The sequence below is a fragment of the Lethenteron reissneri genome, chromosome 29, assembly GCF_015708825.2.
Source record: "Lethenteron reissneri isolate LAM-NWPU_2019-01 chromosome 29, ASM1570882v1, whole genome shotgun sequence".
NCBI lineage: Eukaryota > Metazoa > Chordata > Hyperoartia > Petromyzontiformes > Petromyzontidae > Lethenteron > Lethenteron reissneri.
The window spans coordinates 1,758,024-1,899,963 of NC_083807.1; the positions used below are offsets into that span (position 1 = coordinate 1,758,024).

The 141,940-nt window shown below is 52.8% G+C and overlaps 4 protein-coding genes across 7 annotated transcripts; 2 read left to right on the forward strand and 2 right to left on the reverse strand.

Moving 5' to 3' along the window:
* The first annotated feature begins 552 nt into the window (after positions 1–552).
* Positions 553–28,181, forward strand: LOC133349130 (aspartyl/asparaginyl beta-hydroxylase-like). The gene is made up of 15 exons (XM_061562342.1): positions 553–1,366; positions 7,316–7,345; positions 8,267–8,464; positions 11,869–12,021; positions 13,816–13,907; positions 14,080–14,166; positions 14,847–14,997; positions 20,712–20,848; positions 21,241–21,339; positions 21,683–21,775; positions 22,491–22,628; positions 24,691–24,826; positions 25,327–25,418; positions 25,583–25,716; positions 25,886–28,181. The coding sequence occupies exons 1-15, from the start codon at positions 1,294–1,296 to the stop codon at positions 26,034–26,036; spliced, it is 1,764 nt and encodes a 587-aa protein (XP_061418326.1). The 5' UTR covers positions 553–1,293; the 3' UTR covers positions 26,037–28,181.
* Positions 28,182–28,570: 389 nt separating this feature from the next.
* LOC133349129 (transmembrane protease serine 9-like) lies at positions 28,571–42,575 on the reverse strand. The gene is made up of 11 exons (XM_061562341.1): positions 42,226–42,575; positions 40,855–41,017; positions 39,150–39,188; positions 37,331–37,535; positions 36,737–36,993; positions 35,726–35,868; positions 34,494–34,707; positions 34,148–34,349; positions 33,651–33,907; positions 32,698–32,840; positions 28,571–32,384 (listed from the first exon to the last, which is right to left on the reverse strand). Exons 1-11 carry the CDS (start codon positions 42,286–42,288, stop codon positions 32,160–32,162), a joined length of 1,911 nt encoding a protein of 636 aa, XP_061418325.1. The 5' UTR covers positions 42,289–42,575; the 3' UTR covers positions 28,571–32,159.
* Positions 42,576–60,348: 17,773 nt separating this feature from the next.
* LOC133349144 (fatty acid-binding protein, liver) lies at positions 60,349–66,735 on the reverse strand. The gene is made up of 4 exons (XM_061562383.1): positions 66,498–66,735; positions 64,607–64,779; positions 63,867–63,968; positions 60,349–62,335 (listed from the first exon to the last, which is right to left on the reverse strand). Exons 1-4 carry the CDS (start codon positions 66,565–66,567, stop codon positions 62,285–62,287), a joined length of 396 nt encoding a protein of 131 aa, XP_061418367.1. The 5' UTR covers positions 66,568–66,735; the 3' UTR covers positions 60,349–62,284.
* An 11,679-nt stretch (positions 66,736–78,414) lies between these two features.
* On the forward strand, positions 78,415–98,250 carry SLC17A9 (solute carrier family 17 member 9). 4 transcript variants are annotated; one of them, XM_061562349.1, is made up of 15 exons: positions 78,415–78,506; positions 80,698–81,313; positions 83,405–83,602; positions 84,637–84,776; positions 85,166–85,265; positions 85,750–85,880; positions 87,591–87,693; positions 88,541–88,637; positions 88,963–89,050; positions 89,526–89,560; positions 90,216–90,331; positions 90,443–90,633; positions 90,982–91,037; positions 92,430–92,459; positions 94,105–94,257. In XM_061562349.1, the coding sequence occupies exons 2-14, from the start codon at positions 81,159–81,161 to the stop codon at positions 92,436–92,438; spliced, it is 1,419 nt and encodes a 472-aa protein (XP_061418333.1). In that variant the 5' UTR covers positions 78,415–78,506; positions 80,698–81,158; the 3' UTR covers positions 92,439–92,459; positions 94,105–94,257. The 4 variants fall into 4 exon arrangements, with proteins under 4 accessions (XP_061418333.1, XP_061418332.1, XP_061418335.1 ...); XM_061562348.1 differs by having other exon boundaries at positions 78,419–79,191; XM_061562350.1 differs by lacking the exon at positions 78,415–78,506 and adding an exon at positions 79,409–79,423.
* Positions 98,251–141,940: the final 43,690 nt, after the last annotated feature.

Consider the following 141,940-nt stretch of genomic DNA (forward strand, 5'->3'; position numbering starts at 1 on the left):
AGCATGAAGTCCCGCGTGTGTAATCGATGAGTCACGATTATATTTTTGTGTCGGATGGAGAGCTGATGAAAGGGGAGGGGCGTCGTTATCGATTCGATTCCGCGCCGTCAAGTCGTATCGATTAATCGCTTCGTTAGTCGATTGGGTGGGAGTTTACCATAAACACAACACATATCGGAGTCGTGACCGGATCGGTAGCGTTCTTGTTCTTTTGCAGCGCTCCGCGCTGTTTGGTTTAGAAAAATAAAAAAAATCTGTTCCAAAGCTTACACCCCACCCACCCCACCCACTACCACCCACCCCACCCACTACCACCCCCACCACCACCCCCACCACCACCACCACCCCCACCACCACCACCCCCACCACCACCCACCCCCCCACCCTACCCACCATCAACCCACCCCACCACCACGACCACCTCCCACCATCACCCCCCACCATCAGCCCCCCCACCCCACCACCCGCACCATCCCCCACCCACCACCACCCATCCACCATCACCCCCCCCACCATCACCCGCCCCCCCCACCACCCATCCCACCCATCCCTCCGCTCCTCGGGCTAATCATTACAAAAACGAGCAGGGTTTGCAAGTGACAGCCTCCGTTCTTCCGACACACCACGAGTCGTGGTGTTGGCCACGGTGGTTGTTGATGCGCGTGTAGTCGTGTGCGTGGAGTCGTGTAGTCGTGTGTGTGTGTGTTGGCTGTGCATGCGAGTGTGAGTGTGTACAAGGACAAAACACACACACACACAACTTATTGGCACACAGGCACACACAGACACGTGCACACACACACAGACACGCATCTACACAGACCGTAGATACACAGTGCTGTGAACACGCTCTGCTGCTTACACACCCACAGACAACAGGCAGTCAACAACAACAGCAGCCGCTATTCACCACTAAGTGTCGGTGACGTCAGCACAGCCGCCTTGTGCCAGGCTAGGTGCACTGTGGGTCGCCTGTGAAGTCTCACGGACACACACACAGCACACACACACACACACGGGATACACACACACACAGCACGCACACACACAGCACACACACACACGGGATACACACACAGCACACACACACGGGACACACAGCACACACACGGGACACACAGCACACACACGCACAGCACACACACGGGATACACACACAGCACACACACACACAGCACACACGCACACACAGCACACACACGGCACACACACACACGGGACACACAGCACACACGCACGCACACACGCACACACGGCTGTACACACACGGCGAGGGAGCGGAGAGGAGCGGAGATGAACGCGGACAGGAGGCGAAAGAAGAGCAAACTTAGCCACGGAGGAGGAGGAGGAGCAGTGACCCAGTCAGGTATCTCACTCAGTCACTCACTCGGTCATTCAGTCACTCAGTCACTCACTCACTCAGTCACTCAGTCACTCACTCACTAAGTCACTCAGTCACTCACTCGGTCACTCAGTCACTCACTCGGTCACTCAGTCACTCACTCGGTCACTCACTCAGTCACTCATTCACTCGCTCGGTCACTCAGTCACTAAGTCACTCAGTCACTCACTCGGTCACTCAGTCACTCACTCGGTCACTCAGTCACTCACTCGGTCACTCACTCAGTCACTTGCTCGGTCACTCAGTCACTCACTCACTAAGTCACTCAGTCACTCACTCGGTCACTCATTCAGTCACTCACTCACTAAGTCACTCAGTCACTAAATCACTCACTCAGTCACTCACTCAGTCACTCACTCACGCAGTCACTCACTAAGTCACTCACTCGGTCACTCACTAAGTCACTCAGTCACTCACTCACGCAGTCGCTCACTCACTCAGTCACTCACTTAGTCACTCATTCGGCCACTCACTCGGTCACTCACTCACTCAGTCACTCACTCAGTCACTCACTCACTAAGTCACTCAGTCACTCACTCGGTCACTCATTCAGTCACTCACTAAGTCACTCAGTCACTCACTCGGTCACTCACTCAGTCACTCACTCACGCAGTCGCTCACTCACTCAGTCACTCATCGGCCACTCACTCGGTCACTCACTCAGTCACTCACTTGGTCACTCAATCCTCACACTCGGTCACTCCTCACACTCACTAACTCGCAATCTCAGTCACTCTCTCACTCCTCACACTCAGTAGTCAGTCACTCACTCAGTCACTCACTCACTCAGTCACTCACTCCTCACTCACACTCGCTCACTCAGTCACTCACACTGAGTAGTCAATCGCTAGTACCGCTTCTGGGACCCAGGGTACCCGGTACTGGCATGAGTCTGTGGGTCTCTGTGTGAGTCTGTGGTATCTGTGTGAGTCTGTGGGTCTCTATGTGAGTCTGTGGGTCTCTGTGAGTCTTTGTGTCTCTGTGTGAGTCTGTGGGTCTCTGTGAGTCTGTGAGTCTCTGTGTGAGTCTGTGAGTCTCTGTGTGAGTCGGTGGGTCTCTGTGTGAGTCTGTGGTATCTGTGTGAGTCTGTGAGTATCTGTGTGAGTCTGTGGGTCTCTGTGCGAGTCTGTGGGTATCTGTGCGAGTCTGTGGGTCTCTGTGCGAGTATGTGGGTCTCTGTGCGAGTCTGTTGGTCTCTGTGCGAGTCTGTGGGTATCTGTGTGTGTCTGTGGGTATCTGTGCGAGTCTGTGGGTCTCTGTGTGAGTATGTGGGTCTCTGTGTGAGTCTGTGGGTCTCTGTGCGAGTCTGTGGGTATCTGTGCGAGTCTGTGGGTATCTGTGTGAGTCTGTGGAATATCTGTGCGAGTCTGTGGGTCTCTGTGCGAGTCTGTGGGTCTCTGTGCGAGTCTGTGGGTATCTTTGTGTGTCTGTGGGTATCTGTGTGAGTCTGTGGGTCTCTGTGCGAGTCTGTGGGTATCTTTGTGTGTCTGTGGGTATCTGTGTGAGTCTGTGGGTCTCTGTGTGAGTATGTGGGTCTCTGTGTGAGTCTGTGGGTCTCTGTGTGAGTCTGCGGGTATCTGTGCGAGTCAACATGTCTCGGTGAGTCGATGAGTCTCAATGTGGGTCTATTGGTCACTATGTGAGTGTATGGGTCTCGATGTGAGTCTATGGGTCGCGATGTGAGTGTATGGGTCTGTGTGAGTCTATGGTGGGTCTCTGTGTGAGCCTACGGGTCTCTATATGAGTCTTCGACTCTATATGTGAGTCTATGGGTCTTGGTGTGTGAGTCTATGGGTCTCTCTGAGTCTCTATGGGTCTTGGTGTGTGAGTTTGTCTCGGGCCAGACGGAGGAGCATTTCCAGGCGAGTGTCACAGCGTGCCACTGTAAGCACGTGACAACTGCCTTCAGTAGTACCTGCCATGTGCCGCTGCGGGGAGCGGTGGTATAGTGGTTGCGCTACGAACCCGGCCAACACCAAGTGACGATTATCTGAGCTGTCGACTGGGCCTTAAAGGAGGTGTGATGTGTAAAACCATTGCCAACGTGAATCTAATGTCGTGGATTTACTCTCCAACACACCGGTGGGCTGGAGTAGCGACTTGTTAATCTTGATTTGAAGCTTTCGTGAATGCACTCTTTGGCTATTTCGATAAAGTCACGTAGGTAGTCAAATAAAAAATAATATACCACGACGTTTCGATCGCAAAACAAGCGGAAACTTTATTGAAGCAACTTATTGACGCGTTGTTTACTTGACCAACCTTACTGGCTGTGTCGGGTGGTGGAGGGTTACGACACATTTATACTCACACGACCTTTATTATGAATAATATTGTTCGCGGAAGACTACGTGTTTAACTCAATCATTTAACTCCCCCAAGCACCTCACTCACACACTCATTCAGTCATTCACCCACTATCTCACTCACCCACTCATTCAGTCACTCACCCACTAGCTCACTCACCTATTCATTGAGTCACTCACTCACTATCTCACTCACCCACTCATTCAGTCACTCACTATCTCACTCACCCACTCATTCAGTCACTCACCCACTAGCTTACTCACCCACTCATTCAGTCACTCACCCACTAGCTCACTCACCCATTAATTCAGTCACTCACTCACTATCTCACTCACCCACTCATTCAGTCACTCACCCACTAGCTCACTCACCCATTCATTCAGTCACTCACTATCTCACCCACTCATTCAGTCACTCACTATTTCACTCACCCACTCATCAGTCACTCACCCACTATTTCACTCACTCACTCATTCAGTCACTCACTATCTCACTCACCCACTCATTTAGTCACTCAATCAATAACTCCCCACCACCTCACTCATTCGCTCACCCACTCATTCACGCACGAATTAACTCACCTACCCACGAATTCATTCACCCACCCACTTGCCTCACCCACCCACTTAACTCACTCACCCACTATCTCACCCAACAATTCGCACACTAAAGCACCCACCCACTCAATCATTCACTCACCCACCATTTCACTCGTTCCACTCATTCATTCACTCGCTCTTGCAAATGAGACTATCCTGGTATTTGAAGTTGTCACATGGTTCGACAAATTACATAGGAAACTTAAACTCACTCAATTTACCCCCTGCAGTCTCACTCACCCACTCATTCACTTACTCAATGATTAATTCACCCACTCAATCCTTCAATCACCCACCATCTCACTAATTCACTCACGCACGTATTCAGTCACTCAACCACTGTCACACTCACCCCCCTCATTCACCCACCCACCATCTGACTCATTCACTTATCCACTTATTCAGTCACTCAACCACTATCTCACTCACCCCCCTCATTCACCCACTCAATCAGTCACTCGCCCACGGTATCACTCATTCACTCACCCACCCACCATCTGACTCATTCACTCACCATCTTACTAATTCACTCATCCACCATCTCGCCCACTCGTTCAATCTCTCACCCACTCACTCTTGCAATTGAAACTCTCCACCCTGGTCTCTTGAGATTCTCACTTGCAGCTTAAACCAAACAAACTCGAACCTCGATCTTTTTCACCACAATCCCCGATCGACAGAAATATCTAAAAATAGAAAAGAAATAACAAAAACACTTTTACATAACCCAGGGTGTGGTGGTGGTGGCGGTGGTGAACTAAGCACGCTGTGCCGTGAACCTGGCGACCTGAGTTCAATCCGCCCACACGACGGCTCACGTCAGTGGCCGGTCATATCTGGACCTGTCCACATCCCTTCGCCGACCGACAATGAACGAATGAATGACCGGCGTGGTGAAGTATGGTCAAACAGGCGCCATGACGGACAACAGTGTGTGGGGGGGGGAGTGTTCTGTAAGCCAGCGGTGAAAAACGGCTGAAATGTAACTTTTTAATATTGAGAGCAAAGAATTAGTTTTTTTCTTCTTGGTTCTTTCGGTAAAGTCACGTAGAATATTATGTTTTATTTTTATTATTTTATTATTTCCATTCTACGTGACTTTACCGAAAGAACCAATAAGATGAATCCCTGCAGTCACGAGAGCTTTAAATCGAAAATTAGTTTTTTGCTTAAACGAGACTGCATGAAGGCGCAGCCCCGCAGCATCTTGCTCACATCACTGCTGGCGGAAGCGCCTCCGCTGGGGAGGGAGCTCAGCAGTGGCTACGCACGCGGCTGGCCCCGTGACCCAGCGCGGTGTGGAGGCAGCAGCAGCTAGGGTTGGTGGACCACCGCGCAGATTCAAGTTTCATTTATTTGGTGGAGCCCTGTGAGCCATTCGGCTCTTGAATTGGGTGCAACCGCAACAAACAAAAAAAATGAACACGAAAACATCTTAAAGTGACTAAGTGCAAAGAGAAAATCCTAGAAAAGACAGCAAAATATTGCAGAAAAGGCACCGTACACCAACGCTGTGTGCAAAAATCCCAGTGGGATGCAAGTCAAACAACAACAACCACAAGACAACTTAGATTAAGGCCATCAGTCTAACTCTGTACTACTACAACAAACAAACATGGCCAAACCGAAAAACTTTTCGAAAATCACCAAAATAAAGTCATAAAAGCAATGAAACAGTGATGATGTCGGAACAACACGGAGCTGATGAACGGCTATCGAAACCCACAGGGATTCGCAGCTATACAGCCCCACCGAGGAGTCAACCCTCTCCGTCCTCTCTATGCAAGTGCTCCGAAGAAGGGCCATTGCCCGAAACGTCACCTATTACAGTGTCAATATTTTTCCAAATAAGGCCACAGGCACACACTCTGCGTTGGTTTGCGTCCCGCTGACCGGGAGTTGCAAGTCGAGCGTGCTAACCATCGCGCCCACCGCTCCACCACCTTGGTGACACATTCGTGATTGTTGTTCTTGATAGCCGCATGATGTGTACGTTCGTTTTCGATGCCTCGGGGTGGGGGTGGTGGTGGCTTTGTTGCGGCGCGTTCTGAGAATCGTGGTGGTGGTGGCGGTTGCGGTATTTAGGTGCCGAGGCAGTGGCAAAACCTGCTTAGACCCACCACCACCACCACCATCCACCAACACAGACAAAGATCCCCTGGGTAGCTTTCACAGACTGTTGGGGCAAGTGTTGTTAGCGAGCACCTATGAAGGCTGGCACGGCACACGAGGGGGTGGGTGGCCAGCGACCACGCACGGCCGCCTTTGTCTCCCTCGTTGCAAATGTTTTTACACATCGCACCAGGTACTCCATTGAGGCTGAGTCGACCTAGGGGAGGCGCAGGATGGGTTCGGATAATCGTCACTTGGTGTTGGCCGTTGAGCAGGAATCGAACCCGGGTCGCGCTAACCGCTACTACACTACCGCTCCCCCCCCAAAACCACCACCATGTCACCCTCACCGTGACCCTGACCGTCAACCTCACCGTCACCATCACCGTCACCCTGTTCCATAGTTGGTCGCCATTCGTGATTAGACGCCAGAGCCGGAGTCGTTCCCCTCCACCCCTGAGACGCTCCTCGTTACCACCACTACAACCACTACCACCACCGACCACCACTACCACTACTATCACTGCTACTGCTACCACCACTACCACCACTACCCACACACCACTACCACCACCCACCACTACCACCACTACCATGACCCACACACCACTACCACCACTACCCACACACCACTACCACCACTACCCACACACCACTACCGATAACCACCAACTACCACGCCCCAGCACCACCCACTACCACCACCCACCCACCAATACCCAACACCACACATCCACCATCACCACCCACCACCACCACCCACCACCAGCTACCACCAGCCACCACCACCAACGTCGCAACATCGCCATTGTTTCGTGACTGTGATTGCTTGTTTTGTCGCGTGCGCTCATTGGAACGCTCTCTCTCTCCCCCTCCCCTTGGTGTCTCCCTTCAGGCACCCCGAAGCAACTCCAACGGAAGCAAAGTACGCGTGTGACTCGCACTCCCTCGCTCTCTCTGCCCGTGTTCACCACGCCACCAAATACACGTCCTCTGCCGCACTCGAATATTAATAAGAGCGAGGAAGACAATCCGTGCGTGTGTGTGCGCTCTGTAAACGCTTTCCCTGTACCTGTCTGTGGGTCGGTGGGTGGGTGATTGGGAGTGTGCGTGAGTAGGTGAGTGAGTGGGTGTGGGTGGGTGGGTGAGTGAGTGACGAGTGGGTGTATGGGTGGGTGGGTAAGTGAGTGAGCGAGTGGGTAAGTGAATGAGTGGGCGAGTGGGTGTGGGTGGGTGGGTGAGTGAGTGAGCCAGTTGATGTGTGTATGCGTGGGTAAGTGAGTGAGTGAGCGAGTGGGTGGATAAGTGAGTGAGCGAGTGCGTGGGTGGGTAAGTGAGTGAGTGAGCGAGTGGGTGTGTTAGTTGGGTAGGTAAGCGAGTGAGTGAGCGAGTGGGTGGGTAAGCGATTGAGCGAGTGGGTGTGTTTGTGTATGGGTGTGTTAGTTGGGTGGATGAGCGAGTGGGTGGGTGGGTAAGTAAGCGAGAGAGTGAGTGGGTGGGTGGGTGAGTGGGTGGGTAAGTAAGCGAGAGAGTGAGTGGTTGGGTGGGTGAGTGGGTGTGTGGGTGGGTGGATAAGCGAGTGAGTGAGCGAGTGGGTGGGTGGGTAAGTAAGCGAGCGAGTGGGTGTGTGGGTGTATGGGTGTGTTAGTTGGGTGGATAAGCGAGTGAGTCGGTGAGTGGGTGTGTGGGTGTGTGGGTGAGTGAGTGAGTGGGTGTGTGGGCGTGTGGGTGTGTGTGGGTGTATAAGCGAGTGAGTGAGTTTTAACCCATCATACTTCATTTACACGCGCCTATTTTTTCCGCGGGACTTTAACGTCGTCTCTCGTTCTCTCCGCGTCCCCACTAGATGGGAGCCAGCCGTCCACCTCCTCCACCTCGTTGGGGCCCCCCACGGCCTCGCGGCGAGCTGACAACGAGGAGGGGGCGGGGGTCGGGCGACGATGGCTCACCCTCACCGCCGTCGTCACCGTCGCAGCCGTGCTCGCTGCCGTCCTCGCCGTCTCGATTATCGTGCTGGGGTGGGCGGATTCCGGCACGCTCTCCGGTAGGCCTTGTGGGGGGCTGGGCTGCGGGGGGGGGGGGATCGAGTGTTGCCCCCTTGCACAAGACGGGGGTTTTGCCCCGGTGCTCCGGTTTCCTCCCACGTCGGTATAATAATAATAAAAACAACCGTTCATCGTTAAATCTGCTGAAAGCCCCGTGACGAGTAAAGCCCCGATCCAGCAGCAGCAGGACCCTCCTGGCAACAACTCCTACGGCTAGGCGTGGCTCTCCGGAGAGAATGAAACAAACCGAGTGAACGAATGGCGGCCTGACCTCCGCACGGCCTCCCCTCCTTTGACTGCAATTCTCTGTGACGGACCTCGCCCATCGGCCACCCTCCAGCGCCTCCCGCACCACGGACCCCTTTGTCCGCTGATTGCGAGGGGGTCGGGTGGTGGCACGATGGTGGCGTGGCAGCCACGTACGCACACGCACACACGCACATACGACGCACACACGCGCACACGCGCACACAGGACAAAGATCCCCCATTTCACCTTTAGAATTTTGGTGCAAGTGCCGTGATCGAGTAGCACCTATGAAGGCCGGCACAGCACGCGAGGGGATGGGTGGTCATCACCACGCCCGGCCGCCTTTGTTTCCTGAGTGGCGATTTTTAAAAATCACGCTAGGTGGTCATCTGACCTAGGGGAGGCCCAGGGCCGATTAAAACAAATTGTCACCGGTGTAGGCCGTGAGCGGGAATCAAACTCTGGTCACCGGGTTCGTAGCGCAGCTCTCTAACCGCTACGCTACCGCATTCCACAGCCGTCATTCGCCACTAAGTGGGGGTGATGTCACCACGGCGCCTGTGCCAGGCCATGTGCACTTTACGGCCACGTGAAGTGTCGAACGCCCGCTGGCAGACCACGGGACGGGCCCAGGTGCCATTGGTTGACTGACACGCACACACGCACACACGCAGCCCCTTCCCACGCCCTTGTGCGCGTCGCGCTCCACCGACTAGCCGAACGCAAAACAAACTCTTTTTGTCACCCGCGTTCGGATATTTTTACGACCAACATCGCAGATGCGGGAGTGTAGTCCCCCCCTCCCCCTTCCACCCCCTTCCCACGCAGCCCACTTGGACCGACGCAGTGACGCGCGGCGTCACGGGCCAGTGGTCGTTACAGTCGGCCTGCATGCGGGCGTGGGCGTGGGTGTGTCCGTGGGCGCGTGCGTTCATTGTCTTCGGGAAGCCGGGTGGTCGGCACGTCACCTGGACCCGCACGGCCGCCCGCACGGTTCCGCCGCGCCGTCTTGTCGCCCTGCGTCACCGTCTCCGCCCCGGAGTGGAAGAGCGGCCTTGGCGCGGCCACACTCTGCCGAGTGAGAGCTCGCGACGAACGCCATCAACGCGGCGAGCGAACATCGACCGTCGATCTCCTGGTCTCCAGAGCAACAGCACCGAGCCACGGCAATCGCCCCTGACGATGTGCCAGGGGAAAGGATCCTCCAACTGGACATTGAGGGAATCTCCCGGGTGTCTAAGCCGTTGGTGACTGCGCGGGTCAAGCGCTGGTGGCTCGGACCCGGACGTGACCCCCAGGATCTCGACATCTGTGACCCCTGCCTGAGCCATGCTGGCCACTTCTGGGAGGGCCCTCTTGTCAAGTGGCCTCGGGGTCAACGACTCTTGACCCCCTCTCCACATCTCCCTGAGCCGTGGAGATCATTGCCCTCTCTCACTCCCCCCCCAACCGCGCTTGTGAATCAACGACCAAAACACGTGGCACAAACACTAGTTATACATGTGTTCGTATTTATCACGATTAACACGTAGGTTCTCGCGACCAATTTTTTCCATGGTAGAGGTCACGGAAATATAAATGTGTCATTAAACCACACGACACTCAGATTGTAAACGTTGTGGCTTGGCTTTCCAACACACCGGTTAGTGCTGTACTAGTGACGAATTGGCCACGTTCTGTTCACGTGACAAACCCCTCACTAGTTGGCCGTGTCGGGCGGTGGTGCGTTTAACGACACATTTATATATTTACGCGATCTAACCCCCCCAAAAAACCCTCTGTCATGAATATGTTTATCCTTTTTTTTTTAACCAGTGGAAGGCCTCATCCAAGAGCTTCGTACCTGCTTTTCAGGAGGGAGCCCTACCACGTGTTTACTACTCAGGGGCGGCGGTTGCTGCGATGCGTAACCCGGATTGATTGATTGATTAACTCGGGGGGGGCATCATCCGTCCGTCCGTCTGGCGGCAGTCAATGAAACGAATAACCACTTTGCGAAAACGGACGCCCTGTGGAATTCGACTCGCCGCATCCCGACTGCCGATGGAGGACCCAGCGATCGCTATCGCTGCTTTCGTTTCACTTCCTCTCTCCACCAGTCGCCCGCTCTCTCTCTCTCGTGCAAACCGAACAACATATTTTTTGATTCCAACCCATTGTCCTGCGAGTTCATTGACGGAATATTTCGCAACCGCGGACGTTGACCCGCCACTGTGACGCTCGCGTTCCGCGCACGGCGAGCGGTCGAAGCTGAGCCTCGGTCTCCTTCACTCCCGGCGGGAGGGTGCGGCCACCATGGCAGAGGTCGCAACCGGGTACCCGATACCCGTACCCTACCCGATACCTGGCTACTCGTACCCAGCCGGGTACGGGTACGGGTAGCCGTTTGCGACGCTGGTGCGGCCGGGTACGGGTACGGGTAGGCCGTGAGTCACTGGTGAGTAACCGTTTGTCACTCATTTCCCAACGTCTTGTCTCTTCTCACAATTCAAGTTCCTAGAATCAACCCACCCGCGCCTGCAACATGGCTTCATCCCAGAGGTCGCAATCAGGTACCCGATACCCGTACCCGGGTGGGTACGGGTAGGGTACGGCCGGGTACGGGTACGGGTACCCGTTTACGACCCTGGTGTGGCCGGGTACGGGTAAGGAATCAAAACCCGTTTGCGACCTCTGCACCGCGGTGCTCACAACAACGAGCGGAGGGCCGGGCGGATAAAACGCAGCGACGTGGCGCATTGGGAGCACGGGTGGTGCATCTGCCAGTCGTCATCTCGGTCATCTCAGTCGGTCGACCCATGGCATCTGGGTTTGTTCCGTGACCTGCCAGCAGCAAGCCTTCCACTCCTCACGTGGCCTCACGGCGCACCTAGCCTGGCACAGGCACTCTGGTGACATCACCGCAACTGCTGCGAATGACGGCAGTTGCGGTTGTTTTTGCCCCGCGCGACAAACCCGGCAACCGTGGTTCGATTCCCGCCCGCGTGTTGCGGTGAGTAAAAGATCATCGCCACTGGGGAGACAAAGGCGGCCAGGCGCGGTGCTGGCCACCCACCCCTTCGTGTGCCGTGCCGGCCTTCATAGACGCTCGCACTTGCCGCAACAGTCTGTTAAGGCCTCACGGGGGATCTTTGTCTTTGTCTCCGACCCCCAGGGCTTCATGGGGGTGGTGAGAATGTGGACCCCTCGCCCCGCAAAGCGGGCCCCCCAGCCCCCCCCGTGACCTTGGACCCCGGCGACCCCCAGCCACCGCACGAGCCGCCCACCACGTCGACCCCCCAGGACTCGGCCCCCAAAGCGCAGCCCGGTGAGTACCGACCCCCACCCTCGCCACCCCCACGACTCTCCTCCCTGCGTCACCCTGTGTCTCCCTGTGTCTCCCTGTTTCCTTGTATCAGAATCCATGCGTAAGCATGATTTTTCTTCATTTGTTCCTCGCTTCTGCTTTGCCCTCCCCTCCCTCGCCCGCCCTCCCTCTCTCGCGGCCCTCCCTCGCCCTCCCTCCCTCGCCCGCCTTCCCTCCCTCTCCTGTCCCTCTCTGGCCAGGAGATGGCAGCACAGCAACGCATCCCAGAGTGTGTGGGCGCGCGTGTGTTTGTACAGCTTTGGGTGTCTGGTCCTGGCGAGTGTCTCCCCCTGGTGGAGCGCGTTGCTCGGTTTTTCTCCGGTCTCCTGCCGCGCGAAACCAAACTCTCTTGGCCCCAAAAAAAACATCGCCAGTGTAGCAGGGGGCCTCCTGAGCAAGGGGCCTATTGGGACTCGGCGAGTTCTTTGCTGGGTAAGTACAGGGAAGCGTTGTACTGGGGAGGTTGGATTTATTTATTTGGCGATGTCCAAGTGTAACCGCATCTCAGGACGCTTCAACAGAAACGGTGGACGCTTTTATTTTATAGAGAGACAGGCGGTCAGTCATAGGTCTCTGTGAGTCTTCGGGTCTCTATGCGAGTCTTTGGGTCTCTATGTGAGTCTTTGGGTCTCTATGTGAGTCAATACGTCTCTGTGTAAGTCTGTGGGCCTCCATGTGTGCATCTCTATGCGAGTTTAAGGGTCTTTACGTGAGTCTTTGGGTCTCTGTTTGAGTCTGTGGATCTATGTGAGTCTGTACATCTCTATACGAGTTTAAGGGTCTATATGTGAGTCAATACGTATCTGTGTAAGTCTGTGGGCCTCCATGTGAGCCTATGGGTCTCTGAGTGTGCATCTCTATACGAGTTTAAGGGTCTCTATGTGAGTCTATGTGTCTCTCTCTTACACCCCCTTTCTCTCTCCTCCCCTGTCTCTCTCCTCCCCTGTCTCCACCCCACCCATCTCTCTTTCATCACCCTATCCGTCCGAGCCACGTGTCCTTTGATGAAAGGGGCCACCTTTTTATTAACGACAAATTCCGATGATGCTTCCACGCGGTTCTGCCCCCTGGCAACGGATGAACGTGAATTACTCCCTTGACCACAGAGAGAGAGAGAGAGAGACGCAGCAGCAGCAGCGTGCAGCAGCAACGACATCGCCCAGTGCAAGGGGCGATTGCCCTGGCTCTCTCCCTCCCCGTCTCCGCCAGCACTTGTCGTGACGTCACTTAGTCGCTCCGCGTGTTTACCCAGGCCGCCTTGGAACAACGACTCTGCAGATGCGGGACCCGATGGGAGGCAGGCCAGGCTCGGGAGGGCTCATGACGGCCGTGTCGGAGACGCATAGAGAGCTTTGGTTCGAGTCCCGGTTTCAGCCGCTCAATCTCAGCGACTTACGCAGAGACCCACAGCGTCACGTAGAGACCCGCAGAGTCACGCAGAGACCCACAGAGACACACAGAGACACACAGAGACACACAGAGACCCACAGACTCACACAGAGACCCGCAGAGTCGCGCAGAGACCCACAGATTTACTCCCGTGTCTAAACACTCATTAATTGGCTGATAACACCTTCATATATAGGGCTGCACCTTTAGCTGCCATTACTTAACATTTAGGGAAAAGTGACCAGGACTTGTTTGACCCGTTCGGGAAACGTGTTGGCACTCGCATTTGTTTGCTCGGAGCAAGGAGTAAACGCTGACGCGATTGATGCGTTCGTTTTTACATTTTGTTTCCGTGCGTCTCCCCAGCGCCGATGAAGCCTAAAAAGCCGAAACTCCTCAACAAGTTCGACCGCGCGATCAAGGAGGAGCTGGACGCCGCGGAGAAGCTCCGGAAAAAGGTGACCCGCTCCGCTGACGAGGCACTGAATGTCAAAAACCGGTCCCAGAGTTTGCCCGTGCTGAGCCCATCTGCTGACAATACGCGCTCCCAGAAGGAAGGCCGTGGGCGCCGATGGGACACGTCGGAAGAAATGCTAAGCAAGTCTAACTCTCCTCTCACTGTGCACCCAGGGCTCCATGCAGGAGGCACTCCAGGCCTTCACAGAGCTCGTGCAGACCTTCCCCAGCAGTCCACGCGCTCGCTACGGGAAGGCCCAGGTGAGGCCACCCTGACGGTCACCTCCTCGCCGCCAGGCCGAGAGACAGGCTCCATGGCGGTGGTCTTCATCGCAAGGCCTGCGGGGGGTGCACTGTGGCCGGGTGGCAGATTGGCCGTGTGCCACCAGGCTGGGTGCCAGTAGACGTCACCGTTCCTGAGTGGCGGGGTATTAGTATTTGGATTGGTGCCAGCCGTCCATGGCGGGGACCGGCTGGTACCAGGAGCTCTGCGCGGGGTGGCAAGCAGAGGTCGCAAACGGGTTTTGATTCCTTACCCGTACCCGGCTGCACCAGGGTCGCAAACGGGTATCCGTTTGCGACCCTGGTGCGTACGGGTATCGGGTTCCTGATTGCGACCTCTAGGATGAAGCCATGTTGCAGGCGCGGGTGGGTTGATTATAGGAACTTGAATTGTGAGAAGAGACAAGACGTTGGGAATTGAGTGACAAACAGTTACTCACCAGTGACTCACGGCCTACCCATACCCGTACCCGGCCGCACCAGGGTCGCAAGCAGGTACCCGTACCCGTACCCGGCCGGGTACGGGTAGCCAGGTATCGGGTAGGGTACGGGTATCGGGTACCCGGTTGCGACCTCTGGTGGCAAGGCTGAATCTTATACCGTCATGCTCGCCGCCATCCCCCCACCGTCACCCCCCCCCTCCCCACCACGTGGGACAGGCGGAGGACGACCTGGCCGAGAAGCAGCGCAGCAACGAGCAGCTGGCGCGCGCCATCGCGACGTACGCGGAGGTGGCCGACCTCCCCGATGCCCCGGCGGAACTGGTGCAGCTGGCGCTGAAACGGCAGGCGAACCGGCTGCAGTTCCTGGGTGAGTGGGGGACAAGTGGGGGGCGAGCGGATTAGTTTACCGGGGCGGCCGCTGCATCGGAACCAGCGGGGCTCTGCGACGGCGTGCTGGGCGGCTGCGTCGCTCTCAAAAAAATGTAAACACAAAGTGGAACTCGTGGGCTTGGGCCACCGCTGTTATTCATCGTAAAGGTCAGATCCATGTAGATGCAGATGTGTCGGTAACCCACCACCACAACTCCGACGACGCTGGTCGTGGTGATCGCCAGCGATAATCGTCGTTGACTCAAATTGTATGGGTGTTTACTCTCCAACACACAAGCGGTCCGTGCTTAATCAGTAGCTTCTTGGCACGCTTTGTTCACGTGAAAAACTACTGGCTGTGTCGGGCGGAGATGGGCTATGGACACATTTACGCAATCTGACCCAAAAACCTTTATTGTGATTATTTATTTTTACCAAGAAAAAGCCACTGAGCTAAGAGCTCTTTTTCAGAGGCACACGTGATGATAGGTCATCATCGAGGGGCCTTGTATCATCATCATCGTCACATGTGGGCATTATTAGTAGCAGCCAGATCATCTAAATGCGCGTTGTCTCTAAATGTGTAGGAGGGGGGGTTGGGGGCAAAACCGGTGGAGGAACCCGGAGAAAAATCCACGCTGCGACCACCAAGGGGAGAGAAAGAGAACACGCGGACTCCAAATATTATACCAAACTATTTAACTAAACATTTTTATTTATTTTACCAGATTGAGGTCCACTGGGCTATTTAGCTGTTTTTTCGGAAGTCACTTGGCCACAAATGATAGCCCAACGAGAAGTGGCTTATCATCATCGTGTGGAAAATAAGCCCTCGACACGTGACGTTGATTGTAAACGTGGAGAGAAAAACCACGCGACCACGGGGAGAGAGAGAGAGACGCGCAAACCCCAAATACACAAACGGGCATCGCCAGGGTCCGGGATCGAACCCACGTGCCGTCCTGTGTAACGGGCGAAGGGGAGGGGCGACACTCGTTCTGTTGGACGGTGCCACTCCCATCGCCACCGCCAGCACCCACAACGTCTGTGGCCACCGCAGCCCAATTTGTCCACTTTCCCGCGGCCCTCGTCCGTGCCCTTTGTGCCACGCGGCCGCTGTTTCTCGAGTGATGTCAACTGAATTGCCACTCGTGAATCGCCTGATTTGGGCGCGGCACGAAGGCAAAGGTCTCCCCCCCCACCCCCCCCCACGGCACCGCACCCGCAGTGGAGCCCACGCAGGCTGTTGGGGCAAGCGCTGTTAGCGAGCGCTTGTGAAGGCCGGCACGGCGTACCTAATGAGGGGCGAGGTGGCGCGTGAGCGCCACGCCCGGCCGTCTTTGTCTCCCCGGTGCTGATGACGATGTTTGCAGGAGGCACCGAGGTGCAGCGTACTCATTTGAGGCCCAGTCGACCTAGACGAGGCCCAGGACCGGTGCAGATAATGGTCATTGATGGTGGCCGTGAGCAGGAATCGAACTCGGGCTGCGTGCCGACCGCTGCACTGCAGCTCCCCACGCACAAAACAAAGACACAATCCCCCATATAGCCTTAACAGACTGTTGGGGCAAGTGCTGTTAGTGAGCACTTATGAAGGCTGGAACGGTACACGAGGGGGTGGATAAACAACACCCCACGCCTGGCCGCCTTTGTCTCCCCAGTGGTGATGTTTACACACCGCACCAGGTAGTCATTTGAGGCCGAGTCGACACATTGACACACACACACACGTAAGTACATTCACACATACGCGTATGTACACACACACACACGTATGTACACACACACACGTATGTACACACACACACGCGTATGTACACACACACACGTATGTACACACGTGTGCATACACACACACGTATGCACACACACACACACGTATGCACACACACACACGTATGTACACACACACGTATGTACACACACATGTACACACACACGTATGTACACACACGCGCGAGCACAAAGTAATGTTGCCCAACAGGCGCCGTGCGAAATGTCACCTAGTCGCTTGAGAGAACGCGAATCGTAAGCGGATTCCGCAGGGGTGGCGTGACAGCGGCAACGAGCCGAGCGAGTCTCAAGGCGTCCTCTTGAGGAGGGTCCCGTATGGGACTTGTTTACTTTGGTAACACGAAGATGCTTTCAGCCGATGGAGCGACCGGTCATGCGCACGGGAGGGGAAAACCCGGAGCGCCCCGAGAAAACCCACAGCGCGTGAGCTTAGCGGGGGAGGGCAACGCTCTATCCCGGTACAGATGGAACAGCTGGAGACTAAATTTCGATTTAAAGCTTTCGTGACTGCAGGGATTCATCTTCTTGGTTCTTTCGGTAAAGTCACGTAGAATGGAAATAATAAAATAATAAAGTAAAACATAATAAAATAATTCTCACGACGTTTCGGCCACAACGCAAGCAGCCGTCCTCAGGTGAAGACCAGGTCTGTCGGGAGACAGCGTCTCCCCGACAGTCGTGAGAATTATTTTATTATGTTTTATTTTATTATTTTCATTCTACGTGACTTTACCGAAAGAACTAAGAAGCTGGAGACTAGTCCGACTCAGGTCTACGGCGACCTGCTACGCCCCCCGCCGTGTAAACCTCGCGCGATACGGCCAGCGCAGCTCATGTTCGGGACGCATCCCCGAGTCGGAGTGAGTTCTGCAACGGACTCAACACGGTGTTGTTGTTCCGGAGAGCCGACTTCAGTGTGCGACCAGCGCGCATTCGTCACGGACTGGACTCATACGAGTGCTCGTTAACAAACTTTCTTACTTTGCTGTAGCGCCTTCACCTGGCGAGCCAGGGGATACGGCTCCTTCTCCTCCTCCTCCTCGACGCCCAACGAGTGAAGGGAGTTTCGTACCCACCGCCCGCTGGTACATAATTGCCGGGCCCGGCTGTGGCTGCTGCTGCTGCTGCAGTATTGTACCTCGGGGCGTGCGCTCACCCCACGCCCGATCTTGCTCAAGGGGCACGCTGACATTTTCAAGTGGACAGGGTGGTCGGTCACCGACGTCGTCACCGCCACGGACCGATTGCTCAACTTGTTATTGTCGTCGGGGACTTTATTTTTTTTTTGCGAACATTTACTCTCGGAGCGTCTCTCTTTTGTTATTTTGACGAGTCGTGCAATTCAGCTCCTGCCGCCTCTATTTTTCGGACGTGGGGTGGAGGGGGGCAGTGGTGGGGGTTGGGCAATGGGGGGCGTGGGGGGTAAAGAGGGGGAGGGGGCAAGCCAGGTGGGGGGGGGGGGGAAATGGATGGACTGAGCGTCGTCGGAGTAGAAAGCTCAGGAAGGGTTTGTTCTCCATGGAGATGGAGCGATGGAATCGGGATCTAGCGGGGGAAGGCGGTGCGATGGCTTGGGGGAGAGAGGCCTTCATCCAGCAGTGGATAGACCATGCTTCATGATGGGTACGGTGGATAGATGATGATTATGCTGATGAAGATGGAGCTCCCTCCGTTGCGAAGATGACGTCGCCTCACCCTGCTGATGAGTCTCGGAGAAGTCAAAACCAGTCCAGCGCCTTAGCTGCGTGAACAAATTCTGCTGGAGAAGATTACCGGACATCTGTGAAAAAAAGCTTCATAGCTCATCGGATTCCTCCGGAATAAAATACATTCTCTGATTACTGCAGCGGGAGGCCCTACGCTGCTCGACGTACAAATTGAACTCTCGCTTAAAGCGGGGGAGAGAAGAAAGGGGGAGAGACAGAGGGAGAGGAAGAGAGGGGGGGAGTGGGGAGAAGGCAGAGAGTTAGCAAAAGAGACGCTAAAATTGGCCAGACATCCCAGTGTAGCAGGACCTGGACTGACCCATAGAGGCAGCAGTCCATGGGGCAAATTCCCGGTGGGCCAGTCCATTCCGAGTAGCCGTGGGAGCCGGTCTGCCGTGGGGAAATTGCAAATGTGATCAGAGTGAAAAAAGTACAAATATTTGTATTTTTATGAAAATATTTTCATGACCTCTGTGTACGCTTGATTGCTTATTTACGCTCTCAGCTGGCATTGAGTCCACACACATATTCGACAGCCCCCAAAGAGTCTTCCTCACCCTGCCCCCCCCCATTTGTCTTTTTGGACCCTGTCTTTTTGGACCCAATATGGGCCAATGAGACGCTAAGACGTTGCATCGCAGATAGAACGACTCGTACTTACGCCGTTTGTCATCTCCGCAACAACTGTTTAAAAATGAAAAAATCACAAAACGGTTGCCCCCATAGCCCAAATTTTGGGCCCGGCGCGTTGAAAAATGCCTGCGATGATTTTTGTTGCCCGCGGTCGGTCACTGCGGTGCAAAGCAGCGACCTCTTGACAACGAGTCTTGAGACTCTTTTTCCCCCTCGACAAGTAAACGGCATCATTAGACCTCCTTTGCCAGTACCAAAATATAATAATAGGGTTTTCCCCCTTTTGTCTGGAGGTCTAATGATGTAGATGCTCACCCCGAGACCTCATTACTTTGATGGTGCAGTGTCTTTGAGCTGTACGCCTTTTGGCGTCCTCTGGTCGAGCACCAATTGGGTCGAGGCTCAAAAGAAAGCCGTCCCTTGGTGTGGACCAATCAGTTTCAAGGACAATGCATATATTATCAGAGTGTGTTTTTAATTTGCATTTTGACTGCAAGTATTGTGGTTAATGCAGACATGAATCCTTGTAAAAAGGTTTTCTGTTTTGTTGCCAGAAAAAAGGGCAACACCCCTATTATATAATTATTATTTTAAGCAAACGGCACTACCAGCAGCAGTGAAATTCTTATTTAGTTTATTACATTTTGTTGTGAGTCAACCACACCCCCACATACCCTCGGTGTTATTACGCCTCTGCTCTTTCAAGGTTTGGGCTCTCATCCGGTAGGCATTCGTTTTGCCAAATGTCAGCCCCCCCCCCGCCTCCCCCCCCCCGTGACAATGATTGATGTTTGCTTAGTTCGTCCGATTTGCATTGGTGAATTGTGATCGCTCACTTGCCGTGAAGTCACACGGCTCCACTGCCGATGAGTCATGTTTCTGTTCTGCATTGCAACTAAAATAAGTTTTATTTCGGAATGGAAACGGCAAGTTCTCTTTGTGATCGTCAGCGGAGCGCGAGGCGGGTGGGTGGGGGGGTAGCAACGGTCTGTCCCCGTACAGATGGAACAGATGGAGATTAGTCCACACCTTTTGCTGTATCACCTTCTCTTATGTATGTATGAATGTTGAACTTCTTTTGCACCCTACGTAGCCAACCGTGCTCATCGGAGGTGCGGGGGAAGGACAACAAACTGAACACACAGCAGTTATGAATCGAGATTTAAAAGTGCAGTGCTCCGGTGGATCACGGCTCACCCTCGACACCCACGGGAAAGGAGCTTCGATTCTCACTCGCAGCCAACACCGGCGACGAACATTTGAACTGGGCCGGAGGCTGGGCCTCCGCTAGGTCGACTCAGCCTCAAATGAGTACCTGATGTGGCATGTAAACGTCGGCGTTGGGGAGACAAAGGTGGCCAGGCGCGGTCCTGGCCACCCACCCCCTCGTGCGCCGTGCCGGCCTTCATAGGCGCTGCTCGCTATGTACGTACTTGCGTATGTTGAACTTAGTTCTCACCCTACGTAGCCAACCGCGCGAATAGGAAGTGCGGGGAAGGACAGCAAACCTTAACAGCACTTGCCCTGACATTCCGGGTGACCTTTGTCTTTGTAACCCCCCACCACCGTTCCCCTGCAGGCCGCATGCGCGCGGCCGTGGCGGTGCTGAGGAAGCTGGTGCAGCGGTACCCGGCCGACGTGGCGCTGCAGAACGAGCTGGGGGTCGCGCTGCTCCTGCAGGGAGACAACAAGGGGGCAAAGGTCGTCTACGAGGAGGTCAGCAGGTCACGGCCGCCACAACCCTCCACACCACTCCCCCGCCTCTTCCTCCTCCACCTCCTCTGTCCTCTTTCGTGCGTGACGAGCTTGCACCGTGTGTACGTGTGTGCATCACGTACGCACACACGGTGCGCGGTTTGCGCACTGCGTTGCGAACCCGGTGGCCCGAGTTCGATTCCCGCTCGCGGCCAAAACCGGTGACGATTATCCGAACCAGTCATGGGCTTCCCCTAAGTCGACTCAGCCTAAAAATGAGCGGCTGGTGCGGTGGTTAAAAACATCGTTACTGGGGAGACAAAGGCGGTCGGGCGTGGTCCTGGCCACCCACCCACCTCGTGTGCCATGCCGGCAGTCTGTTAAGACTATGCGGGGGATCTTTGTCTTTGTAGGTTCTGGCCAGATCGCCGGACGATGGATTTGCGAAGGTGCACTTTGGGTTCATCCTGAAGGCGGAGAACAAGATCGCTGAGAGCATCCCCTTCTTGCGGGTGAGTCTCGCGCACACACTCGCACACTCGCACACACACACACTCGCACACACACACTCGTGTACACACACACGCACACACACTCGCGCACACTCGCACACACACACGCACAGACACTCGCGTGCACACGCACACACGCACGCACACACACACTCGCGCACATACACACATATGCACACACACACATGCACACACGTACACACACACATGCACACACGAACACCGATTGCTCGATTAACTGATTAATTGATTGTGCACTTGTATGGATGTGCGATTATGTAGTTACATGAATGTGTAGTTGTATTACTGTGGTTGTGTGGTGGTGTGGTGCTGCGGTTTCCAGGCAGGTCTGGAGTCCGAGGCCCCAGGAACGAACGACGGCCGCTTCTACTTCCACCTGGGAGACGCTCTGCAGCGCATGGGGGAGCGTGACGAGGTGGGGGAGGGTGCACCCACAAACACAAAGACAAAGATCCCCCACCCCGTCTGACCTTAACACGCCGTTGAGGCAAGTGCACCGTGCCGGTTGGGGGTGCTGAGCGAGCGGAGCTTCGCTGAGCCGGCCGCTTCCCGAGCAGTGCGGCGCCATCGTCCTAAGCACCTCGTACGGCTCCCTCCCCTCCTGGCATCCTCCATCCCTTCCTCATGCTCTATCCTCCCTCACTCCTTTTTTTTTTTTAACGATCAGACGAGAAAGATGCTCGGTCTTTCGGCACTTTGCTTCGTTCATCATGTCGTTTGTTTGTATTTTTTTTGTTTGCTTATGTGCTCCCTTTTTTAATCAAAGCTATAACGCGGGTTTCCCATGTAACATTAGTCCCATTGTGTGTCACTGTGTTCATAGACACCAACAAGAAACACAAATCGCCCTCAACAACCCATCACCAGATCCCCTGCTGCTGCGCTACCAGCACCATAGCGGCGAAGGCACCTGCCTGACCTCCCTCCCCTCCCCTCCCCTCCCTCCCTCCCTCCCTCCCTCCCTCCCTCCACTCCCGTCCCTCCCCTCCCTCCCTCCCTCCCTCCCTCCCTCCCTCTCTCCCTCCCTCCCTCCCTCCCTCCCTCCCTCCTTCTCCTTCCTCCCCTTCCCCTCCTCATCATCTGTACTCTATCCTCCTTCACCCTCCTTTATCCTTCCTCCCCCCCCCCAGGCGTACCGCTGGTATGCGCAGGGCCACGAGCAGGGCCACTTCTCCTCCGTGTTCCAGCGCTCGCTCTACAACGTGCGCGGCCTCAAGGCCCAGCCGTGGTGGACCCCGCACGAGACGGGCTACACGGAGCTCGTCAAGGTGGCCGCACCGCACCGCTCGCTCGCTCGCCCGCACGCTTACTCGCCCCCTCGCTCGCTCGCCCAAACATTCGCTCACTCGCTCACTCGCTTGCTCGCTCAATCGCTCACACACTCGCTCACCCGCTCCTTCACTCACTCGCTCACTCACTCGCACTCGCTCGCCCCCTCGCTCGCTCGCCCAAACATTCGCTCACTCGCTCACTCGCTTGCTCGCTCAATCGCTCACACACTCGCTCACCCGCTCCTTCACTCACTCGCTCACTCGCTCGCACTCGCTCGCCCCCTCGCTCGCTCGCCCAAACATTCACTCAATCGCTCGCTCACTCGCTCACTCACTTCCTCACTCGCTCGATCACTTGATTGATCACTCACGCACTCACTTTGTGTGAGTCTATCGGGCTCTGTTTGAGTCTATGGGGCTCTGTGTGAGTCTATGGGTCTCTCTGTGAGTCTATGGGTCTCTATGTGAGTCTGTGGGTCTCTGTGTGAGTCTATGGGTCTCTGTGTGAGTCTGTGGGTCTCTGTGTGAGTCTATGGGTCTCTGTGTGAGTCTATGGGTCTCTGTGTGAGTCTATGGGTCTCTATGTGAGTCTGTGGGTCTCTGTGTGAGTCTATGGGTCTCTGTGTGAGTCTATGGGTCTCTGTGTGAGTCTATGGAGCTCTGTGTGAGTCTATGGGTCTCTGTGTGAGTCTATGGGTCTCTGTGTGAGTCTATGGGTCTCTGTGTGAGTCTATGGGTCTCTGTGTGAGTCTATGGGTCTCTGTGTGAGTCTATGGGTCTATGTGTGAGTCTATGGGTCTCTGTGTGAGTCTGTGGGGCTCTGTGTGATCCCCAGAGAGCTCCAGGTCATGGGGCCAGCAGAGGAGAATGAAAAACGTAACCTTAAAAGGACAGAAATATTAAATACATACTTTTTTACGCTAATTAAAGAGCACACGGAGTTGCTGCTTCAGAAACAGGTTAAGCATCATTTCTCTCTCTTGCTCCCTGTAATTCTCTCTGCGTATTTCTGTTTCTCCATGTCTCTGTGTCTCTATCTTTGTGCGTCTCTGATTCTCACTCCATCTGTTGTTCTCCATCTCTCTGGCTTTCTGCCACGTCTCTCTGGAGTTTTCTGTTGGCACTCAATCTGCCTCCATCTCTCGGGGTTATCGTAAAAGGTCACAGAGCAGTCGTTGGTCGTGGGTCACCGCTCGGGACACAGCGCTGCACCGCTGGCAGGGCTCGTGCCGCGTACATCCACGCGGGCTGCGATTTCCCAACCTCCCCACCGCTCCCGGCACGGTCACCGCCACGCCCGGTGATCGCCACGCCGGGTGATCGCCAGGGGATGGGCAACACAGCAACGGACGTGGCCCGCCGCGGTCCGTTTACGGCGATCGGATCCGCCCGTGGATGGAATGCAGCCCAGTGCCACCCCCGTACCACCTGTAGAGTGCACACGTCCAATTATACACTGGTCAACACACTTTTTCTGGCATAAGGTATTCCAACGGTTTTAAGGTGATTCCAAATCTGGCATCAGTTTTTGTCTATCACATCAGGTTTTTGAGATATAAAATATTGCATTTTCAATAAAAACTGCAGAAGAAAAATATTAAATGTGGATAGCTACATAAAATGATATTATAAACACACTATCCTAAAAATACAGCACCATATTTTAACACTAAAGCAGTCACTGACTCGCAACAACTTGCAATCATAAGTGACAGAGTTAATTTCGGGTAAAATCAATAAAAATGGGGTATGCCGATAGCATAAAAATGAGATGTGATAGAGCAAATCTGATTTGGAATCAGCACCCTGAAATTGGTTTAAAACAGCTGCAAAAGTCCAGGCCAGAAAAAAATGTGTTTTTTTGTTCAGTGTTATTCACCCGGTTCCCACCTCTTTCCCTCGATCGCACACGGGGGTGAGGCGACTGGAGTCATCGTTTTCGTGTCTCCCTCGAATGGGGAGCCGGGGGGGGTGTAGACATTGCGGGGGGCAGTGCGTGACCCCCCCCCCCACCCTTGGCCCCTACCCCCACGCGGTGCCCCCCCACCCCCCATCCCAGGCGCTGGAGCGTGGCTGGCGGAGCATCCGGGACGAGGCGCTGGCTGCGATGGACGTCCAGAGCGGCTTCTTCCTCCCCGAGGAGGAGAATCTGCGCGAGAAGGGCGACTGGGCCCAGTTCACGCTGTGGCAGCAAGGTGAGTGAGCCCGCACGCACGCTCACCAACTCACCAGTTCACCCGCTCACCCACTCACCAGTTCACCCACTCACCCACTTACCAGTTCACCCGCTCACTCACTCACCAGTTCACCCGCTCACCCACTCACCAGTTCACCCGCTCGCCCGTTCACCCGCCCGCCTGCGTGCGTGTGTGCGTGCACGTGTGTGCGGTAGTGTAGCGGTTAGCACGCTGCGCTATGAACCTGGCGACCCGAGTTCGATTCCCGCTCACGGCCAACACCAGTGACGATTATTTGAACCAGTCCTGGGCCTCCGCTCGGTCAACTCAAGCCTGAAATGAGTACCTGGTGCGGTGTGTAAACATCGCCACTGGGGAGACATAGGCGGTCGGGCGTGGTGCTGGCCACCCACCCCCTCGTGTACCGTTCTGGCCTTCATAGGCGCTCGCTAACAGCACTTGCCCCTACAGTGTGTGAAGGCTATACAGGGGATCTTTGTCTTTGTGCGTGGGCGCAGGCCGGAAGAGCGAGAGCGGCTGCGGGAGGGCGCCCACCACGTGTTCCATCATGGAGCGCTTCCCCGAGTCCACGGGCTGCACACGCGGCCAGGTGAGGAGCCGGCTCCGCCTCGCCCCTCCGCTGCTGCCACGGGCTGTCGCATGTCGCGTGTCAAATATCGTGCGTTGTACCTCGTGCGCCGTATCACGCTTCGCACGTTGCGTGTCCCGTGTCGTGTGTTACATGTCACGCGTCATGCGTTGTGTGTCGCGCAGGTGAAGTTCTCCGTCATGCACCCGGGCACACACGTGTGGCCGCACACGGGGCCCACGAACTGCCGCCTGCGGCTCCACCTGGGCCTCGTGATCCCCACGCCAGGGTGCCGCATCCGCTGTGCCAACGACACGCGGTGACCGCACGCACGCACGCGCACACGCGTACACGCACACGCGTACACACGCACACGCACACACGCGTACACGCACACGTACAAACGTACACACGCGTACACGCACACACACCCGCGCATGTGTTAACCTGCGTGTTGTTACCCCACGTGTTGCTGTTACCCCGCGTAGCGAGTGGCAGGAGGGCAAGGTGCTGATCTTCGACGACTCGTTTGAGCACGAGGTGTGGCAGGACGCCGACCGCGCCCGCCTCATCTTCATCGTCGACGTGTGGCACCCGCAGCTCACCGCACACCAGCGGCGCACCCTCTCGCCCATCTGAGCCGGCCACACCACCGCACCCGCGGTGCTGGTGGTGGTTTGGTGCCGGCCGAACCGTTGTGGGTGGTTGGCCTCGGACGCACCGTGGCGGTGGTGGTTGGTCCCAGCCACGCCACAGATGGTTGGCCCAGCCACACCGCATGGTTAAACGGGTACCAGACACACCACGGTCATAGTTCGTGTCTGCCACACCACAGATTATTGGACCCGGCCACACCGCATGGGTTGATTGGTACCGTACACACAACGGTGATGGTCGGATTTCATCGACATCACATGGGTGATTGAGCTTTCTTCCGGCCACACCACGTTGGTAATTGGTTCCGTTCACACCGCAGTGGTGGCTGATTCCTACCCGAACACACACACAGATCTACACCAGTGAGTTATGCTCCCGAGATACGACACAGCGCCGAGACTGAACTACCGAGCCACTCTACCCAAATCGACTACGAGTGTGGTGTACGCACGCACGCGCGCACACGCACGGCCTTCGCGAAAACCAACCCCCGCCGTCCGTACCCTCTCGCCGCGCGACGGGTTCCCGTCATTTGTATTGTCGCCGACGACATCGTCCCGTTTTGGCACGCGGTGGTGACGTCACGAGATGCAAACAAGCCCCGCGTGACAGGTTTCGTCCAATCATGGCCGGGCCTCGCCGCCACGGTGGCGTGACGGCCAATCACAGCAGCCCGGCCCCCGACGCAGCGCTGGGAGTGGTCGTGATCGTTGTTATGATTGTTATTATTGTCGTCGTCAACAAACGTTCGATTCTTATTGTTAAATACTCATACGCGATGGTCGGTTATTTAAGGGTTGACGCAAGTTTGACGCAGTCGCTTTTTGTTGGTTTTGTTTACGGTGACGCGGTGGGGTGCGTGCTGGAGTACGGTTGCTTCACCACACCTCACCATACTTCACCATACTTCACCACACTTCACCACGCCAGTCTGTGCGAGCTGGTGAGGGTGGTGAAAAGGGTAGGGGGCGGTGGGTGGTGGGCCGAGGACCGGTTAAGATTTTTACGACCTGCGCCACCGATGTCAGCCGTGGGCATTCGTCAAAGCTCTTCGTTTTGAGGCCGAGTCGACCTAGGGGAAGCCCAGTACCGGTTCCTGGTTGCACCTCGCCACCGATTTCAGCCGGGGCCGCAGAGTCAAACTCGGTTGTCGCCGGGTGGCATATCGCATTGCGCCAACCACCGCACCACCGCTCCTCTTCTACGCACGATTAGCCGAACTAATATTCCGCGCGTCCGATTCTCACGGTCGGCTACGTACGGCGCGAAATAAGTTCACCACACGTAGGTGCGCACGTGTGCACGTGGGTGCGCGCGCATGGGTTTTCGTCCCGATGTACGTGTTTACAAGGCTTTCGTGTTGTCGTCAGAGCCAAGTGGGCGACGTCGATTATTTGGCGACGGGGCCGTTGCCGTCGCTTCTCGTAGCCCGCGGCGACCCCGAGCGGACGAAGCCCCAGCAGGGAGCGCCGCGGGCGACGATTGGCGTTACCGGGTCGGGTGGCCAAGGAGGGGACCAGAGTCGAGGAGGCCTCATCTACAACGGTGACCTTGGGGGGTGGGGGGGGGGCATCGCTGTGCTGCCAGTAGTAGCGGGGGTGCGACGATGATTGCCCGATGTGCGCTCGTGATTGCCAATCGAGTTGGCGCGGCGGTGCTCTTTCTCACGTGCCAAATACGCAGCCGCGACGCCGGCACCGCAGCGGCGGCAGCGTGCTCCTGCCGACGACGTCGCGGGGATCTTCGACGTCCACTTTCGTCGAGCAGAACAACAGAAGGACCGACGTACGACTGCCGACTGCGTTCGCGTCGCTGTGGATCAAGCTGCTGCTCTCGCCATTTGCCTGGGTCGTGGTTGCGGTGTAGCGGTGAGCGTGGTCGGGTAGCGGTGAGCGTGGTCGTGTGGCGTTTAGCGTGCTCCGCTACGAACCCGACGACCCAGTGTTCGATTCCCGCTCACGGCCAACACCAGTGACGATTATCTGGACCAATCCTGGGCCCAATAGTCTTTTACAGGCTTTGCCGGGGGGTCTTTGGTATTTGGTAAGCGGTGGGCAGAGGTCACACGGTTGGTGGTCGGCGGTCGATGTGAAGGTCAAAAGTGCCAAAATAAAGCGAGGAGGTGTGGCGCGTGTTTGGCAGTGGCGTCGTCAGCAATGAATGATTTTGTTGTAGTTGAGAACGGCCTGTGGAAGTGGATATCACAGAGCTATTTACGAGGTACCTCTGGTCCACTCGGAACGGCCCACGGAAGTGGATATCACGGAGTTACAGTCCGGTCCACAGCGTGGCAACTCACCCGACACGTTCTTTAATTCAACCGAAGTGCAATTTAGCCAAATGAGAAGTTCCGTTCTGTCGAGCAGTGCATTGGCCAAGGCCACAAGGGGGGAGCATGGCGGGCTGGAGAAGGGCGTGGTGCAGGAGAGACGGAGCATAGAAAAGTTCAGTCCAACATTGGACTTTACTGCACCCGACAGCATTCCGACGACGTAATTCAAACGTACCACACAAACTCCTCTTTGTACCCGTTTATTCATTTCATCACGACAATTGCACAAACAATGCTACTAAAGACACCACCGTCACAAACGATAATCGTACATTGTGATACGATATTTTAATATACTATGTTTAAAACAAGTTTGCCTGGAGGGAGGGATGCACGGTTACGTCCACAGGACGTGCATTTTCTGTTTATTATATCTAAAAAGATTTACTCTTGGCCTGGCCTCGTGCGCAGGCGTGACGACAAACCCACGGCGGTGACGTCACAGCGCACGTGCGCTGTGACGTCACAGCGCACGTGCGCTGTGACGTCACAGCGCACGTGCGCGCGATGACGCCGTCCCAGCAGCAGCATTCGATCTGCCGGGTTCGTGCATCGTGCCGACGTCCACCCATGCACACCACTACCACCACCTCCCCCTCGAACCCCACCGGCCCCAACGCCACGGCCGTCTATCCCCCGCATACGCGCGGCGAGTGCGGGCCGCAATCGCGCGCGGCGGAGACCTCGCTCGACGCGGCGGCAAGTCGATGTGTTCCCGAAGAACGCGAGAACAGGACGCAACGACGACGCATGCCTCGCACGCGAGGTGGCGGGGCGGATGACCGCAGCGTTACTCGCGTCACTGCCGCGCAGTTCAAGAGTAGCTCGTCATCGAACGCTCAGAAAACGCGTCGTAACAATACAGGTCGTTCCCGAATTACGATATTTCGATCTTACGATGGCGATATCGATACGACAAAATTGTTAAATGTTTTACATCTCGCGTGGCAGACAAACGCAGCAGCGTACGAGGTACGATGCTGTAGGTTGGGACGCTGCCGTGATGTTCCTGAACGCATCTCCCGCCTTGTGTGGTGATGCCTCCCACTCTCACCAGCGGTGGACGGAGTTAAGTTGTCTCGGTGTTAGTGCGAATCTTGGTGAGTACAGTACAATATGATACGTTACGATACGGCCAATGCGTGTGTAATACGTAGCTTTAGCGATTTCATTTTAAGGTTACCACGATACGATACGTTCAATGCATGTTGAAAGTTTTTTTTTATAGCAGATAGGATTGTTTCCTGAAAAAACTTTCGATGAAATTGCAGTTCATATAGGTAGGCTAAGAATTTACCTTGTTTTTTACTTAAAAATTTACTGTGCAATACAGTATTGTAATTAATAAATACATACGGTATATAGTTTATACAGTACGGTACTGTAAATGTCTCTTTTGCTAAATTATCACCATTCTTTAAGACTCCTGGGCAGGCGAGGCCATCTTCGACTTACGATATTTTCCACTTACGATGGGGTCGTCGTAACGCATCTCCATCGCAAGTCGGGGACTACCTGTACAAATACCGCGTCGTAACACCGCCACGCGTTCACAAGGGAGAGGCGTAGCTCGCTCTGCACGCACGGCGACTCCACGCGGGCAATGAGGAGCCGCTACCCCCCCCTCCCCCAGACGTCACCGATTCGGCGACGGGAATTTTGTCTCCGTCTCTCCCGGAGGTGCGCGAGAAGGGCACCGCGGAAGTGGACATGTCAGAGCTGCCTCGTATATTACAGCGACACGCACACACAGCCATTTCCCCACCTGATCTGCCCAACCAAAGTCATAATGCTCGTCGCAAGACGGGAAAACTGATAATATTTTAAATTCATAAAGCTACGCCATCACCTCACTACACTTGAGAACCACGTTTCATCCTAACACAGCCCACGTGAGTCTGTGGGTCTCCCTGAGTTTCTCTGTGAGTCTGGGCCTCTATGTGAGTCTACGGCTCTCTATGCGAGTATGGGTCTCTATGTGAGTCTATGGGTCTCTGTGCGAGTTTATGGGTCTCTGTGCGAGTCTACGGGTCTCTATGTGAGTCTATGGGTCTCTGTGCGAGTCTATGGGTCTCTGTGCGAGTCTACGCGTCTCTATGTGAGTCTATGGGTCTCTGTGCGAGTCTATGGGTCTCTGTGCGAGTCTGTCTATTGGACTCTATGTGAGTCTATGGGTCTCTATGCGAGTATGTGTCTCTACGTGAGTCTGTCTATTGGACTCTACGTGAGTCTATGGGTCTCTGTGCGAGTTTATGGGTCTCTGTGCGAGTCTACGGGTCTCTATGTGAGTCTATGGGTCTCTGTGTGAGTCTATGGGTCTGTGTGAGTCTATGGGTCTCTGTGCGAGTCTATGGGTCTCTGTGTGAGTCTATGGGTCTGTGTGAGTCTATGGCTCTCTGTGCGAGTCACTGGTGACCGTGCCGAGCCGTCACCTCGCTACGCTAGAGAACCCCCGGGGGACGATCGCTGCGCGCCTTGGCGTCCGAAACCTGGACTCGAACCCAGGCTCTCAAAGTTGCCGGGCTCGGCGTCTCTGACTCTTGAGCCACACGGTCACCTCTCTTATTGTTAACATATACACTACTCGCTTTACTAGCCGGCTTCGCCCGAGACTTGGATTCTTATCTTGGATTAATACACGGCCTACGCGGAGGGTGGAGGGGGGGGGCGTGACGTCAGCAGGCACACAGCGTGACGCTACCGCATGCAGGTGACATCACAGATGTGACGTCACCGCTCACTTGCCGTGCAAAATAGATCCATTATTGTGCCCCCCCCCCCCCAAAACAAATACAAAAGTAAATGTTTATACTTTTTGCATTGTGTACAGTCTGGAAGCTGCCCACATGCCAAATGTCAAGTTTGTTGCATGTCAGGAAGTATGCTAAACATTTCGAACAGACACACATTCACAAATTTCCCTTTTATATATCTATAGATATACACGACAGGACGGTACCCGTGGCTATAGCAGCCACTAGCGTCTGCAGGGGTCACGTGAGCCCACTGCAGGCAACAAGAGGCATGGCAAGCGGCGGTGCATATCGCGAGGGTGACGAGGCAGGGTACACAAACACACAACCCTCACCCCCCCTCCCTGCCGACACTGAGGCCCTTCCTTTTATTCTCGCTAAATATCCTCCCGCTTCCTGGTCAGAGGGCGCGATGGCAGCCCGTGACTTGCGCAGCCATGGGCGGTAGCGGGATGAGGAATACTGGAGGTGGTATGCCGGGTTGAGAAGTATTTTATTTAGAGTCTCTGACCCGCCTGGATGTAGTTCGCGACGCCCGCGACCACCTGCCAGGCGGTGGGACTTGCCGTCGTGGTCCTTGCCCCGCAACTCCCGATGAGCGCGGTTGACCACGTGCGGTGCGGACGAAGTTAAACGCACACAAAGATCTCCCGTGTAGCCTTAACAAACTGTAGGGGCAAGTGCTGTTAACGCACACACACGCACGTGCGCGTGCGCAGACACGTGGAAGGACGATGCCGACCACGAGACGCCGTTGACGCCGAGCCCAAGGTCTTCTTCTTCGGCAGCGCGGCAAACGACCGTTGACCTGGCGGGGACGTTCTCGTGCTGTCCGTGACATCGTCGGCACCATCGTCCACCATCGCCACCAAAGGCAAAGGTCCCCCCCACCGCGACCCCGGTATAGCCTCAACAGACAAGTTCGGGGCAAGTGCGGCGAGCGTCGTGACTTACGAAGCCAGGGCGCGCTCAGGGAAGTTGAGACTCAAGCGGTCAAATGACGAGACTCAGGGAGACCCTTCAGCGAGCCGACTTGCCGGTCGTTGTTGTGGTGGTGGCGGTGGTTGTTTCGGTTGCCGTGGTGCTGGAGATCCACTGGGTGAAGGCCGACACGCGTGCGTACACGCCGAGGAATTCCCTGCTGCCGCAATCTTTGCCAAAGCTCGTGACGCCCTCGAGCACCCAGCGGCCGGGCGACGGCTCCGTGTCCCCCGCCAAGCGCACCAGCGGGCCCCCCGAGTCGCCCTGTGATGTGGACCGCAAGAGGTGGCGGAGAACGGTCAAGAGCAGAAGTCGCGTGGCGCAAGACAGGGGCTTGAGGACACTCAGAGGTGGAGATGACAGGGGAGAAATTCGGGGGCGATGGCGGGGGGCCACGTGCAAGTCACGTGATTTACGGGAGGATGGAACTCGTTTAGAGATTAATAAATATGAGAGCAAGAGGGATTCAGAGCCGTGGGGGGGGGGGGGGGGGCACGGCTGTCACGTGATTCAATGGAGGTTCGAGCTGATCCAGGTGAGGTGATGAGGTTTGCTCCCATGGATTCGCGACGCTCACCTGGCAGGTGTCCGCGTGGGTGGAGACGTCCGCGGCGCACATCATGCTCGGCTTGAGCGGATGGCCGTTGTTCGTCGGTGTGCAATCATCGTCCTTCATGATGGTCAACTGCGCTTCGCGGAGATCCAATTGTTTGGTTGTGTCTGGAGATGCGAGAGTGCAAGAGACGATGCGAGTCTTAGATCATCATCATCATTGCTGTTATCATCATCGGCGTCGCCGCCACTGTCATGGTATAGTTATGCGGTAAGCGACTTCAACTCATCAGTTAAAGTCATCACTGTAGTTATGCGGTAAGCGCACTAAAAATTATAAACTAATTTTATATTTTACCACGTAAGGCCCATTGAGCTATGTAGCTCTTCTTCAGGAGCGACCGAGCTATCACAAATGATAGCTCAACGAAGTGGCTTATCATGGGGACATTTATAGATGTAGCCAAATAATCGGAATGTGCGAAGTTGATTCAAAATTTGGAGGGAAACACCGGAGGACCCGGGGAAAAATCCACGCGACCCGCATAATTCCAATTATACGGGCGTCAGGGTCGGGATCAAACCCACGACCTCCTGTATACCAGGCGAGGTTGTTAACATCTCCTCGTCACCATGGCTCCCTAAACCCAGTGACCCGAGTTTGATTCCCGCTCACGGCCAACAACATTGACAATTATCTGAAGCAATGCCCGGGCCTTCCTGAGGTCGATTCAGCCTCAAATGAGTACCTGGCGCGGTGTGTAAACATCACCGCTAGGGAGACAAAGGCGGCCAGGCGTGGTGATGGCCACCCACCCCCTCGTGTGCCGTGCCGACCTTCATAGGTGCTACTCGCTAACATCACTTGCCCCAACAGTCTGCTAAGGCTATGCGGGACATCTTTGTCTTTGGGTTTGTGGGGGGTTGCCTAGTAGAGTGACCTTGAGACGTCCTGGGCATCCGCCCGCAAGCTCTCACCTTCGGTTGCGGTGCGTCCCCAGCCGGTGACGTAGCACGGCGTGTCGGGCTGCGCCGTGCTCGCGCTCACGGGGAGGCAGACGGGCCCCACCGTGGCCGAGAAGTCGATGCTCCAGGCCAGTCGCAGCAGCGCCACATCGCTCGATTCGGCGTCCGGGTGCAGCACGATCTTGGCGATGGGCACCCTCTGGATTGCCAAGCTGGTGTCGGTCAGCGAGTTGGTGCCCATCAATGCGATGATTTCGCTCGTGTTGTTCCTGCGCGTGTGGGGGGGCGGGGGGGGGGGGGTGCAGAGGGTGCGAGTTTAACACAGAGAATCATAAACTCGCACAGAGAGCCATAGACCGTAGACTCACATAGTGACCCACAGACCCATATAGACCATCACAGAGACCCATAGACTCCGAGTGACCCTCAGACTCACACACGAGCCGACGACTGCGAGTTCCCCGTAATCCCCCCCACCCCCGTGCTACTATCCCGTTCCCCCCACTCACCAGATTTTGGTGATGCAGTGTCTGGCCGTGAGCAGCCACGTGGAGGAGATGATGGAGGCGCCGCAGAAATGTGTCGAATTCGAGTTGATCTTGTTCTGCAGGCTCACCTGCCAGGGCCACGCGCTTTTACTCTTCTCCCCGTTCACGATGCGCGTGCCCGCGTTGGGGCGCCAACCGCAACCCTTGAAGCCGCCGGAGGTGCCTGCGAGGAGAGCGAGAGAATCACGCGGCAGATGAGCCCCACTGTGGCCTTCGATCGGGACGATGACTTACGAAGCCAGGGCATGCTCCAGGAAGTTGAGACTCGAGCGGTCAAATGACGAGACCCTTCAGCGAGCCGACTTGCCGGTTGTTGTTGTTGTTGTGGTGGTGGTGGTGGTTGTTTCGGTTGTCGTGGTGCGGGAGATCCACTGGGTGAAGGCCGACACGCGTGCGTACACGCCGAGGAAGTCCCTGCTGCCGCATCCTTTGCCGAAGCTCGTGACGCCCTCGAGCACCCAGCGGCCGGGCGACGGCTCCGTGTCCCCCGCCAAGCGCACCAGCGGGCCCCCCGAGTCGCCCTGCGATGCGGACCGCAAGAGGTGGCGGAGAACGGTCAAGAGCAGAAGTCGCGTTGCGCAAAGCAGGGGCTTGAGGACACTCAGAGGTGGACACTCAGAGGTGGAGACGAGAGGGGAGAAATTCGGGGGCGATGGGGGGGCCACGTGGAAGTCACGTGATTTACGGAAGGCTGGATCTGATGATTGGTTTTTTATCCTTTTATCTGGCAACACAACTGACACCTTTTTTACAAGGAGTCATGTTTGCATAGACCACAATACCTGCAGTCATAATGCAAACAAAAAACATAACTCTGATAATGTATGCACTGTCCTTGAAGTTGATTGGTCCACACCAATCAAAGCTGTCTCGGGTGTGGACCAATCAACTTCAAGGACAGTGCATACATTATCAGAGTTATGTTTTTTGTTTGCATTATAACTGCAGGTATTGTGGTCTATGCAAACATGACTCCTTGTAAAAAAAAGGTGTCAGTTGTGTCACCAGATTAAAGGGTAAAAACCAATTATAATTTTTTTACTGGCAAATGAGGTTCCAATGGTGTAAATGTTTACCCCGAGCTCTCATACTCTGATGGTGCATTGTCTTTGAGTTGTGCGCCTATTGGCGTTATCTGGTCCAACACCATGTGAGACTAGGCTCTAAAGAAAGCTGTCTCGGGTGTGGACCAATCAACTTCAAGGACAGTGCATACATTATCAAAGTTATGTTTTTTGTTTGCATTATGACTGCAGGTATTGTGGTCTATACAAACATGACTCCTTGTAAAAAAGGTGTCAGTTTTGTTGCCAGATAAAAGGGTAAAAAACCAATCATCATATTTTTTACTGGCAAATGAGGTTCCAATGGTGTAAAGGCTGGATCTGGTTTAGAGATAAAAAAAATATGAGAGCAAGAGGGATTCAGAGCCATGGGGGGGGGGGGGGGGGGAGGCACGGCTGTCACGTGATTCACTGGAGGCTCGAGCTGATCCAGGTGAGGTGATGAGGTTTCCTGCCATGGATTCGCGACGCTCACCTGGCAGGTGTCCGCGTGGGTGTAGACGTCCGCGGCGCACATCATGCTCAGCTTGAGCGGACGGCCGCTGTTCGTCGGTTGGCAACGACTGTCGTCCATGATGGTCAACTGCACTTCGCGGAGATCCATTTGTTTGGTTGTGTCTGGAGATACGAGAGTGCAATAGACGATGCGAGTCTTAGATCATGATCATCATCATTGCTGTTATCATCGGCGTCGCCGTCACTGTCATGGATTAGTTACGCGGTAAGCGACTTCAACTCATCAGTTAAAGTCATCGCTGTAGTTATGCGGTAAGCGCACTGCACTAAAAACTATAAACTAATTTTATATTTTACCACGTAAGGCTCATTGAGCTATGCAGCTCAGGAGCGACCGAGCTATCACAAATGATAGCTCAACGAAGTGGCTCATCATGGGGACATTTATAGATGTAGCCAAAAAATCAGAACTCGTTATGTTGATTCTAAATGTGGAGGGAAACACCGGAGGACCCGGGGAAAAATCCACGTGACCACGGGAGAGAGAGACACACAAACTCCAATTATACGGGCGTCAAGGTCGGGATCAAACCCACGACCTCCTGTATACCAAGCGAGGTAGTTAACATCTCATAGCCACCGTGGCTCCCTAAACACCAGCGACCCGAGTTCGATTCCCGCTCACGGCCAACAACATTGACAATTATCTAAAGCAATTCCAGGGCCTCCCCGGGGTCGATTCAGCCTAAAATGAGTACCTGGCGCGGTGTGTAAACATCACACATGTGGCCGGGCGTGGTGATGATGTTGATGGTGGTGGTGGTGGTGATAATGGTGGTGATGATGGTGATGACGGTGATGACGGTGGTGATGATGATGGCGCCAGCCTTTATAGGTGCTACTCGCTAGCAGAACTTGCCCCAACAGTCTGCCAAGGTTATGCGGGGCATCTTTGTATTTGGGGTTGGGGGGTGGATTGCCTAGTAGAGCGACCTGGAGATGTCCTGGTCATCCGCCCGCGAGCTCTCACCGTCGGTCGCGGTGAGTCCCCAGCCGGTGACGTAGCACGGCGTGCCGGGCTGCGCCGTGCTCGCGTTCACGGGGAGGCAGACGGGCCCCACCGTGGCCGAGAAGGCGACACTCCAGGCCAGTCGCAGCAGCGCCACGTCGCTCGATTCGCCGTCCGGGTGCAGCACGATCTCGGCGACGGACACCCTCTGGATTGCCAAGCTGGTGTCGGTCAGCGAGTTGGTGCCCATCACCGCGATGATTTCGCCCGTGAGGTTCCTGCGCGCGTGTGGGGGGGGGGGGGGGGGGGGGTGCAGAGGGTGCGGGTTTAACACAGAGATCCATAAACTCGCACAGAGAGCCATAGACCTTAGACTCACATAGTGACCCACAGACCCATAGACTCACACGGAGACCCATAGACTCGCACAGAGAGCCATAGAACATAGACTCACATAGTGACCCATAGACTCGCACAGAGAGCCATAGACCATAGACTCACATAGTGGCCCATAGACTCCAAGTGAACCTCAGACTCACACACGAGCTGACGACTGCGAGTTTCCCCGCACCCCCCCCCCCCACCCCGTGCCACCATCCTGTTCCCCCCACTCACCGGACGTTGGTGATGCAGTGTCTGGCCGTGAGCAGCCATGTGGAGGAGATGATGGAGGCGCCGCAGAAATGTGTCCACTTGTCCGTCTTGAACTTGTTCTGCAGGCTCACCTGCCAGGGCCACGCGCTCTTACTCTTCTCCCCGTTCACGATGCGCGTGCCCGCTTCGGGGCGCCAACCGCAGCCCTTGAAGCCGCTGGAGGTGCCTGCGAGGAGAGCGAGAGTATCACGCGGCAGATGAGCCCCACTGCGGCCTTCGATCGGGACGATGACACCGCGAGATTTGGAGAGGATCGCAGAGCTTGGGAAATCTTTGTTGGTAGCGCCAAGGGGGTCATTGCTCATCTGCGGCTCATCCTCGCGGCCCTTCTGAAGTCCTTTCTCTCCGAAAGCGAGCGGATACCGTAGGGTGGTGGCGCATTGTTACACGTTGGCATTGTTATGAATTGTTGTTGTTGGGCGGTGGCGCATTGTTACACGTTGGCATTGTTATAAATTGTTGTTGTTGGGCGGTGGCGCATTGTTACACGTTGGCATTGTTATGAATTGTTGTTGGGCAGTGGCGCATTGTTTAAGGTTGGCATCGTTGTGAATTGTTGTTGTTACGAGCAGAGTAATGCCTCGCTCGCAGACCGGGTGCTGAGTCACATTGTGCCGTACAGGGAGAGGTATTTGAACTTTAATATTTAACCAGGTAAGGCCCCCTGAGCGATGTAGCTCTTTTTAAGAAGCGACCTGGCTGTCACAAATGATAGCTCAACGAAGTGGCTTATCATCATCATCACGTGGACATTTATAGCAGCCAGACACTCTTAAACGCGTGATGTCGATTCGAAATGTGGAGGTAAAAAACCGGAGGACCCGGAGAAAAATCTCCAAACACGGGGACGCGCACTAACTCCAAATATACAGCAGCAGGCATCAGGGTCGGGATCGAAGTCACGACCTCCTGTATACCAGGCGAGGTAGTTAACATCTCCTCGCCACCGTGGCACCCACGGTGTGTGTGTGGGGGGGGGATGCCCTTCGAGTGTCTGAGATGGGATGCGATTTAAGGAGGGCGCTTTGAGCTTCCGAAATATTTAAGCAAAGCGCCGCTATAAGTGCGAACTGTTGATTCTCATGAGTTTGAGTTTTTCCCTGGAAAAAAAACCGACTCTGTCATTTGTACCATTCTTCAAATGTCTAACCCTTCTAGAACATCACGAGAGATAATGTCGTCAATTAGCATCAGAGGAACGGTCGGAATCAATGTTGAATGGTAAGGCATCACATATAACGCGTGGATTTTGGTGTTCAAAGTTATGTGTAAAAGTGTATAAGATTATTAAATACGTAAAAGTGGTGCGCGTTTTATTGCTTAGAGAGAGGGGTGCCCTTGACAATATTTGCTTTGTATTTTGCAGCGCACCTAACTGCCGATGAGACCCAATAGGGCGAAACCAGCCTCTAGTTTAAGGAATGGTGCGCGCGCGATGAGGTTGGAAGCCGAGCGGGTGGATGCGGGAACACTTTGCGCGTTATTTGCATGCTCGGTCACAGGACAGGGTGGCGATACAATTGAATCGTTTACTTCTCTATCGACCCATCGAATGAATCAGGAATAATAACAGCACCACGTGGTGTGTTTTCCCGCGATACAAATCATCGAGATAAAGTGACGGTTATCGGCGATGATTGGATGAGAGTACAGTCACGTGTTCAATTCGCAACGTGGGTGGGGGAGGGAGGGGATAGCCGATTGGTGTTTACAGGTGGAGGTGAGAGGGGGGTAGGAGGAGAAGGGAGCGATAATGCGGATCACGGCTTCATGAACTTACTCGGAATTTTGTCGTCAGACATGTTGGCTCGCTGGGCACCTGCAGAGGGACAACAACAACCACAATATCAACAACATTGTCAACAACATCAACCACAACAACCACAATATCAACCACAATAACCACAATATAAACTACAACAACCACAATATCAACAATAACAACCACAAAATCAACCACAACAACCACAATATACTTGGTTCTTTCGGTAAAGTCACGTAGAAGGGAAATAATAAAATAATAAAAATATAAACATTATTATTATTATTCCCCTTCTACGTGACTTTACCGAAAGAACCAAGAATATAAATCCCTGCAGTCACGAAAGCTTTAAATCAAAACAACCACAATATCAACCACAATATCAACCACAACAACCACAACAACCACAATATCAACCACAACAACCACAACCAGAATATCAACAACAACCACAATATCAACATTATGGTTGTCGGGGCGGTGTCACGGCCCAGCGGCAGTGTGTTCGCCGCTTGTTGCAGATGTTACTCAACTTGTTCTTTTATTTTAGCAGGTTACGGCCCACTGAGCTATATAGCTAATTTTTGAAAGAAGCGATCTGGCTATCATAAATGATAGCTCAACGAAGTGGATTTATAGCAGCAGCCACAGACTCTAAGCGCGAGATGTTGATTTCAAACGTGGAGAGAAAAAACCAGAGGGTCCGGAAAAAAATCCACGCGACCACGCGGAGAGAGAGAGACGCAAACTCCAAATATACAGCAGCATGCGAACATTTCGCCCGCCCTTATAACCGGGACGGCCTTCTGGATTCGAACCGCTAACCACGGTTGGCTACGAGATGTTAACTACCTCGCCTGGTATACAGGAAGCTTCGATCCCGATCCTGACGCTTGCTGCTGTATATTTGGAGTTTGCGTGTCTCTCTCTCTGTCTCTCTCCCCATGGTCGGGTGGATTTTTCTCCGGGTCCTCCGGTTTTTCCGTCCACCTTTCTAAAACACGCGTGTAGAGTGTTTGGCTACTGCTATACACGTCCCGGTGAAGATGAGCCCACTTCGTTTGAGCTATGATTTGTGAAAGCCAAGTCGCTTAAACGAAACAATAGCTTTCGATTTAAAGCTTTCGTGACTGCAGGGATTCGTCTTCTTGGTTCTTTCGGTAAAGTCACGTATAATGGAAATAATAAAATAATAAAAATAAAACATAATAAAATAATTCTCACGACGTTTCGGCCACAACGCAAGCAGCCGTCCTCAGGTGAAGAACAGGTCTGTCGGGGAGACAGCGTCTTCCCGACAGACCCGACAGACCTGGTCTTTACCTGAGGACTGCTGCTTGCGTTGTGAAGATGAGCCCACTTCGTTTGAGCTATGATTTGTGAAAGCCAAGTCGCTTAAACGAAGCAATAGCTTTCGATTTAAAGCTTTCGTGACTGCAGGGATTCATCTTCTTGGTTCTTTCGGTAAAGTCACGTAGAATGGAAACAGCGTCTTCCCGACAGACCCGACAGACCTGGTCTTTACCTGAGGACGGCTGCTTGCGTTGTGGCCGAAACGTCGTGAGAATTATTTTATTATGTTTTATTTTTATTATTTTATTATTTCCATTCTACGTGACTTTACCGAAAGAACCAAGAAGAGAAAAAAAATAGCTGCCCAGCTCAGTATTAGAGGATTTTTATTTTAACAAAGTCGAGGGCCGGGCTCGTTCCGCGGGCTCACCGAACACGCCGGCGAGAACGCCTGCCGCAACCAGGAGCAGGCAGAGGGTGACGATGCAGGCCACGACGACCTGGTGAGACCCCAGCCAGGAGCACGCTCCCGCACAGGGGTTCCCCGCCTTGCCAAGCGGCTCCGACGGGCGAGTGATTGTCTCCACATCCACCTGCGTGTGTGAGTGTGTGTGTAGGGGAGCGGTGGTGCAGCGGTTAGCGCTACGAAGACGGCGACCCGAGTTCGATTCCCGCTCATGGCCAACACCGGTGGCGATTATCTGAACCGGTCCTGTGCCTCCCCTAGGTCGACTCAGCCTCAAATGAGTACCTGGTGCGATGTATAAGCATCGCCACTAGGGAGACAAAGGCGGTCGTGCGTGGTGTTGGCCAGCCTCCCCCTCGTGTGTCGTGCCGGCCTTCATAGGTACTCGCTAACAGCCCTTGCCCCAGCAGCCTGTTAAGGCTATACGGGGGATCTTTATCCGTGTCTTATGCGTCATACAGAGCCACGTACAATGAGCGAATTGCACCAGGATCCCAGAAAATGAGGTTCGACTCCTGGCCATGACGCACAACGTCAGTTGCTCATCTCCATTAGCGGGCCTCAGCCAGCGGTGGAAATTCCATATTTCCATGACGAGAACCGGCCCATCATGAATGAACACAAGTACAGCGTGCTGATAATCGTACACATGTTAATGTCGTATTGGCATTATTTATGTTATAATTATGCACATGTACAGGCCCTGTAAATTCCACTGCTGGATGAGGGCCTCTCGAAGCCCTGCCAGTAATGGGGGTTATCTGACCATACTTCACCACGCTGGTCAGCGGAGGAAACGGAGGAGGTGGAGGTCGTCGAGGGATAGAGGAGGTGGTGGTGGTGGTGGTGGAGGTTTCGTAGGAGGTGATTTGGGAGTTAAACTAAACTACTAAACTTTTCTTATTTTACCAGGTAAAGCCCACTGAGCTATGTAGCTCTTTTTCAAAAGCGACCCGGCCACAAATGATCGCTTAACGAAGTGGTTTGTCGTGTGGACATTGAAACCAGCGCATGTCGATTCTAAGCGTGGCGATAAAAACCGGAGGATCCGGAGAAAAATCCACGCGACCACGGGGAGAAAGAGAGAGAGACACGCAAACTCCAAATATACAGCAGCAGGCGTCAGGGTCTGGATCGGGATCTAACCCACGACCTCCTATATACCAGGCGAGGTAGTTAACATCTCGCCACCGTGGCATCCCTATGGAAGGGGATGTGGTAATGGAGGAGGAGGAGGTGGTGGTGGACGAGATCGAGGTGGTGGAGGAGCTGGTAATGCAAGGGGAGGACGCGGGGAAGAGATGGAAGAGGTGGAGGACGCGGGGAAGGACTCACGGTGATCATCAGCTCCGTGGAGTTGCGTCCCTGGGTTCGACCCTTGCTCTTCATGACATCCATCGTGAGAAAGAGGCGCTCGCAGATTGGGAAGTCGACAGACTTTCGTGATCTCTGCTGTCTCTCTCTCGCTCGCTCTGCGCGTCTGTTTAAATGTCTGTCTGTGTGTCGTCCCGTTGATATGTCTGGTTTAATATCTGCCTGTCTCTCTGTAAAATTGTCTATGTTGTGTAAAGGTCTGTTCGATGTCTGATGAATTTTCTAGCAGCGGTTTTATGTATATATATACCGACACAAACACGTGTCTATTTATGATAGATATTAAACGCTGTGTGTGCCGGTCTGCTAACCTGTCTCGGACTGCGTCTCTGTTTCTCTGCCTGGGCTTTATAGTTGAGTTCCAAGCCACGCCTACCTTAATGTTCCCCTCGCCCGCCCCGTCCCCCCCGCCGTCACCCCGCCCCCCGTCCCATTCATTGCCCCAGGTATCAGTGACGTGACGTAGCGCGAATTGCGACTATTTTCGGCTGCGGTTAATTTCCACGCGACGATAATTAATCGTACGTCGTGGAGCGATCATTTGTGATAGCCAGGTCAAGTTCAAGTTCATTGATTAGGTATAGCCCTGTGAGCCATTCGGCTCTTGAATCGGGTGCAACCGCAACAAACCAAAAACAAATACATGAACAAAAACAATCTTAAAGTGAATATGTGACTGAGTGCAAACAGAAAATCCAAGAAAAGACAGCAAAATATTGCAGAAAAAGCACCGTACACCAACACTGTGTGCAAAATCCCACTGGGATGCAAGTCAAACAACCAACAACAACCACAAGACAACTTAGATTAAGGCCATCAGTCTAACTCTGTAATACAACAAACAAAAATGGCCAAACCAAAAAACTTTTCGAAAATCACCAAAATAAAGCCATAAAAGCAATAAAACAGTGATCATAGGAACTGTGACCGAATTTTCACAATAAACGACGTAATTCAACATGTACTACCAAACTCTGCAGCCATAGCTGGCTGCATGAGTCACTCCACAACAGGTCGCTTCTGGGAAGGAACTAAGAAGAGCTACGTAGCCCTGTGTTGTCTTACGACGGATACAATTAAAAATAGTTAAACATTTTATTGGCTTTTCGATTTAAAGCTTTCGTGACTGCAGGGATTCATCTTCTTGGGTTTTTCGGTAAAGTCACGTAGAAGGGAAGTAATAAAATAATAAAAATAAAACATAATAAAATAAAATTATGTTTTATTTTTATTATTTTATTACTTCCATTCTACGTGACTTTACCGAAAAAACCAAGAAGATTATAATGGCTTTTCGATTCATCTCATCGTCATCAATAAGTAACCATGGGCTATCCACTGCTGGATGAAGGCTGCTGCTGCTGCTGCTGCGGGTTTCAACACAGCGAATCGTCAACGTGGCGTGCAATGGGCTCACGTGGCCAGTCCGCGAGAGGCCGCTACGTCCTCCACAACGTGGAACCCGCGCCCTGTGGCATCTCGAATCGATTGAGCGACAACGCGCGCTTGGCAGAGGAGACGGCATCTCAACACAATCGGATATGCGGAACTTCCTTGCACAAAAAGAGGGATGTTGCGGACAAAGGACCTCATTCATGGGGCGATTAGCAAGAGAGAGCGCATAAGGTCATCGTCGTCGTCGTCTATTGTATGTTGTTTTATTTTCGTGTGCAGTGTTGTGTGTGTGCGTGCGTCTGTGCCTCTGTGTGTTATTTGTGTTGGGGAGCGGTAGCGTAGCGGTTTGCGCGCTGCGCTACGAACCCGGCCACTCGAGTTCGATTCCCGTTCATGGCAAACACCGGTGACGATTATCCGGTCCTGTGCTTCCCCTCGGTCGACTCGGCCTCAAATGAGTGCCCGGTGCGGTGTGTAAAAATCATCGCCACTGGGGAGACAAAGGCGGCCGGGCGTGGTGCTGGCTCACCTACCCCCTCGTGTGCCGTGCCGGCTTTCATAGGTGCTCGCTAACAGCACTTGCCCCAAGAGTCTATTACAGGCTATACGGGGCATCTTTGTCTTGTTTGTGTTCCGTGTCTGTGTGTCTGTGTGTGCGTTATGCAATGCTTCAGCACCGCTCTCAATGCAGCAGCAGCATCACCAAATCATTTGCATCATGACCGACAAACTTGACGTTTAAATTATTCCTTCAAGAGGGGAGTGCGGAGGAGTGGGGGAGATGTTTGTTACACCTCTAATCTATATATACACACACAATACAAACACTAATTAGTTGTCTGGAAACCCCTTCATATTTAAATGACAGCATTTGGCACCGACTCCTCGCTACTGCGTGGCTGCTGCTGCCTTCCCGCTCGGCTGCGTCTCCTCCTCCCCGCGCCTCTGAGTCGTCCTCTCTCTCTCTCTGAGTCGTTCTCTCTCTATCACTGAGTCGTTCTCTTCCTGAGTCGTCCTCTCTCCGAGTCGTTCTCTTCCTGAGTCGTCCTCTCGCTCTGAGTCGTTCTCTTCCAATCACCGAGTCGTTCTCTTCCTAAGTCGTCCTCTCTCTCTATGAGTCGTTCTCTCTCTGTCACTGAGTTGTTCTCTTCCTGAGTCGTCCTCTCTCTATCACTGAGTCGTCCTCTCTCTCTGAGTCGTCCTCTCTCTCTCTCTATCACTAAGTCGTTATCTTCCTGAGTCCTCCTCTCTCTCTCTGAGTCGTTCTCTATCAATCACCGAGTCGTTCTCTTCCTGAGTCGTCCTCTCTCTTTCTGAGTCGTTCTTTCTTTATCACTGAGTCGTTTTCTCCTGAGTCGTCCTCTCTCTCTCTCGAGCCGCCCCCTCTCTCTGAGTCGTCCTCTCTCTCTGAGTCGTCCTCTCTCTGAGTCGTCCTCTCTCTCTCTCTGAGTCGTGCTCTCTCGCTACGAGCGCGTGCAGTGTTACAAGTTAAAGTTCTCATGATATTTTGACTTAAAACTGTCGTGACTGCAGGAATTCATATTCTATGGTTCTTTCGGCAAAGTCAAGTAGAGAGAGAAAAAAAAGAATAACAATAAAATTAATTAATATTATTTTTTCTACTTTATTTTCATTCTTAGTTTTAAAATTGTATTGTTATTATGTTTTTCTATCTACGTGACTTTACCGAAAGAACCACAGAATATCATGATATTATATATATATTTAATTAAGCAGATATTGTCTTAAATAATCGGATACTAAATCGCATTCATATCGTATGTCTGTCCCCACCATGATACAAACGAACAAATTATTTATCACAGCGCAATTGGCAGTGCCTGTCTGACGAAGGGGGCTCTTCACTCGAATCGTCTGGCAGTTCACGATCATTGGTTTCGAGCAGAGCCCGACTGCTGCTGCTGCTGGTGAAACACTGAATGTCAAATCCCGTCGCGAGCTTTGCCTGTGTTGAGCCAATGCTGCTGCACATGGAAATGATGCATTGCCAGAAGGCCATGTGCCTGATGGGATACAATACTTGTATACGTATTTATTTGCACGCGGAGGGACAGATATAATGAAGGGGATATTGTGTTTGCTTATTTGTCTTGTTGTGTTTTATGCCAAAACAACCACGCCGAACGGTGATGTTGTTTTGCTACATTCACCTTCCTCGCTCGCTCGCTCCTCCTCCCCGTGTTGACCGCTCCCCCCCCCACGCCACCCGTCATCCCGAGGCGATGGAGCCAACCCCAAAGAAAAATGCAGCTGGTCACGTTTACTCAAAGCTCTGGTCTCAGCAAAAACCATCTATAATGGTAGAGCGAGTGTGCCCACGGCCATACAGACGCAGCGGTTGCGGGGAAAACCAACATCACGATATTCACGCCCGTGTGTGTGTACGTGTGTGTGTGTACGTGTGTGTGTGTATACGTGTGTGTGTGTGTGTACGTGTGTGTGTGTACGTGTGTGTGTGTACGTGTGTGTGTGTACGTGTGTGTGTGTACGTGTGTGTGTGTACGTGTGTGTGTATACGTGTGTGTGTGTACGTGTGTGTGTACGTGTGTGTGTGCGTGTGCGTGTGTGTGTGCGTGTGTGTGTGTACGTGTGTGTGTGTACGTGTGCGTGTGTGTGTGCGTGTGTGTGTGTACGTGTGTGTGTGTACGTGTGTGTGTGTGTATACGTGTGTGTGTGTGTGTATACGTGTGTGTGTGTACGTGTGTGTGTACGTGTGTGTGTGTACGTGTGTGTGTATACGTGTGTGTGTATGTACGTGTGTGTTTGCGCGCGTGTGTGCGTGTGTGTGTGTGCGTGTGTGCGTGTACGTGTGTGTACGTGTATGTGTGTGTGTGTAGCTTTGTCTTTGTGTGTACGTGTGTGTGTGTGTACGTGTGTGTGTGCGTGTGTGTGAAGGTGTGTGTGTACGCGTGTGTGTGTGTGAGTGTTTGTGTTGGCACAGCAGCGGGCACCGGTGGAGCATCTGCAAATCATCTCGTTCGGTTAACCCGTGGCACTTGGGCCTGTCCCGTGCCTTCCTGTCGAGCAAGCGTCCGACACTTCACGGGGCCTCAAAGTGCACCTAGCCTGGCACAGGCGCCGTGGTGACGTCACCGCCACTTAGTGGTGACCGGAGGTGGTGGTTGTTGTTGTTGCTGATATACTAATTTAAGGCCGGAGTTGACCTTGATAATGCCCAAGACCGGTTCAGACAATTACAAGTTCTTATTACCGTATTGGTCGTGAAACCGAAATCGAACTCAGACCGTCGGGTTCGTAGCGCAGCGCGGCGCCAACCACTGCGCCACCGCTCCTCCGGCTTCCGATGCGGGGCGTGGCGCTTGGACTTGGAAGGTAAGGGTTGAATTTCGATTTAAAGCTTTCGTGACTGCAGGGATTCATCTTCTTGGTTCTTTCGGTAAAGTCACGTAGAGGGGAAGTAATAAAATAATAAAAATAAAACATAATAAAATAAAATAATTCTCACGACGTTTCGGCTACAACGCAAGCAGCCGTCTTCAGCCGTCTTCACCTGAAGACGGCTGCTTGCGTTGTAGCCGAAACGTCGTGAGAATTATTTTATTTTATTATGTTTTATTTTTATTATTTTATTACTTCCCTTCTACGTGACTTTACCGAAAGAGCCAAGAAGAGGTAAGAGTTGGTGGAGCACGCGAGACGACGACGACTGGCGGCGATTAAATAATAAAAAAACAACAACAGGCGACGTTTCGGCCAACGGCCCTTCTTCACAGCAATCGCCGTTCCACTGCCACGGAGTAGGTCCGCTCCTCGAAACGTCGCCTACTATATGTATATCAATCTTTTAAGGGACGCGGTGTTCGCGAGGAATGTTCCGAGGCGGTGTTGATGTTGGTTGTGGTTGTGCACCACCACCAACGCATTGTCACAACACGACGATTATTCGTATTTTGACGCTGCTGCTGCTGCTGTTGTTACATTGATGTTGTTGTTGCTGCTCATGATGATGATTGGGGATACTAATTATGGTTGTTGCTTAATGATGGTGATAATGATTATGATATTCTGCTGTCTCTACTGCTGCTGCTGATGATGATATTGATATTGTTGTTGCTAATGATGATGATTGGCGATACTAATGATGGTTGTTGCTTGATGATGATGATGATAATATTCTGCTGTCTCTACTGCTGCTGCTGATGTTGTATTGATGTTGCTGTTATTGTTGTTGGTCATGATGATGATTGGGGATACTAATTATGGTAGTTGCTTGATGATGATGATGATATTCTGCTGTCTCTACTGCTGCTGCTGTTGTTACATTGATGTTGCTGTTGTAGCTCATGATGATGATTGGGAATACTAATCATGGTTGTTGCTTGATGATGATGATGATATTCTGCTGTCTCTGCTGCTGCTGCTGTTGTTACATTGATGTTGCTGTTGTTGCTCATGATGATGATTGGGAATACTAATCATGGTTGTTGCTTGATGATGATGATGATATTCTGCTGTCTCTGCTGCTGCTGCTGTTGTTACATTGATGTTGCTGTTGTTGCTCATGATGATGATTGGGGATACTAATTATGGTAGTTGCTTGATGATGATATTCTGCTGTCTCTACTGCTGCTGTTGATGGTATTGATTTTGACAACGATTATGAAAATTGTCTACTGCTACGCAACTATTGCTGCTGCTAATGACATTGATTTTGATGATAATTACCATAATTCTTCTGCTATTTCTCTACCACTGAGAACGCTGCTACAGCACTGCTGCTGCCGCATCTCGCCTCGATGCCAAAGTCGTCTCGCGGTGCCGTGACTTTCATGCCGTCGCCTAAAGCTAGAGCCGCCAAAGTCCGAATCCCGGTCACGGCCAACATCAGTAGCGAGTGAAACCCTAACTGGTTCTGGGCCTCCCCTGGCCCCCCATCACAAGCCCGCACTGACCAGCGTGGTGAAGTACGGTCAAACAACCCGCTATGGCCTACATCGTGCGGGGCAGGGGGACTTCTTCCAGCAGTGGATTGATAAAGGATCTGCTAAACAATGCATGTATCGCGACTCTGCTGGCCTGATACATACAACACACACACACATCGTTAACGATTGGGTAGTACGACGTTCCGGCGTTGTGCCAGATTTGTGACCACAAAGTAAAGCAACATGAGCCCCGCGTCTTTAATGAGCACGTGACATCACGCCGGATGAGGAAATTCGACGGAATAAAATGTAAATGCATGCGCCGCGGGCTAAGGCATTATAATAGTAATTTTAATAATAATTTGAATTATTAGAATGAGTAATTGCACATTAGCAACCAAAAGTGAAGTCATCACATCCACCGCTCTCAGGAACGAAACAGGAGGGGGATGTCTCCACAAGTCTGGCTGTCACTGATGGTGAGAGTTGTAACTACTGGCGAAACGTCGTACTCAGATTGTAAATGTTGTGTGCTGTACTAGTAACGCATTGGCCACGTTCTGTTCACGTGACAAACCTTACTCATTGGCTGTGTCGGGTGGTGGCGGGTTTAACGACACATTTATATATTACGCGATCTAAATTAAGAAATGAGAGATTACTGTTGATATTGGTTGCGAAAGCCTACGTGTTAAACTAATCGCCAGCTGTTTCCATCTGTACGGGGATAGAGTGTTCCCCCCTTCGCCACAAGGCATGGGTTTTCCTCCCACGTGTGTGTGTGTATATATGGTGAATAACTATTGGCTGCAAACATCTTTAAATAAAAATCCCAAATGCAGTTGCAGCAGCAGCAGGACGCTCCTGATAATAAAGAATCGTACTGCTAAGTGCGTTGGGGGCATCCGGAGGGATACACGGAGACACGGAAAGATAATTTACGATGAATTGTGTTTATTATTAATTTCGTGACTATTGCTACACACGTGGGGAGGAAAACGGAGTAGCCGGAAAAACCCCCACGTCTTGCGCGGGGTGGAAACACTCAATCCTGCTCCCCCGATACAGATGAAAACAGATGGCAATTCGTCCACACTCGCTGTACTGACTTATCGTGGCGTGCCAGGGGTACGGCTCGTACTTGACGCCCACCCACACGGCGGGAGGGAGTTTCACACCAGCAGCGGCGCCGTGATCCACCAACTCTCGCTGCCGCTGCCTCCACGCGGAGTTGGATTACAGGGCCAGTCACGTGCAGCAGCGCCACCATCGCTACCGCCACCACCGCCGCCACCACCGCCACCACCGCCACCACGTCCACCACCACCACCACGTCCACCACCACCGCCACTACCGCCGCCACCACCGCCACCACCACCACCACCTCCACCACCGCCACCACCACCGCCGCCACCGCCTCCACCTCCGCCACCACCGCCTCCACCGCCGCCACCTCCGCCACCACCGGCACCATCGCCTCCACCACCACCGCCTCCACGTGGCTACGGACACGGAACGTGGCGATAGCCCTTCTACGCAGCACGTGGATCGTGCGATGAAGTCGAGTTGTTGTTGTTGTTGACGATGTTGTTGACTGTGCTTGTGCATCACTGCCAAAGCAGCAGCATCAGTATCAGCATCACCACCACCAAAATTAAAACATTTTATATCATCAGATAATGCTGCAGTCACCAATTAAAACTACGAAACATTTTTTTTATTCTACCAGATAAGCTTTGCAGCTCTTTTGCAGAAGCGATCTGGCCACAAATGATAGCTCAACGAAGTGGCTTACCACGTGGATATTTATCGTAGCAAAATACTCTTAAGCCAGTGGTTACGTGGAGTACACGATGCACCCCCTGGGGGTGCGAAATGACATTTCTGGGGGTGCGAGACATGGCCACATTTTTGCTAGAAGGTAAATCATCGAAAACACAAATTAAGCACGGGCACGCACATACAATTGCTTTGTTTCATAACACCCGATGTGTTTATTAACATTATTAAATGTTGCATGGCATTGATTGACAACCAACGGTGTCCAAGGCTGCAGTAAAGGTTAAGTACTACTGCTCGAGACGTGCGTTGACTCTAAATGTGGAAAAACCGGAGGACCCGGAAAATATCACCCCCCCCCCCCAGTGCGATCACGGCGAGAGAGAGACAGGCCAACTCCAAGAGGCTGCCTCTGGTGTAGGCCAATCGGTTCCAAAGACAATGCATTTATAATTATCAGTGCGTGTTTATTTGCATGTTTTGCCACACGTATGTGCGGATAATGCATCCTTGATGTCTTGCGAAAGGTATTTAGTTGGTGTTTGAATATCTTAGCATCCGTTTTATTGCCAGAAAGGGCAAAACCTAGTCTTATTTGTGCAAACTCCAAATATACATCAGCAGGCGTCACGGTCGGGATCGAACCCACGGCCTCCTGTATACCAGGCGAAGTAGTTAACATTTCCTAGCCACCGTGATACTGATGATGATGATGATGAAATAGAGAGAGACACGAAAACTCCAGATATACAGCAGGCGTCGGGATCGAACCCACGTGGTCCTGCGTTCCAGGCGAAGGTGTTAACCACCTCCAATTTGCTCACTTGGTGAGTTACACTTCACGCCCTGGGACATTAACAATGAACGATCGTGACATCAATTACTTGTGCTAGATACATGTATTATGTATGTTTAATTTCTTTCGCACCGCACGCAGCCAACTATTCCAATCGGATGTGCGGTAAGCCTGTGTCTCTCTTTCTCTCTACACTGTACAGAACGAGAAAAAAGATGCTGGAAGGTGACACTGACGGCTGCTCTGTGCTTCCAGTGTTCAGGGGTCTGCTCAAGGCGCGGCTCCGGCTGGAGCACGCGTACCACACACATGTCGGTGATGTGCACGTCTTCTTACAACGCTGGGTAGCCGGAAAAGCCCCTCTCTGTACCAGCGTGGACGGCACCCTCGTGTTCACCTTGTGAAGCGCTCGCTCGTCACCGTGGCGTGCGCGATGACCACCACCACCACGTGACTTTTCTTTCGTGTTGTGCGCGGTGAATTTAGCGCCACAGCGCGTGGATTGATAGCGTTCGTTTGTGTTACTGGTGACTTTGTGTATTTCATATCGGAATCGCCTCCAGTGCTGTTGCTGCTGGCGGCAATAAAAGTTGTTTAAAAAGTCAAAAGTCTACACTCACTGTGCGCCCATACAATCGCCCCCCTCCCCTCCCCGCTCTGCACGGCCACTCATTTGACTGAACACGTAACGAGTCGCGACACCTGGCGACGTGACGAAGGCGAGTTCGACACCCGCCCACGGCGCTCGGGTAACGTTCCGCTCACTCCCGAACTCCCTTCGCCAACCCCCGCGCGGCTGACTGCCACGCGGTGCGGGCGACTGCGGTCCCCACGAGGTTCATCCAGCAGTGGATCGAGGACGACGGTGGTGGCGGTCTGTGAAGCCAGAAGATTGCGGCGGCTTTTGGTCAAGCGTGGTCCAGATGTCTTGTGAAGCCACCTCCCCCACACCTCCCGATTAAATTTTCTGAAACTGAATGTGTTTAAAGGTAAGGTTTATTTAAAAAAGAAATAAATATGCAAAGGAAAACAATGCAAGGGGTCATTCCATTGGGGGTCACACGATATGTGGATCACCCAGTACACCTGCAATTATTATCATCATCCGTAATCAATCCACTGCTGGATGAAAGCCTCCCCTCTCCCCCCTCCTCCCAAGTCTCACGATTCCGCGATGCAGCCGCGCACGACCTGACTTCGTCGCTCCATCTCCGTTCCGGGACGGACTCTCTGGCGTGCATGATACTAACAATCATCACAATAACCATTTACATTTGTAAAGTGGGGCCTTTTGTATCCATAGATCCACACCAATGCCCCCCCCCCCCCCCCACCGTGTATGGGAAGCCAGGAATTCAACAGAAGCCTGCAGGGTGCACGGCCATCACTAGGCGGGAAGGGAGAAGGAGAGGGGGGCAATTGAAAGTAACGAGTTTTAAAAGAAAAACTTAAAATATTTTCTAACGATTCTGATTGACTTAATGAGCAGCGAACCTTGACTTTACTTCGAAGTCAAGGCGATCCGCAGATCGCTGTGACCTCGTCGGTGCATCAGGATGGATCAGCCGCTGTCCAAGGTACAACGCGCACGTGCTCGTCATCGGACTCCGACCACGACGATGCCCCCGAATGTCACTTTGATGCCTCCCCTCTGCGCGGCCGTCTTCGATGGTCCGGCTCGGCTCGGCTCGGCGCGTTCGTCGCTGAACGCGACCGCAGAGTTTGGTAGTACATGTTGTTCACGTCGTTTATTGTGAAAATTCGGTCACAGTTCCTATGATCACTGTTTCATTGCTTTTATGGCTTTATTTTGGTGATTTTTAGAAAAGTTTTTTGGTTTGGCCATGTTTGTTTGTTGTAGTACAGAGTTAGACTGATGGCCTTAATCTAAGTTGTCTTGTGGTTGTTGTTGTTGTTTGACTTGCATCCCACTGGGATATTTGCACAGTGTTGGTGTACGGTGATTTTTTTTCTGCAATATTTCGCTGCCTTTTCTTGAATTTGCACTTAGTCACATTAAGATGTTTTCTTGTTCATGTTTTTTGTTTGTTGCGGTTGCACCCGATTCAAGAGCCGAATGGCTCACAGGGCTACACCTAATAAATAAATGAACTTTGAACTTTGTCTCGCGCGAACGGCGCGCGCGCTCCTGCGCTTTTGCGAGGTCCACCCTCCGAAACGTCTCTGCCCGAACGAGATTTGTTTGTTTGTTAGTTTGTTGTTGTTGTTGTTGTTCCCATCTCGCTCGGAGCCGCATGCCGACGCCTCTCGCGCCGTCGTTCCCCTTCGCGGTGCGATCGTCGATTCGTGTCCCCAGCGCGCGGCGCAGAATGCCGCGACGTCACCGGCAAATTGACATTCTTCCGATTCTTTGTAAATGTCACAGGTAGACAGTGTGTCCTTGTTTGTGTGTGTTTGTGTGTGTGTGTTTGTGTGTGTGGCTTTGTGTGTGTACGTGTGTGTGTGTGTTTGTGTGTGTGTGTTTGTGTGTGTGTTTGTGTGTTTGTGTGTGTGTGTTTGTGTGTGTGTCCTTGTTTGTGTGAGTGTGTGTGTTTGTGTGTGTGTTTGTGTGTGTGGCTTTGTGTGTGCGTACGTGTGTGTGTGTGTGTTTGTGTGTTTGTGTGTGTGGCTTTGTGTGTGTGTTTGTGTGTGTGTCCTTGTTTGTGTGTGTGTGTGTGTTTGTGTGTGTGTTTGTGTGTGTGGTCCTGGGCCTCCCCTAGGTTGACTCAACCTCAAATGAGTACCTGGTGTGGTCAGGGGTGGTGCCGGCCACCCACCCCCATCGTGTCCCGTTCCGGCCTTCAGCACTTGCCCCCCAAACGGCGTGTGCGGCCTTCCCGGGGGACCTTTAGCTCTTTGTGTCACTTGGCTGATGAGTGCGGCCCATCTCTACCAGCTGTCCTCTCGTGACGTCGCGTCGCTACTGCACTTCTCGGCCGCCTTTGTCTCTCCGTGCGGGTCCCCCTGCCACTGGAGATGAGCCCAGGACATTTGAAATTGAGACAACTCGAGGTCGATAAAACGTGTCCGACCGGAAACCGTCACGAGAATGTGGAATGTCCACCACTGGCTCAAGTCCCGCAAGGAGCGACCTCCCCCAGCCTCCCCCACCATCCCATCTCTCGCTGTCTTTACCCAGCTGAGTGCGACAATGGGACCAGACTTTGCCTTTTTGTTTTTTTTCCGCACGTGAGTAGAGGACTCTGCTGTGGTGAAGACCAGACGGCTGCGACGTCAATCCTCTTCTCACGAGCCTCATGTCACAATTAATCACGTGTCTATAGAAAGTAAGATTGCTAAATTTGAGAGAGAGATAGACAAAACATAGACACGGAGACACACAGACAGACACACAAGCAGAGAGAGACTCACACAGAGACAGAGAGAGACACACACATAGGCACATTCATTAGTACTTGATGATGGTTGCTTGTGTTGCAATCGAAACGTCGTATTCTATTATTATTTAATTTCTTTCTACGGGACTTACTGTTATACCTTACTAGTAGTATTGTTTATTAATGGACTTGAGAGAAGTGTTTTGAAGTAGGCTCTCATCCAGCAGTGGAGTGAACTTGGCTGATGATAACGACGATGATGATTTTGACGGGTGACGTTTCCTGTCTCGAAACAACCCCCACCCCGCCCCCTCCACCCCCCCCACCCAGCCCCCCTCCACCCCCCTCCACCCCACCTCCACCCCCATCCACCCCACCCCCATCCATCCCACCCCCCTTCCAACCCCCTTACACCCCCGTCCCCTCTTGTCATTGTTACCACGCGAGTCTAAATCGGTCACGATTGCGAAATTGTAAATTACAGCAACAGCGGTTCGCAGTCGCTATATTTAGACAAATCCCCTCTAGCGGACTTGGTGATCGACACGTTTAATTGTCGCGCATGTTGCATTGGTCACCCCGCGATGTCAACACGTATGTTGTCTTAACTGACTTGACACGACTTCGGCGACGATGAGCTGAGTCGCGCATCACGTAAAGCCGGTTCGTTTGTTTCTTCTAGATATAAAAATTGTCAACGTTGCTTTGCATGTTGCGTAATCGTACACGGCAATGTTTCCGACCGGAATAATCGCGTTGTGTGTCTCTAATCACTTTTACGTTTAGGCAAAGACCCCCCCCCCCCACACCGCCCCGCTCTACCCCCACACCGCCCCCCTCTACCCCCACACCGCCCCCCTCTACCCCCACACCGCCCCCCTCTACCCCCACACCGCCCCCCTCTACCCCCACACCGCCCCCCTCTACCCCCACACCGCCCCCCTCTACCCCCACACCGCCCCCCTCTACTCCCACACCGCCCCCCTCTACCCCAACACCGCCCTCCTCTACCCCCACACCGCCCCCCTCTACCCCCACACCGCCCCCCTCTACCCCCACACCGCCCCCCTCTACCCCCACACCGCCCCCCTCTACCCCCACACCGCCCCCCTCTACCCCCACACCGCCCCCCTCTACCCCCACACCGCCCCCCTCTACCCCCACACCGCCCCCCTCTACTCCCACACCGCCCCCCTCTACCCCAACACCGCCCCCCTCTACCCCCACACCGCCCCCCTCTACCCCCACACCGCCCCCCTCTACCCCCACACCGCCCCCCTCTACCCCCACACCGCCCCCCTCTACCCCCACACCGCCCCCCTCTACCCCCACACCGCCCCCCTCTACCCTCACACCGCCCCCCTCTACCCCCACACCGCCCCCCTCTACCCCCACACCGCCCCCCGTGTAGCCTTGACAGACGGCACGGCTCACGAAGGCGGTGGGTGGCCAGCACCACGCCCGACCACCTTTGTCTCCCCAGTGGCGATGTTTACACACCGCACCAGGTACTCATTTCAGGCTGAGTCGACCTAGGGGAGGCCCAGGATCGGTTCAGATAATCGCCACTGGTAGTGTTCGCCGTGAGCGGGAATTGAACTCAGATCGCCAGGTTCAAAGCGCAGCGCGCTAACCGCTACACACACACAGTGACACACACACGCAGTGAAACTTATACACGCAGTGACACACGCAGTGACACACACAGTGAAACACAGTGAAACACAGTGACACACACACACAGTGACACACACACACACGCAGTGAAACACACACACGCAGTGACACACGCAGTGACACACACAGTGAAACACAGTGAAACACAGTGACACACACACACAGTGACACACACACACACGCAGTGAAACACACACACGCAGTGACACACGCAGTGACACACACACAGTGACACACGCACAGTGACACACACACAGTGACACACACACACAGTGACACACGCACAGTGACACACACACAGTGACACACACACAGTGACACACGCAGGCACAACAGCATCAGTAGCGGCCGTTGGCCACCAAGTGGCCGCCGTGCATCAGTGCGATCACCACCTGGGTTCGCTTCCCGACTCCTCTGCGTGTGGAGTGTGCTGCAAGTCGCCTCTCCTCCCCCCCCCCACCGCTGTTCTTCACGGGTTTACCTCCGGGGCTCTCCCGTTCCCACCAATAGCTGAAAACGAACTCGCGATGCAAAGCAACTTGTATTGCCCAACGCGTGCCCATCGTCAGGTGACAATGTCACATTACTCAACTGGGGTCACGCATGCCAGCAGCAATGTCGCCCGTGTCTGTGCGTACGCACGTGTCACTTCTTTCGCACCGTACGTAGCCAGCCGTGCCCATCGGAGGATGCGCCGGAGTATGCGCGCAGAGCGGCAGTGGAGTGGGTGGCGCGCTGTGCCGCGAACCCGACGATCTGAGTTCGATTCCTCGTCGTCACGGGTAGCAGCAGTGGCCCGATTACCCGAACTGCTCCCCCCCCCCCCCTCGGGTCGATTCAAGTCTCAAGTGAGTGTGCGGTGCGGCTTGTGTGAACGTCGGCACTGGGAAGACAAAGGCGGCCGCGCGTGGTGCTCAGTCACCCGCGCGCACTTCGCGTGCGCCGTGACACCGTCCACAGCGGTGCTGGCTGACGGCACTTGCCCCAACAGCCCGTGCAGGCTACACGGCCGAGGGAGGACCTTTGTCTTTGTCTTGCACACGCGCTACACGCGCGACCTGGACCGTGCATATCCTAGGTCGACTCAGCCTCAAATAATGATAATTACGTCGTGAACAAACACGAGCAGCGGGGGAGACAAAGGCGAGTGGGCGTCCGTGGCTCTGAGCACCCTCCCCGCCTCACCACCTCGTTAGTGCGGCGATGTCGGTGAAGAGTTCACTGAGCGACTGCCAGAGAGAGGAAATTCTTTGTAAACAAACAAAAATATATAAATCCCCATCAGCATTTTCTTGGTTCTTTCGGTAAAGTCACGTAGAAGGGAAATAATAAAATAATAAAAATAAAACATAATACATTTATTATTATTTTAAAATGATAAAAATGAAACATAATAAATGTATTATTATTGTATTATTTGCCTTCTACGTGACTTTACCGAAAGAACCAAGAAGATGAATCCCTGCAGTCACGAAAGCTTTTAATCGAAAAAAACCCCATCAGCATGTATGCGCTCTATGTGGAACTTCTTTCGCACCGTACGTATCCAATCGTGCTAATGGGAGGTGCTGGCTGAGGTGGGGGTGGGACAGCACGGAACACACCACAAGCATCGTCAACATCGTCGTCAGTGTCCGAAGCTCCGGTATCCGACACCGTCACCATTGTTGTTGTTAGTCTCACGCGCGTGTGTGTGTGTTGTTTGAAGCCTTGAGGGTCTGCGCTTTTACAGCGCTTATACACAGATCCACGCTGTGTGAGTAAGTGCGGAGGTGGGGGTGGTGATGGTGATTTGACCATATTTCACCACCACGCTGTGTGAGTAAGTGCGGAGGTGGGGGTGGTGATGGTGATTTGACCATATTTCACCACCACGCTGTGTGAGTAAGTGCGGAGGTGGGGGTGGTGATGGTGATTTGACCATATTTCACCACCACGCTGTGTGAGTAAGTGCGGAGGTGGGGGTGGTGATGGTGATTTGACCATATTTCACCACCACGCTGTGTGGGTAAGTGCGGAGGTGGGGGTGGTGATGGTGATTTGACCATATTTCACCACCACGCTGTGTGAGTAAGTGCGGAGGTGGGGGTGGTGATGGTGATTTGACCATATTTCACCACCACGCTGTGTGAGTAAGTGCGGAGGTGGGGGTGGTGATGGTGATTTGACCATATTTCACCACCACGCTGTGTGGGTAAGTGCGGGGGGGGGGGAGTGGTGATTTGACCATACTTCACCACCACGCTGATCACCTGCTGGGTAAAGGAGCGAGGGTTGGGAGCGCGCAGCAGATGAGATGAGAATCGCCACTGACGTTAGCCGTGCACGGGAATGGAACTCAGGTGTGCGGGGCTCGAGGGCCCAGTGCGCACTGTCTGCTCGTCCGGTCGCCGGGAAAGTGTCCCAAGGTTGATATGTGTTGCTGCTTCAACTTTCATCAGCGCGCCTTTCACAATCGCAGCCTCCCTCCATCCTATCCCCATCTACCCCCAGCCCCTCCAGCCCCCCTGTAGACAGAGCAAACACAAGCTGGTGGTTGTTTACTCAACGTTTGTTTGTGTCATGCCCGCCTGTGTTTGACCCAAACGTGATAGAACAACGCGGCCAGTCAACGGATTATAAAAGACGCTCTGGAACGTAGCCACCCCCCCCCCCCCGTTTCAACTAAGTTGATCATAATCGTCACGTCAGCTCGCTGCACCACGACTCAGAGACGTAGACACTCCACCGTGCAACGCACCACTGCTGGCTCTTTCCTTATCTCTTTGTTTCCCTCTCATCATAACCCTATCATCATCATCCCTCTCTCATCTCCATCATATTCTCACCATCATCACTATTAAGCCTATCATCATGATCATCATCCTCTCATCTTCAACATCTTCTCACCATCATCCCTCTCTCATCATCATTACCATCACCCTCTCATCATCATCATCATCACCAACCTCTCATAATCACCTTCTGGTCATCACCCTCTCATCATCGCCATCATCATCACCGTCCCATCATCATCATCATCACCCTTTCATCATCATCATCATCATAATCACCCTCTCATAATCACCATATCATCATCATCACACTCTCTTCTTCCCCCAATAATCATCTTCTCACTATCATCCCTCTCTCAATATCCTCACCTTCTCAATATTATCGTCACCGTCTCGTCATCATCATCACCCTTTCATCATTATCATCATCACCCTCTCATCATCACCATATCATCATCATCTCACCATCATCCCTCTCTCATCATCACCTTCTCAATATTATCGTCACCATCACCGTCTCATCATCATCACCATCACCCTGTCATCATCACCATCACCCTATGATCATCACCATCATAATCACCCTCCTCCTCCTCGTTCTCCGTCTTGGTGGGAACTTCCGCCCCGGGCCTCCCTTCGCCTCTCCCGTTCCTTTCTCTCTCTCCGCGTTCATCGACAAACATCATTCACTCTGCTCGCCCCCCCTCCTCGTGGTGGCAGTCACGGCTGCAAAGGATTTGAATTGCAAATCAAACCAACCAGATCAATCAGATCAATTAAATCAATCAGATAAATCAGATCAATTAAATCAATCAGATCAATCAGATCAATTAAATCAATCAGATCAATTAAATTAATCATATCTATAAGATCAATTAAATCAATCAAATCAATCAGATCAATGAGATCAATCAGATCGATCAGACCGCACCGACTCTTGTCGCTGTACCCGCGTGGCGCATGAGTCATCAGACACACACGACACGTCATTTTGCGGTGACTCAAGGGTCAAATAAAAACTCCAACTTTATTATTTCTGTTTAGTTGTTTCTCGGGGTTGATTAATAACACTGAACTTCTAGGGAGACCGGTAAATTAGTAGCAGCGGTTGGAGTCGGTGTACGCACGCACGTATGCGTGTCGGCGGCGTGTGCGCGTGTGCACCTAGCCTGGCACGAGCGTCGTGATCACGTTGTTATTGTTGGGTGCGTGTGTGATTGAATGTGTGTCGCGAGCGGGGGGGGGGTACAAGCCAGGCCGACCCGAGTTCGATTCCCACTTACGGAAACAACACCGCTCCTGCCCCTCCCTCCCTGCCTGTCTGTGTGAATGTTCCTCCATCTGTGTATCGATCCCTATATCCGTTTGTCCGTCCACCAGTCTGTCTATGTGTCTGTCCATCTGTCTGGTCATTCGTCTGTCTGTCCGTCCATCCATCAATCCGTCCGTCCATCTATCCATCTGTTTGTCCATCCAACTGCCCATCTATTCATCCGTCTATAGATCCATCTATCGTCCACGAGTCTCTCCATCCAAATATCCAACTATCCCATCCATCCGCCTATACATGCATCTATCCATCCATAAGTATGTCCATACAACTGTCCATCTATCCATGCATCTGTCTGACTGTCGATGCGTCTCCCCGTCCGTCTGTGCTCCAGCAGACAAGTCCCATAACACTGAACGGTGACACTGCGAGTGTGACACTGTAAGTCAACACCGCCACCACCACCAACAAAGACACAACACAAAGATCCCCCATAGAACATGAACACATTGTTGGTGCGAGTGCTGTTAATGCGCAGCACTGATGAAGGCCGGCTTGGCAACACGAGCGCGTGCGTGGCCACCACCACGCCGTTGTCTGCCTCGTGGCGGTGCTTCCACTCCGCAACAGGTACGCACTCGTTTTATGCTGAGTCGACGTAGGGGAGGCCCAGGACCCGGTTCACCACCAGGTTCGGGCGGACGCGCGTGACGACTGGGCGATGCGCCGCCGATGGCACAGCGGACCGCACGACGTGCAAAACGACGCACACATTACGAAGGAGACGTCAACAGCGATCGACGCTCCGGTTATCTGGGGCTTGGCCACCTGAAATGTGAAATTGTAGTCGCCGTTGTTCTGCATCTACAGCAGCCGCACGAAAGAAAGGAAGAGGAGGAGAGGAAGACTCCCGATGGCACCGTTCCGACTCCCATTGGTTCGCGAACCCGTGGAGCAATCTCGCTTGCTCTGTGTGTGGGGGGGGGGGGCTCTGGAGTAGCCGTGGAGGACCTCGCCAGGGCTACAGAGCGGGCCACATCGTCACGAGCCATGGTCTATCCACAGCTAGCCACATCGTCGTCGTCATCGTCGTCGTCGCCGCCACGTGCCCGACACGAGATGCACGGTGTCTGTCTGTCGAAATTGTCGTCGCCTGTGGCGCCATGGTGACACGAGGAGGAGGAGGAGAAGGGGGAGATTTCGCGGTGGTTGTATCCGAGGCGGATGGGGGGGGGGGGTTGGTGGAGGCCTCAACGAGTCCCGCGACTCGCCTACAGGGAGGGTCCTGCCGAGGTCTGACGATCGGTTGGCTGGATTCTTAATTTGCGGTGAACATTTGGCAAATCACACTGCGGGTTGGCTCTTCGGCCTACACGATGACTACTAGAAACCCCCCTCGCCCCAGCCCTTCCCGTGCCCCCCCCTTAGGGTCACTCAATCAGAACCTCATTAATTATCTGAGTGAGTGACAGCCAATCGCTACAAAAACCGACGAGCGAACAGAAAGTGAAAAGGGGGGCAGAGCTGTCTAAGGGGGGTTAGGGGTATAGCGTGTGCCTGTTTGGTTAATCTGGTTAGTGTGGTCAAGGTTAGCGGTAGGGTTGGTGATTGGTTGGTTAGTGTGGTTAGTGTGTTAAGGGTTAGCGGGTAGGACTATTGCCTGATTGGTCAGTGTGGTTAGGGTTAGGCTATTGTCTGATTGGTCATTGTGGTTAGGGGTTGGGCTATTGTCTGATTGGTCATTGTAGTTACGGTTAGGGTAGGGATAGTGTCTGATTGGTCATTGTGGTTAGGGGTAGGGATAGTGTCTGATTGGCTAGCGTGTGGAGGGGCTTGGATTTGATTGGCTAGTTCGTTCCGCCTTCTCCACAAACTTTCCCCTCCCGCGTTGGCGAGTGCGGCCTCTTCCGTTCTCAGTCGCTTCGCGCTCGTGGTGGCACTGCAGCGTCACGACGTCGTCACAACACCACCGCGTCACAGCGTCACGTCACAAAGCCACAGCGCCGCCACGACATCGGAGCGAGGAGGAGGAGGATGATGATGGCCGAGGAGGTGGAGGAGGAGGTGGAGCCGAGGCCCACTTCTCAGGCTTTGTGGTACGTGCGAGTGGCCACCACGTCCCCGATGGAGCACGTCTACGGGGAGAGGGCGAGACACGCAACTCGCTCGCACCGCTCACCCTCACACCCTCTCTCACACCTCACTCACCTCACTCTCCCACACTCTCATCACTCTCTCTCTTATCCTTCTCTGTCTCGTGAAAAATCATTTCTTAAGAAGTGCTTTTTGTGTTCAGTTTGTTGTTCTTCGCCCGCACCTCCGATTAGCGTGGTTGGCTACGTACGGTGCGAAAGGAGTTCAACATACATACATACTAATTTCTCCCATTACTCTCTCATCTCTCTCTCCCATCTCTCCCATCTCTATCCCATCCCTCTCTCTCTCATCCGAGAAGGCATTCGATAGAGTGAGCCATGAGTACCTGGGCAAATTGATAAGGTCGTTCGGCTTCAGCCAGGCATTCATCTCTCACGTCAGGCTCCTGTACATGGACACATCCAGTCTCATGAAACTCAACCAGCCGCTCAGCCCCCATGACGAGGGGAGTCAGACAGGGATGCCCTCTGTCGGGGCTGCTGTAAACCCTGTCTATTGAGCCACTCCTACGCCACCTGAGACGACATCTGTCTGGTTTGCAAGGCTCCAGGACCTGAAACTGCAGTCGTCAGGGTCTCTGCATACGTGGACGAGAGATGCGTCCTAGTCAACGGCGCGCAGGACGTCTGCGCACTCTGCCGGGTGGTGGCGCTGTACGAGAAGGCCTCCTCCGCCAGGGAGAACTGGGCCAAGTGCGAGGTTCTCTGTTTGGGGTCGCGGTGCGGCGTTCCTTCTGTGCTGATCCCAGGAGGAGTCAGTTGGTAGGCTGACGGTACCAAGTACCCGGGAGTCTACCTGGGGAAACCCACACGACGTCGCTCTGAACAACTGGACCGAGCTGGCCGACGTAGTCGAGGCTAGACTGCACGCCTCGCTCCGCAGACGTCCTTTAGGGGCCGAGTGCTCGTCGCTAATAACCTGGCAGCGTTCGCGCTGTGGCACAAGACCAAAGCCTCCCAGCCTCCGGGCCTGGCTACTCACAAGAGTGAACCGCTCACTCGCGCACTTTGTGTGGCACGGCAAGCACTGGCTAAGCCCGGGGGTTCTCTGCCTGCTGGTGGGTGAGGGTGACCAGGGTCTGGTGGACGTTGCCTCCAGGCTGATGAGTTTCTGGCTTCGGGCCGTGAGGCGGCTGCTGTAAGAACGGGAGGAGATACCCTGGAAGTCGCCGGCCCTCAGCCTGCTGAGAGACGCAGGGGGGTGCCTGGGGTGCCAATGCTGGTGACGCGCTTGTGTTCTTCGAACGGTGGGGGGCGGTCAAGCCCTCCTCTGCACCGGCGCAAACGGCATTCTGCATTTGACTTTCTAACGAGATCATCGTCGAGCGTGGCGTGTTTGTGTTGCGCGTGGTGCATGCAGCGCCACGTAGTGTTTTGTGACGTGATGCTGTATTCGATGTGACTCGGATCGAAATCGGCAATAAAATTGGTTTAAAAGTCAAAAGTCTCATCCCTCTCTCCCATCTCTCTCTCATCTCTCTCGATCTCTCTCTCTCTCTCGTGCCCTCACCGCCACCATGCTGTCGCCCGAGACGGCGCGGGAGATGGTGGTCTCCTTGCCCTCCCATCGCTGCACCTGCACCAGCTTGTCGCCGTCCACGGTGAACGTGCTCTGCGGGAGACACCACCACGTCAACCACCACGTCAACCACCACGTCAGCCACCACAAACACAGTCACCACAGCGTCACAACTACAACCAACAGCCCATCTCCCGTCTACAGCTCAGAGCCAGGCGTAGAAATTCCTCGTTCCTTTGACGGTGGGAGGGGTGGGGAGGGGGTGGGGAGGGGGGTGGGGAGGGGGTGGGGAGGGGGGGTGGGGAGGGGGGTGGGGAGGGGGTGGGGAGGGGGGTGGGGAGGGGGTGGGGAGGGGGGTGGGGAGGGGGTGGAGAGGGGTGGGGAGGGATGGGGAAGGGGGGAGGGGTGGGGTGGGGAGGGGGGAGGGGTGGGGAGGGGGGGGAAGGGGGAGAGGGGAGGGGCGGGGAGGGATGGGGATGGGAGGGGTGGGGAGGGTTGGGGAGGGTCGGGAGGTCGATCCATCGGACAACCATTGCTGACGTCCCACAAAATGGTACTGTTCTTATCTGCCCCGGCAGGGAATGATGATGATGGTTTTACCGAGTCAAACCGGCAACCAGGATTTGACCTCGTGACCTTTCCGTTCGCGAGCCGCTCGCTCTACCACCGCTTCATTGCCTGTGACCTCTGACCCCCTCCACCTCCGGCCCTCCCCCCACCCGGGGTCTCACCTTGACCTTCCTCTCGTCCGCCGTCGTTTCGTCAAACTCCTCGCCCAGCGTGAAGTTCCACTCCATGTTCTTGAAGGTGCTCGTCGTCTTCAGCGTCACGTGATCGCCCTCGGCGCTGATGATGAGTGTGGGCTTGGTGACGCTGCCGATCTGGCGCATCGCGAAGCCGATGCCTGCACGCAATCAAGTCGTTCCTCGTTTAACGTGGTAGATGCGTTCCTCGTTTAACGTGGTAGATGCGTTCCTCGTTTAACGTGGTAGATGCGTTCCTCGTTTAACGTGGTAGATGCGTTCCTCGAACAGCGCCACGTTAAGCGGAAAACTTTCCCCGTAAATAACGCGGTAACGATCAAGTTTGGCGCGATACGTTAATATTTTAATAAATCTATCAGCTTTTTTAGTATATATATTTGCTTCTTCTTCCTCCTCATCGTATGCTAACGAAAGCAGCTGTAATCTTACTTTAAACACATCGCAAATTAATTTGAAAAGATAATTCACGCACCCTATTTCTGATAATGGAAGTCAATTTTAACATTTGTTAACAATAATGAATTAATCCTCCGTGAAATGTTCAAATATCCTCCGGTTTTTGCCTCCACGTTTAGAAACATGCATTGCGAGTTATTTGGCTGCTATCACATTTCGTTGCGCTCCTGTTTGTGGACAGGTCTCTTATGAAAATAAGAGTGACATAGCTCAGAGGGCCTTAGTCACGCGTAATATATAACACTGGTCAACAAAAAATAAACATTTTTTTTCCGGCCTGGACTTTTGCAGCTGTTTTAGACTAATTTCAGGGTGCTGATTCCAAATCTGATCTCAGATTTGCTCTATCACATCTCATTTTTATGCTATCGGCATACCCCATTTTCATTGATTTTACCCGAAATTAACTCTGTCACTTATGATTGCAAGTTGTTGCGAGTCAGTGACTGCTTTAGTGTTAAAATATGATGCTGTATTTTTAGGATAGTGTGTTTATAATATCATTTTATGTAGATATCCACATTTATTTAATATTTTTCTTCTGCAGTTTTTATTGAAAATGCAATATTTGATATCTCAAAAACCTGGTGTGATAGACAAAAACTGATGCCAGATTTGGAATCAGCACCCCAAAACATTACCTTAAAACCGTTGGAATACCTTATGCCAGAAAAAGTGTGTTGACCAGTGTTATCAGAGTTTGGAACAAAGAGAGGATCGAGAGGAAATTCCGAAGGCTTTACAGTCTCGCTCGCAGAATGTAGCATTCAGGGTGAGCACACGAAGACAAGTCATCCCAGCCACCTCCAGTACTGCAGGTATGTGTTTCAACTATTTCGCAACCGTACGTAGCCAACAGCGTTAATCGGAGGTGCGGGGAATATCAGGTGGCGCCCCTTCTGAACTAGTTCCAGCGAAGGTTAAACCACGTGTTCACGCATTAGCTCTGCCCGGAGCTAATGTGTCCATCGGCCAACACGATCTGGTCACGACGACTCTCGCAAGGTTCATCCAAGACGAGCGGAACTTTCGTATCAAGTTGCGTCGCTACCGTCTTCGCGACTGATAGTCACGAGTAATATATAATAAGCCCTGTGTGCCCTGACTCCTGGGCCACACTGTGACACTGCACGTGTTCCGCTGGGGCGAGGCGTGCGCTCACCCACCGTGAGTCGCGTCCTCATTTTCAGCACCACGGAGCTGTTCGCATCAGATGACTCACGCTCTGAGTCTCACGCTCTCTGCACGCTCTGAGTCTCACGCTCTTTGCACGGCTTAACAGTCTCACGCTCTGAGTCTCACGCTCTCTGCACGGTCTCAGTCTCACGCCCTCACAGTATCACGCTCTCTGCACGGTCTCACAGTCTCACGCTCCCACGGTCTCACAGTCTCACGCGCTCACCTATGGCCTTCATGTATTCATCAAAATTGTGGCTCTCCACCAAGTTCCAGGTCCCGCAAAAGATGTCCATGATGCCGTCCCCGCTGTCTCTCTTTGTCTCTCTCTGGGGTCTCTGTCTCTTCGTGGGCGTCTCTCTGTGTGCGTCGCTGCGTCTGTGATGGTGCTGACGGAATGCTGCTGCTGCTTCTTATTCGCCGGCTGCAGACTCTCCGCTCTCGCTGAACGCTGACGCGTCGGGTGGCGTGAGACGCAGAGGGGGGGGGGGGCGCAGGAGAGGGAGGGAGACTGGAAGAGACCATGGGGGAGGGAGACAGCGGGGGGCATGGAGACTGGGAATGGATGAGGAGGAGAGGGTGGGATTGAGGGAGGAGGGGAGATGTGGGGTGAACGGGAGCCATTGGGTACCGAGCTGCGCTTATCTGGGTCACCCGACGTGCACGTGACTCTGGATTTGGCTGAGAACGCGTGGCCGATAGTAACCCCTCTGCGGGGACGGGAGGGGGGAACAGCACCCCCCGCCCCACAGCCTTCCATCCTTGCTCCCCCATAATCCATAATTCTCCCCCGCCTCGCTCCCGCGTTTGCACAAAAAAAAAAACTGACGATGCAATCAATGGTCGCACTGCGACAAAGCCGCCGCTGAGATTGAGCGCCCGAGGAAGAAAGGGCGCAGCTGTTGCGGAATCTGGCAGCAGGAAGGAAGCGAGGGGCGCGAGGTGCACGCGGGCCCCAGACGCACTGGCGGCGAGGAGGTCATTAGAGCGAAATGGATCGCACGCAGAAACGTGGCGCGCGCGGTTCGGGAGGGAATGGAAGTCCGGATGCAAAGTGTGCGCAATTTTTACTCTTATAGGCCGAGTCGACCTAGAAGAGGTCCAGACCGTGGCGATCTTTTAGCACTGTGAGATGCAGCCTCCGCAGCGCTGGATCACAGGCAACGGGCACGGCGCGTGAGCCACCGCCGCGACCTGCCCAAGCGTTCGGTGCATTTCAGTAGGCAACAGTTCACGTGAACAGACGATACAGGGTCGCGTGGATAGATTCAGACGCCTCATACTGGTAGGAACCTCCTGGTTACACCAGCCCACAGGGGATTATTATGTCCGTCGTGCAGGGAGGGGCTGGGTGGGGAGGGAGGGGCTGGGTGGGGAGGGGAGGGTGGGGAGGGGAGGGGCTGGGTGGGGAGGGGAGGGTGGGGAGGGCTGGGTGAGTGGGGAGGGTGGGGCTGGGTGGGGGGTGGGAGGGGTGGGGAGGGGCTGGGTGGGGAGGGTGGGGCTGGGTGGGGAGGGGAGGGTGGGGAGGGGCTGGGTGGGGAAGGGCTGGGTGGGGAGGGGAGGGTGGGGAGGGGCTGGGTGGGGAGGGTGGTGCTGGGTGGGGGGTGAGAGGGGTGGGGCTGGGTGGGTAGGGGAGGGTGGGGAGGGGCTGGGTGGGAAAGGGCTGGGTGGGGAGGGTGGGGAGGGGCTGGGTGGGGAGGGTGGGGCTGGGTGGGGGGTGGGAGGGGTGGGGCTGGGTGGGGAGGGGCTGGTCACCCCGTGGTGCCCTTATTAAACTGAACGTTTAACCTACTCACGCCGGCTTGTGCCCGCCCTCACAGTCGGGCATATTTGCGGAATACATCCACGCCGCCGTTGACCCTGGCCATTGACCGAGCAGCCCAACGTTCCTACCAGCTCCCTCCGCAGGAATGTGTTTAATAACTGGTCACGAGCAACTCCGATGAGCATGGTTGGCTACCTACGTACGGTGCGAAAGAAGTTTGACATATATTGTACACGTACATATGAAAATACATTTCTATAAATGTCTTTATTTTTTTACATCAGGCCCCATGGCGATAACGAGTGGAGTCTCCAACTCATACTCTTTGGTTCTTTCGGTAAAGTCACGTAGGTATAAAATAAAAATAAATCACGACGTAGCGGGCGCAACACAAGCGTCCGAAACGTGATTTATTTTATTTTTATTTTCTACCTACGTGACTTTACCGAAAGAATCAAAGAGTATAGATTCCTGCAGTCACGAAAACTTCAAATCAAGATTCTCCAACTCTTGTTATCCACTCTATCCCTCCGGCTTTGTATGTACTCCGAACAAGAGACATTGCCCGAAACGTTGCCGATTAAATATATCGTTATTATTCTTTCAATGCCGCGGTGTTGTAGACGGATGCGTTGAGCTCTTCTGTGTCGCCGATCCTTTATGCGCGAATAGCTTCGGACAGATCATCGTTCATCCATCCGTCCGTGGCCGACGTTCCCCAGCGCCCCCACCGCCACCCATCTCTCTGGAGCGGCACACCACGCGGACGTGCACACAACAGCGCCCGCCGGCCTTTGCGCATTACGCAACAACAAACACCCCCCACCACCACCACCCCATCGACAGTTCCTGAAGAAGCGCATTGACGGTCCTCTCGGCTCGTGCACTGTGGTCTTCGTGAGCGAGTATCGGGCGCTTGTACTCGACTGATGAGTCCCAATGCCGGCGGCATTTTGATGAAATCTAACGGCGTGTTGTGTGAAGCACGCCTTGACTTGGGGTGCCACCGTAGCGAGATGTTAACCACCTCGCCTGGCATGCAGGAGGTCGTGGATTCGATCCCGACGCTGACGCCTGCTGCTGTATATTTGAAGTTTGCGTGTCTCTCTCCACGTGGTGAGATGTTAACTACCTCGCCTGGCATGCAGGAGGTCGTGGATTCGATCCCGACGCTGACGCCTGCTGCTGTATATTTGGAGTTTGCGTGTCTCTCTCCACGTGGTGAGATGTTAACTGCCTCGCCTGGCATGCAGGAGGTCGTGGATTCGATCCCGACGCTGACGCCTGCTGCATATTTGGAGTTTGCGTGTCTCTCTCTTTCTCCCCGTGGTCGCGTGGATTCTTCTCCGGGTCCTCCGGTTTTTCCCTCGAAATTTTGAATCAACATCACGCGTTTAAAGTATTTGGCTGCTATAGTTTTGCACGTTGAACTCTCATTTGTGGCTGAAAAAGAGCTGAATAGCTCAATGGGGCCTACCTGATAAAATAAAAAATATATGAGATATTAAATCGAATAGAAATCGCTTTCTGGATCGTCATCGTCAGCCCGGGCCATCCAATCGCCGCTTACAAAGAAACGAATCCTGGAAAGGAACAAAAAACGTAGAAAAAAATGTCTCAAAGACTGCTTGCGAAGTTGATTCCAACTCCCCTCCCCCTCTCTCGCATTCTCTTTCTCCCCTCCCTCTCTCTCATTCTCTTTCACCCCTCTCGTCCCCTCCCCCACGTCTCCCCTCTCTATTCACCCACTCTCACTCGCTCCTTTCTCTTTCACCCACTGCCCCCCACCACCCACCCCCTCTTGCTCTCTCTCTCCTCTCTCTCTCTTCCCAGCGATCTGTGCACAATAGCGCATTCAGTGAGCAGTCAGGGCCGCCTCTGTCTCCCCGGCGCGTAGGCGAAGTGGTGGGAACGAGCGTCTCCTTCGTGTCTGACGATTGCGTGGTCATAACGCGTGCAGCATCGCGATGCACGTTTCTTACAGTGACACGCACAAGTAGCCGAGACACGAGTTCCATTCCCGGTCACGGCTGTCATCAGTGGCGGGTGCTGATATCTGAACTCACCCCTCCACCTCCCCACCACCACCCTTAATTGACCAGAATGGTTAAGTATGGTCAAGCAACCGCTATGACCGACGCCTCGTGGAGAGGTCTGTTTAAAATGAAAATTTTTTTTGCCTCGAGTTTGCTTGCTGGCTGCCTGCTGGCTGGGCTCCTGTCTACCCCAACAGCAACAGCAACGCTGTTGTTAGTGGCTGCAGCGGGGCTGTTGTTGCCAAATAAGCTAGCTGGGTAACTGGCTACAAGGGAGATTCCGTGTAACAAATAAATACTGAGTTGAGTTGAAACGGCGGAAAAATACGTTATAATAATCTAATAATACGATAATACTGCAATGATAATAGTGATACCGAAGACGTGAGAGTAATTAATGTAGAACGCTGACCAAGAATAGTTTAAAATCGCTATAACTTCCCAATGCCTGCTCCGATTAACGTCATTCGGTAGCCATTTAACAGCCTAAACAAAACTATTTATTTTAACCTCACGATAAATACTGTCTTGGAATTGTATTAAGATATTTTACAAACATATCAGACTCCTTTAAGCGCTCCGAGCACATGTGAGTGGCGAGAAGAGGATTGACGTCACAGCTGTCTCTTACAATTGCAGAAAGAACCACGAGGAGTTCTCTACTTGTACATACAACGATATTAATACAATAATACAACAACAATACAACAACAATACTAACACAACAATACTACAACAACAATACAACAACAATACTAACACAACAATAATACAACAACAATACTACAACAACAAAACTAATACAACAACAATACTAATACAACCATCATACAACAACAATACTACAACAACAATAGTAATACATCAATAATACAACAACAATACTAATACAACAATACTACAACAACAATACTAATACAACAATCATACAACAACAATACTAATACAACAATCATACAACAACAATACTAATACAACAATCATACAACAACAATACTAATACAACGATAATATCGTACAACAACAATACTAATACAACAATCATACAACAACAATACTAATACAACAATACTACAACATCAATACTAATACAACAATACTACAACAACAATACTAATACTACAACAACAATACTAATACAACAATCATACAACAACAATACTAATACAACAATCATACAACAACAATACTAATACAACGATAATATCATACAACAACAATACTAATACAACAATCATACAACAACAATACTAATACAACAATACTACAACATCAATACTAATACAACAATACTACAACAACAATACTAATACTACAACAACAATACTAATACAACAATCATACAACAATACTAATACAACAATCATACAACAACAATACTAATACAACAATCATACAACAACAATACTAATACAACGATAATATAATACAACAACAATACTAATACAACAACCATACAACAACAATACTAATACAACAATACTACAACATCAATACTAATACAACAATACTTCAACAACAATACTAATACAACAATACTAATACAACAATACTACAACAACAATACTAATTGTAAACTGAACAAGTGCTCTGTGAGAGAGGACGAGCGGGGAGCGGTGGCGCAGTGGTTAGCCCACTCGCGCTACACCCCGGCGACCCAAGTTCGATTCCCGCTCACGGCCACCTAACACCAAGTTACGATTATCTGAACCGGTCCCGAGCGCCCCTAGGTCGACTCAGCCTCAAATGAGTACCTGGTGCGCGGTGTGTAAAGCCATCGCCGCTGGGGAGACAAAGGCGGCCGGGCGTGGTGCTAGCCACCCACCCCCTCGTGTACCATTCCGGCCTGCATAGGTGCTCGCTAACAGCACTTGCCCCTACCGTCTGTTAAGGCTATACGGTGGATCTTTGGTTTTGGCTTGGTGTGTGTGGTGTGTAGTGTGTGTGCCGTTTGTGTGCCGTGTGTGTAGTATGAGTGTGTGCATACTGTGTGTGTAGTATTAATGTGTGTGTATGTGTGTGTATGTATTGTGTAGTATAAGTATGAGTGTGTACTGTGTGTGTGTGGTATGCATTTTTATGTCTACTGTGTAGTATGGGTGTGTGTGTACTGTGTGTAGTATGAGTGTGTGTGTGTGCTGTGTAGTATGAGTGTTTGTGTGTGTGCTGTGTGTAGTATGAGTGTGTGTGTGCTGTGTAGTATGAGTGTTTGTGTGTGTGCTGTGTGTAGTATGGGTGTGTGTGTGCTGTGTGTAGTATGGGTGTGTGTGTACTGTGTGTAGCATGAGTGTGTGTGTGCTGTGTAGTATGAGTGTTTGTGTATGTGCTGTGTGTAGTATGAGTGTGTGTGTGTGCTGTGTGTAGTATGAGTGTGTGTCCTGTGTAGTATAAGTGTTTTTGTGTGTGCTGTGTGTAGTATTAATGTGTGTGTGTGCTGTGTGTAGTATGAGTGTGTGTGTGCGCTGTGTAGTTTGAGTGTTTGTGTGTGTACGTGCCCCGACTGTTAACGCAGTCTCACACAATCGATCAATTTCCCCTTCCTAAGTTCATCCTCGCGACTGGATCGGAGCCAGAGCCGCGAGCCCTTTGGAGCTTTCACTGTGTCCAGTGATTCGTCAACGTTCCACTTTCTCATGAAGCCCATTCTCAAAACAAAATTAAACCACGCGACAAAACGATTGTTTTCGCCGCTGTAGAGCGGTGGCGTAGTGGTTAGCGCACCGCGCAATGTGCCGGGCGACACGAGGAGTTTGAATCCAGGACATGGCTAACAACTGGTGGTACCATCAACTCACTCACCCACTCGCCACTGGTGGAACCATCAACTCACCCACTCACTCACCACTGGTGAGACATCAACTCACCCACTCACTCACCACTGGTGAGACATCAACTGACTCACCACTGGTGGTACCATCAACTCACTCACCCACTCACCACTGGTGAGACATCAACTCACCCACTCACCACTGGTGGAACCATCAACTCACCCACCCACTCACTCACCACTGGTGGAACCATCAACTCACCCACTCACTCACCACTGGTGGAACATCAACTCACTCACTCACCAAAGGTGGAACCATCAACTCACCCACTCACTCACCACTGGTGGAACCATCAACTCACTCACTCACCACTGGTGTAACATCAACTCACTCACTCACTCACCACTGGTGGAACCATCAACTCACCCACTCACTCACCACTGGTGGAACCATCAACTCACTTACCCACTCACCACTGGTGGGACATCAACTCACTCACTCACCAAAGGTGGAACCATCAACTCACCCACTCACTCACCACTGGTGGAACCATCAACTCACTCACTCACCACTGGTGTAACATCAACTCACTCACTCACTCACCACTGGTGGAACCATCAACTCACCCACTCACTCACCACTGGTGGAAACATCAACTCACCCACTCACTCACCACTGGTGGAACCATCAACTCACTCACTCACTCACCACTGGTGGAACCATCAACTCACCCACTCACTCACCACTGGTGGGAACCATCAACTCACTCACTCACCACTGGTGGAACCATCAACTCACCCACTCACTCACCACTGGTGGAACCATCAACTCACTCACCCACTCACCACTGGTGGAACCATCAACTCACTCACTCACTCACCACTGGTGAGACATCAACTCACCACTCACTCACCACTGGTGGCAACCATCAACTCACTCACTCACTCACCACTGGTGGAACCATCAACTCACCCACTCACTCACCACTGGTGGGACATCAACTCACTCACTCACTCACCACTGGTGGGACATCAACTCACTCACTCACTCACCACTGGTGGAACCATCAACTCACTCACTCACCACTGGTGGAACCATCAACTCACTCACCCACTCACCACTGGTGGAACCATCAACTCACCCACTCACTCACCACTGGTGGCAACCATCAACTCACTCACCCACTCACCACTGGTGGAACCATCAACTCACTCGCTCACTCACCACTGGTGAGACATCAACTCACCACTCACTCACTCACCACTGGTGGAACCATCAACTCACTCACTCACCACTGGTGGCAACCATCAACTCACTCACTCACCACTGGTGGCAACCGGTGGCGATTTTCTGAACCGGTCTTGGGCCTCCCCTAGGTCGACTCAGCCTCAAATGAGCACCTGATGCAATGCGCAAAATAAAAACTTGGCCACTTGGGAGACAAAGGCGGCCGGGAGTGGTGCTGGCTCACCCACCCCGCTCACGTGCCGTGCCGATCTTCATAGGAGGTGATACTCGCTAACAGCACTTGCCGCAACAGTCGGTCGAGGCTATTCGGGGGCTCTTTGCCTTTGTTGATTGGCATTGGTGCTGTCAAAGGTGCGATGGTGGTGGGGGGGGGGGTCCGAGTTGCGTTGGTAGACCTCTGCCGCCTGGTGGCAAGTTGCTGCTACTGCCGTCAACAGAAGAGCAGAAGCCACGGGACCGGGTGAAGTTGTTGCGTTTAGGGGCCGTCCATAAATGACGTCACGCACCTAGGGGGGAGGGGGGGTCAGACATTTGTGACGATGTGTGACGAGAGGAGGGGGGGGGTGAGAAATGTGACGTCACATCAAAATGCGCAACTTTAAATAAATATAGACAACACGTTGTACTTAGTTAAATAGCCTTTTTAATAAATGTTTCTCCTCCAACATCAGAGTGTAGCGCCATATTAAATACGCACTACAATGACAATAGTTTAAAGCGGTTTGAAGCATGTTTTATTTTGGGGGGGGGGGGGTAGAGCTTTGTGACGTCATATTTGAGGGGGGGGGCTGACTTTTTGTGACGCCGTGTGACGAGGGGGGGGGGTCAAAAATCGTCCAAAATCGCGTGACGTCATTTATGGACGGCCTCTTATGTTGATTCGTTACGCGGGTTGCACAACTCTCACATAAAGCGGTTATTATACGACCGTAAAATCATACGTAAAATGTGAAAATGCAATATAAAAATATATAGTATGATAGCAAGAGGCGCCGGTCAAAAACACATGCGTTGAGATTATTGACATGTTGTTTGCTGTTATACATTTGCACGTGATAAGCCACTTTGTAGAGATATCATTTGTGTCCAGGTCGCTTCTTCTAAACAAGTTAATAACCTCAGTGGGCGTTGCCTGGTGGGATGGGGTTTAGTTTTGTTTGGGGGCCGTCCATAAATGACGTCACGCGATTTTGGCAGATTTTGACCCCCCTCCCCCCTCGTCACACGGCGTCACAAAAAGTCAGACCCCCCTCAAATATGACGTCACAAAGCTCTGCCCCCCCCCCCCAAACCATATTTCCATTTTGAAAATAAAACATGCTTCAAATCGCTTTACAACTATTGTCATTGAAGTGCGTATTTAATGTGGCGCTGCACTCTGATGTTGTCGGAGAAAACACGTATTAAAAAGGAGGCGTTTGAAAGATGAACTTTAGCATAAATTCACTTGAAAATATCCAACGTATAACTAAAACTGCAGATGTTCAGAATATTATAGTGAAATTCTCTTATAATTATTAAATATTGAAAGTAATTATAGCTATAAAAAATACTTGAAACTTTGTAGTAGAACGAAGCAAAATGGAGAGTACAATTATAACAATCAGACAGTATATTCATTCCACAGAATGAAAATCCCTGGTAGAATCATTAGAATCAAAATGTTTAATAACAATCATTCAAAACATTTACAAAATGTATGCTTCTCCATTCTCCCATGGAGAAGCACAATGCTCCTTCATGGAATAAATAATAAGTGACCTTAGTAAATTTAAATAATCAAATAGTTGTCATTGTAGTGCGTATTTAATGTGGCGCTGCACTCTGATGTTGTTGGAGAAAACATTTATTAAAAAGTATATTTAATTAAGTAGAACGTGTTGTCTATATTCATTTAAAGTTGCGCATTTTGATGTGACGTCACATTTCTCAAACCCCCCCTCCCTCCCTCGTCACACATCGTCACAAATGTATGACCCCCCCTCCCCCCTAGGTGCGTGACGTCATTTATGTACGGCCCCTTGTATGTTTTTGGGTGATTTGTTGATCTCTCTTGTACGTTTTGCATCGTTCGTTGTTGTAACGTTCTTACCACGCCACCTGCTGGTAATCTGTGAAATAAATATTCAGATTCTGAAGTCAGCTCCGTGTCTTGGTCTCATAGCGACAGAGCCGGCCCAGCCACTAAGCGACCCTTGCAATTGCAAAGGGCCCCGTGGCCAGCCGAGGGCTCCCTAGAGTCACTGCTAGCTAGTGGGTGAAAAAAATCCTACATCAAAGGGGCCTCCAACCAAATTTTGCTTAGGGCCCCCAAAGGTCTAGGGCCGGTTCTGCATAGCGACATACCGAGCGGGGGGTGATGGGAGATAACCGAGATGTCGATGAGCGGCATTGAGATTGCAGAGAATGTGGATCAGCAGCACGGAGTGCCGTGCACAACTCTCCCACCGCTACCCCGTGAGAGAGAGAGGTCGGCCCGTGGCAGTTGACATCAAAGATCTAAATTTCGATTTAAAGCGTTCGTGACTGCAGGGATTCATCTTCTTGGTTCTATCGGTAAAGTCACGTAGAATGGAAATAATAAAATAATAAAAGTAAAACATAATCATTAATAATTATTTTATTATGTTGAATTTTTATTATTTTATTATTTCCATTCGGTAAAGTCACGTAGAATGGAAAGAATAAAAAAAAGTAAATTATTAATTATTTCATTATTTATATTATTTTATTATTTCCATTCTACGTGACTTTACCGAAAGAACCAAGAAGATCAAAGGTCTAGTTCCGAGAGAGCCCTTCAAAGCGACCCTCTGGCGCGTACAGTGGAGGCCGTCCATAAATGACGTCACGCACCGAGGGGGGTGGGAGGGGGGGTCAGACATTTGTGACGATGTGTGACGAGGGGGGGAGGGGGGTTTGAGAAATGTGATGTCACATCAAAATGCGCAACTTTAAATAAATATTAATTAAACAGAATTGTTATAACAACACAGATTTTGATTAATTTTCATTATAATTTTTTTATTATGAAAATTTACTAAGGTCACCTTTTATTCATTCCATGATGGAACATTTTGCTTCTCCATGGGAGAATGGAGAAGCATACATTTTGTAAATGTTTTGAATGATTGTTATTAAACATTCTAATGATTCTACCAGGGCTTTTCATTCTGTGAAATGAATATATGATTGTTATAATTGTATTTTCCATTTTGCTTCGTTTTACTACAAAGTTTCAAGTATTTTTTTATAGTTATAATTACTTTCAATATTGTAGAATTATCAGATAATTTCATTATAATATTCTGAACATCTGCAGTTTTAGTTAGACGTTGAATATTTTCAAGTGAAATTTATGATGTCAGCTTTCCAACGCCTCCTTTTTAATACGTGTTTTCTCCTACAACATCAGAGTGTAGCGTCACATTAAATACGTACTACAATGACAATAGTTTTAGTTTAAATTGATTTGAAGCATGTTTTATTTGAAAAATTGAAATATGGTTTTGGGGGGGGGGGGCAGATCTTTGTGACGTCATATTTGAGGGGGGTCTGACTTTTTGTGACGCCGTGTGACGGGGGGGGGGGGGGGTGAAAAAATCGGCCAAAATCGCGTGACGTCATTTATGGACGGCCCCATGGAGGAAAAACACTTTCACACCTCGCATGGCAAACTGATATGCTGTTGTTATATTTATTCAGGGGTGCAATGCACTCACCCACACACGCTCTCACTCACCCACACTCTCACCCACCCTCTCACTCACCCACTCTCTCACCCACCCACACTCTCACCCACCCACACACTCACCCACACACTCCCTCACTCACCCACACTCTCACCCACACACTCACCCACCCACACACTCTCTCACTCACCCACACACTCTCACTCACCCACACACTCTCTCACTCACCCACACTCTCACTCACCCACTCTCTCACCCACCCACACTCTCACCCACCCACACTCTCACCCACTCACACACTCACCCACCCACACACTCTCTCACTCACTCACCCATCCACACACTCACCCACCCACACACTCTCTCACTCACCCACACACGCTCTCACTGACCCACACACTCACTCACCCACCCACACACTCACCCACCCACACACTCTCTCACTCACTCACCCACCCACACACTCACCCACCCACACACTCTCTCACTCACTCACCCACCCACACACTCACCCACCCACCCACACTCTCACTCACCCACACTCTCTCTCTGACACCCCACCGCCCTCCCCCCACGTGGTAACGTGATGACGTAAGGACGTGGTGACGTGATGACGTACTGACGTGGTGACGTGATGACGTAGTGACGTGGTGACGTGGCGTCTCTCCAAGTGCACCGGTGACGTGCCGGCCGCTGAGGAAGTGGAGAGACGCGCGGAGAGACACAGTGAGACACACACAGACAGACACAGTGAGACACACACAGTGAGACACACACAGACAGACACACACAGTGAGACACACACAGTGAGACACACACAGACAGACACACAGACACACACAGTGAGACACACACAGTGAGACACACAGACACACACAGACACACACAGTGAGACACACACAGTGAGACACACACAGTGAGACACACAGACACACACAGTGAGACACACACAGTGAGACACACACAGACAGACACACAGACACACACAGTGAGACACAGTGAGACACACACAGACAGACACACAGACACACACAGTGAGACACAGTGAGACACACACAGACAGACACACAGACACACACAGTGAGACACAGTGAGACACACACAGACAGACACACAGATACACACAGTGAGACACACACAGTGAGACACACACAGACAGACACACAGACACACACAGTGAGACACACACAGACACACACAGTGAGACACACACAGTGAGACACACACAGACACACACAGTGAGACACACACAGTGAGACACACACAGACAGACACACACAGACACACACAGTGAGACACAGTGAGACACACACAGACAGACACACACAGACACACACAGTGAGAGACACACAGTGAGACACACACAGACACACACACAGAGGTCGACCCCTCCGCCACGTTAGCGCAACAGGTGAGCACACCTATGTGTACGTGTCTGTGTGTACGTGTCTGTGTGTGTGTCTGTGTGTCTCTGTGTGTGTTTGTGTGTACGTGTCTGTGTGTTTGTGTGTACGTGTGTGTGTGTCTCTGTGTGTGTGTCTGTGTGTACGTGTCATCTCAGTCATCTCAGTCAGTCGGCCCGTGGCACCTGGGTCTGCTTCGTGACCTGCCGGCGGGTGTCCGACACTTCACGTGGCCTCAAGGTGCACATGGTCTGGCACAAGCGTCGTGGTGACGTCACCGCCACTTAGTGGCGAATGGCGGTTGTTGTTGTTGTGTTGTGTGTATGTGCGTGGCTCTGTGTGTGTATCTGTGTGCTCGCTAACAGCACTTGCCCCTATAGTCTGTTAAGGCTATACAGGGGATCTTTGTCTTTGTATCTGTGTGTCTGTGTGTGTCTCTGTGTATCTGTGTGTGTCTGTGTGTCTCTGTGTGTGTGTCTGTGTGTGTGTCTCTGTGTGTGTATGTCTGTGTGTGTGTGTCTGTGTGTGTCTGTGTGTTTCTGTGTGTGTCTGTGTGTCTCTGTGTGTGTGTGTGTGTGTCTCTGTGTGTGTCTCTGTGTGTGTGTGTCTGTGTGTGTCTCTGTGTGTGTCTGTGTGTGTCTGTGTGTTTCTGTGTGTCTCTGTGTGTGTGTGTGTGTCCGTGTGTGTGTCTGTGTGTGTCTCTGTGTGTGTGTCTCACTGTGTGATAATTATCATTTACGTCGATGTGCGGAGCAGCAGAGCGGGACACGATTGCGTCATCGCGTCACCTGTCACGTCACCTGTCACCCTCACCTGTTACGTCACCTGTCACCCTCACCTGTCACGTCACCTGTCACCCTCACCTGTCCCACTCATGTCGCCTGTTCCCTACACTCACGCAGCGCGTGTATATCCTGTCAATACATGTACAGTATGTGCATACAGTAAATCTGTGTATACACTTACATACACACACATCAACAGCCCTGTATGTACACACACTATGTATGTATACACATTAACACAGTGTACACACTAACATACCACACACACACTGTATATAAACACACTATATATGTGTATATACATTAACACAGTGTACACACTTACCACACACATCAACAGGCCTGTATGTACACACACTATGTATGTGAATACACATTAACACTGTAAGTCACTAAACAATGCTCAATCACCATGTGGGGCGGCGAGGGGAGTTCACTCAGCCCATCATACCTTCCTCGGGGGACGATAAAACGAGTACCACTTCGTTGGCAGGTCAAAAGTGCTTGTATTGTGGATAGACTCGATCCCAGCCACGGGAACGTGGAGTTTCCACCACTGGCTGTGCAGGCCTGTACACGGGAGATGAGCGACAATGCATCGATGCTCGCTTGAGCTTCCAGGAGGCGTTCACGCAACAGTGGATAATCCGTGGTTGTTGTTGCCGCTGCTGCTGATGATGATGATGTTGCTGATTACGATATTTCTCTGCTTCTGTCTCTGTCCGCGAGGTCCCCCTGCTCACTGCCCAATGATACGGCAGCTCCCATCTCAAGTCTCGTGGTGATCAGGGTCACAAGGGGCGGAGGAGAAAGAGGAGGAGGAGAAAGAGGAGGAGGAGAAAGAGGAGGAGGAGGGGGAGGAGGAGGAGGGGGCGGAGGAGAAAGAGGAGGAGGAGAAAGAGGAGGAGGAGAAAGAGGAGGAGGAGGAGGTGCATGAGGAGGAGATGGAAGCAGCCGAGTAGAGAATGAGCACCTCGGATTAACACGGTAGCGGCTACGCACAGTGCGAAAGAAGACCAACATCCTGCACACACAGACGGTAGAGGAGGGTCGAGGGGGGGGGGAGGAAGAGGAGGACAGGAGATCGAGGAGGAAGAGGAGGAGGAGAAGAAGGGAGGAAGAGCAGGAGAGGAGTTAGAGGAGGAGGACACAGAAGGGATAGAGGAGGTAGAGGAGGAGGCGCTCTCTGGATGACTGAGACCCCCTCGCCGGCGCTCGCTATGGGCTATGAACACCGCCCCTTGGGGTCCCCTTCCTCCTCCTCCTCCTTCGTGCTCTCCACGATGGACGACGAGAAGAGCCTGGCCCCGCGCGGAGCCAGCGACACCAAGACGCTGTGGTCACGGTGAGCACCACACGCGCCCCGTCCGTACGTGCGCAGTTGTGCGTTACTGCCCCCCCCCCCCACCAATGCTCCTGTGTGACATGAAATAAATATTACTTTAAATTTCGATTTAAAGCTTTCGTGACTGCAGGGATTCATCTTCTTGGTTCTTTCGGTAAAGTCACGTAGAAGGGAAATAATAAAATAATAAAAATAAAACAATAAAATAAAATAATTCTCACGACGTTTCGGCCACAACGCAAGCAGCCGTCTTCAGGTGGAGAACAGGTCTGTCGAGAAGGCAGACTCTACCGAAAGAACCAAGAAAATATTACTTTATTTACAATTTTTCACTTCATGCAAGTCTCTAACTGTGACGGTCTGTGGGTGTCCATGAGTCCATTGGTCTCCATATAAGTTATTGGTGACCAAGCCAGGGCCATATTTGAGTACCTGGTTTAATTATAACCCAGTCTCTGCGAGTGTTAGTCTATAGGTCTGCGTGAGTCTATGGGTCTCTGTGTGAGTCTATAGGGCCCTGTGTGAGTCTATGGGTCTCTGTGTGAGTCTATGGGTCTCTGTGTGAGTCTATGGGTTTGTGTGAGTCTATGGGTCTTTGTATGAGTCTATGGGTCTCTGTGTGAGTTTTTGGGTCTCTATGTGAGTCTATGGGTCTCTGTGTGAGGCTATGGGTCTCTGTGTGAGTCTATAGGGCCCTGTGTGAGTCTATGGGTCTCTGTGTGAGTCTATGGGTCTCTGTGTGAGGCTATGGGTCTCTGTGTGAGTCTATAGGGCCCTGTGTGAGTCTATGGGTCTCTGTGTGAGTCTATGGGTCTCTGTGTGAGTCTATGGGTTTGTGTGAGTCTATGGGTCCCCGCCCCACTAGCCCCCACCCCTCCCGCCCACACCGGGTCTCCCAGCCATCGGCACAGCCAACATTTATGATCATTTATTAACTATTTGCATATCACGTGGCATTTTGGCACAAGGCCACAACACGAGGCAACCCAAGCGGCATGTGTTTAAGGGACCACACCCTGCTGATGAGGTTCGAATGAATTGAAACCGGGCCAGGGTCATTGCCACTTAAACAAAATGCTGCTGGAGGCCTATGATGTTGTCCTAAGTTTTTTTTTACAGCAGTTTTCCATACGAGATTTTATCTATGAACAGAGAGACAGACCGAAGTCGTGAATTTATGCAAAATTTCATCGATCAAATCTGCCACACAGCCGGGTGGTGCAGAGGTCAGAGACGGCTGAGCCGGCAACGTTGATAGGCCTGGGTTCGAACCAACAGCGTAGCGAGTCCCATAGACATATGTCGAGACGGATAGACTTAGACGTAGGGACACACTGACTTCCGTAGAGACCCGTACACTCACGTGGAGACCCATAGACTCACATCTAGATGCATAGGCTAACATAGAGACCCATAGACTCACACAGACCCATAGACTCGTATAGACCGATTTGTGATCCCTGAACTACGTTCCTGTATCTGTGACTTTTTTTTGTCTCGGTTATGTTTGTGTCTGTGTGTGTGCTGCCCTACGAACCCGGCGATCCGAGTTCGATTCCCGCTCGTGGCCACCACCAACACTGGTGGCGATGACCTGACCCGGTCCGGGGCCTCCCCTAGGGTCGACTTAGCCTCAAACGAGTACTTGGCACGATGGGTGCTAGCACACCCATCAGGAGGAATCCGATGAGCTATAAAGCTCTTTTTATCACAGACGTCCCACCCCGTGGCTTGTCGCGCTCGCTTGACGGCACTTGCCCCGACACTGTCGCCTAAGGCTATGCGGGGGGGGGGGGGGGGCGATAAGGTTTGTCACGTGAACACAGTGACAATTAGTCACTAGTTCAGCACACCGGTTGTGTGCTTGGAGAGTAAACCCGCTACAACATTTACAACTCGAGTGCCGTGACGTGTCGCCGGCAATTACTACAGCCAGCCTGGTCAGGCTGAGCAACGCATCGTTGATATTTACGAGATCTAACCCCAAGAAAAAACCAAATCCGCCCTCTGTTGGGGCTTGGTCACGGAAGCGTCCGACGTGGTTTCAACTGACGGGGGCGCGGGGGGAACTTCGCTTTTACTCCGTGGCAGGCAGGAGCTGCGCGTGTGGGTGGCCGTCCTGTTCTGCGGGAACTGCCTGCTGTACTGCGCGCGCGCCGCGCCGGCCGTCTGCGCCGTGGTGCTGAGCGCCCGCTTCGGCTGGGACAAGGCGCAGGCAGGCACCATGCTGGGCAGCTTCTTCTGGGGCTACGCGCTCACCCAGATCGTGGGGGGCCACCTGAGCGACAGGTGAGCAGAGTTGCCCTCCTTAAGCCCTCCACGGCGATGGGTTAATGCCACACCACCGCGGTATTGACCGGGGCGGCCTGCAAGGTTCAAACCGCCGGGTTTGGACAACGGAGGTCGGAGTCTGAGCAGCGACCGTCGCCCACAATTATTTTTTTTCTTATTTTATATTTATTTTATATTTATATTTAACTGGAGCGCTTGAGCAGCTCAAGGTGCTCTCTCTAATAAAGCTTAAGAGCGGCAGGAACAAGCGAGTGATGTGGTGTGTTTTCTCTCTCTCCGTGTGTCCTCGTGTTGTAGTATTTCCTGCAGTCACGAAACCTCCAAATCTCTCATTGACATGCTCATTTCTCTACCCCCCCCTCTCTCTCTCTGCCCCCCTCTCTCTCTATTTAAGGCCTCGATACAGAGGCGTTGTTTCTCTGTGTGCCTATGTGTGTGTCTCTCTCTGTGTGTCTCTGTGTTATCTCTCTCTGCTTATGTGTCTGTCCGTGTGTCTCCGTGTCTGTGTTTTGTCTCTCTGGAAGAACGTAATCAACCAGGTAGGTTGTTGACTGTTATGTTAGCCGACTCCCTGTGTTGTATTGCATTGAATTTCTAAGTTCACTAGGTTAGTTTTCTCTTTCATTTGTACCTGATGATGATTGCTTGTGTTGCAATCGAAACGTCGTATGCAATTATTTAATTTATTTTCCTTTTCACGTGACTTTACCGAAAGAACCAAAGAATAACAAGCGAGTGATTTCGCTGGGCAGGGGCAGTGCAAGGGCCGAGGAATGAGCGACTGTAACAGAGGGCACGTGGGGGTCACGACAAGGACATAGGACAGGGACGGGACAGAGTGGAGGGGCGAGGGGGTGTGGGGGAAGGGAGTAGGGCAATGGGGAAGAGGAGAGGGGGCAGCCCTGCAATTGCTTACAGAAGGGACCTCGTGTCGAGCGAGCGCTGATGATGTCGTCATTGAGTCGGGTTGCTTGTGTGCTTGTGGTTGGGTCTGGTTGACCCTGACCGCGACCTCTCGCCCGGTCGTCCAGGATTGGTGGAGACAAGATGATCTGCCTGTCGATGGGCTCGTGGGGGCTGGTCACGCTCATGATGCCCGTGGTGGCGCATCTCAGCGAGCAGCCGCTGCCTCAGCTCATCTTCGTCCGCTTCTGCACGGGCTTCCTGCAGGGTGCGGCACACGCGCACACACACGTGCACGCACGCACACACACACGCGCACACACACACACGCGGACGCACACACGCGCACACACACGTGCACGCACGCACACACACACGCGCACACACACACACGCGGACGCACACACGCGCACACACACGTGCACGCACGCACACAGACACGCGCACACACACACGCGCACGCACACACACAAGCGCACAGACACACGCACAGGCACGCGCGTACGCACACAAACACACACACTTATGTACATGTACGCACCCGCGTGACCTACGCAGGCTTTTAGTACACTTCCCCTCGATGACGAGCCTGTTGTTTATGTTGTTGTTGTTGTTGTTGATGTTGTTGATGTTGTTGTTGATGTTGTTGTTGTTTAGGGGTCCACTTCCCCTCCATGTCGAGCCTGTTCAGCTCGCGCGTGCCGGAGAGCGAGCGCGCCTTCATCGCCAGCACCGCCTGCTCCGGCTCGCACTTCGGGTGAGCCGTGCTCTATCCACTGCTGCCTCCTTGTAGCTCTTCCACTGCTACTGCCGTGGTGACTTTCCCCGCGATCTTCACTCGATGACTCCTCACTCACTCCAATACCCGCTCAGTCAACGCAATACAGATCACAACAACATACTCACACACTCAATCTCCGACTCACTCACTACTCACCCAACCGCTCACTTACTCACCCACTGGCTCACTCACCCTCTCAATCACCACACTGAAGGTCACATCACTTTCTGTCTATTCGCTCTCGCTGTGGAATTCCCCAGGGGCGGTGATTTAGGTAATGTGGTGCTGGTGGTGATGGTGATGTGGTGATGATGGTGATGGTGGTGCTGGTGGTGATGGTGCTGGTGGTGATGGTGATGATGGTGCTGGTGGTGATGTGGTGCTGGTGGTGCTGGTGGTGCTGTTGGTGATGGTGTTGTGGTGATGCCCGCGCTGTGTGTGCGGGTGCGTGTGCATGCAGGGCACTGGTGGTAGGTGGTATCGGGTACCTGCTGATGGAGGCCTATGGGTGGGAGTCTCTGTTCATCCTCACCGGACTCAGCTCCATGCTCTGGGCCTACCTCGTGTGGAGGTTTCTCATCCAGAAGAGAGGTGACCCACAACAACTACAAAGATAAAGTTCCCTCCCCCCCGTGTAGCCCCGCGGGGACTGTAGGAGCAAGCAACGCCTTCGAAGGCCTGGACCGTGCGCTTCGAAGGGGTGGTGGTGCTGCCCTCACTGCACTCGGCCACCTTTGTCTCCCCAGTGCTGATGCTTACACATCATAGAGGGTCTCCGGGTTTTTCTAGTGCAGTGCGCTAACCACTGCACTACCGATCCCCACCCTCAACCGCACACACACGCATCACCAACAACCACACACGCACGCACACCAACAACCGCGCACACACGCAGACACTCGTGCCAAGAACGACACGCAACACACTCACACCAATAACCACAAAAGAGAAAAGACAAAGATCCCCCGTGTAGCCTTAACAGACTTTTGGGGCAAGTGCTGTTAGTGAGCACCTATGAAGGCCACTACGGCACACGAGGGGGTGGGTGGCCAGCATCACGCCCGACCGCCTTTGTCTCCCCAGTGGCCCAGGACTGGTCCAGATAATCGTAACTGGTGTTGGCCGTGAGCGGGAATCGAACCCAGGTCACCGGGTTCATAGCGCAGCACGCTAACCGCTACACTACCGCTCCCCATACACCAAGAAACTCGCACACACTCACACACAATAGCACATACGTGCAGATTCGCGCACACACACTCACACACAAAGACAAAGATCGCACATATAGCCTTAAGCAAATGCTGTTAGCCAGCACACACACACAGACATGCACACACTCATATGCACACACACATCCCAACAGACGGATGAAATGACATCACCGTTGCAAATATTTGCTTCAAGGTTCTGGCGAAATGTCAAAAGAAAACAATTACATTTACGTGGCTTTTCATTTTTAATGACGAGAGCAAACATCATCCTCCTTTTTGTCGCGGAGGGGATCAGACGGAGGGTTATGCAGGGATGGAAATTTGTGCATTCATCGCCAACGGTCAGATCCGGTCGTGCGGTAGGCCACCGCCGTTTGCTCGATTGTCGCTCCCCGCGCGGCCGCGTTCGTCCGGGACCTCCGATTAGCACGGTTGGCTACGTACGGTGCGAAATCAGTTCAGCGCACGTACGTACGTGGACAGCCGTGTGGCGTCGCTTTCTCCGCTTTGGCCACCGCTCCATAGTTCTGTTCGATTTTACTTCTTTTATTTTACCAGGTAAGGCTCCACTGAGCTATCACATAGACCTGGTCACCAGAAATGACGGCTCAACGAAGTGGGCTTGTCATCACGTGGAAATGTATGGCAGCCAAATCCTCTAAACGTGTGACGTTGATTCTAAACGTGGATGGGGGGAAAACCGGAGGACCCGGTGAAAAATCCACGCGACCACTGCGAGAGAGACACTGCAAACTCCAAATATACAGCAGCAGGCGTCAGGGTCAGGATCGAACCCACGACTCTCCGTATACCAGGCGACGTAGGTAACATCTCGCCCACCGCCCATCGCCCATCGTCGTCGCCGCGGTCGGGCGTGATGTCGACCACCCCCACATCCTCGTGTGCCGTGTCGTGGAGCGTGGGGGATCTTTGTCTTTGGTTTGTTTACAGAATATCTACGTGCATGGTACACGTGAGCTGCTGCTGTGAAGCGGATTTCCCAGAGCTACCTCTGATTTCCCTTTGAATGTACCAGTTTCGCTCTCCGTGTTTTCTCATCCGCACGTCTCCCCGCGGGCCCGTGCAGGCAACGTCATCGCCATGCAGTCGCTCTACAGCAGCCTGTGGCCCACGACCCCGGGCAAGTCTCCCGTGCCGTGGGGGAGAATCCTCACCAAGCCGCCCGTGTGGTACGTGCGTGTGGTACGTGCGTGTGGTACGTGCGTGTGGTACGTGCGTGTGGTACGTGCGTGTGGTACGTGCGTGTGGTACGTGCGTGTGGTACGTGCGTGTGGTACGTGCGTGTGGTACGTGCGTGTGCGTGAGCATGGGCGGTCTCCGACCTCTCTTCGCAGCTCTACAACGACCTCGTCACTTTACGGCTCCTTTCACCCCGTTGGACCTTTAAAATGTTTATATATTTTTTTTTATTTGACCAGGTATGACCCCACTGAGCTATGTAGCTCTTTTTCAGAAGCGACCTGGCCACCACAAATGATAGCTCAATGAAGTGGGCTTATCGCGTGGACATCAATAGCTGCGGCCAAATACTCACGACGTTGATTCTGAAATGTGGAGGGGGAAAGCGTCAAGCATCCCGGAGGGAAATCCACGCGCCCACGCGGAGAGAGACACGCCGACTCCAAATATAGAGCAGCAGCAGGCGTCAGGGTCGCAATCGAACCCACGACCTCCTTCATACAAGGCGAGGTAGTCAACATCTCCTAGCCACCGTGATGATGATGAGATAAAAAGAGAGACACGCAAACTCCAAATATACAGCAGCAGGCGTCAGGGTCGCGATCGAACCCACGACCTCCTGCATACAAGGCGAGGTAGTCAACATCTCCTAGCCACCGTGATGATGATGAGATAGAAAGAGAGACACGCCGACTCCAAATATAGAGCAGCAGCAGGCGTCAGGGTCGCGATCGAACCCACGACCTCCTCCATACCAGGCGAGGTAGTCAACATCTCACCACCATGGTCATCCTCTTTCCGTGTCCCCTCTCCTGCCCCCCCCCCCCCCCCCCCCAGGGCCGTGATCATCGCTCACTTCTGCCTCAACAACTGCTTTTACATCATGCTGTCGTGGTTACCCACCTACTTCCACGAGACCTTCAAGGACTCCAAGGTACGTTGGCCCTCTGGCCTCTGGGCTGCCCTCCCCCTTCCTGTTGTCTGTGCGACGCGCCGCCGTGGTCACGTGCCCGCAGACGAGGGTTTTCAATCGGGGAAAATCGGCTGAGGTGCGTTGATGCGTCACCTCCGTCTGCCCGCCCGTCCGTCTGTAACGGGTGGGCCGGTGGTGGTCAGGACAGCTCGCGCGTGTGTGTAGCTCCTCGTGTGTATGTATATGCATGAGCTGTTGTGACTGGCCGCCATGGTGGCGAGATGTTAACTGCCTCGCCTGGTATACAAGAGGCTCCGTTGTCAATCCCCGGTTGCCGCCCACGCAGGGCTGGGTGTTCAACGTCGTTCCCTGGCTCGTCTCCATCCCCATGGCGATGCTGAGCGGATACCTCGCCGATCTCCTCATCCGCCACGGTAGGTTCCTCCTTCCCTTTCCTCTTTTTTCCCTCCCTCCCTCCCTCCCTCCCTCCCTCCCTCCCTCCCTCCCTCCCTCCCTCCCTCCTTCCCGTCCATCCATCTCAGTCTTCTTCTTCCCACCCAACTTCTCCTCTCCTCTCCACGCATTAATCCCGATGAGCTATAGTGACCCGCGACCTTGTGTGACCCGCGACCTTGTGTGACCCGCGACCTTGTGTGACCCGCGACCTTGTGTGACCCGCGACCTTGTGTGACCCGCGACCTTGTGTGACCCCACCTTGTGTGACCCGCGACCTTGTGTGACCCGCGACCTTGTGTGACCCGCGACCTTGTGTGACCCGCGACCTTGTGTGACCCGCGACCTTGTGTGACCCCACCTTGTGTGACCCGCGACCTTGTGTGACCCGCGACCTTGTGTGACCCCACCTTGTGTGACCCGCGACCTTGTGTGACCCCACCTTGTGCCTGGCAGGGGTGAACACGGCGACTGTGCGCAAACTCATGCAGGTGAGCACCTCCCCGGCCCCCGCCCCCCCCCCCCAGTGATACCCGCGGTGTCTCGTCGCTGAGGCTCGGCGCTAACGAGAGGCGCCCGCTACCAACCCCGAGATGAACCTTCGCGACCCCCTGACCCCCCCCGAACGAGGGTTCGCTCCGATCAACAACCGGCGACCTAGGGAGGCGCTCATCAGTTTCGAGGCCCGGGTGGGCAACGTTGGGCTGGCCGCGTGTGGCGGGGTTGAGTGTGGGGGGCAAGGCGTGCCGGCCGGCGAGGAAGGGTCGGCTACAACGCCCTCCAGCAGAGGGGACGCTCGGTGGAGCTGCCGCGAGCGGAGGGGCCGGCCGTCAGCGGTGGCGTTGGCAAAGCACTCGCAGGGCTGCACCTTTACCTAAGATATTTTCTCGTGTAGCTGCGTGGCGTTGGTTGTGGGGGTGGTTGGTGGTGGTGGTGGTGGTTTGTGGTAGTAGTGGCGGTTAGTGGTGACGGTTGTGGCGGTGGCTGGTGGTGGCTGTGGCAGTGGTTGGTGGTGGTGGTTGTTGGTGACGGTGGTGGCGGTGGTGGCGGCGGCGGTGGTGGCATTTCCTCTTGTCACCTGCTGAACTCTGACCCATGTGCGTGTGTGCTTATGACCCCGTGACCCCGTGACCCCCTGCCCCTCAGGTCGTCGCCCTGGGTAACTCGTGCCTGTTTGCGAGCATCATGTGCCGCACGGAGAGCTTCTCGCTGGCCCTGCTGTTCGCCGCCATCTCCATCGGATCGCAGTCCTTCCACCTGAGGTGCCTCGCGCCCACCCGCGATCCGTGGACATTACATTCTTTTTTACTTCCCCAAGTTCCCCCCCCCCCTTCCCCCCACGAGACTAAAGAATCCCTTTGGAAATCTCGCAGGGTGGTGGTTGTGGTGGCGGTGATAGTGACGGTGGTGCCGGTGGCGGCGATGGAGGTGGTTTTGGAGGTGGTGACGGTGGCGGCGGTGGTGGTGGCGTCAGTAGTGGTGGTGGTGGTAGTGACGGTGGTGGTGGCGGTGGTGGCGGCGGTGGTGGTCGTGCCATCCCATAGCAAGAAGCAGTGGGGCCCAGGTTCGATTCCCTGCCTCCCAGTGCCTGTTTGCGTTGATTCGTGATTGTTTTTCGTGGGTAGGGCCCCGTGTAATGATCTGGCCAAGTTTTGTGTTGTAAAACCCCTCCACCGCCCGACATCGCCAAACAAATTAAATTGCCACGCGCACCAAGCGTTACACGGGTACCCGGTGCGGTGTGTAGTCAACATCGTCGCTAGGGAGACAAAGGCGGTCGGGCGTGGTGCTGACCACTCACCCCTGTCGCTGCGCCGGCCTTCGTAGGCGCCGCTGCTCGCTAACAGCACTTGTCCCGGTTGTCCGTGGAAGGCTATACAGGGGATCTTTGTTTTTGTGCGTGTGTGTGCAGTGGCGTGTCGGTCAACGTGCAGGACCTGGCCCCCTCTTGCTCCGGTGCCCTCTTTGGTTTGTCACTCCACCCTCACCATTTCACCGCGGTCAAAACTGACCGCGGTGATTTACTGCTCATCCGAATGTGAAGTTATTGTTCTGCATCTACATCATACATTCCACATTTCTATGGCCGGAGCGAGTTTGTCCCACACCTCCGATTAACATGGTTGGCTATGTACGGTGCGAAAGAAGTTCAAACATACATGCCGATTTTATTGGCCCCAGAGCGAGCGATGACGTGCCGAGTCAACTCCCGCCCCAGCCCGGGTTTGAACTCGTGACATTCTGACTGCGACCCGCTCGTTCTACCACTGAGCCACACAAAAAGCTGAGCTGATAGTTACACAGTATACACGTTTACAGCTATATATATAAACACACACATATATATAGCTATACACATACGTAATAAACCATGTAATCATATTGCCAAAATCTGAGATGCTAAGCAGCTTTGAGCCTGGTTAGTATCTGGATGGGTGACATGTTCCAAGGCTAGCTAGGTGTAGACTGGACATGTGGTGTTTATTATTCAATGTTGTTGTTGTTGATGTTATAGTTTGTTTTATTTACCCTAACTCATTGGCTGAGACCTGGGTTGCATCGGGAGTGATCAAACATCACAACATATATAGTTTAAAACATTTCAATTTCACAAAAGGTGAACTACATTTAACAATAAATGAAGACGGTACAATGCGAATAAGGCTAGGTAAAAAAAAAGTTAATTGCACTTAAAACCGTAAGTATGCTTAACTCTAGATTTGAAGCTTTCGTGACTGCAAGGATTCATACTCTTAGGTTTTTTCGGTAAAATCACGTAGGTAAAAAAATATAAAATAATAAAATAATAATAAATTAAAATAAATCAATTATAAATAAATTTTTACACCTGATGAAGGAAGCTTGTGTTGCCTCCGAAACGTCGTGATTTAATTGATTTATTTTCATTTATTATTATTTTATTTTTATCATTATTTTTTACCTACGTGACTTTACCGAAAACACATAAGAGTAGTATGATTAACATTTTAATAATAAATATATTTGCCAAATTTGAAATATACACCGCATTTTACTCAATTGAGATCACGCCCAGCAGTAGCAATCATCGCCCCCCCCACCCCTACTGGCAGACTGATGCCCGCTTGTAGCCCATGTGCTGAGCTACATTGCGCCACACAGAGGGACAGCTGCCACTGGGGGTGCCCGACTCTCTAGCACGTCGAGCCGAGATGCGAGATGCAAAGCGCCGTCTTTCTTGAGGCGCCCCGGCTCACGCGGAGGGCTCTCCATTTAGACAAAAAAATCATCAATCACCCTCGTGCGCGACCACGGTTTCGTGGGAGTTGTGTTTCTTTGGCTGCTCAACGATCGTAACTCCGCGCTCGGTGTCTCCCGCAGGGATCATGAACACTGCGGGCGCGTTGCCGGGTGAGTCCCAGACTAAAACGCCCCAGACGTCGCCCGGCCGAGTTAGACACTGCGGCCGTGACGTTGAAAACTCATTTCTCTAGAGCTGCTCGTTGATGTGTTTAGTCATTGTTGCACCCCCCCCCGTACCTCCGATTGGCACGGTCGGCTACGTACGGGTGCCCAATAAGTTCAAAGTTCATGCAGAGGCTCGCGGTTTTCGGGCGCCCCGGTAAATACCGCGTCGGTGAGCGTGCGCGTTCCCGCGGTGGAAGTTAACCGGTCGCGTGACGTCGTTGGAGCGGGGGAAACCGGCGGAGGCCGGCGCCGGCAAACACGTTGAGCAAAACGACGACAAGGCCGCGGATTTGACTCGCTCGGTTTAAACCGCTTGTCCACATCCGGCTCCCTCCTTTACTGTCACTCCACATTCCTGTGGCGGGGGGGCGGGGGGTGCTGGAGGATGGGGCGAGTCTCCCAATGGCACAACGACCACTGTTGACTTCCTGCACAAAGTGGTAATCGTTTTAACGACCCAGCAGGGTTGGAGGACGGAGGGATGATGGTGGGCCCCATCCAACCAGGATGTGAACTCTCTCCCCGTCCGGTCGCGAGCCTCTCACTCTCCTAATGCCACCCCCCCCGCCCCCCACGATATGTTTAGGCGTCCCGCCCCCCCCCCCCACCACATTTGAGTGGGGTGTCCGTCACCGGATCACCGCGTGTGTGTCCGTATGCATGGGACCTTTTTGCCAGTGTCAAAATAATGAAAAATATAGAACAATAGGGCTCTACCCTTTCTGAAAATGAAAGAAGAGTTGTTAAGATGCCCCAACTGCTCAACCTGAGCTATTACTATTTAGATAATTGCATTCCCTCCGTAGTGTTTGCCAGTTGCCGTTGTTCTCTGGACTAGCACCGGCGGTGAGGCAAGGCCGTGCTCTAGGCCAATGGCTTCCAAGGACAATGCAGATGTTATTATCGGAGCGCGTTGTTTGTGTGTTTCGCCACAAGCGCGTGTGGCTCATGCAGACCTGGTGCCTTGCGCTAACAGGTGTGTGTCCATTTGTTGTTTGAACATCTTAACGCCTGTTCTAGTGCCAGAGAGGGTGAAGCCTGTTCTTATTGTTGCATCATTTTGATACTGGCAAAAAGGTCCCAAGGATGTAACTGCTCATCCCGAGCTGCCAATGCTCTGACACCTGCATTGCCCTCGTGCCGTTCGCCTGTTGGCGTTCTCTGGTCTAACACTGGCGGTGAGACGGGGCCATCAAGAAGGCCAATCAGTTTCACAGGCAACGCACACATTGTTAACGGAGCACGTCTTTTCTCGCGCGTTTTGCACCTTACAAGCCACGCAGTGCGCCTTTTGGCGTCACCTGGTCCAACCCATGTGAGACTAGGCTCTAAGGAAAGCTGTCTCGGGTGTGGACCAATCAACTTCAAGGACAGTGCACATTATCAGAGTTATGTTATTTGTTTGCATTATGACTGCAGGTATTGTGGTCTATGCAAACATGACTCCTTGTAAAAAAAAAAAGGTGTCAGTTTTGTTGCCAGATAGAAGGGTAAAAAACCAATTATCAAGCCACGCAGACTTGACGCCTTGCAACAATCGCCGTGTCTGTTTGGTGTTTGTGCCTCCCGCCCGCGTCGCCACGCCCAGGCTTCTTCGGGGTGTACGTGGCAGGCTACATGGTGCAGACCACGGGCTCTTGGACGTCGGTGTTCAACTACCTGACGGCCGTCAACATCTTCGGCCTCTCCTTCTTCCTCATCTTCGGCAAGGCCAAGAGAATCGACCTGTGACGGCAGTGACTACGAGGGTGGCGAGGGTGGCGAGGGTGGCGAGGGTGGCCCACCGTCGTCCACTCATCGCTGACCCATTCTCGTTGCGGCTCACCCACGCTCGGCCCTCCTCTTCCCACTTCCCTCTTCCTCCTTCTCTTCCTCCCTCCCCTCCTCCCTCCGCCCCTCCACCCCTCAACCCCACCACTCTTCTCGCCGTGTCTTCGCTCGTCTTTTCTGCGGCGGTGGAGGAGCTGGGGACTGAAGGAACCCAACGGTCGCGACCGAGCGAAACGGCAGGTCCACGGCATCGCACAATTCGTCCACGCGGCCACCGCGCGCCGTGCCCCCCGTCCGGTGACTCGGGGACGTTCATTCGGCCGTCCAGTTTGAAGTTTTTGCCGCGGTGCTTTTTTTCACGTGGGAACTTTCTTTGCCGAGCGGCTTCGGCAGGACAGAGGAGGTGCTGCTCTCATCTGTCTCTCTGTTGCTCTGTCTCTCCGTCTGTCTATCTCTGTCTCTCTGTTTCTCGTCTGTCTGTCTCTGTCTCCTTTGTCTGTCTCTCGTCTGTCTGTCTCTCCATGTCCCCGTCGCTCTGTCTCTACATCTCTCTGTCTCTCTGCCTTTCCATCCCTCCACCTCTCTGCCTCTTTGTGTCTCTGTTTCTTGTCTGTCTGTCTGTCTCTCCGTCTCGTCATCTCTCCGTCTGAATGTCTCTCTGCCTTTCCATCTCTGCGTCTCTCTGTCTCTCCGTGTCTCCGCGTCTCGGTCTGCCGGCACACCGGGGTACCCCGAGAGCCCAGCCGCTGCGTAGAACGTGGAGTCGAGCCTCGAGGTCGCTGTGACACGAGAAGAAGGCGGCGCAGGGAGAAGTGCACCACCTTGTGTCAAGATGACGCCACGGAACTCCTTGTGAAGACACCTCGATTAGACCTCCAATGGGGGGAGCGCCTGTAGATGTCTGGGAGTGTCCGTGCCGATGCCATCATCTTGCTGTATAGGCTGAGTCGACCCAGGAGAGGTCCAGACCGGAGTTATATTTTGCACGGTGAGGAAATTGGCGGTGGCGTCGCCAGCGCGGTGCCTGCGGCCTGTGCCAGGCTAAGTGCAATTTGAGGCTGTCACGTGAAGTGTGCAAGGCGCTCGCTGCTGACATGAGGTCACGGGACAGACCCAGGTGCCGTGGGTTGGCTGACTGAGATGGCTGGCATCGATGCACCACCTGTGCCCCCCTGCTGTGCCAACTTGTTGCATTTCAGTGGCCCGCTACTCTCACATGCACGCAGACACAGACATAGATCGAGACGCATCAAGGCAAAGATCCGCCGATTGCCTTTTCAGGCTCTTAGAGCAATTGCTGCTGTGAAGGGACCAGTGCCTTAGACTCCCCATTGCGAATGTTTACACACCACACCAGGTATGCGCCGCTCACCACTACATTACCGCTTCCCACACAGACAACAAAGGCACGCAAGACAGAGACACACACGTAGATGGACACAAAAGCTACATTGACACTTAGACAAAGACACATTCGAAACTAAGTGGCAGTAAGGTGACCAGAGCGCTTGTGCCAGGCTAGGTGCACTCAGAGGCCACGTCGAGTGTCAAAGGCTTAGCTGTCAAGAGGCGACGGGACAGACCTTAGTAGAGCCTTAACAGACTGTTGGGTCGAGTGCTGTTAACGAGTAGCACCGATGAAGGCCGGCACGGCACACGAGGGGGTGGGTGGCCAGCACCACGCCCGGTCGCCTTAGTCTCCCCAGTGGCGATGTTTACCACACACCGCGCCAGGCACTCTACTAATATTGAGAACGAGTCAACCAACGCCCCCTCTATCCAGCCAAACAGGAGCAGCCTGGGCACGTGGTGGCTGAGAATGCGGGCTTCGTGACCCGGCCAACGCAGCCTCGCCTGGCTGGAGGGGCTCGCCGATGGGACTTGTGTCCAGATGCGTCCAGACCTTTGCGAGGATTTATGAGCTCACAATCCGGTCTGGTTAAGCCCCAGCATGGGGCATATGCAGGTCCAGCCTGAATGATTCGAACCGGGGGCAGATGTTCCATTCGAGGGGTCCACGTTTTGCAAGCGTGGAGAAGTGAGGGCATGAAGCACTCGCACATGCTTATACGCGCATAGCCTCAACAGACTGTTGAGGCAAGTGCTGTTCGCGAGCACCTGTGAAGGCCGACATGGCCCAAAAAGGGATGGGTGGTCAGCCCCACGCCCGACCGTCTTTGTCTCCCCAGTGGCGATGTTTACACACCGTACCAGGTGCTCATTTTGTGGCAGAGTCGACCTAGGGGATGCCCAGGACCGGTTCAGATAATCGTCACCGGTATTGGTGGCTGTAATCGGGAAATCGAATTCGGGTCGCTGGGATGCATAGCGCAGCGCGCGAACCACCGCACATTGCCGCTCCCCACACGCGCACACACAGAGACACGCGCACACAGAGACACGCGCACACAGACACACACAGAGACTCGCACAGAGACACGCACACACAGAGACACGCGCACACACAGAGACGTACACGCAGAGACACGCACACACAGGCGAACACACAGAGACACGCACACACAGAGACACGCACACAGACACACAGAGACTCACACAGAGACACGCACACACAGAGACACACAGAGACACGCACACACCTGTACTCCCATTTGCCAAAAGCCTCGGTGCCTCTGTGTTGGTCTCAGTGCCCTGCAGCCGCTCAGCAGTCACCGAGTTGCCTTCTTGGAGTCGCTCGTGACTTCCCCTGCTATTTATGAAGTATTTATTGTGAATACTTTGAAAGTCTGTACAAATGTAATTGTATTTTTTTTTTCTCTCCCGGTTATAATTTGCAGCGCTCTTGGGGTACGGTCGTCGATGTTTTATCTGACCATACTTCACCTCGCTGGTCAAAGTGCGGATTGTTACTGCCCTGACGGGGGAGTCGATGAAGGGTCGCAGGGTTCATGGGCGAGGTGCGCTAACCACTGCGCCACCGCTCCTCGCTTGCCCCGACCCCCAGTAGTAGGGTGATTGGTGTGGTCTATGGTGTTATGTCTATGGTGTTGTGTCTATGGTGTTATGTCTATGGTGTTGTGAAGTTAACAGGAAGACACGCGGGGATGGTGTTGAGATTAAGGTAACGCTTCGTCGTGTCGGCCGTGGGGGTGGGGGAGGTGGGTGGTGGGCAGGGGGGAAGTGTTTGACCATACTTCACCACTCGGGTCAGTAATGATTTAGACTTTGACACGCGAAGTTTTTACGTTCACTCTCTCGAATGATTCATAGAGGGAGAGAGAGAGAGAGTGATTCACAGCGAATCATTCGTAGAGAATGATTCAGAGGCTTGTGGAAATCGCGGACGAGCGGGAAGGCAGCCGGAACCAGCGCCGATAATTTCCCAAGCTCTGTCCTACATTGTGATGTTTTGGCCAACGCCATATTCTATAATTTATCCCAACGCACGCTGGTGAAGGTTGGGCGGTATTCAATGTTCGGTTATTTGCAAGGGACACGAAGACAAAGTGAATAATATATATTTATTTCCTAGCAAACTCAACACCTTCGTAAATAACACTGTGGCGTTTACAATATGCAAATTATATAAGAGGCAACGTTTCGGGTACTGGCCCTTCTCCATAGCACATTGAGGGGCTAGAGAGGTAGAAGAGTTTTGTGTACTGTAAAGAAGGGCCCATTGCCTGAAACGTCGCCTCTGTTTTTTTTTTATTAAGGTCGCCGTGTTATTGACATGGAGGGGGATCAGGTTGTTGTTGTTGTTGTTGGTGGTGGTTGTTGTTGTTGTTGTTGCGCACCAAAGCGAAGAGTTTTGCCGTCGCCCTCCCCCGCACTGGAATCGCAGCAGAGCACAAAGACGGCGGTGGCGGCGCTGGCGACTCTTGTCGATGTCACCGTCTCATGCGTCGGGCGTTCTCCTGAAGACGTTGTGACTACTGGTGGTGCCGCCCTCCTCCTCGAGCTGCGCTTTACACCCCCACCATGCCCCCCCCCACACCACCCCCCCCCCACCACACCCACCACCCCCACCACCTCCACCACACCACCCCCACCACCCCCACCACCTCCACCACACCACCCCTACCACCCCCACCACACCACCCCCACCACCCCTACCACCCCCACCACACCACCCCCACCACCTCCACCACACCACCCCTACCACCCCCACCACACCACCCCCACGACCCCTCTTCACCCCCACCACGCCCCCTCGCACCCCCCACCACACCACCCCCCACGACCCCCCCTCCCACGCCCCCACCACCCCCCCCCCCTACACCACCCCCCCACGCCCCGCAACACCCCCCGCCCCCCTCGTGAAAGGGCCCCCCCCCCAGTGGCAGTTTTCACTTCAGCACCTGGCCTGTCAGGGGGCATGAGTTTGGCAGCGGTGGTGGGCGGGGGGGGGGCGATGATTGCTCCGTTGTCGAGCCCAGGGGACCCCCAGTGGCAGATTTCCCTGTGCGGGTCAAGGTGGGCGCTGCGGTGGCAAGATGTTGACTACCTCGCCTGGTATGCAGGAGGTCTTCGGTTCGATCCCGAGCCTGGCGCCTGCTGTATGTTTGGATTTTGTGTATGTCTCTCTTCCTGTGGTCGCGTGGATTTTTCTCCGGGTCCTCCGTTTCCCCCCCCTCCACATATCGACTCAACGTGCGTTTCAGAGTATTTGGTTGCTATGAATGTCCACACGATAAGCCACTTCGTTGAGTTATCATTTGTGAAAAATAACTATATAATAGCTCAATGGGCGCTTACCTTGGTAAAATACAAAAATAAATAGTTAATCGTTTAGTTTTTCTAAGGCTCAGCACGTGGCCTGCGAGCGGGCCTTGCTCTGCCAGTAGGAGGTGTGGGGGCGATGATCGCTGCTCGTGGCATCATCCCAAGTGAGTCGGGGGGCATTAGGTCCCTGATGGTCAGTAGTGGCCTGCTTGGGTGCGAATGACGACGGGGGCGGGTGGATGTTGGGTCTTTAACGTCCGCGTTTGAGTGAAGCAGACGGTTGCGGAGTAGTTGTTTACCAGGGCGGCCTTCTCTAATCGAACCGCGAAACCTCTGCCACGTCGTCGTCGTCGTCCCCCTCCACCGTCCCCCCACCCCCTTACGATTCCACCATCAAAATGTGAAATGCAATTACGGTAATCGTGATATCGTGAACGTTGATATCGTGTCGCGAGAAATTATATCGAGGCAACTATTGGGTGACAAGACGGTGGGGTTTTTTACTTGTCCTCTTTGGAGTCTTGTAATGTGCAGTGTGTACAGCACGTGGGAATCACGTGATCCGCGCAGTCGCTAGAGGCCGCTACGCTCGCCACGGTTTTATTTTTCCGCCACGTGGTCTTGTGAAGAGCGTCGATTGGTCGCGCGGGCCACGTGGCGCGTCACGGGGACTCTGTGACGTTCGGGCGTGGTCACGTGACCAGGAGGTCAGCGCGTGTACTGTACAGTGTAACCCTCTCCCGGGAACTCGGAATTAAGCGAAATAAAATCGTGCCTTACATTACCACTGGTGGAGTCGATTCCGCTCTGAAGTTTCTCTCCACCCCCCCCCCCCTCCACACACTCTCCTATCTCTCCCCTCTCATCTCACTCTACTCCCCTCCACACACTCTCCTACCTCTCCCCTCTCATCTCACTCTACTCCCGTCCACGCACTCTCCTACCTCCCCCCTCTCATCTCGCTCTACTCCCCTCCACACACTCTCCTACCTCTCCCCTCTCATCTCACTCTACTCCCCTCCACGCACTCTCCTACCTCCCCCCTCTCATCTCACTCTACTCCCCTCCACACACTCTCCTACCTCCCCCCTCTCATCTCACTCTACTCCCCTCCACACACTCTCCTACCTCTCCTCTCTCATCTCACTCTACTCCCCTCCATATACTCTCCTACCTCTCATCTCGCTCTACTCCCATCCACACACTCTCCTACCTCTCCCCTCCCAGCAGAGGGCGACAGCGGCGCGTGTCGGGGATACGGCGGCCAATTCACTCATCGACTAATTCATCAATTCAGCGATTATTTAGTCGACCAATTAATCGATTAATTCGCAAATTCATTATTTTATTAATTCATGTATCAACTCGTGCATCGTTGCATTCATCGATTCATTGACTGATTGGTCGATTCATTCGTCGATTTCTTTATAACTTTTTTCGTGTTGTCCCCCGCGCCGCCGATTAGCACGGTTGGCTCCGTACGGTGCGAAAGAAGTTCTACATAGATTCATACGTTCATTGGGTTCATTAATTAATTGGCGCGTTAATCAATGCATGAATTGATTTATTTTGATTCAATTGTGTATTCATTAATTCCAAATTAAATAGTTGATCAATTGAGTCCCGTTTCGATTCATTTATTGAGACATTCATTAGTGCATTTAATCAAGTTTTCGATTCGTTTCTTGATTCATGGATTAATTCAACATTTAATTCATAAGATCATTGACTGATTCATCCATTCATTTATCGATGCGTTCATCGATGTATTCATCCGTTAATTCATTCATTGATGGGTTCATATATTCATGAATTAATCGAAACATTGATTAATTCAAGATTAATTGATTCATTCTTTGATGAATTATTTGGTAAATTAATTTATTCCTGGATTCCTTAATGTCTTGATTCATTCATTTGGCATTCACTGATTGACTATATTCTCGGTTGATTAATGGATTCATACAGATTCTCACGGTCTCCTTCCCTGCATGGAATCGCGCGTTCGCTCCGTGAAGTGACGATGCCATCATTGGGGGAGGAGCGGCGGCGCAGTGGTTAGCGCACCGCGCTACGAACCCCGACGATCCGAGTTTAATTCCCGCTCACGAACGACAACAGTGGCGATTGTCTGAACCGGTCCTGGGCTTCCCCGAGTCAACTCAGCCTTAAACGAATTCCTGGTGCGGTGTGCAAAACAACCATCAGTACTTGGGAGACAAAGGCAGCCATGCGTGGTATCGGCCACCCACCCCCTCGCGTGCCGTTCCGGCCTTCACTGCTGCTCGCTAACAGCACTTGCCTGTTGCAGGCTACACGGGGGATCTTTGTCCCTCACCTCGTACGTCTCACCCCCCCCCCCACCCAGTGTTTGTTCATCGTTCGTGTCAATTACGCATCGGGCTGTGGCCTCTGCGCGTCGCCAATGATTAACTCGGCAGTGCCAGTCACCCTCGGAGCAGGCGAGGTGGCGGACCTGTCAACCGAGGTGCAGTGAACGGGGTTGGTGACCCGGGAGCTATCGATTTATCACGTGACAGAGTGTAATGTGTTGCACGCATGCGTGAGTGCGTGAGTCATCATCATCATCAACATCAGTACGCGATCGCTACGAACTAAACTACACTATGAGACCTCCTTTACCAGTGGCAAAATCTAGTAGTAGGTTTTTACCCTTTAAACTGGTACAAAACTGACACCTTTATACAAGGTATCATGTTTGCAATAACCACAACACAAGTAGTCAAAATGCAAACAAAATGAAACAACTCTGATGATAATAATATGCACTGTCCTTGAAGTTGATTGGTCCACACCCGAGACAGCTTTGTGTCAGTTTTGTACCAGTTTAAAGGGTAAAAACCTACTACTATATTTTTCCACTGGTAAAGGAGGTCTCAGTGTAAATGCTTACCCCGAGCTCTCAATACTCTGATAGTGCACTGTTTTGAGTTGTACGCCTTCTGGTGTCATCTGGTCCAACACCAATGGAGACTGGGCTCTAAGAAAAGCTGTCTCGGGTGTGGACCAATCAACTTCAAGGACAGTGCATATCATTATCATCATCAGAGTTGTTTCTTTTTGTTTTTGCATTTTGACTACTTGTGTTGTGGTTATTGCAAACATGATGCCTTGTATAAAGGTGTCAGTTTTGTACCAGTTTAAAGGGTAAAAACCTACTACTGAACTAAACTACACTTTTTCTTTTACCAGGTAAGGCTCGCTGAGCGATGTAGCTCTCGTTTACAGAAGCGGCCTGCCGATCACAAATGATAGTTCAACGAAGTAGCTTATCATCACGTGGACATTAATAGCAGCCAAATCATCTGAACGCGTGACGTTGATTCGAAATGTGGAGGGAAAAAAGCGGAAGATCCGGAGAGAAACCCACGTGACCACGGGGAAAATTTGCAAACTCCAAATATATAACAGCAGCAGGCGTCAGGGTCGGGATCGAACCCACGACCTCCTGCATACCCGGCGAGGTAGTTAACGTCTCGCCACTGTGTCCTGTTAGTGAGCACCGGCACAGCCCACGATAGAGTGGGAGGCCAGCACCACGACCGGCCGCCGTTGTCTCCCCAGTGGCGATGTTTACATAACGCACCGGGTACTAATTTGAGTCTAAGTCGACCTAGGGGAGGCCCAGTACCAGTTCCGATAATCGTCACTGGTGTTGGCCGTGAGCGGGAATCGAATTCGGGTCGCTGGGTCCTTAGTGCAGGGCGCTGACCGCTTTACCACCGCTCCCCGCACCAGGTTCCCACGCAATGGCCGAGTTCTCTTCTTTCTCCTCCCTTTTGTCGATTAACGTCACGACGAACCAGCCGGTGCGCGCGGCACTCACGATTGTATCCGCCCGGCAGAATTTACCAGGGCGACCGCTGAGATTCGAACCGCGGAATCCCCTCTGGCAACCATCGGCAGGGTAAAGAAAAAAACCCAACAATCGCCCTATCGCCCGGCCCATTCATTATGCTGAGCCACAGTGGCAGCAGTTAATCGACGACCGGTATCTATATGACCCGTTCTGCGTATCCATCTTCAACAAACACTGCGAGCCCACGCAACCTGTACCTTTTGACTTTGACCTCTGAGCGCCTGAAAATGCAATCAGCTGGCAGATAATTCACGGCCCAGCCGTGCACTATACGACTCTTCCTGGAAAACAGATCGCCTTCACGAGGTTGTATGATGCATATTTACAATGTGCGTGTATAAATATCCGCAGTGCTGCGAACCCAGAGCGACCTGAGTTCGATTCATAGCCACGGCCCAGCATCGGTGGGGATTATTTGAACCGGTTCCTGGAACTCCCCTCGTGTTGAATCAGCCTCAATTGAGTACCTAGTGCGATGTGTAAACACATTACCACTCGGAAGACAAAGGCGGCCGGGCGTGGTGCTGGCCACCCACCCCCTTGTGTGCCGTTCCGGCCTTCAGAGGCGCTCGCTAACAGCACTTGCCCCAACAGTCTGTTAAGGCTATAAGGGGGATCTTTGTATTTAGTGATGATGCTGATGATGATCGTGGTGATAATGTTGATGGTGATGATGTTGATGGTGGTGATGGTGGTGATGATGATGGTGATGATGGTGGTGATGTTGATGGCGGTGATGATGGTGGTGATGATGGTGGTGGTGATGATGATGGTGGTGATGATGATGATGGGTAATGATAATGATGGTGGTGATGTTGATGGCGGTGATGATGACGATTGTGGTGATGATGGTGGTGGTGATGATGGTGGTAGTGATGATGATGGTGATGATGGTGGTGATGATGATGGGGTGATGGTGATGATGGTGGTGATGATGGTGGTGATGATGCTGATGATGATCGTGGTGATAATGTTGATGGTGATGATGTTGATGGTGGTGATGATGTTGATGTGTGGTGGTGATGTTGATCGCGGTGATGATGGTGGTGATGATGGTGGTGATGATGATCATGGTGGTGATGATGATGGGTAATGATAATGATGGTGGTGATGTTGATGGCGGTGATGATGACGATTGTGGTGATGACGGTGGTGGTGATGATGGTGGTAGTGATCATGATGGTGATGATGGTGGTGATGATGATGGTGGTGATGATGATGGTTATGATTATGATGGTGGTGATGATGGGTAATGATGATGATGGTGGTGGTGATGTTGATGGTGATGATAATGATGGTAGTGATGGAGGTGTTGATGGTGATGATGGTGGTGATGATGGGTAATGATGATGATGGTGGTGGTGATGTTGATGGTGGTGATAATGATGGTGGTGATGGAGGTGTTGATGGTGATGATGGTGGTGATGATGGGTAATGATGATGATGGTGGTGGTGATGTTGATGGTGGTGATAATGATGGTGGTGATGGAGGTGTTGATGGTGATGATGGTGGTGATGTTGATGGCCGGTGGTCGAAACAAACGTCGGAGTGGCAGCCAAAGGAGTAGAGAACGCGCCCGAGACGACCCCTCCACGCCACAAAGTCTTAACCAGCCTCGAGATCGCCTCTTGAAACGAACATTCGTTCGGATAGCCGACAGGCCGACGAATGAAAACTTTCCGAATATATTAACTTCATATGTGGAGAGCGCTCGTGTAGCGGTCAGTGGTAAGCGCGCTGCGCTAGGAAACCTGGCGACCGGACGATTTTCTGAACCGGTCATGGGACTCCCCTAGATTGACTCAGCCTCAAATGAGTATCTGGTAGGGTGTGTAAACATCGTCACTGGGGAGACAAAGGCGGCCGGGCGTGGTGTTGGCCACCCACCCCCTCGCGTGCCACAGTGCCGGTAGCCTTTACAGGAGCTACTCGCTAACAGCACTTGCCCCAACAGTCTGTTCCAAACTATACTGGGGTTGGGGCGGATCTTTGTGTTTTGTTTGACAGCATATACATACTGTGTGTGTGTGGAGACACGCGGGGAGTGGAGTTCAGCTGATATTTGCTTTTGCAAACAATCCGTGGCGCTGAGCGAGAATGAGATCGCGACGTATTCCCGCAATGTTTTCTCAGCGTCGCGTCCGTGAGTTACGTCGCTCGGACCTCACGGGAAGTTTTATTTACAAAGCTCGGGGCTGCAGGGGGAGGGAGGCGATTTATGATCAGGACTTTGAAACCGCAAATTATGTTGGTTTTTTTGTTTCTTTCTTTCTAATTGAATTCCCGATCTGTCAGTCGCATTATTTTCATTGTGCAAGATATATCTATATACTAGCTGTGGCTTGTTGTGTATGTATGTTTGTGTGTGTGCGTCTTTGTCTTTGTGTATGTTTGTGTGTGTGTATGTTTGTGTGTGTTTGTGTGTGTGTATGTTTGTGTGTGTATGTTTGTGTGTGTGTATGTTTGTGTGTGTGCATGTTTGTGTGTGTGTACGTTTGTGTGTGTGCATGTTTGTGTGTGTGTATGTTTGGTGTATGTTTGTATGTATGTATGTAATGTATGTTGGTGTGAATGTATATTTGTGCGTATGTATGTTTGTGTGTATGTATGTAAATGTGTGTTTGTGTGTATGTATGTGGAGTGTGTATGTATATGTGTCTATGTGTGTGTGTGTATGTCAATGTGTGTATATGTGTGTGTAGCGGTAGTGTAGCGGTTAGCGCACTGTCATACGAACCCAGCGACCACTGAGTTCGATTCCCGTTCACGGGCAGCACCAATGACGATTATATCTGAACCGGTCCTGGGTCTCCATAAACATCGCCACTGGGGAGACAAAGGCGGCCGGCGTGGTGCTTGCCACCCACCCCCTCGTGTGCCATACCGGCCTTCATAGGCGCCGCTCGCTAACAGCACTTGCCCCAGCAGTCTGTTAAGGCTACACGGGGGACCTTTGTGTTGTCTCTGCCAGTAGTAATCTCAGTCGGTCAACCCATGTGACACTTGACGTCTGCGTTTGTCCCATGACCTCTTCCTTCGAGCGAGAGCCTTGCACACACTTCCCATGACGGCCTCCAAGTGCACCTAGCCTGGCACAGGCGCCGTGGCGTCCCTCGTATCCCATGTCCCCCGTGTGCCCCCCCTCCCTTGGCTTCCGCGTCCCATGGACCCCCCCCCCCGATATCGGTTCTCCGCTGATTGCATTGTCACGAACGCGCCGCTTCCAAAAACACGAGCAACGCCGCTAATCTCACCCCGATTAAGGGGACGTCTCATCAAATGCCTTCCTCGTCGTATTTATTTGTTTAATATACACGGCGACGAATATTTTTTTGTTATTGCATTGTGCTTCTGCTTGCTTGACTTTTGACAGCGGAGTTGTGGTTGTTGTGAGTGTTTTGTGCGCGTGGGTCTGTCCCTGTGCGGTTGATGTAGCGGTGAGCGCGCTGCGCTACGAACCTGGCGGCCCCGGTTCGATTCCCGCTCAGGGCCGACACCAGTGACTATTATCTGAATAGGTTCTGGGCATCCCCTAGGTCGGTTCAGCCTCAAATGAGTACCTGGTGCGTAAAAACATCGCCTCTCGGGAGACAAAGGCGGCCGGGCGTGGTGCTAGCCTCCCACCCCCTCGTGTGCCGTGCTCGCCAACAGCACTTGCCCCAACAGTCTGTTAAGGCTATACGGGGAATCTTTGTCTTTGTGTCTGTGCGCACCTGTGTATGTGTGTGTGTGTGTCTGTATGTATGATTGTGCTAGGGGAGACCCGAGTTCGATTCCCGATCACGGCCAACATCGGTGACCAATATCTGAATCGGTCCTGGGCCTCCCCTAGGTCCACTCAGCCTTAAAATGAGTTCTGCATCTGGTGCGATGTGTAAATGAGTATGTTAAGGCTATACGTTATGCTATGCCTTAACATACTTATTGCATGATTGAGGATTGTGGTAAGCGCGCTGCGCTACGAGTTTCACCGGTTCTGGGCTTCGCCTAAGTCGACTCAGTTTCAAATGACTGGGGAGACAAAGGCGGCCGCGCATAGTTGTGGCCTCCCCACCCCCTCGTGTGCCGTGGTACTCGCTACTAGCACAGTACATGCAGGCTATAGGGGCATCTTTGTCTTTGCGCGCGCGTGTGTGTGTGTCATAAGAAAATGCGATGTTTTCTTAAAGGGCTCCTGCTCCTGCCGCAGTCTGCTCAACGTCACTCCTCTCCCAGGGGGTCTGGTGCTGGAGGAGTTGGTGGGGGGCGAGGGGTGGGGGGGAGGTGGGGGGGGGCGAGGTGGGGGGGGGGCGAGGTGGGGGGTGATGGTGTGTGATGTGTGGTGTGTGTGGGGAGCGGTAGTGTAGCGGTTAGCGTGACGCTGCGCTACGAACCTGGCGTCCCGAGTTCGATTCCCGCTCACGGCCAACACCGGTGACGATTATTTGAACCGGTCCTGGGCCTCCCCTAGGTCGACTCAGCTTCAAATGAGTACCTTGCGCGGTGTGTAAACATCGCCACTAGCGGGGGACAAAGGCGGCCGGGGGTGATGTTGGCCACCCACCCCTCGCGTGCCCGTGCCGGCCTTCGGAGGCGCTACTCGCTAAACAGCACTTCCCCCAACAGTCTGTTAAGGCTACACGGGGGATCTTTGTCTTCGTGTGTGTGGAGCCACGGGTGGACGAGATAAGCGAACCCGCTCGGGAAGTCGCCGAGCGGCGTCGTGACGGCTCAGGCGTCGCTTTACCCCCCGCGTGACATCAAACGCCGCGGGAGGGAGGCGCGTTTTCGTTTTGTTTTCTCTGTCAATATGACGCGGCAGGACGCGGCGTGCGTTCATGGAGCCGTGCACGCGCGCGCGCGCGCGCATGACGACACGGATCACCTCCTGTTACAGCCTTCACAGACTGTTGGGGCGAGTGCTGGTAGCGAGTAGCAGCAGCAGCAGCGCCTATGAAGGCCGCCACTGTGGGTGGCACACCGACCCCGGCCGTCGATGTTTACACATCGCACCAGGTACTTATTTGAGGCTGAGTCGACCTAGGGGAGGCCCATGAGCGGTTCAGATAATCGTCACTAGTGTTGGTGGCCTTGATCGGGAATCGAACTCGCGTCAATACAGGTTCGAAGCGCAGCGTGCTACCGCTACCGAACAACACGAAGACAAAGATCCCCCGTGTAGCCTTAACAGACTGTTGGGGTAAGTGCTGTTAGCGCGCACCTATGAAGGCCGGAACGGTACACGAGGGGGTGGGTGGCCAGCACCACGCCCGGCCGCCTTTGTCTCCCCAATGGCGATGTTTACACACCGCACTAGGCACTCATTTGAGACTGAGTCGACCTAGGGGAGGCCCAGGACCGGTTTAGATAATCGTCACTGGTGTTGGCCGAGAGCGGGAATCAAACTCGGGTCGCCGGGTTCATAGCGCAGCGCGCTCACCACTACACCACCGCTCCCCACTCCATCCCCCCCAGTGACACACACACACGCACGTGCACACTTACACTCATAACACCCACGCACGGACACACACACAGGGGCAGGAAAGGAAAGCGCCGTCGCTTATCTGCCCGGCATTACAGAATACAGGCCACTTGGCTGCCTGTCTATCTAACCCTGTTGACCTCCGGGTCCCATCTCCTCGCTCTGTGAAGTCGTTTGCTTAACTAATGAGCCCCCTCCCCACTCACTCCGCTGCGTCGGTCATCGTGAAAATATATTGTGGGAAATCTTTCCCGGGCTGCGTCTCTGCTCTGGCTCAGCGTTCTGCTTCTCCGCCGCCAATTAAACACCACGGAACTCAACTCGTAATTGCTCGCGATGAGGACGATGATGATGAGGTTCACGACGACGACGATGATGATGAGGTTAACGACGACGACGATCTTGTAGGGGCTTTGGAACGGGAAGGTCGCGCTCCAAGCGGGAGGTGGCCGCTTTGCTTCTCGTTATGACGACGGCGTTACCGCTGCTGTGCTCGGTGATACGACACCGCGGATTTACGAAACAAAAGACACGCACATTATTATTATTATTTACGACTGTGTGTGTGTGTGTCGACGTTTCGCGCAAAGTACCCCATCTTGATAGGGGCACTTATAAACCCAACTCAGGCGTAAGTCCATAATGCAGGTTTTGTGTGTGTTATGGATGATATTGGTCGCGAAAGCCGACGTGTTAATCAGTCGTAAATAACGGTGTGGCCTTAAGCGGGGAAATATATGACAGGCGACGTTTCGGGAAGGGGCCCCCTTCTTTACAACACGTCATCTGAGTAAGGGTCATTGCCCGAAACGTCGTCTTGTATATCTTTATTATGTTTATTTCAAGGCCACGGTTTTATTGATGAATATTTTCAGTTTTGCACCGGTTGTTGGTAACTACCTTGAGTTTGAAATCGGGTTGTTCAGTGATCACCTGTAAACCGGTAACCGTTTCAGAATCGGTTACCGAACCGAACATAGAACAATGTTCGGCCTTGAGAGCTCATTGAGTGATCGGCACGGCCGCGCGACCCTACAAACGGCACGGCGGCCCGAGTCACCGCGCTGTTGTTTTGTAAACAAACGCATCATCTTTTAAAACCATCGTCAGTTGTTCGCGCGTGGGTGCGGGAAAGCGGTAACCGGTTCTGTTCACCGGGTTTTCCTATTGTGAAAGCGCTAAAGATTAAATAAATAGCGTCATTGACGCGCAGAGTACCACCATGTTTTATTATATTAGTGAAGGAACAGCGTGAGAGCGTTCGTGCAAGTGAATTTCCTCCCCCCCCCCTCCTGCTCCCCCCTCCTCATCCCCCCTCCTCCACCCTCCCCTCCCCCTCCTCCTCCTCCCCTCCCCCTTTCACCCCCCTCCTCCCCATCCTCCTCTCACCCCTCCCCCTCTCCCCCCCTCCTCCCCCCCAAGAAGGAGCTGGAGGAGGAGGCACCCTCTTAGCTGCAGGAATAATGGCAACGCGAGGCCGTTCCAAGCGGCGCTGCGCTCTGCCAAGGTCGCATGTTTGCGCTGTGAAGTAACGTGGTGTAGGAGGAGGCAGGGCGAGAGAGAGAGAGAGCGAGAGAGAAAAGGAGAGGGAAAGAGAGAGAGTGAGTGAGAGTGTGAGAGAGAGAGTGTGAGTGAGAGTGTGTGCGGGGTGGAGGAGTAACGGATGTCGGGAGAGATTAGTGTGGGAGCGAGTCTCTCTCGTTCCACGGGCCAGAGCAGAAATCGGTACCGACTAACTTCGCATCTTCTTCTTCTATCGCACTGCTGCTGATGTCGATGCAGAGCAACAACAACAACAACCGCCATTCGCCACTAAGTGGCGGTGACGTCACCACGACGCTTGTGCCAGGCCATGTGCACCTTGAGGCCGCGTGAAGTGTCGAACGCCCGCTGGCAGGAGGTCACGGGGCAGACCCAGCAGATGTCACGGGTCGACTGACCGAGATGACCGAGATGACTGGCTGATGCACCACCTGTGCCCCCTACTGTGCCAACTTGCTGTGCTTTAGCCACCCGGCGCTCCGCTCGTTGTTGTGAGCGTCGCTCCTCCGCCCTCCGTTGTTGCTGGAGGGCGACTGCTTCCAACTGCCCAGTAGCGTCCTTCACGAGCCTCCTCCACAGAGGCTGATCTTGACACCGTTGGTACCAGTCATCGGCAAGTCCACTCAGCTCCACGTCCTCCTGTACCACACCACTCCATCTCTTCTCTAGCCCGTGCCGCGCCCGTTTAGCCCCCTCGATCCGGCCCAACAAAAGCTGTTTAGGCATGCGGTGCCTGGGCATGCGGGCTACATGACCCAGCCAACGCAGCCTTGCCTGCCGGAGGAGCTCACCGATGGGACTTTGCCCAGATCTTTCAAGGATTTATGAGCTCCTCACACAATCCAGCCTGGTTAAACCCAGGATGGATCGTAGGCAGGCCAGCCTAAATGTTTATAACCGGCGAAGAGCAACGACTACAATTGCACATGCAGGTGGTCAAGCCCAGGTAACCGCGTCAGCAGGAGCAGCGTGTCGCTGTGATGATTGTCTCCTTCGTATTTGCGGATCGGGGCATTGCTTCATGACACGTTGCACAGTCGCACCACGACTGGAGAGGTTTATTTTCTTCTTCATGTTCTCATTTCTGCTTCAGGTTCAATAATCCGCTGCCGCGGTTTTGTGCGATTTAGGGTGGACACCCAAGGATCGTGCCGATTTATTGACACGGATAATTATGAAGAGGGATTTACATCACGACGCCAGTGAATTCACGTGGCTTTCTCGTAACTCACTGCTGTTAGCCGCATGAAGAAAATATTATCAGTGTGGGGGGGGGGGGGGGGGGGGGGTCCGCTATGCCCCCTCTGGTGGTTCCAGCAGGACCAATCGGAGATACGTTCCTGAAAGGTGCGGCGACGAATATCGAAACGACGTCAACCGAAGCGATGCTACTGGGTTGGGTCGCCACTCGCTTGCCGCACTTGCCCCAACATTCTCCGTAAGTCTATACGGGGGATCTGTGTCTCTACATGTGTGTTCAGCGAGGCCTATCGAGAGAGTTACTCGCTTTGAACCAACGCTGCTGAAATGATGCCCTCCCAGAAGTGCGGCCGTGACACGCGCTGATGGCATGTGTATGCAATGTGTAGATATAGTTCGTGATTTTTGTTTATTATTTATCTCAATATATATATATTTTTTACGTGGCGGGGACATTCGATGGTTGAAGGAAGGATTGGCGTTGCGTCTGCTTAGTGAAGCTGTCACCGCCTCAATGCTCATTTGAACCGAGAATTCACTTTGACTGCAGTTGGAGGAAGTCGGGGGTTGATCCCTTTTCCTTAGGGGGGGGGGAGGAGTTGGGGGGGGGGGGGGGCTGGTGGGATGGGGTGGGAGATCAGGACTCAATCTGTCCGTCTGAGCACGAGCGAAACGCCGTGCGAAGGGAACTCCTGTGTGGCTCCATCATAATCAAGTCCAATTTGTAAACAGGCGGCGTGTGTGTGTGAAGGACGTGGGGAGACGGCCCATACAACGTTTTAGCTGGAGAGGTAGTGGAGGGAGGGATGGAGGGGGGGGTTACGGCGGAGAGGGGGTAGGGGCTTTAGTATGTACAGACCCCCTTAAGGATACCGCTAATTTATTTTGATTGGGCATGACGTGACGGCATGCCACGGGAGTGCCAGGATCTTTTTTATTTCGTGAAATATCACGGCGAGAAATGTTTTTTTTCATGATTTATGTCACCCGTGGCCACTTGGCGGTGGTGACTGGGCCCGGCGGAGGGTCGCGGTTCGAATTCCAGCGGCCGCCCTGATTAATACTGCGGGGCGTAACAATAACCTTATACACACGAGGCGACGTTTCGGCGAATGGACCTTTTCAATGTCGCATGATTTTGCGTTTAATTCTAAAGCCGCAGTGTTATTGTCAGCAAGTTACGAAGCAATAATAAAAATGGCCACATTTGTTCATCACGGGACAACTTTACCCATTGGTTGTGTCGGGTGGAAGAGGGTTGACGACACACATGTTACTTACGCGATCAGTCTCCACCACCTCCACCGCCGCTCTAAAATTGTTAAAATATTTATATATTTTTTAATCGTCGTAATGTTGCGCCATACTGAACGTCAGGAAAACCTCTACGTGCTAAATCACTGCATCGTGTCACGTGTCCCGTCCTCACTCGTGGCGTGTCCCCACTCAGGGTTCAGGGTTAATTATCCGTGGGTTAATTATAGGTTAATTAATTATGCACACACACACGTACATCAGACAAAGATCCCCCGTATAGCCTCGAACGGGCTGTAAGGGCAAGTGCTGCTAACGAGCAGCTATGAAGGCCGCCTTTGTTTCCTTAGCGGCGATGTTTACACATCGCACTAGGTATATATTTGAGGCTGAGTCGACCTAGGGGAGGCCCAGGACCGGTTCAGATAATCGTCACCAGTGTTGGTGGCCTTGATCGGGAATCGAACTCGCGTAAATCCAGGTTCGAAGCGCAGCGCGCTAACGAGTTCCGCTACCGCTGCTCAACAACACAAAGACAAAGATCTCCCTATAGCCTTACAGACTGTTGGGGCAAGTGCTGTTAGCGCGTAGCACCTATGAAGGCCGACACGGCACACGAGTGGGTGGGTGGCCAGCACCACGCCTGTCCGCCTTTGTCTCCCACTAATGACGATGTTTACAACACACCGCACCAAGTACTCATTTGAGGCTGAGTCGACCTAGGGGAGGCCCACTCACACCTGAGCTCTGCGAGCCAGAGGGATCTCTTTTTTTATTTTACCATCGCCGTTGATTTCACGCTGAGAGAGGGACAATGCGAGATTTGCAATCATCGGCACCATCAACGACCGCGAAATAAAACGGCCCAAATATGTCTCCATTTGTCCGAGCGCAATCACTCGACTCGCGACTTTCATCCGCAGAGGTGAAAAGAATAAATAAATGCACAAACTCGCAAGGAACACTTTTTTTTATAATTTCTGCACGAAATTACATTGCGTTCCTGCCAGCAAGTGAAACATCATGAGCTATGAGAATAGAATCTCGGTCCGTGTAGATCATCCACCTTTCAACGAACCCAATGCACCCGCTTTCCAATCCCGCTCACGGCCACCACCACCAGTTAGGATTATCTGAACCGGTTTTGGGCCTCCCCTAACGTCGGCTCAACCCGAAATGAGTCCCCGGTGCGGTTTGTAAACGTCGCCACTGGGGAGACAAAGGCGGTCTGGCGTGGTGCTGGCCACCCACCCGCTCACGTGCCGTGTCGGCTTTCATATTTGCTCGCTAATAGCACTTGCCCCAACAGTCAGTTAAGGCTACACGGGGGATCTTTGTCTTTGTCTCGTCTCTCTGTATATCTGTTTGAGTCTTTGCAAGTCCGTGTGTCTGTCTGTCCCTGTCTGTCCGTCTCTCTTTCTCGTTGTCTCGCTGTCTGTTTCTGTCGATCCGTCTGTCCCCCTCTCTCTCTCTGTCTTTGCACGGGTCTCTCACTTCACGTGTCTCTCTCTCTCACTGTGCCGATGTCTCTCTGCCTTTGCCTTTCTCAGTCCGTCTGTCTCTCGTCGTCTCTCTTCGTCTTTCCCTGTCTCCGTATGTCTGTCACTCCCCCCCCCAACCCTCCACCCCGTCTCCGTCTGCCCCTCTCTCTCATTCTCTCCGTCTCGTTCTCTCGTTCCCTCACTCAACAATAATAACACAAATAATGAATTAATGCAAATAGAACTCAACTCTGGTTTCTCTCTTGAGCTAAAACTCCCCACAGATCGTATATTTACATCACTGCATTCCTCCCCCTTCTTCTTCTGTGTGTGTGTGTCTGTGTTATTGTGTGTGTCTGTGTGTCTTTGGGGAGCGATGGTGCAGCGGTTAGCGCGCTGCGCTACGAACCAGCCCACTCGAGTTCGATTCCCAATATTCAGTGATGATAATTTGAACCGGTCCGGGGCCTTCCCTGGGGTCTAATCAGCCTTTAAAACCAGTACCAGGTGCGGTGTATAAAGCATCAGCACTGGGGAGACAAAGACGGCCGGGTGTGGCGCTGGCCACCCACCCCCTCGTGTGCCGTTCCTGCCTTCAGAGGCGCTCGCTGACAACACTTGCCCAGCAGTCTGTTCGCGCTACACGGGGGATCTTTGTCTTTGGGTGTATCGAGTTGGATTCCCGCTCACTGCCACCACCAGTGATGACTAATCTGAACCAAGCCTTCCCCAATGTCGATTCAGCCTCAAACGAGTACCTGGAACGCCTTCTTCCTACGCGCTCGCTCGAACAGCACTTGCCTCCAAAAGTCGGCTAAAGGCTACACGCCGCCCCCCCACCCCTTTGTCTTTGCGCGACGAGAGAGAGAGAGCTCGTTCGGATGTGTTCAACCAGACACGCGGGGCTCACAATCGCTCGCCTCGCGAATTTATCGCCACGGAAGAAGAAGAAGACGAAAAAAAGAATGCCCCCGTGCTCTCATTTTTCCCAGACACCCCCGGTCCACGTGGAGTCGCTCTCACCCCTAAACGTTCCCGGTATCTTTGTTATTCATCGATATCCTCAATCATTCTTCTGCTGTTGTGCCTGAGACTAATCGTAATTCCCGCACCCCCCCCCCCCCCACACGGCCGTACCGTGGTCCATCCACTGCTGGATGAAGCGCTCCTCTCATACCCCTCGCAACCTCTCACGGTCCTGCATGGCGAGAAATCGATTTTGCTCCTGCTCACCAAGCTGATTTAATCGCTCCATCTCCTACGTGATGGATGTCCTCTCCGGCGTGTGCCCCCTCCTCTGTCTGCCATTCCGTCGTTAGTCTCGGCCACCGTCATCATCATAATCACCATCATCATCATCACCACTACCATCATCATCACCACCACCATCAGCACCACCACCACTATCACCATCATCATCACCACCACCATTATCACCACCACCACCACCACCACCATCATCATCATTATCACCACCACCACCATCATCATCACCATCAGCACCACCACCACTATCATCATCATCACCACCACCACCACCATCAGCACCACCACCACTATCAGTACATGACTACCACCGTCATTATCATCACCACCATCACCAACACCATCAGCACCACCACCACCACCACTATCAGCACCATCATCATCACCATTATCATCAACACCACCATCATCATCATCAGCCCTTGTAGTCACGACGTGTCCTGCACCCCCCCCCCCCACCACTCGCTTTAACCAGCAGTCGACGTGACGTCTCCAACACCCTGCCCGCGTTCCCCAGCCCACGTGTTCCTCCTCTTCATGTCTCTCGGTGTCATTCCCATCACGCTCCCCTCCCTCCCTCCCTCTCTCTCCCTCTCTGCGCACTTTTCACCCCCTCGACTGCGTGATGATGAACACCTCCACACGCTCCGACAGTCACGGTGGGTTACTGCTGCTGCTGCTGTTGTTTGACCATACTTCACCACGCTGGTCGGCGATGCGTCACCTGACCCGTGTTGGTTCCCTGCTCGTCCTCTTGGTCAGTGACCTCCCTGGGTGAAGACTCCGTTTGCCGAGTGGGAGGAGAGCGCAAGTACAAGGAGGAAGCTCACCGCACGGTCACGCGAGCGTGTGTGTAACTCTGTCAATATATGAACAATACAAAAAAACAATTAGGCGACGTTTCGGGGAATGGCCCTACCTCATAGCAAATACAACAAAACATTTGCATAATCATACCGGTGTCCCGATAAAACAGCAAAGACAAAGATACCCCGGATAGCCTTTAACAGACGTTTGGGACAAGTGCTGTTATATGGAGTGGGTGGTTGGCCAGCACCACGTCCGGCCGCCTTTGTCTCTCCAGAGCTGATTATTTCCACACCGCACCAGGTGACGCATTTGAGGCTGAGTCGCTCCAAGGGCGAGACCGGCCCCAAGATCCCGTTGAATTATTGACTGCCACTGTAACTGTTATCGGGTCTTGAGCGGGAATGGAACTCGGGCTCGTCGTGAAAGTACGCTAACCACTGCGCCACCACTCCCACGCTACCAAGAAGCGCACGTTGGTGTGCTATGAAGAAGGGTCATTGCCCGAAACGTCGCCTCTTATCTACTTTGTAATGTTTAAGGCCGCAGTGTTATTGACACGGAACGTGTTGACTTGTTGTTGTTGTTGTTTGTACCTTGGCACCAGTGCCATCGCGGCAACAGCAGCAGCAGCATCGACATTTACAAACCTGTGTCGAGATGAGTTCGAGTATCTGACCGCTAAACATCTCCACGTGATGATGATGGTGGTGGTGGTGAAAAGTCACTTAGACGAGCTATCATCTGTGGCCAGGTCGCTTCTGAAAAATAATCTCACAGCTCAGTGGACTTTAGCTCGTAAGATAAAAACAAATCGTTTAGCTTAATTTTCAATATTTCTTTAAAGTGATTTTTTACCTTTCCTATACTTTGCACTGCTGTCGTGTTTGTTGTGTTGTTTGTTGTTGTAACGTTCTGACCCCGTGCCCGCTACTTGACATCTGTAAAAAAAGAGCTTTATAGGTCATCGGATTCCTCCGCCACTATAAAATAAACATCCGTAATATCATAATAGCATGTTTTATTTCGGTGACAAACCTTACTAATTGGCTGTGTCGGGTGGTGGCGGGTTTAACGACACATTTATATTTACGCGATCTAACCCAAAATAATAATGTTCGCGAAAGCCTACTACGTGTTAAATCAAATTAATATTCTGCTTCTGATTCAACTCGAAAATAAATTACATCATCATCGTAAATTTTGTCAAGAAAATTGGCCAAACATCTGCAATGAATGTAGCAGGACCCTCCCGACAATGCGCCACGGGACTCGGCGGAGAGTTGGGTGACGGCTAAGTCCACGACAGCGCTGGCTCTCCATCTCAATCTGCGTCGTTTCCTATCGCTCTCGGAGCGACGCGACCGGCCCCCGGAGTAATCTCCACCCCCACCCACCACATCCACCACCACCTCCTCTTCTCGCCCGTGTGTGTCTCTCTGTCTCTCCCGTAGGCGCCGCGCGCGTTTCCATGATGTAATGCTCAGTCTCCAGAAGGAAACAGCAGCGACGAGTGTGCGACTGTAAACGATAACAGCGGATAAAAGTCAACCACCCCACCACCCCGACCTTCCCACCCCTCTCACCCCCCCCTCCCACTCTGAACTCTGTAAAGGGTCCGGGCTTCCTTACTTGCACCGGCGAGCAATTACATGACCGACGCGTTCCCACGGACACAGCAAAGTAGGCTGGCACGGAACGGATTGCGGTACCAGCGTCAGATTTTCCACGGCTGTCTTTGTATTTAAATATTGATGACGCCCCCCCCCCAGCCCACAATTATTCTTGTAATTGTCAGAGTTGGAATTTTTGTCAAATTAGGTACAAGTTGAATGTGTTTGTTGGGCAGTTATTGGTGACGCAGCTGATATTGACAACTCACAACCGACTCACCAATTCGACCCCGACCCGCACTCACTCACTCACTCACCCACCCACCAACACACCTACCCATCTACCCACCCTCGCACTCACTCAACCACCCACTAACCCAACCACGCATATAACTACCCACAAACCAACTCACTCATCAACCAACCATCTACTCACCCACTCTTTAATCCACCCACTCACTCAGCCAGCCACGCACTCACCTACTAACTCACCACCAACACATCTATCCACTCACTCACCCACCCAGTCACATACTCACCCACCCACCTACTCACCCACTGACTCAATCACCCCACCACTTACTCACCCAGCCAGCAAACCCACTCATCTACCCACCCACCCACTCATCTACCCAGTCACCCAGCCACCCACCCAATCAGTCACTCATACACCCACTCAATCACCCCACCTACTCGCCCAGTCACCCACACACTCATCTACCCACACACCCACGCACCGAATTCACCTACCCACTCAGTCACCCACTCACTCACCCACTCACCCAGCCACCAGCTCATCTACCCAGCCAACCAGCCACCCAGCCACCCCACTCATCTAACCCACTCAATCACCCACCCACCCACAAACACCGTCAAGCCGCTGTCGTTTTTGTATTATTCTTTCTCCAAGTGGCCACTCGACTCTTTTTTGGGGCTGGGCGCATGGCCCCGCGTGCGCGTGGTGGCGGCGGCGCTAAGAGGAGGAGGGGGAGGAGGGCAGGGGAGGGAGGGGGTGGCATGGGTTGTATCTGCCGAGCCAGTTGTTTCATCTCTTATCGGGAGATCCCGAGCAGCAGGCGCCTGCCCCCCCCCCCCACCCCCCCACCCCTTTCTCACCAACTCTGCGGAACCGAGGCGAGGGCGACGTTCAGCTGTGAGCGGGGCCACAGCCTCCACCGCCGCTCGGCGTCTCTCGCCGAAGCACATCGAGAGTCGCCGCGATCCGGGCGAGCCCAGCGAGTTCCAGTCGCTGGGCTGCAGCGGGTCGCAAACGGGTTTCGATTCATTACCCGTACCCGTACCCGGCCGCACCAGGGTCGCAAATGGGTACCCGTACCCATACCCGGCCGGGTACGGGTACCCGTTCCCTACCCGTACCCTACCCGAAATGAGTGACAAACGGTGATTCACCAGTGACTCACGGCCTAGCCGTACCCGTACCCGGCCGCACCAGGGTCGCAAACGGGTACCCATACCTGGCCGGGTACGGGTAGCCGGGTATCGTGAAGTGTACGGGTATCGGGTACCCGGCTGCGACCTCTGCTGTGCTGCTGCTGCTGCTGTTGTCGGTTTACTTTCGCGTACTTTGCAAGCGATTCCGCCTTTTGGATTGTCGTAGAAGGCGGTTGTGTAACTATTCACATGCCTATTTCTAGACGGTGTCGTCTGAAATCAAGTCGACGAGTTACGTTCTCACCGGCACCCACGTTGTGTCATTGACGAATGATTTTCTTTTTTACCGGAGCAAAAAAAAACAAATGAGCACGTCACGGCGGTTGTGGTGGTGGTGGTGATGATGATTACGAATCGACAGAGACAAAGACAAAGGTCTCCCGTATAGCCTGAACAGACTGTTGGGGCAAGTGCTGTTAGCGTGTAGCACATGTGAAGGCCGGCACGGTACACGATGGGGTAGGTGGCCAGAACCACGCCCGGCCGCCTTTGTCTCCCTAGTGGCGATGTTTACACACCGCACCAGATACTCATTTGAGGCTGAGTGGACCTAGGGGAGGTACATGACCGATTCAGATAATCGTCGCCGGTGTTGGCGGCGAGCGGGGATCGAACTCGGGTCACCGGTTTACTTTCTCACCCCCCCACCTCCCGAGCCTAACCACCCCCCACCCCACCCACCCACCCACCCACCTCGAATTTGATAAATCAATTAAATAAATAAATATCCACCCTCCCCCATCACTCCCCCATCACTCCCCCATCACTCCCTCCCCCTCCCTTCTCCTCCCACCCTCCATCCCTCCCCCGTCCCGCAGACTCGGAGGCACCCAGTCGCCTATGCGTGGCGGAGATAAGAGACGGGAGGAGGAGGTGGGTGGGTGGGTGGATGGGGAAGGCGTCAGAGATTTTCCCGGGGCCCCTGTTAGTGTCAAACTTTGTCAAAGAGGCGTGGGGGTGGGGGGAGACCCCCTCCCCCTCGCCCCCCTCCTCCTCACACCGCGCCCCCAACAACAACACAGCCGCGTTGTTGTCGTGGCGATGAAGATGTATTTACTGAGGTTGTTCGTTTTTAATGAACATGAATGATTAATTATTGTTTCCATCAACAACATCATCATAACCATCATCTTCATCATCATTGCTGCTGCTGTTGTTAATGGCCGGGAATCGAACCTTATGCAGCGACCCCGTAATTGCAGTTCGCGGATCATTTGACCATCACACTCCGCGTGTCATTTTTTCAATGAATGTAACTCATGCATCTGTGAAAGATCATCATTAGTACCACATTAGCATCATCATCCGCGATGAAACCACTGCTGGATGAAGGCCTCCCTACGCCGTGGGAGTTGTTGAGGGGGGGGGGGGGTGTTGCTTGAACATACTTTACCACGCTGGTCTGTGCGGGTTAAACAGGGCACCTACATGATAAAAAAAAAACATCTCAGTGGATCTTGATTTGAGGCTTTCGTGACTGCAGGAATCCATACTCTTTGGTTCTTTCGGTAAAGTCACGAAGGTATAAAATAAAATAAAAATAAATCACGACGTTTCGGGCGCAACACAAGCGTCCGTCAGTAGATGCATCTTCTCCGATGATGAATATCAATAGAATATAAATATCCTGGGTCTCAAGGAGGCGGCTAAAAGAGCTTTGGGAGACCATCGGTTCAGATGTAGCTCGTCACTAATGGTGATATCCGCAGGCGCGAATCAAACTCAGGTCGCTGGGTTCATGGCACACTTCCACCGGTCCACACCTCCCATTGTTGTTATTATTATATGGGTCAAGAGGTCACGTGGAGGTCAACAACGATGCGCGTCGCGTCTGTGACCCGGCCCGGTCTGACCGAGACTCCGTGGAGCCACGATTTCCCTCCTTGTCACCACGTGGTCATTCTGACGTCACCAACACCACCAACAACAACAGCAATCGCCACCACCTCTACTGCCATCATCTCTCTTTGGTTCTTTCGGTAAAGTCACGTAGGTATATAAAAAAATCACGACATTTCGGGCGCAACACAAGCATCCGAAACGTCGTGATTTATTTTAATTGTATTCTATACCTACGTGACTTTACCGAAATAACCAAAGAGTATGGATCCCTGCAGTCACGAAAGCTTCAAATCAAGATTGCCACCATCTCCATCATGGTCACACTCCCCCCCAGCACCATCACCACAACCACCCCACTACCACACCCACCACCACCATCACCACCATCCTTACTAATAACCACCACCGCCACCACCACCCACCACCACTCCACTACCGCTAACCACCCATCACCACCGTCAGCCCTCCACCACCACCACCACCACCATGGCAGCACACCAATTGATTCTTAAATCCATCTCCGCTTTCCCCGCTCAACGAATCCAAACCTCTCGCCGATGGGATCCGCGGGTCACACCAACCTCACTGGGACGTGCACTGACATTATTTTGATTATTTTGATTATTTTACTGCTTTAGATGTCCACGTGATGAGCCAGTTTGTTGAGTTATCATTTGTGGCCAGGTCGCTTCTGAGAAGTAAGTGAACACCACGGTCGGTTTTACCCGGTAAGATAAAAAAAAATCATTGTTGTTTCATTTGTATATTTTTCAGTGATTTGTTCAATTTTAGCGATGCTTTACACTCCTATAGTGTTTGTGTGTTGTTTGTTGTTGTAACGCTCGTACCCGCTCCGACTGGACATCTGCGAAAAAGAGCTTTATAGCTTATCGGATTCCCCCAGTACCAAACACATTTTCCTCCTCTTCTTCTTCTGTCTTCACTGTGGTGGAGGCACAGGCTCAGCGAGGCCCTCCTGCGGAAACTAAAGAGGCATTTTCACGTCGACACGAGTGGTGGTGGTGGTGACTACCGTACAGTTATTTGTCTGTGAATATAAAAAAATATTCCCACTTTACCCCGCCCCTCCCCCCCAACAACTCCCCCCCCACCAACCCACGTGTTCCTATTTCACCTGAATTAAGGATTTTAGGGTTTTTTTTGTCCAGGAAATGTTTCCGGGCCCCAAAATAAACGCGACCGACCGCCGTAGGAAGCGCTCGCCCTCTTATCGCGACGAGCCGGGGGCCCCTCCGCTGATAAACGACGCTGTTCCCCCCGCCCCCCACCCCCACCCCTTACGCCCCCCCCCCTAATCCCCCCAAAATGTTATTTTTGAACAAGGAAGAAAAACCACGCTTACTCATGGAATCCGTTAAGCGTTCTAATAATAATAACACATAAAAAAAAGAACAGCTAATGATTAAGTTTCTATTTAAAGCTTTCGTGACTGCAGGGATTCATATTCTTGGTTCTTTCGATAAAGTCACGTAGAAGGAAAATAATAAAATAATAAAAATAAAACATAATAAAATAATTTTCACGACGTTTTGGTCACAACGCATGCCGCCGTCCTCAGGTGACAGACCTGTTCTTCACCTGAGGACGGCTGCTTGCGTTGTGGCCGAAACGTCGTGAGAATTTAATCTTATTATGTTTTATTTTTATTATTTTATTATTTCCCTTCTACGTGACTTTACCGAAAGAACCAATGATAGCTAATGATTTGTTGTATATATATATGCAGCGTCGGTCATGCAACATCGCTTCTCACAATCGCTGAGTCGGAAGCCACAGACGAAGCCGGAAGGTTGCCAGGTGGTGAGCCGGCGCTGACATCAATTGCTCTGCAATCCTCTACGTATTCAGATGTTCTCAGCCAATCGGTGAGTGCCTACTATACCACACGTGCGAGGAAACCGCAACGCATGCGTGCGAGGGGGAAACACTGTATCCCGACAGATGATATCAGTCCACACGCTCCGGACTGCATTCTGCTGGCACAGTCAAGGGGTACGGCTCCTTCTCGGCGAACACCCGGACGGGAGTTTCACAACCAAATCTGAGCGGTGATCCACCGACCCTGGCTGCTGTCTCCACACATCGCTGCTGGGTTACAGTCAGTCACGTGGTGGTGTGGGTGGTGGTGGCGGTGGTGTTGTTGTTTGTGGTAGTGATGGTTTTCGTGTTAGTGGTGGTGGTATTCGTGGTGGTAGCGGTGGTAGCGGTGTTCGTGGTGGTAGTGGTGGTGGCTGCAGTGGTGGTGGTAGTGGTGGTGGTAGCGGTGTTCGTGGTGGTAGTGGTGGTGGTGGCTGCAGTGGTGGTGGTAGTGGTGGTGGTAGCGGTGTTAGTGGTGTTCGTGGTGGTGCTGGTGGTAGTGGTGGTGGGGTGCGGGGATGGCTATGTAGAGGCTATTCCTGTAAGCCGGAGGAGGCCCGCGTGCCGATGGCTTCTCAGCAGTAGCAGCAGCAGCTTCTAAATAAAGTCCATTGAGTGAGTGAGTGATCGATGTCAGGCCACGCGTGTGGGAACCGAGGCACGGGAAAGGAGCAGGGCAGCACAGGTTCAGAGCACCCCACCCCCCACCAACCCCCCCACCAACCCCCCCACCAACCCCACACAGATTGCCCTGCCCCCTCCCCCCACCACCGTCCCCCCCTCACCCCTACTACCTACCCACACCTTCCACCCCCACACAGCCACCTAACCATCCACTCCCCTCTTCTCACCGCTGCCGGCATCGCTCCGCACAGGTACAAAGAGACACAAAGACAAAGACCCCCGTACAGCCTTGAACAATCTGTTGGGGCAAGTGCTGTCAGCGAGTAGCACCTACGAAGATCGGCACGGCACACGAGGGGGTGGGTGACAAGCACCACGCCCGGCCGCCTTTGTCTCCCCAGTGCTGATGCTTATACACTGCTACCAGCTACTAATGTATTAAGGCTGAGTCGACTTAGGGGAGGCCCGGTCTCTACACAGTCACACACAGAGTCAATGCGCTGCAACTGCAGCAGTAGATGTTGACCTTTATTTAACCTCTGCCCAATCACCATGCCCCTTCCACCCCGCCGCCTCCCCCACTACCCCCACCCCTCTTCTCCAACCCACCGCGTGTGGCCACGATGACACATGCCGGAGCCAGCGAACCACCGACTTGCTGTACTTCCATGGTCGTCTTGCGGGAGGCTGGGTCCATTGTCACCTTCACTGATGCCACGGGCTCCATCCTGTAGCCAAGTACAAAGATGCCCCGTGTAGCCTCAACAAACCTTTTGGGATAAAGTTACGTAGAATGGAAGTAGACAGAGTCTAAATGACTCTGTCTACTTGACAGACCTGTTCTCCACCTGAAGACGGCTGCTTGCGTTGTGGCCGAAACGTCGTGAGAATTATTTGATTATGTTTTATTTTTATTATGTTATTACTTCCCTTCTACGTGACTTTACCGAAAGAACCTAGAAGATGAATCCCTGCAGTCACGAAAGCTTTAAATCGAAATTCAAACTTTTTGGGGCAAGTGCTGTGAGCGAGCACCTTTGAAGGGCGGCACGGCACACGAGGGGGTGGGTGGTCAGCATCACGCCCGGCCGCCTTTGTCTCCACAGTGACGATGCTATGACTGACACACACTCGAACAAAGATCCCACGTGTAGCCTTAACAGACTGTAGCAGCCAGTGCTGTTAGCGAGTAGCACCTATGAAGGCAGGCACGGCGCACGAGGGGGTGGGTGGTCAGCACCACGCTCGGCCGCCTTTGTCTCCCTAGTGGCGACTATGACTGACACACACTCACGCACTTAGACACACACACACGCACTCTCTGCTGAGTGCCAGCTCTCGTCAAATGCACGAACGCTCTCGTTCCCCAGCGATTCCAGCGCATTGGGATAAGGCTGTGGGGCGGAGTGGGTGTAGGGGGGGGGGTGGAGGTGAGCGCGGGGGGGTTGATGTGGCTATATTTTTTCTAGACATTATATTACTCCGCGGTGCTTCGGATGGTCCCTTTAAATCTGTTAGCTCAGATCTACGGCGGTAACCTTTCAAATCCGCAGCAGCCCCCGGTTAGTCAATCCACTGCTGGATGAGGGCCACGCCACGCCGTGTCGGTCAGAGAGGGGCCTGATTGAACACGTTGGAGCCATGCGAGCGACGATGCTTGTTGCATTTCCGCAACGAGACGTGGGATATATCGCATTGATGATTCCGTCACCGAGCAGTGGATAGACCATGGCCCAATCGTAATTGACCTCACAGACGCGCGGTCGCAACCAAAGCCCGTGCACATCAACACAACCGCGACGTCTCTCCCTGTGTCTGTCTCTCCCACTTTCCTCTCCCCCCTCTCTCTTTCCCCACTCGCTCTCCTCCTCCTCCTCTCTCTCTGCTCCTTACGTCTCCGTGGCACGGCGTGGTGTCTAACGAGGCCTCCCCGCGGGCCTCTCTCATCCACGGCAATTAACAGCAATCACAGCTTATGTCTGGAAATCCTCACCGCTTCCCCCCCCTAAGTCGATTGTGAACCTCCTCGCATCTCGCGGCCAGAACCACTCACGCGCGAGATGCGCGGCCAGCCGACTCACTCCGTGAGCCACGCATCTCGGCGGCACGGGGGGGACTGCAATTCGCTCTGGCGATGTGTCTGTTAAGGAGGGGGTGGCGCGGTGGTCACGAACCAAGGCCACCCGATCTTCTTGGTTCTTTCGGCAAAGTCACGTAGAATGAAAATAATAAATAATCTTATTATGTTTTGTTTTCATTATATTATTCCCATTATTTCCAATCTACGTGACTTTACCGAAAGAACCAAGAAGATGAATCCCTGCAGTCACGAACGTTTTACATCGAAGGCCACCCGAGTTCGAATCGCGCTCACGGCCAATAACAGCGGATAATAATTGAACCGGTCCTAGGCACCCCCTAGGTGGACTCAGCCTTTACGTGAGTACCTGGTGAGGTGCGTAATCATCGCCGAGACAAGGTGCTGGCCAACCACTGCTTCGTGTGGCGTTCATAGGTGCTCGCGAACAGCACTTGCCCCTACAGTCTGTCAAGGCTATACGGGTGATATTTCTCTTTGGGGGGGGGGGGGGGCTGGGGTGGTGAGGGGGTTAAGCGGGAGGAGCGGTGGCGCAATGGTTATCCCCACAGCGCCACGATATATCGATGACCTCAGTTCGATTCCTGTCCACGGCTCTCGTCAGTGGCGAGTGGGTGGTGTTGTCTTTCACGGCCTTGGCAACGAACACCCCCCACCCCTCCCGCCGCCACCTTCCCCCGAAGGTTTCACCTACCCCGACTGACCAGCGTGGTGAAGTATGGTCTTCATGCAGCGGTCGATTTTTTTCTTGGCTGCTGCTGCTGCTGATGATGATGATGATACGAATACCATCCGTCCTTCGAGCCCGCATTCACCAAGTCGTCGCTTGGGATGAGTTATAATCATTGATAACGGAGAAGATGTAACGCACACGATTTTCCATTACACCCTTCAGTGAGAGAGAGAATTATTGATAGAGAGAGAGAATTGTTCAGATGAGTACCTGGTGCGGTGCGTAAAACATCGCCACTAGGGAGACAAAGGCGGCCGGGCGTGGTGCTGGCCACCGATCTCCTAGCGTGCCGTACCAGCCTTCATAGGTGCTACTCGCTAACAGCACTTGCCCCAACAGTCTGTTACAGGCTGTGCCGGGGTGATCTTTGTCTATGTCCATCAACCCAAATTGACTTTGACACGCATAAGAGACAGTACATTGTTACACTATTTTATTGTTAAATATAAATTGTGATTAATTATTTTTTTCCAGCCACAGTACTTTATTACATAGGAGACTCTGAATCCGTAGTAATAATAATAATAGCATCATCACTCACCGCATGGCCCCGTCAAATCTGCTTTTTGGCCAGAAAATTTTAACATCTTCTCTGACACGGATACTTTAAAATCGCCGGTTTCAAGTCGCCCCCTTGCTATTGCGGGCGGGGGACGTGAAGTCTCCGTGTGATCGTGACAGATGCAGCGAATGTGGTGGGGGGGGGGGGTGAGTGGAAGTACTCACGAGGAGGAGAGGTGAGATGTGAGTTGTGAGTAATTTCGCTCAGACAGAACCTACCTATGGAATAATTCAACTTTGCTGCGTCACTCCTCGCTAATTCTCTTCTTGGCACGTCTAAAGGATGTCTGCGCGTGTGTCTGTCTCTGTGTCTGTGTGTCTCTGTGTATGTGTGTATGTCTGTGTCTGTGTGTATGTGTGTGTCTCTGTGTCTGTGTATCCGTGTATGTGTGTGTCTCTGTGTCTGTGTGTCTCTGTGTATGTGTGTGTCTGTGTGTCTCTGTGTATGTGTGTGTCTGTGTGTCTCTGTGTATGTGTGTGTCTCTGTGCATGTCTGTGTGTCTCTGTGTATGTGTGTGTCTCTGTGTCTGTGTCTCTGTGTATGTGTGTATGTCTGTGTCTGTGTGTCTCTGTGTATGTGTGTGTCTCTGTGCATGTCTGTGTGTCTCTGTGTATGTGTGTGTCTCTGTGTATGTGTGTATGTCTGTGTCTGTGTGTCTCTGTGTATGTGTCTCTGTGTATGTGTATGTCTCTGTGTCTGTGTATGTCTCTGTGTCTGTGGGTCTCTGTGTATGTGTGTGTCTCTGTCTGAGCACGTGTGTGTATCTGCGTCTGTGTCTCTGTCTTCGTGTGTGTGTCTCTCTGTTTGCGTGTGTGTCTCTGTGGCTGCGTTCGTGTGTGTCTGTGTCTGCCTCTGCGTGCGTGTCTCTGTGTTTACGCGTGTGTGTGTCTCTGTGTCTGTGTACCAACACCAGTGACGAATATCTGAACCTGTCATGGGCCTCCCCTAGGTCGACTCGACCTTAAATGAGTTCCTAGTGCGATGTGTAAAAATCGCCATTAGGGAGACAAAGGCGGCTCTCTTCCCGTCGTCGTCATCATCATCACCATCATCTTTTTTTCTCCAAGCTCTGGTAAAAAAAAAACCTGGCTCAATTCCACGAACGCGTTCCTACACTCTTATCCATCACATCTTCAGCGGCGCTGTTCGTTGCTGGCCGCTCAATGTCTTGGACCTTTGCTCAGCATCCGTTGCATTTAATAACGTTTGCACGTTCAACTTCTTCTGCGCCGTACATAGCCGACCGTGCTCGTCAGAGGCGCGTACAAATGACCGCAGTTGATTCGATTGGGCATCGTGTAAATGCAGGGCATTCCGATCGCCACAAGTCAAAAGCAAAAAGATAATCACAGCCCCTTCGTAGTGTCGGGCAAAACGGGAAAATATCTTCAATGTGATGACGCTGGGGGAGACAAGGGCTCTGACCAGAACCACCCCCTCGCTGACTATCCAAGGTGTTCGCCTAACAACGCTGGCCCCGACAGTCTATAATCTAGACTACGTCGGACCGGGGGAGGGACGGGGGATCTTTGTCTTTGTAATTATGGGTGGAGCGGTGGCGCGGTGGTTAGCGCGCCGGTGTTTAGAAACACGGTCACGTGTGAGTTGAATTCCTGATCATGACCAACATCAGTGGCGAGTGGCATCCGCAGCGGTCCTGGTTAAAGTGAGTCGGCGTGGGCTGACGCATCGTGGCAAAGCAGGGTGATGATGGTGATGGTGGTGATGGTCATGATGGTGGTGATGATGATGGTGATGATGATAGTGTTGGTGTTGATGGTCGTGATGGTGGTGATGATGATGTTGGTAATGGTCATGATGGTGGTGATGATGATGGTGATGATGATAGTGTTGGTGTTGATGGTCGTGATGGTGGTGATGGCCGGTGGTCGAGACTAACGACGGAGTGGCAGCTAAAGGAGGAGGGGACGCGCCCGAGAGGGCAACCACCGCGGAGATGGAGCGACAGAATCAGCTCGGAGTTCAACGGCTGCTGGGTGGAGTTGTCCCATCGCAGGGTCGCGAGACGTGGCGACGGCTTGGGGAAGGCGGCCTTCATCCAGCCGTGGACAGATCGTAGCTACTGCTGATGATGCTAATGATGATGCTGCTGATGATGATGCTGCTGATGATGATGCTTCTGCTGATGCTGCTGCTGATGATGATGATGCTGCTGCTGCTGCTGCTGATGATGATGATGATGATGCTGCTGCTGCTGCTGCTGATGATGATGACGCTGCTGATGCTGCTGCTGATGATAATGCTGCTACTACTGATGATGCTGATGCTGCTGATACTGATGATGATGATGCTGCTGCTGATGCTGCTACTGATGATGATGCTGCTGCTGACGATAATGATGCTGATGATGCTGCTGTTGATGATGCTGCTGCTGATGATAATGATGCTGATGATGCTGCTGTTGATGATGCTGCTGCTGATGATGATGCTGCTGATGATGATAATGATGCTGCTGATGCTAATAATGATGATGATGTTGATGCTGCTGATGATGATGCTGCGGATGATGCTGATGATGCCGATGCTGCTGTTGCTGATGATGATGCTGCTGTTGCTGATGATGATGATGAATGTGGAATTCGACTTCCGGGGGTTTCTGATGGCTCGGCAAGGTCCCGGTAGCCTCCCCTCCACGACTGTCAGGACCGAGATTAGGCAGCGACTTTGATGAAGACAAGATCAGGTCAAGAAGACGCAAGGACTTTCCTCTCGCACGCCCCTCCCCATCCCAAAAACAAACAAAGGTCCCCCGTATAGGCACAACACACCGTTGGGGGCAGGTGCTGTTAGCGAGCAGCGCGAGCACTCGTTTGAGGCCGAGTCGACCTAGAGGAGGCGCAGGGCCGGTTCAGATAATCCTCACTGGTGATGGGGGCCGTGAGCAGGACAAAAATTTGTGTCGCCGGATTCTAAATTGAAAATGAATTTCTTTAGTACGGCTTCGTGTGCTTAGTTCGTTGTCCTTCTCTCCCCCCGCCCCGCACCTCCGATTAGCACGGTTGGCTACGTGCGGTGTGAAAGAAGTTCAACATACAGAGATTCGTAGCGCAGCTGGCTAACCGCTGCGCCACCGCTCCCCACGCACACACACAAGTAAAACGCACGCAGAATTAACACGTTATCATTTTCTACCAAGATGTAAATAAAATCGAGTACATCAAATACATTAGCAAATAAACGCTTAAACAAAATAGTGAACAATCACGGACGCTTGTGTTGCACCCGAAACGTCGTGATTTTTATTTTATTTTATACCTACGTGACTTTACCGAAGAACCGAAGAGTATCGATTCCTGCAGTCACGAAAGCTTCAAATCAAGAAATAATAACAATGTTGATTAATAGAAGACACACCAACATATAAACACGCAAACCCAAACATCGTACCATGGAGTAGACCCAGAGACGCATAGAGACACATAGAGACCCACAGAGACACCTTGAGATGCATAACTACCCATAAAGATACATAGAGACACGTGGAGACCCATAGAGACACATGGAGATACATAGAGACCCATAGAGATACATAGAGACATATGGAGATACATAGAGACCCACAGAGACACCTTGAGATGCATAACTACCCATAGAGATACATAGAGACACGTGGAGATCCATAGAGACACATGGAGATACATAAAGACTCATAGAGATACATAGAGACACATGGAGATACATAGAGACTCATAGAGATACATAGAGACACATGGAGATACATAGATACCCATAGAGACACATAGAGATGCATAACTACCCATAGAGATACATAGAGACACATGGAGATACATAGAGATACATAGAGACACATGGAGATACATAGAGACACAGAGATGCATAACTACCCATAGAGATACATAGAGACACATGGAGATACATAGAGACTCATAGAGACACATAGAGATCCATAGAGATCCATAGAGACACATAGAAACACAGAGATCCATAGAGATCCATAGAGACACATCGAGACACAGAGATCCATAGAGATCCATAGAGATCCACAGAGACACAGAGATCCATAGAGATCCATAGAGATACATAAAGACACAGAGACCCATAGAGACCCATAGAGACCCATTAAAGACGAGCCACACATCAGGGAGAGACTGTGGCCATGCCACCCGCACCACGCACCGCGCAGTGACCCCACTGCGGCCTGCACTCCTTCAACGCAACAGCAGCAGCAGGAGGAGGAGGGCGACACGACACGAACTCTCTCTCTGCTGAAGCCCTCTCGTCGTGCCAACAGCAGCAGCAGCAGCAGCAGGAGGAGGGTGACACGACACGATCTCTCTCTCTGCTGCAGCCCTCTCGTCGTGCCAACAGCAGCAGCAGCAGCAGGAGGAGGGTGACACGACACGAACTCTCTCTCTGCTGAAGCCCTCTCGTCGTGCCAGCAGCAGCAAGACTTCGACACCGGCATCGATATCCTCAACCAGATCGCTGCCTCTGCTGCTGCTGCTGGCATAAGTCGCAAGAAAAGAATGGAATTGGCTGAAAATTTTTGAAATAAAATAAAAACCCCACTGTGGCAGAACCCTCCTGCAAATCGAGTCACCTGACTATTATCTGGAGCCTCTTGGATAATGGATTGCATTCTAATAATGAATGTAATGGATTATTATTATTATTATATTTGTTATTGTTTGCGTGGGTGGCGTGTGGGCCGTTCGTGCGTTCTTATAAACAGAAGTAATTTACACGTTCAAGTAAAACATTCAAACAGAAATTACAGTAACGCGTCTCATTGTTCCTGCCCCTTTCCCATAACACATCAAGAAGGAGGCCGCCGCCGCCGAACTTGTGCTGAGTTTGACAACACGGAGAGAGCGCGAGAGAGAGAGGGGGGGGCTCTGAAAACAAACAACTCGCGCGCTCGCACAATGTACCATTCATCTGTCCCCCCGCGCGCCAAGACTCGGACAAGAGGTGTGGTCATTGGCCACGGACACGGCCCTCAATTCATCACCGCTCTGTAACAAAGCCCCCCCCCTCCCTCCCCACCTCGCTCTCCCACACAAACATGTTGTAATACATACATGTTGTCATACATACGTGCATGCATGTCTATATGTACACTACCCGCACGTGTACACGTGTGTGCATGTTTGTATGTATGTATGTGTGTGGTCGACTCAGACTTAAATTAGTACAGTACCTGGTGCGGTGTTCTTAACATCCGCACTGGGGATACAAAGGCGGTCGGGCGTGGTGCTGGTCACGTCAACCCCCCCCCCCCACCCCCCCATCGTACACCGTGTCGGCCGTCGTAGGTGCTCGCTGACAGCACTTGACCTAGCAGCCCGCTCAAGGCTACACGGGCCATCTTTGCCTTGGCTTTGCTTTGTGCATGCGTACACCAAAGACAAAGATGGCTCGAGTAGCCTTTTGCAAGTTGTCGGGGCAAGTGCCGCATGCGCAGTACGCACAGGGCGCGATTGGTCAAACCTCCAGTGTGGGTTAGATGTAATTCGTTTAAAGTAACAACGAAGTTTGCCTAAAAACCACAGAACACGGAGTGATCAGATGCCCGACCGTCGAGTCAACGTTTCGTCTGTAGGGAATTAGTGTCCCGTGCAGTATGAGTGACACTCTGAGGTCGATTTGTTGTCTTCTGCGCGTTATCCGTGCCGAGGGCAGCTGTGCACCCACCGCCAATCAGCTCCCTCCCCTTCCACCCTCCCAGCGCCCTCTCATCATCCTCTCTCCTCTCTCTCTCTGGTGCCCATACACAACGCGCCCGCTGACTCGTGGTCTCGGTTTCTACACGGGTTCTATATGGTGTCTGCACGGTCATATCGGGGTTTTACACGGTTCCTACACGGTTTTATCCGAGTTTGACTTGGATTTTACACGAGTTTTACACTGTTTTATCTGGTTTCTACACGGATTCTATATGGTGTCTACACGGTTTTATCGGGGTTTTACACGGTTCCTACACGGTTTTATCCGAGTTTGACTTGGATTTTACACGAGTTTTACACGGTTTTATCTGGTTTCTACACGGGTTCTATATTGTGTCTACACGGTTTTATCGGGGTTTTACACGGTTCCTACACGGTTTTATCCGAGTTTGACTTGGATTTTACACGAGTTTTACACGAGTTTATTTGGTTTCTACACGGTTGCACGATTTTACCCGGTATTTACCTGGTTCTTACCCTGTTTTTATACAGTTTTATCCCGTTGCTATTCGGTTTTAACATGTTTCCAACGGTTTTAACATGGGTTTTACCCGGCTCTTACCTGGTTTTTACCTGGTTTTACACGGGTTTTACACGCGGGTTGACACGATTTTACACGGGTTTTATATGGAGTTTACACGGCTTTAACCGGGTTTTCCACGGATTTTTCCACGGCTTTACACGGGGTTTACACGGTTTCTCACGCGCGTGAGAACATTACGAGACAGGCTATGAACTAAATAAAAAAGTAATCCGCCATCCAACTCCAATTTTTTTTCTTATTTATTGCAGTCATAAAGTTGAACATACAGAAGAATACCGTGAACGATCCCCAGAGTTACTCTCTCTCTCTATAAAAACACGGCGCCCTCCGTTTGTAATACGAATGATGATGAATTATGAAGTGCAAATGTGTCCTTTGTTATTAACCTCGCCCCCCCCAGCCCCCCACCAGCCCCCCACAATGCATCAAGAAAGCTGCACTGAAATGCCAAACGGAAGAAACTCCGAATCAAATTTGGGATTGCATTTGCCATTGACGCTGTCATTCTCATCGCGTGGGGCTATCGTCAGCAAGATCGGAGCCGCTCGTTTTTTTGTTCACAGACACAGCCGGAAGTAGTTTCACAGTAAGCAGGCGATTATTGGCGCTGTGTGGTTTAGCCTAGGGGCACCCCCCATGGCAGCTGTCTCTGTGTGGCACGAAGCTATCATTTATGCAGGAAGGCGATGATGTTACTACTGTTGCCGTGTGTAGTCCCAACTGAGCGATTTGCGGTGTCATTTATTTAAAAAAATGTGTAAGAATAAAAAATAAAAAAAACGTGGACCGTGACACTGGCGGACACCCCACGCCCCGCCACTCCGTCGCGGGGGTCTGTAACGTGCACCGCAGTGAGTATCCGCGTTTGTCGCGACGCCGAGTATTGATGAGGGCGCTCCGCTGGAGATCGAACCGCACGCCGGCTCGGCTGCACCACCCACCACAAATGAACCACAGTACCTCGCTGATCTCGTCAATGAGCATCGATCATCACGCCAACTCCGCGGTCATTCTCGCAGCAGCAGCAGCAGCAGAGGCATCAGCAGCAGCAGAGGCCTCAGCAGCAGCAGCAGAGGCATCAGCAGCAGCAGCAGCAGCTTGTTGGGATGGCCGTCGAACAGAGGCGTTGGTCACCGCATCGCGCGGCGCTTTCGGATGCGTTTCCGCGTCCGTCTGGAACGCTCTTCCTTCCGATATCAGGAAGCCCCTGGGAGCTATGCAACTTTTACATAGTTTGGATTGAAAGCTAATTTATTTAAAACAGTTTTTGTGTGTGTTTGGTTTGTTGTCCTTCCTCCGGCACCTCCGATGGGCACGGTTGGCTACGTAGGGTGCGAAAAAAGTTCAACATACACACATATACGTACGTCACGGCTGCCCCGCAAAAAAAAAACCTTTCCACTTAAAGTTTTACGCAATGGACTGGAGGTTTTTGACCGAACCACCCCCCTCTCCTCCGCCTCCCACCCCAAACATCGTCCTTATCTGCATTATCTGTGACAAATTTCAGGCCTGGCCGATAATTAATTGGGCCTAACCGCGCCAGGCATGCGGGGAGAGTATTCCCACCAGCACTTCAGCTGACAGATGACCCGTGGTAGCAAATGGTTCCCTGGGCATGAGCCTGCGAATTGTGGGGCTCAGAGAAATGCACATTCAGCCCGTATAGACTTTTGTACACACAGAGATCCACAAACTCACGCAGAGACCCTTAGACTCACACAGAGCTCAACAGACTCATGCAGAGGCTCGTAGACTCACAGAGACCTACATACAAAGAGACCCCTAGACTCACACAAAGAGACTCATAGACTCATAGAAAAACCCACAGTCGAATGCAGAGATAAACACATGCACAAAAAAACCCATAAAGTTACAAAAAGACCCATATATTTACATGAAGACCCATTGTCTCAGAGACGCATAGACGTACAAAGAGAGCCAGAGACTTACACAGATACTGTGTTCTCGAGTGCAGAGTTGAAAAAAAACCCATCGCATCAAAAATGACTCGGGGCACATGGGCACCCAGATCCACGCGTGCAAACCCGAGATGGCTCATTGAAGGCGGGAAACCCCCACACCTCCCCCCCCTTCATCATCAGCCGCGTCACGGGGGCTATGCACCTGACGTCACCAAGCCCCGCACATCAGCTGACACCGCTTAGGAGAAAAGGCGAGAGAGCCTGTTGTTATTGTTGTTGTCCAACTGTTGCCACGAGTCGAGTCTTCGGAATAGGCGGAGATTGGATGACAGAGAGACAAAGCGCGCGCGGGCGAGGGAGAGCCAGCGAGAGAGACAGACTGAGAGGTTGGCTGGGAGAGAGACGGAGACAAGAAAAGAGAGTTGTAGCGCTGCAAGAAGACATCATTGCGAGCTCCTCCGTCTTCTCCCTCCCCCCTCGCCGGCCACACCGACTGCTGCTGCTGCAGCCAAGCCGGTACGGCCGGCCAAGTGTAAGGAAGCGTTAGGGTCCGATCCGCTGCATCGGCGGATCGGGGGAGTGGTGGCGCAGTGGTTAGCGCATTGTGCTGTAAAACCCCGATCCGTTTTGAGTTCCGATTCCCAGCCAAAGCTCTGCGCTGAGAAAGCGACAGAGACTTCCCGTGGAGGCCACACGGCAAGTGCTGTTAGCGAGCACCTATTAAGGCCGGCACGGCACACGAGGGGGTGGTTTTGGCCAGCACCACGCCCGGCCTCGTCTCCCTAGGTACTCATTTGAGGCCGAGTCGACCTAGGGGGAGGTTCATAACCGGTTCGAATATTCGTCAGTGATCGTCGGCCGTGAGCGGTGAGCAATAATCAACATCGGGTCGCCCGGGTTTCGTTGGGAGTGTGCGCTAATCACTTGCGCGACCGTTCCTCACTGTCGTCAGCATCATCATCAAGACGGCCACTGCATCGGGCGCGTTCCTGTGCGCTTCTGTGGCCGTCTGGAACGCTCCTCCTCCCGATATTAGGAAGCCACCGGAGCTATGCACATTTCTTTAGGACTGCTTTTTTTATTAATTCGTTTGTTGTCCTTCCCCCGCGCCTCCGATAAACGTGCGGTGCGAAAGAAGTTCAAGACACAAACGTACACCATCAACAGAAGCAGCAGCAGCACCGTCAGCAAGCAGCATCAGCAGCAGCAGCAGGGCTGTAGCCGGCAGCAGGGGCTGGCAGTCTGAGCAAACAAACAGGCGGAAGAGGCTTTTGGGGCACACAATCCCTCTGGCTGCCACGGCATTATTAATATTATATTTTTCTACTCTTTCATTTTGTTCCCCCAATTTATTTTTCGGGGCAACGAGGAAAGGAAACCAGGGATGGGGGGCGGGGGTGGGTGGGGGGGAATTATTTTTACACCAGACCAACATCACTCACATCACTTACACCACCACCACCACCACCCGAACAACAAGTTGGGTACGGACTCTGTATAAAGTACGGGATTCTGCCCCAGTTGGATGCGTGGTGCTGCTGCTGACGCAGAGGGCCCAGCTCCCACCTCACTACACGTGGTCGAGCACCGTCTAGAGAGTCGAGCAGCAGTCAAGGTGATCGATCAGAATCAGTATTTATACTGGAGGAGGAATCCGATGAGTTATAAAGCTCTTTTTCACAGATGTCCGGTAGGGGCGGGTCAGAACGATACAACAACTAACAAGTTCCATGTATTAGGTGTAGCCCTGTGAGCCATTCGGCTCTTGAGTCGGGTGCAACCGCAACAAACAAAATATGAACAGAGAAACATCTTAAAGCGACGACGCGCAACAGAAACATCCTGGATAAACCAGCACATCTTCTTGTGACCCAGCGATCACTGGATTCGCTTCACTCACTCGCCCGCCAGCGATCAGCCACCTCCTGTCCCTACTACTAGTACCAGAGTACACACTGTAAATAATCGGATCACACGTATAGCCTTAACAGACTGTTGGGGAAAGTGCTGTTAGCGTGTAGCACCTATGAAGGCCGGCACGCCACACGAGGGGTGGGTGGCCAGCACCACCCCCGGCCGCCTTTGTCTCTAGAAGTAGCGATTTTTACACACCACCGGACCGGGTACTCATTTGAGGCTGAGTCGACCTAAAGGTGGCCCAAGACCGGTTCAGATAATAATCGGCCACTGGTGTTGTTGACCGTGAGCGGGAAACGAAGTCGTGTCGCACGGGTTTGTAGCAGTGCAGTGGGCTAACCACTGCACTACCACGAACAGAAAGCATACGCACACATACACAGACTACACACACACACTACAAACACAACACACACGACACACACACACGACACGACACACACGACACACACAACACACACACACTGCACACGCACACACACTACACGACACACACACACTACACACTCACACTACGCACACACACTACACACACGACACACACACACTGCACACGCACACACACTAAACGACACACACACACACGACACACACACTACACACACGACACACACTACACACACTAGAAACACAACACACTACAAACACAACACACACTACACACACGACACACACTACACTACACACACACACGACACACACGCGTGTTGTTCCAGCATCAAATCATCCCCTGGACCTTGAGTGAGCAATAATTCAATGCCTGGTACTGAAGTGGAGTCCCAGATGAAAGGTTAACTCCTCCTCCCTCTGCACACAAGAGACAAAGCTCCCCCGTGTAGCCTGCGCAGGCTGCTCGGCTCGCGACGTTCCGATGGAAATTCACGTCGCCAATTCGAATCTCCGTCGCAATTTCAAGCGAGCGCGCAACGTTTTATCTCCAGACTCTCTCGCGCGCTTTTGGAAACAAAGTCGGCTCCCTTACACCGAATCTACTTGCCAAGTGTGAATGTTTGCAGGGATGTTTGCACGTTGAACGTATTTCGCCCCGTGCGTAGCTAATCGTGCTAATCGGAGGTACGTGGGGGGGGGGGGGGGGGACACAACAAACTAAAGACAATGAAAAGTTATTTAAAAAATTAGTTTGCAATCTAGACGATTTAAAAGTGTTCATATTCTTAGGTTTTTTCGGTAAAGTCGCGTAGGTAAAAAATTTAAATTAATAAAAGTAAAATAAAAAATAAAATAAAAATCACGACGTTTCGGAGGCAACACAAGCTTCCGTCTTCAGGTGGAACCGTCACAGCACGACAGCTGTATCAAGTAAATGAGAGATTACAAGAGATACCACTCCGTATATATAATGGTTGAGGAGGGGGGGGGGGGGGAAGGGCCAGGATTTAAAAGTGCACAGCTCCAGTGGCTTCCGAATGTCGGAAGGAAGAGCGTTCCAGACGGCCGCCGAGGGCATCTGCAAGCGCCGTGCGATGCAGTGACCGCATCGTGGTTGTGTCGTGGTCGATTCTTTTTGTTCCTGTCTCATTAACTTCACACGCAGTGGCTGAACGCGGGGCCGCAGGGCCCACAAAGAGGCAAATAACGTAAAGCGAGCGTCAATAAACAGCAAATTGAGTTGAGTTTGGTTAGTGTTGTCATCATTAGCGCTTGACGATGGTCATTGATGGGAGGAGAGAAGAAGCAGAAAGAGAAGCGATGTGACCTGCAGTGTGGTGAGTGGATGGGTGAATGGGTAGGTGAGTGGATGAGTGAGTGAGTGGGTAAGTGTGTGGATTATTGAGTGGGTAGGTGAGTGGATGGGTGAATGGGTAGGTGAGTGGGTAAGTGAGTGGATTATTGAGTGGGTAGGTGAGTGGATGAGTGAGTGGGTAGATGAGTGGGTGATTGAGTCAGTGAGTGGATATGTGAGTGAGTGTGTGAGTGAATGAGTTGTGAGTAATGAGGTGAGAGAGTGGGTGAGTGAATGCACGAGTGGGTGGCTGAGTGAGTGGGTGTGTGAGTGGGTGTGTGAGTGAGTGGGTGTGTGTGAGTGAGTGGGTGGGTGTGTGAGTGAGTGTGTGAGTGAGTGGGTGTGTGAGTGAGAGTGTGTGTGTGTGAGTGAGCGTGTGAGTGTGTGTGAATGAGTGTGTGAGTGAGTGGGTGACTGAGTGAGTGGGTGTGTGAGGGAGTGTGTGAGTGAGTGGGTGTGTGAGTAAAAGTGTGAGTGTGTGTGTGAGCGTGTGAGTGAGTGTGTGTGAGTGAGTGTGTGTGAGTGAGTGTGTGAGTGGGTGTGTGAGTGAGTGGGTGTGTGAGTGTTTGAGTGAATACATGAGTGGGTGACTGAGTGAGTGGGTGTGTGAGTGAGTGTGTGAGTGAGTGTGTGAGTGAGTGTGTGAGTGAGTGGGTGTGTGTGTGTGAGTGAGTGTGTGAGTGAGCGTGTGAGTGAGTGTGAGTGAGTGCTGTTGTGACCCGCGGTTTGATGGTTGAGCACAGCACGGATGAGACGGTGGTTGTTGTGGCAGTCGATGTGGTTGCTGTTGTTGTTTTGCGAAGTCTTGCCGCGCGGGGTCACGCCTGGAGGCTGTGATGTCTGCCGACTGTTGTTGTTGTTTGTGGCTCGTGACTGCCCGCTGTGACTAACACCCCCGTGACGCTTTACAAACAAACTCAGAGGCACGTCGCTTTCAGCGGGCAGTCGATGGGGGTGAGTGAAGGTGGTGGTGAGTGGATGGGGTGGTGAGTGAGGGGGTGGTGAGTGAGGGGGTGGTGAGTGAGGGGTGGTGAGTGAGGGGGTGGTGAGTGAGGGGTGGTGAGTGAGGGGGTGGTGAGTGAGGGGGTGGTGAGTGAGGGTGGTGGTGAGTGAGGGGGTGGTGAGTGAGGGGGTGGTGAGTAAGGGGGTGGTGAGTGAGGGGGTGGTGAGTGAGGGGGTGGTGAGTGATGTAACGAGTCTCACCCCCCCCCCCCCCTCCGCCGCATCACAATGCGCTCCTCTCCCCAATGTAGATTCGCTACATAGTGACGATTCGATAAAACCATCTATCAGTCGATGCATGGTTTTATTTATTCCTGTTTGTATTGTTCTGTCTCGTTTGCATTGTTCTGTCTCGTTTGTATTGTTCTGTCTCGGTTCTATTGTTCTGTCTCGTTTGCATTGTTCTGTCTCGTTTGTATTGTTCTGTCTCGTTTGTATTGTTCTGTCTCGTTTGCATTGTTCTGTCTCGTTTGTATTGTTCTGTCTCGTTTGTATTGTTCTGTCTCGTTTGCATTGTTCTGTCTCGTTTGTATTGTTCTGTCTCGTTTGTATTGTTTTTCTCGTTTGTATTGTTCTGTCTCGTTTGTATTGTTCGTATCGTTTGTATTGTCTGTCTCGTTTGTATTTTCTGTCTCGTTTGTATTGTCTAACTCGTTCCCATTGTCTGTCGCGCTTGGTCAGGGGGTTTGGGGGGTCGCGATGGAGGGAGATTGCGTCGACGAACAAATAACCTCGAAAAACACACATTATATATATGTGTAAAATATACAAACAAAAACCAAGTGACGCATTAACAACATTACTCGTGCTACGTCTAGGTCTGGACAAGCGGCAGCCAATTCTGTCAACCGAATCCCCTCGCCGCCGAGTGGGAGCCGACAAGGCTGGGAGGACATTAATTAGGTCTGAGTTGAGATTTACACAGGATCGGGGGGGGGGGGTGAGACGGGGGACCGCGAGGGGGGGGGGGTGCAGAGAAGGGAGGGGGGGCGGTGGGGGGTGAATGAGAGAGACCTGCAGACAGAGGCGTTCAATTAATGAGCTGCTTCATTTGGGTAATTTGGAAGGTAGCGCCAGGCACGCGCGGGGAGGCGCCTGAGCGACCCACTGGGGGGCAGGGGGCGGGGGGGGGGCAGGGGGGGCGGGAGGGGGCGGGGGGGGAATGCGCGCGAGCACGAACGCGCAAGGGCGCGCGCGCCCGAGGAACAAAAGACAAAGGTCCCCCGTATAGCCTTGGACCGGCTGTTGTTGTGGTGAGCGAGTAGCACCTATGAAAGCCAGCACAGCTTGCTCCACGAGGGCGTGTGGGGGGGGGGGGGGGGGGGCGGCACCACGCCCGATGTTTACACACCGCAGCAGGCATACGGTACTCATTTGAGGCCGAGTCGACCTAGTGGAGGCTCAGATAATCGCCGCCGGTGTTGGCCGTGAGCGGGAATCGAACTCGGTTAGTAGCCGGGATCGTAGCGCAGAGCGCGCTCCGCCACCGCTCTCCCACAAAGACAAAGATCCCCCGTATAGCCTTTAACAAACTGTCGGGGCAAGTGCTGTTAGCGAGCACCTATGAAGGCCGGAACGGCACACGTGGGGTGGGTGGCCAGCACCACGCCCGACCCCCTTTGTCTCCCGAGTGTCGATGTTTACACACCGCACGAGGTACTCATTTGAGGCTGAGTCGACCTAGGGGGAGGCCCAGGACCGGTTCTGATAATCGTCACGGGTGTTGGTGGCCGTGATAGGGAATCGAACTCGGGTAGCCAGGTTTGTAGCGCAGCGCTAACCGGTACGCCACCGCTCCCCGACTCCCGCTTTCATACACACACGCACACATGTACACACTCGCACACACGCACACACACACACGCACACACATCCACACGCACACACATACACGCACACACACACACGCACGCACACACACGCACACACACATGTACACACACGCACACACAAATGTACACACATGTACACACACGCACACACACACGCACACGCGCGCGCGTGTCCCTCCAATGGCCTCTGTGCCGGCGCTGTGCAGGGGTCACGCAGCGGTGACCCGGCGTGACCCCGAGCGCCGATCGAGACGGGCGCGAACACAAACAGCGCGACACGTAAACACAACAAACAACAACAACACGTGACCCGCGCTGCAGGCGCGACCCCGACAGCAGAGGTCACAGACGTCACTCACCATCATCATTCGCATCACCACCATCATCATCTTCACCATCATCCTCACCATCATCAACGGTCAGCCTGCATATCATAATTATCAGCCGAGTAGCCCAGCACCGTGGAGGCAGTAGCGAGGGGTGGTGGGTCACACGCAGATCTTCTTGCGAAATTGCCTTCCCGTGGGCTTTGAGGAGGAAGCCGTCCCCTTTGGCTCGTATGTATGTGTGTACCGTATGTTGAACTTCGTTCGCACCGT

Excerpts from the sequence above, each read along its gene's own strand:
- LOC133349130 (XM_061562342.1), top strand. The coding sequence starts at position 1,294 with ATGAACGCGGACAGGAGGCGAAAGAAGAGCAAACTTAGCCACGGAGGA. Across the intron at positions 13,908-14,079 it reads CGGAGAAGCTCCGGAAAAAG|GGCTCCATGCAGGAGGCACT; the intron begins GTGACCCGCTCC and ends CTGTGCACCCAG. Across the intron at positions 25,419-25,582 it reads CGGGCTGCACACGCGGCCAG|GTGAAGTTCTCCGTCATGCA; the intron begins GTGAGGAGCCGG and ends TGTGTCGCGCAG.
- LOC133349129 (XM_061562341.1), bottom strand. The coding sequence starts at position 42,288 with ATGGATGTCATGAAGAGCAAGGGTCGAACCCAGGGACGCAACTCCACG. Across the intron at positions 39,189-40,854 it reads CGTTCTCGCCGGCGTGTTCG|GTGCCCAGCGAGCCAACATG; the intron begins GTGAGCCCGCGG and ends GTCCCTCTGCAG. Across the intron at positions 33,908-34,147 it reads CACTGCATCACCAAAATCTG|GAACAACACGAGCGAAATCA; the intron begins GTGAGTGGGGGG and ends CCACACGCGCAG.
- LOC133349144 (XM_061562383.1), bottom strand. The coding sequence starts at position 66,567 with ATGGACATCTTTTGCGGGACCTGGAACTTGGTGGAGAGCCACAATTTT. Across the intron at positions 64,780-66,497 it reads TGAATACATGAAGGCCATAG|GCATCGGCTTCGCGATGCGC; the intron begins GTGAGCGCGTGA and ends GATTGCGTGCAG. Across the intron at positions 63,969-64,606 it reads CGGACGAGAGGAAGGTCAAG|AGCACGTTCACCGTGGACGG; the intron begins GTGAGACCCCGG and ends TGTCTCCCGCAG.
- SLC17A9 (XM_061562349.1), top strand. The coding sequence starts at position 81,159 with ATGACTGAGACCCCCTCGCCGGCGCTCGCTATGGGCTATGAACACCGC. Across the intron at positions 84,777-85,165 it reads CTGCACGGGCTTCCTGCAGG|GGGTCCACTTCCCCTCCATG; the intron begins GTGCGGCACACG and ends GTTGTTGTTTAG. Across the intron at positions 90,634-90,981 it reads CAAGAAGCAGTGGGGCCCAG|TGGCGTGTCGGTCAACGTGC; the intron begins GTTCGATTCCCT and ends GTGTGTGTGCAG.